At 50.8% G+C, this 116905-nt stretch overlaps 2 protein-coding genes across 3 annotated transcripts; both read right to left on the reverse strand.

Moving 5' to 3' along the window:
• Positions 1-17094: 17094 nt before the first annotated feature.
• LOC142243659 (uncharacterized) lies at positions 17095-103538 on the reverse strand. Of its 2 annotated transcripts, none has more exons than XM_075315789.1 (42): positions 103423-103538; positions 99591-99918; positions 96253-96363; positions 95919-96170; positions 95671-95784; positions 94928-95359; positions 93936-94007; positions 93116-93214; positions 92916-93035; positions 92150-92272; positions 92007-92063; positions 91528-91648; positions 91347-91442; positions 91088-91177; positions 90819-90968; positions 88900-89043; positions 88691-88810; positions 88359-88523; positions 88076-88189; positions 87796-87927; positions 87135-87248; positions 86902-87048; positions 86694-86819; positions 86365-86511; positions 72943-73068; positions 72719-72829; positions 72403-72561; positions 71938-72030; positions 71694-71849; positions 71104-71190; positions 70871-71026; positions 70256-70339; positions 69997-70149; positions 68398-68529; positions 67867-67926; positions 58367-58510; positions 57046-57222; positions 56512-56634; positions 56291-56425; positions 55920-56203; positions 55681-55811; positions 17095-17541 (listed from the first exon to the last, which is right to left on the reverse strand). In XM_075315789.1, exons 2-40 carry the CDS (start codon positions 99912-99914, stop codon positions 56196-56198), a joined length of 5274 nt encoding a protein of 1757 aa, XP_075171904.1. In that variant the 5' UTR covers positions 99915-99918; positions 103423-103538; the 3' UTR covers positions 17095-17541; positions 55681-55811; positions 55920-56195. The 2 variants fall into 2 exon arrangements, with proteins under 2 accessions (XP_075171904.1, XP_075171903.1); XM_075315788.1 differs by having other exon boundaries at positions 88691-88813.
• Positions 103539-105599: 2061 nt separating this feature from the next.
• Positions 105600-113013, reverse strand: LOC142243666 (uncharacterized). Its single transcript, XM_075315798.1, has 4 exons — positions 112804-113013; positions 107974-108100; positions 107801-107887; positions 105600-107371 (listed from the first exon to the last, which is right to left on the reverse strand). The coding sequence occupies exons 1-4, from the start codon at positions 112828-112830 to the stop codon at positions 105711-105713; spliced, it is 1902 nt and encodes a 633-aa protein (XP_075171913.1). The 5' UTR covers positions 112831-113013; the 3' UTR covers positions 105600-105710.
• Positions 113014-116905: the final 3892 nt, after the last annotated feature.

Below are 116905 nucleotides of genomic sequence, written 5' to 3' on the forward strand. Positions count from 1 at the left end.
TTAATTATTTCACTTATTTCATGAAATAATTAAAAAAAAAACGACGTGAGCTTCGCTCCATTTTTGTGTCCAGCCGGGTACAACTAGGCAGCTGGGGATTGGAATCCGCAGCACAGGTTAGCCCGAGGTTTCTGGCCGCCTCTGCTGCGAAATGCTGTCCGCAGCCGCCCCAGAAAATGGCGCTTTCATAGAAGCGCCATCATCTGGCGCTGTATCCAACTCTTCCAACAGCCCTGGAGCCGGGTGGCTTGTTGGGTAATCATGAGTTAATACTGGCATTGTTTTACTAGCTAGTATTAAGCCAGAGATTCTTAATGTCAGGCACGTTTGACCCAGCCATTAAGAATCTCCAATAAAGGGTTAAAAAAAAGACACCACACAGAGAAAAAATACTTTAATAGAAATAAATACACAGACACATTAGAGACTCCATCTTTATTACCCCCTGTCACCCCTCCACGATCCATGGTCTTCTGTCTTTCTCGTTCAACAAATGCAGCTCTGCTCCATCACTGCTGCATGAGGGAAGACGCTGCTTCCCGTGCAGAAATCACTCTGTGAAGGGTGCACGGAAAGCAGTGTGCAGCCTTCACGGAGTGAGATATCAGTGCTGCTGGCGGTGACAGACGCGTTACCATAGCAACAGGGCTCTGACCATGTGATTCCCGGAGCCGCGGTTAGCGGTGACGTCACCGCCAACTGCGTTGCTATGGCAACGGTGATCTCCGTTAATGACCGGCTGTGTCAGCCGGTCCCTAACGGAACGGGGAGTCGACCGTGTGCTACAGCATGTCGCCGGTACACGGCGATACACAAATGTGCACCGTGTACCGGAGAGATGCACTCGCAGGTCCTACATGACGCGTCATAGTCATGTGACCAGTCTGTAGCCAATGAGATAATAGCCCGCGACCGGTTCGCTCATCTCTAGTAGCCACCCTAAGCGGGATAGGGTGTCCACGGTGATCTGTACGCTGGTTGAGCAGTCGCGGAAGGAGGGGGCCTTGATGAGGAGGTCGTCCAAGTTAGGCTACTTTCACACATCCGGTTTGAGCACTGCGGCTCAATCCGGCTGTGAAAACTATGCAACGGATGCGGCGAAAACACCGCATCCTTTGCATAAGTTTTTACATGCGGCCCGTCCATTTTTTTCCGGTTGCGGCATGCTACTGAGCATGCGCAGTGGAAAAAACCGCATGCGGCGGGCGGATGCGTTTTTTTCCGCATCGCGCCGCATCCGGCCTCCATAGGTATGCATTGAAAAATGCGCCGCAGCGGCCGGATGCGGCGCGATGCGGTGTTTTTTGCCGGAGCAAAAAACGTTGCAGGGAACGTTCGATCCGGCCGCGGCATCGGCTAAATCTGCCGCATGCGGCAAAAACCGGACCGAACGCAAGCCCCTGCGGCACAATACGGCACTAATGTAAGTCTATGCAAAAAAAAACGCAACCGGCGTTACAAAAGCCGGTTGCGGTTTTTCTGCAGAACGCCGTATTGTGCCGCAGAGCAAAAATCCGGATGTGTGAAAGTAGCCTAAGGGAGAACGACTACTCCCCTGGCGTGAAGGACGCTCATGGCGGCCGCCATGACTTTAGTGAAGACCCTTGGTGCGGTGGCAAAGCCGAAGGGTAGGGCTACGAATTGAAAATTGGAGTCCTGAACTGCGAAGCGGAGGAACTTTTGGTGATCTGGAGCGATGGGTATGTGCAGGTACGCGTCCTTGATATCTATGGAGGCGAGGAATTCCCCTTCGACCATGGATGCAATAATGGACCTTAGGGACTCCATTATGAATCTCCGTACGTGCACATGTTTGTTCAGGTGTTTGAGGTCCAGGATGGGTTAAACTGACCCATCCTTTTTGGGGACCACAAAGAGGTTGGAATAAAAACCCCTGAACTTCTCGTCGTCCGGGAAGGGTTTTATAACTCCTGCTGTTTGGAGCAAGTGGATTGCTGGGAAAAAGGCCTTGCATCGTTTTCGAGTCTTTGGGGGGTTTGAGAGAAGGAACCGACTCGGGGGTCTGGTTCGAAATTCTATGTGGTAACCGGAAGTCACAAGGTCTTGCACCCATTTGTCGTCTGAGGCGGCAGCCCAGATGTGTTGAAAGAGCCGCAGTCGACCTCCTACAATGAGTGTGTCTTCCGGGGTGCCAAAGGAGTCATGAGGGGGGAAAACGTCATGGACGAGTCTCCCTAGTCCTGGACTGTTTCGGTCTAGGCTGCCATGACAGTGTGTTTCGGGGAGAGCTGAGAAGGTCGGTCCCTGCGTAGTCCGCGGCTAGTGGCGGGGGCAGAGCGGGATGTCGACCAACCAAATGAGTTCCGAAAGGAGCGGAACGAGGACTGTGGACGTCTGGTGAAGGTCGTCCTGGGCTTCAGCTGGGGAAGGGAGGTACTTTTTCATCCCGTGGCGTCAGAAATGAGCTTGTCCAGATGTTCGCCAAACAATCGGTCTGGAAAAAAGGGAAGGCCCGTGAGAGACTTCTTGGAAGCAGAGTCCGCTCGCCATTGTCGGAGCCAGAGAGCTCTACGGATGGCTATGGTATTTGAGGCGGCAAAAGCTGCGCAGGTAGCATCAATGGAGGCCTGCATGAGGTACTCCGCCACAGCGGCAATTTGAGCTGTTACCTCTGTGACGGTATGAGGGAACTGGGATTCCTCAAGCGAAGTGTTAAGGGATTCTGCCCAGACCGAGATCGCCTTTGCGACCCACACAGAGGCAAAGGAGGGCGAGAGGGAGGAACCCGCAGCCTCAAAGGCAGAGTAGGCGAGGTGCTCCACCTGTCTGTCGGGTCCTTGATGGAGGAACCATCGGGTAAAGACAGGAGCGTTTTTGTGGCAAGGCGAGAGACCAGGGGGTCAACCGAGGGCGGATCGGCCCAGCCCTTAGGGGCAGGTGCTGCAAAAGGGTACCGGGACTCGATGAGTTTACGGTTACCGAAGCGCCTGTCAGGCTTCTCCCTTTGCTTTGTGAGGATATCCTGAAACTCTGGGCGATCAGCGAAAACCTTTTGGGGTTTCCTTGCCCTCTTAAAGGAGACCACATGGTCAGTGGTAGTGGATGGGGGATCCTCCACATGCAGAGTTTGGTTGATTGCTGCTATAAGGGAGTCTATTGCAGTTTGATCATCTGGGGAGGGTGAAACCAAGGAATCATCCTGGTACAAACCGCATTCTCCCTCCTCCAGCTCTTCAGAAGCTATGGAGCGTGTGGGAGAGCCTGCCCTGTGTGCTCCCGAGGGGGAGCCATGGGGGCCATGAGAGAGTGCTGGAGACACCCGGCCGTGTGCTCTTTTCCTGATCCCTGCAACCGGTAAAGCATGGGCCCAGATTACCTCAGAAGAATCCTCCATAGGGGTATCCTCAAGCTGCGTTCCGTCCAGGGGCCCAGAAGGGTGTGGAGGACAACATTGCATAGCCAGCACCAGGTTCTGTGACAGTTTTTCCATGGATTGGGACAGAAACTGTGCCCATTCCGGTGGGCTGGGAGCCCTAGGCTCTGGGCTGGCGGTGGTGGCGGGGGGGGGGGTCTTGGGGGGCTATAGGGGCACAGGACTCACAGAGAGAAGAGGTGTGTTTACGTGGTAGCTCAGCGTGGCAGGCTGAATAATAGACTATGTGAGACTTAGCACTCTTAGTACCCTTAGAGTTCTGTATGTTCCTAATAGGAGTATGCCAGGAGGGGGAACAATGATATGCAGAGCTACAAGTGAAGCAGTGGGAAGTAAGGATTGTATTTGCTTCGGTGTACCTCACCAGAATCAGCTGATGGCCCTGCGTCCTCAGGAAGGAGTCTCTGTGGAGATCTTTGCGCGTTTTCCCTGGGGGGAGCGGGGCTTAGCACTAAAAGAGCGCCAAGAAGAAGTCAGTGTGCCCCCTGCTGTCGGCAGTAAAAAACGGCGGGAAGGGAGCCTCTGTGACAGTTTTTCTCCCCCTCCCTCCAGTCAGCACACAGCTCGCCACCGGTAGATTATCTCTGCAGGATTCCCTGCAATCAGAAAGGGACTCCCCCTCCTCCAGCCAGCACGCAGCTAGAGTGAATAAACACTGAGTTTATGAGCCCTCCCCCCGCCACCGTCAGATTATGTCTGCAGGATTCCCTGCAATCAGCAAGGGACTTTCCCCTCTTCCAGCCAGCACACAGCTATGGTGGAAATAAAGACTGTAAAATCAGCAGTCCTGGGAGCCTTCCCTGCACCGTCTTTCTCCCTTTGTCTGGGAAACCAGTCAGGGGGATCTCACCTTAACACTGCCTCAGTCCAGGCAGTGGAATAACAGAGTCAGCTTGCTGTGTCCGGCCACACAGGTGCAATGTGTCAACTCAGAGCCTGCAAAGAGGGGCTGAGGAATTGTGCCTCTGCCCTGGGCTCTGGAAAATCGGTGTCTGTGGGACCCGTCGTCCAGTAAAAGGCAGCCCAGGATCCAGCGTCGCAGGAGGGGGTACGTGGAGGCAACACTCCGCGTTCCCGCCCGTTGATGGTATTGGGATATCGGTCCCTAAGGAAACCGTCACCCTCAAAAAATAACAAAACCTTGAAAGGATGTGCCTCCTACAGACACTAAGCTAAAACTGAGGATGCCTGGCCCGGCCAGGGGGTGTATACTGCAGAGGAGGCGCTAATGCTTTTTGCATCTACTTAGTGTCCTCCTATGGATAGGCGCAGCATAACACCCATGGTTCTGTGTCCCCCAATGAGGCTTCAGAGAAATAGTCTTTGCAGTCGTAGATGAATTCCACAGGTGCATTTCTACAATGGAGTCACGTTTGGGTACTCCTGCTGTTCCAGCACCTTAGGGGATTCTGCTGTCACCTGCAAACTTTTTTTTTTTTTTCTGTGTTCCAGAAATCCAAATAGTTCCTTCCTGCTCAGCCTTGCCATGAGGCCAAATAGTAGTTTCTGACAACATATAGGGTATCACCACGTTTTGGAGAAATTGCACAATACGTTTTAAGTCCAGTTTCACCCTTTAACCCCTGTGTAAATGACAAATTTGCAAATAAAGTAAAAAATTACAATTTCACCAGTAAAATGTTATATTTTTGTATCACAATGTTATGAAATTCTGAGACACTTGTGGGGTCAAAAAGATGAATTCCTTACACATTAACGTTTCCAATATGGGGTCACTTATGGAGTTTCTGCTGATTTGCCACCTCAAGGGCTCTACCACAATCCAGAACTAAATCTTTGTTCTACAAGGCAAGTAATGCTCCTTGCTATCCAATCCTCTCAAACATTAGTGTGCAACTAAATATGGGGTACTGCCACGTTCAGTAACCGTTTCATTACAAATTTTCCTGTCCATATTCTCTATTTACCCCGTGTGAATTAAAACTTTGAGGCTAAAGTAAAATTTTAGTTCCCAAACGCTTAGTTTTTCATTTTCAATGCCCATACTTATAAAGTTAAGGATAGTTTGTGGGTTAGAAATGCTCACTCTACAGTAATAGATGAATTCATGATGGGGTTTAGTTTGTTAAAATGGTGTCACTTGTGGAGGTTTCTGCCTTTTTGGACACCTCAGGGGCTCTGCAAATGCAACACATTTGTCTAAATTTGTGTTCTAAAAATTAAAATAGCACGCTTTGCTTTCTGAGTTTTGCCATGTGCCCAAACATTTGTTTGTGACCATCCATGGGGTATTACTGTGTTAGTGAGCATTGCACAACAAATTACTGCGGCCTTGCTTTCCTATTACGCCTCGTATAAATTTGATGTTGAAACAGTAATTTAGTGGAAAAAATGTATTTACAAGTCCATGTTACAAAGTTTTGTTAATCACCTGTAGGTTAAAAAGCCTGAGTAAGCCCATGGCTGAATTCCTTGAGTGGTTTAATTTCCAAATGGGGTCACTTGGGGGAAGGGGGGTGTTTGGTACCTATGGGGTTCTGCAAATGAGACATGGTGTCTGCAAACTATTCCAGACAAATTTATACTCAAAATACCAAAGATCACTTCTTCCCTTTCGAGTCTTGCTGTTTGTCCAAGCAATACTTTTTAACTACATATGGAGCATCAATTCGCTCAGAAGAGGGTGGGTAACAAACTGTGGGTTCCACTTTTTTGGGCTATTTATTGCAAACTTGGAAAATTTGGGGTAGAGCACCATTTTCAGAATAAAAATTAAATTTTTTAGTATGATGATGATTATTTATTATAGCACCATTTATTCCATGACACTTCACATGTGAAAAAGGTGCTTACATAGACTAATACAATAATTGTGAACATTTGAAGGTACAGTTACAGGAGGAGAGAGGACACTGCCCGCGAGGGTTCACAGTCTACAGGGGATGGGTGAGGATACAGTTGGTGAGGGTAGAGCTGGTCGTGCAATGCTGTTGTGGACTGAGTGTTATTGCAGGTTGTAGGCTTGTGGGAGTTTGGGGTAGAGAATTCCAGAGTATTGGGAAGGCACGGGAGAAATCTTGGATGCGATTGTGGGAAGAGGAGATAAGAGAGGAGTGGAGAAGGAGATCTTGTGAGGATCAGAGGTTGCATGCAGGCAAGTATCGGGAAACTAGATCACAGATGTATGGAAGAGGCAGGTTGTGTATGCTTTGTATGTCATAGGGAGAATGGCTGACATGGTGTTGATATTTAAGGAAGGTAATTTCAGGCAACCACCGTCCAATAAGCCTGACATCAGTGGTGTGCAAGGTTTTTGAGGGTATTTTAAGAGATGACATGCAACATATATTAGAGAGAATAATATAATAGCAGACAGCATGGATTCACGAAAGATACGTCGTGTCTAACCAACAGGTTGAAGTTCTATGAGGAGGTAAGTGCAAATCTGGATGTCTGTAATGCAGCTGATGTGAATTTGGACTTTGATACTGTACCACATAATAGCCTTATACTGAAGCTTTAGAAACAGGGATTAGGGGAAACTATAAGCAGATGGGTAAGGAATTGGCTAAAAGATAGGAAACAAAGTTGCCAAATTTTACATTCCCTAAACGGGCTATAGTCAGCAGCGGAGAAAAGGCGAATTAATGGGTAAAAAATAGTGATGGGCGGACCCGGACTGTAAAGTGTGACCCCTGCGGGTTCAAAGGTACCCATGTGCCAGGCCTGGCACTCGGGTAATAAATAAAATAAAATTAAAAAAAAGCGCACTATACTTAAAAGGTCACTGGTGCTGCTGTAACTGCTCCCGCAGCATCTCATTCACTTCCGGAGCTGCTCATTAGCCTCATACATATTCACTGCTTCCTCCCGCCCACTGGTGTCTGTGATTAGTTGCAGTCAGACGTGCCCCCACACTGAGCGACAGTGTGTGATTCTCCCAATCACAGACCCAGTCTGTGGGTCTATAGCATACAGAAGAAAAGAAGGGAATTTTGTTTACTTACCGTAAATTCCTTTTCTTCTAGCTCCTATTGGGAGACCCAGACAATTGGGGTATATAGCTTCTGCCTCCGGAGGCCACACAAAGTATTACACTTTAAAAAGTGTAACCCCTCCCCTCTGCCTATACACCCTCCCGTGCATCACGGGCTCCTCAGTTTTGGTGCAAAAGCAGGAAGGAGGAAACTTATAAATTGGTCTAAGGCAAATTCAATCCGAAGGATGTTCGGAGAACTGAACCATGAACCAAAAGAACAATTCAACATGAACAACATGTGTACACAAAAGAACAACAGCCCGAAGGGAACAGGGGCGGGTGCTGGGTCTCCCAATAGGAGCTAGAAGAAAAGGAATTTACGGTAAGTAAACAAAATTCCCTTCTTCTTTGTCGCTCCATTGGGAGACCCAGACAATTGGGACGTCCAAAAGCAGTCCCTGGGTGGGTAAAAGAATACCTCGATAAAAAGAGCCGAAAAAACGGCCCCCTCTTACAGGTGGGCAACCGCCGCCTGAAGGACTCGCCTACCTAGGCTGGCATCTGCCGAAGCATATGCATGCACCTGATAGTGTTTCGTGAAAGTGTGCAGACTCGACCAGGTAGCCGCCTGACACACCTGCTGAGCCGTAGCCTGGTGCCGCAATGCCCAGGATGCACCCACGGCTCTGGTAGAATGGGCTTTCAGCCCTGAAGGAATCGGAAGCCCAGAAGAACGGTAGGCTTCAAGAATCAGTTCCTTGATCCACCGAGCCAAGGTTGACTTGGAAGCCTGCGACCCCTTACGCTGGCCAGCGACAAGGACAAAGAGCGCATCAGAACGGCGCAGGGGCGCCGTGCGAGAAATGTAGAGCCGGAGTGCTCTCACTAGATCTAACAAATGCAAATCCTTTTCACATTGGTGAACTGGATGAGGGCAAAAAGAAGGTAAGGAGATATCCTGATTGAGATGAAAAGGGGATACCACCTTAGGAAGAAATTCCGGGACCGGACGCAGAACCACCTTATCCTGGTGAAACACCAGGAAGGGGGCTTTGCATGACAGCGCTGCAAGCTCAGACACTCTCCGGAGTGATGTAACTGCCACTAGAAAGGTCACCTTCTGCGAAAGACGTGATAGAGAGACATCCCGCAGTGGCTCGAAAGGTGGTTTCTGAAGAGCCTTTAGCACTCTGTTAAGATCCCATGGTTCCAGCGGCCTCTTGTAAGGTGGGACTATGTGGCAACTCCCTGCAGGAACGTGCGGACCTGCGGAAGCCTGGCTAGAAGCTTTTGAAAAAACACGGAAAGCGCCGATACTTGTCCCTTGAGATAGCCGAGAGACAAACCCTTGTCCATTCCGGATTGCAGGAATGAAAGAAAAGTGGGCAAGGCAAACGGCCAGGGAGTAAAACCCTGATCAGAGCACTAGGATAAGAAGATCCTCCAAGTCCTGTGATAGATCTTGGCGGACGTTGGTTTCCTGGCCTGTCTCATAGTGGCGATGACATCTTGAGATAACCCTGAGGACGCTAGGAGCCAGGACTCAATGGCCACACAGTCAGGTTGAGGGCCGCAGAATTCAGATGGAAAAATGGCCCTTGAGACAGCAAGTCTGGTCGGTCTGGGAGTGCCCACGGTTGACCCACCGTGAGGTGCCACAGATCCGGGTACCACGACCTCCTCGGCCAGTCTGGAGCGACGAGGATGGCGCGGCGGCAGTCGGACCTGATCTTGCGTAACACTCTGGGCAGCAGTGCCAGAGGAGGAAATACATAAGGCAGTCGAAACTGCGACCAATCCTGAACTAATGCGTCCGCCGCCAGAGCTCTGTGATCTTGAGACCGTGCCATGAATGCCGGGACTTTGTTGTTGTGTCGAGACGCCATGAGGTCGACGTCCGGCGCTCCCCAGCAGCGACAGATCTCTTGAAACACGTCCGGGTGAAGAGACCATTCCCCTGCGTCCATGCCCTGGCGACTGAGAAAGTCTGCTTCCCAGTTTTCTACGCCCGGGATGTGAACTGCGGAGATGGTGGAGGCTGTGGCCTCTGCCCACAGCAGAATCCGCCGAACTTCTTGGAAGGCTTGACGACTGCGTGTGCCGCCCTGGTGGTTGATGTACGCGACCGCCGTGGCGTTGTCCGACTGTATGCGGATCTGCCTGCCCTCCAGCCACCGATGGAACGCCTTTAGGGCTAGATACACTGCCCTTATCTCCAGAACATTGATCTGAAGGGAGGACTCTGTCGGAGTCCAGGTTCCCTGAGCCCTGTGGTGGAGAAAAACCGCTCCCCACCCTGACAGACTCGCGTCCGTCGTGACCACAGCCCAGGATGGGGGCAGGAAGGATTTTCCCCTCGACAAAGAAGTGGGAAGAAGCCACCACTGAAGAGAGGTTTTGGTTGCCAGTGAAAGAGATACGTTCCTGTCTACGGACGTCGACCTCCTGTCCCATTTGCAGAGAATGTCCCATTGAAGTGGACGCAGATGAAACTGCGCAAAGGGAACTGCCTCCATTGCTGCCACCATCTTCCCTAGGAAGTGCATGAGGCGCCGCAAGGGGTGTGACTGGGCCCGAAGAAGAGAGTGCACCCCTGTCTGTAGCGAACGCTGTTTGTCCAGCGGAAGCTTGACTATCGCTGAGAGTATGAAACTCCATCCCGAGGTAAGTCAGTGATTGGGTCGGTGTCAATTTTGACTTTGGGAAATTGATGATCCACCCGAACCTCTGGAGAGTCTCCAGAGCAATGGTCAGGCTGTGTTGGCATGCCGCCCGGGAGGGAGCCTTGACTAGGAGATCGTCTAAGTAAGGGATCACCGAGTGGCCCTGAGAGTGTAGGACCGCCACCACGGATGCCATGACCTTGGTGAAGACCCGTGGGGCTGTCGCCAGGCCGAAAGGCAGTGCCACAAACTGAAGGTGTTCGCCCCGATGGCGAAACGCAGGAAGCGTTGATGCTCCGGTGCAATCGGCACATGGAGATAAGCATCCCTGATGTCGATTGATGCTAGGAAGTCTCCTTGGGACATCGAAGCGATGACAGAGCGGAGAGATTCCATCCGAAACCGTCTGGTTCTCACGTGTCTGTTGAGCAGTTTGAGGTCCAGAACGGGACGGAATGATCCGTCCTTTTTTTGGCACCACGAACAAGTTGGAGTAAAAACCGTGACCACGTTCTTGAAGGGGAACGGGGATCACAACTCCTTCTGTCTTCAGAGTGTTCACCGCCTGAAAAAGTGCATCGGCTCACTCGGGAGGCGGGGATGTTCTGAAGAAACGAGACGGAGGACGAGAGCTGAGCTCTATCCTGTAACCGTGAGACAGAATGTGTCTCACCCATCGGTCTTGGACATGTGGCCACCAGGCGTCGCAAAAGCGGGAGAGCCTGCCACCGACCGAGGATGCGGTTTGGGGAGGCCGAAAGTCATGAGGAGGCCGCCTTGGAGATGGTGCCTCCGGCGGTCTTTGGAGGACGTGACTTAGACCGCCATGCATCAGAGTTCCTCTGGCCCTTCTGTGGCCTGTTGGACGTGGATGATTGGGACCTGGCTGAGGGCCGAAAGGACCGAAACCTCAATTGAATTTTTCGTTGCTGAGGTCTGTTTGGTTTGGACTGGGGTAAGGACGAGTCCTTTCCCTTGGATTGCTTAATAATTTCATCCAATCGCTCGCCAAACAAACGGTCGCCAGAAAATGGCAAACCGGTTAAGAACTTCTTGGAAGCAGAGTCTGCCTTCCATTCGTGTAGCCACATGGCCCTGCGGACTGCCACCGAATTGGCGGACGCTACCGCTGTACGGCTCGCAGAATCCAGGACTGCATTCATGGCGTAGGATGAAAATACCGACGCCTGAGAAGTCAAAGACGCAACTTGCGGAGCAGAGGTACGTGTGACCGCATTAATCTCAGACAGACAAGCTGAGATAGCTTGGAGTGCCCACACTGCTGCAAAGGCTGGTGCAAAAGACGCGCCTATGGCTTCATAGATGGATTTCATCAGGAGTTCTATCTGCCTGTCAGTGGCATCCTTGAGCGATGAACCATCTGCCACTGATACTACGGATCTAGCCGCCAGTCTAGAGACTGGAGGATCCACCTTGGGACATTGAGCCCAACCCTTAACTACGTCAGCGGGGAAGGGGTAACGTGTGTCATTAAGGCGCTTAGTAAAGCGCTTGTCCGGAAATGCTCTGTGCTTCTGGACAGCATCTCTGAAGTTAGAGTGATCGAAAAACGCACTCAGTGTACGTTTGGGAAACCTGAACTGGTGTTTCTCCTGCTGAGAAGCCGACTCCTCTACAGGTGGAGGCGGGGGAGATAGATCTAACACCTGGTTGATGGACGCTATAAGGTCATTTACTATGGCGTCCCCTTCCGGTGTATCAAGATTGAGAGCAACGTCAGGGTCAGAGCCCTGAGCTGCAACCTCCGCTTCATCCTCCAGAGAGTCCTCAAGTTGAGACCCCGAACAGTGTGAAAATGTATACAAATTATATATATATATATATATATATATATATATATATATATATATATATATATATATATATATATATATATATATATATATATATACACACACACACACACACTTCGGCACCCCAGGGGGACCAGCACCGGGTAACCGGTGTGGCTTACCGACCGCCCAAAGCGGTTGTGTGTCCACCAGATTCCCTGCCTTGGGCCTCCCAGAGCTGCAGAGCTCGTTCTGAAATCCTCCACCGGCAGAAGTGATTGTAAAAATGGCTGCCGGAGCTCTCCGGGGAGGAGGGAGCCGTGGGCGGCGACTAATAAAGTGCGGGAATCTGGTGCCCCACAGTGATCAGTGAGGGGGGAGGAGAACACCTAAGTATGCTCCAGCCCTCACTGCCGACGTCCAGTCGACCGTCCCGCCCTTACCCCTGACTGGCAGGCCCGGGGGCGGGAGTTATGGTACTAGGCCGCATGAAGCCGGGGACTAAAGTCAATAACGCGGCCGGCAAACAGGCGCAGTAGTCCCGGTCGTCACAAAAAAACAGCAGCCGCTGCAGCGTCTGTGACACAGGCGCTCCATGCACCGTCCCCAAGGGGACACAGAGTACCTTTAGATGCAGGGCCTTGTCCCTGATGATACCAAGTCTCCTGTCCGGCAGATTCCCCCAGGGGCTGCGGAGGGAGCCCGGTCCCAGTGAATGGTGACCGGATAGGATCCCACTTCTCCCAGAGCCTCTAAGGGATGGGGAAGGAAAACGGCATGTGGCTCCAGCCTTTGTACCCGCAATGGGTACCTCAACCTTAACAGCACCGCTGACTTAGTGGGGTGAGAAGGGAGCATGCCGGGGGCCCTGTGGGGGCCCTCTTTTCTTCCATCCGATACAATCAGCAGCTGCTGCTGACTAAAATGGGAGCTTGAGTGAAAGTGTGCCTCCTTCAACACAAAGCATAAAACTGAGGAGCCCGTGATGCACGGGAGGGTGTATAGGCAGAGGGGAGGGGTTACACTTTTTAAAGTGTAATACTTTGTGTGGCCTCCGGAGGCAGAAGCTATACACCCCAATTGTCTGGGTCTCCCAATGGAGCGACAAAGAAAAAAAGACGTAGGGTCCCCCCAATATTATGCAATGCAGCAGAGATAAAGCATATGGCTACCGGCTGCAGCCCCAAGCTGTGTGCTTATCTTCGCTGTGTATCAAAATAAGAACCGCATGAGGCAAAAAAAAGTGGCATCTACGAGACACCGCCCTCATTACTAATCTGTAAGTGAAAGTAAAGAGTGAAAGTAAATAAAACACAAACACAGGAAAAATCTTTTATTTGACATAAAAGACAAAACCCCCTCTCACCACTTTATTAATCCAAAAAACATCCCTGCAGGCCCGATGTAATCCACACGAGGTCCCACAACGATTCAAGCTCTGCTACAGTTAGGTCCAGAAATATTTGGACAGTGACACAATTTTGGCGAGTTGGGCTCTGCATGCCACCACATTGGATTTGAAATGAAACCTCTACAACAGAATTCAAGTGCAGATTGTAACGTTTAATTTGAAGGTTTGCACAAAAATATCTGATAGAAATTGTAGGAATTGTCACATTTCTTTACAAACACTCCACATTTTAGGAGGTCAAAAGTAATTGGACAAATAAACCAAACCCAAACAAAATATTTTTATTTTCAATATTTTGTTGCGAATCCTTTGGAGGCAATCACTGCCTTAAGTCTGGAACCCATGGACATCACCAAACGCTGGGTTTCCTCCTTCTTAATGCTTTGCCAGGCCTTTACAGCCGCAGCCTTCAGGTCTTGCTTGTTTGTGGGTCTTTCCATCTTAAGTCTGGATTTGAGCAAGTGAAATGCATGCTCAATTGGGTTAAGATCTGGTGATTGACTTGGCCATTGCAGAATGTTCCACTTTTTTGCACTCATGAACTCCTGGGTAGCTTTGGCTGTATGCTTGGGGTCATTGTCCATCTGTACTATGAAGCGCCGTCCGATCAACTTTGCGGCATTTGGCTGAATCTGGGCTGAAAGAATATCCCGGTACACTTCAGAATTCATCCGGCTACTCTTGTCTGCTGTTATGTCATCAATAAACACAAGTGACCCAGTGCCATTGAAAGCCATGCATGCCCATGCCATCACGTTGCCTCCACCATGTTTTACAGAGGATGTGGTGTGCCTTGGATCATGTGCCGTTCCCTTTCTTCTCCAAACTTTTTTCTTCCCATCATTCTGGTACAGGTTGATCTTTGTCTCATCTGTCCATAGAATACTTTTCCAGAACTGAGCTGGCTTCATGAGGTGTTTTTCAGCAAATTTAACTCTGGCCTGTCTATTTTTGGAATTGATGAATGGTTTGCATCTAGATGTGAACCCTTTGTATTTACTTTCATGGAGTCTTCTCTTTACTGTTGACTTAGAGACAGATACACCTACTTCACTGAGAGTGTTCTGGACTTCAGTTGATGTTGTGAACGGGTTCTTCTTCACCAAAGAAAGTATGCGGCGATCATCCACCACTGTTGTCATCCGTGGACGCCCAGGCCTTTTTGAGTTCCCAAGCTCACCAGTCAATTCCTTTTTTCTCAGAATGTACCCGACTGTTGATTTTGCTACTCCAAGCATGTCTGCTATCTCTCTGATGGATTTTTTCTTTTTTTTCTGCCTCAAGATGTTCTGCTTCACCTCAATTGAGAGTTCCTTAGACCGCATGTTGTCTGGTCACAGCAACAGCTTCCAAATGCAAAACCACACACCTGTAATCAACCCCAGACCTTTTAACTACTTCATTAATTACAGGTTAACGAGGGAGACGCCTTCAGAGTTAATTGCAGCCCTTAGAGTCCCTTGTCCAATTACTTTTGGTCCCTTTAAAAAGAGGAGGCTATGCATTACAGAGCTATGATTCCTAAACCCTTTCTCCGATTTGGATGTGAAAACTCTCATATTGCAGCTGGGAGTGTGCACTTTCAGCCCATATTATATATAGAATTGTATTTCTGAACATGTTTTTGTAAACAGCTAAAATAACAAAACTTGTGTCACTGTCCAAATATTTCTGGACCTAACTGGACGTCTAAAGTCACAGTGCGCGACTACGGTACATGACTGGCTGCTGTGAGTTTCAGGCAGAGACTGAGTGAGCTGCGCAATCAGCGGCAATGTCACTCAGGTTAGCCACAGCCACAACTGGAGATTCCCACGGCCCTCCACCTGTGACCGCAGGTAACGTGACCTCATGTGACTTCAGTGACCTCACCTGAGGTGAGGTCGCCGAGTTCATTGAGGTCCCCTGGGGTCAGGTTACCTGTGTTCACAGGTGGAGGGCAGTGGGAAGTTGTCAAACACGAACTGAAGCTTGAGCAGTTCTCATCTCTAGTTTTCAGTACCAAATTCAGATCCTAGATTGGTACTGTTGGAATATGTACAGGCCTACCTCTGTCACACGCCCTGATAAATTAAGCAATCCATGTATTGCCTGATAGGTCACTGTCATACAATGCTCTGATATTTGCACCCCAAGAGTACTCATGGGTAACCCATGTCTAAACCCTTCTGAGGGAACCCTACAGTGGATCCCATGGGAACTTTATCACCAAGCTGACCCCCATGACTTGGTAAAAATTTCCTCCAGGTCCTGCCATATGTTCTTGTTGTTACTGGCTTTCTACTTGTAAGTAAGGTAGACCCCAAATTTGGGGATAAACCTTTCTGGATCAGGAGTGATCTTTCAAATTCTGGGCTGTCAAACACAGCTCTGCTACTTGAGGATGCCAGATGGGGTCCTGACTGAAGATCTGGGATATTGGAAAGAACCCATGGATTAGAGACAGACACTAGTCTCATCCATGAAAACTATGGTCTTTTGGGCCAGAACAGGACTATTTAGATTATTCTCGCCCGGTCCTCCTGTACCTTCCTCAGGACTTTTAGAGTCATTATTAGAGGAAAAACGTAGGAGAGGTCGGTCCCAAGCAATTTTACCAGCATCTACTACATGAGGCTTCTCCCTGGTATTTAAGGAACCAAACCTAGAAAAGTTTCCTGTTCTGCCTGTTTGCAAAAAGGTCTATACTTGGAAGACCCCATAGATCCACTATTTGCTGAAAGCCCTTCTGATTCCGAGCACACTCCTCTCTTGAAGGGACTTAGAAAGTTGGCCCTGGTATTGTCTTTCTCCCTGATGTGTAGTGTGGTCAAGAATAAGTGCTGTTTTTCAGCCACCGGTCCACCACGAGGGCTTTTGATCTTGTTGCACCCTGATGATTGACGTAGGCAACTGTAATTTGACAGAATACGGATATGCTGGCTCCGGAGATCCGAGAGGAAATAGTTCATTGCATATTTTAGGGCTACAAGTTCCTTCTCATTGGAGGAACTTTTTATTTCTTGTCTCAGCCAAGTGCCCTGGGCTAAACTGTCCTTCACATGAGCTCCCGACAGGGCCCACACTCCTGATGCCGGCGCGCTCGTCATCGGGGCTCGACTAAGTGACGTATCCCATGCATTCGCAGACCCGGATCTTCTGTTGCTTGGGCACTTGTCATCGGGGCGCACCACCCAGCACACCCTACATGTGAGCAGCCCCGACCAACATGGTGGCCTGCAGCTCCTGGAGGACGCCGCACAGCCACCACCTTCCTTCCACTGGACTCCCTGCAGTCCATGAAGGCCTCCGGCTCTGCCAACCCTCTGGGAAAGACTCCAGCTGCCACCACTCCTTGGCCTGGGTAAGTTCTCCCCATTCTTATGTACGTTCCCAACAAGGCCAGTAATTCATCTAACGGGGGGGTACCACAATAGGTTTCTTGTCCTTGTGGTCTGGATCCTTCTCTTGTGTGGTGCTGTCATGGAGAAAGGTAATAGTGCTGGGGCAATAGCATGCGTGCCCACAGAGAGGGGTCTGAATGCCCCCTCATAGGTTCACCACTGCTGGCGTTATATCAGTGCTGGAGCGTTAAGAGGGGCGGACATCAGATATATAGACGATGGGCAGTACTGGAGAGAGGTGACAGTCATGGGGGCTTCTCGCTGTCCCCTATCACAGCCTTTTCAGGCTACAACGCATCTGACAGTAGACAGCAGTAGATTGTATCTCTGTATCCAACAGTTCATCTTTCCATCAAACTGGAAATGGCTGACAACAGAAAGCAATAGACTGCATTAACTGGAAGGAAGATAAAGAAGGTTCAGACCACAGGAGCGTTTGAGGTAGAACGTGTTTATTTCCAATATACAATTTGCAGCCTGATTGCACTTTCTGTAATGACCCTGTTATACATAGCAAGACGTGGAGGGGAGGACATCCACCCCTTCATTGAAAAATAAAAAAAATAAAAATCAACGGGCAGCACATGTTCTGTAAGAACTAAATCCATATAAAATAATTTAAAAATATTCTAGAATGTAAAATTAGAAATAGAAACAATAGAGGAAGAATGGACCCTGTATCCTCGTGGGGTGCAGATTGTCACGCCAATATTACTAATATACAGCATATACATAGACACTATGAGCAGCTGCCAATATATCCAGCCATGGTGAGAAGTCTGCGGCCACTGTGCTGTCTGCTCGCCCCCAGTGCAGGAGTAGTGGGGTCACTGCACATCTCACCCCAATGACCCGGGGAGGCTAGAGCGACTATTCTGAGCCCCCGATACTGTACAGTCCTTCATCACACATGGAAGCACGGAGGCTGTAGACGGCGGCTGCAGAGATCAGATGTACCTGCATGAAGAGAGTTAAGGAAGGACACTGATAATTCGATAATTCATAGTAATTAGCATTAGGGTGCTTGACTGAGAAGGAGGGAAAGAAGCAGAAAAAAAAACAAACACAAAGTGCGCTGCTGTTTCTAGTAAGTGTTTTATCTCACCAGAGAACAGGATCACAGCTAAACATCAGCTGCTGTTTCTAGTAAGTGTTTCATCTCAGCCCAGAGTGCGACTCACAGCTACGCTGCTCAGCACTGCTGTGGCATTTCCTCCATGCTGCTGTTTTCTAGTCTTTTTCTTCCTTGAGCACTTGATCACTACTACTCTGCTCAGTGATGTTGTATGTAGGATATCCTCCATGCTACTGCTATTTTCAAGTAAGTGTTTTATCTCCCACATTGCTGGATTTACAGCTATACTACTCTAGACTGTTTTATAATGATTTCTATGCAGGTGTTTTAGTAAGTGTTTTTTTTTTCCTGACCATAATGCTGGATTCACAGCTACACTGACAAGTAATGCTGTATAATGGCCTCCCTGCTGCTTCCAATAAAGGGAATTTTGTTTACTTACCGTAAATTCCTTTTCTTCTAGCTCCTATTGGGATACCCAGACAATTGGGTGTATAGCTTCTGCCTCTGGAGGCCACACAAAGTATTACACTTTTAAAAAAGTGTAACCCCTCCCCTCTGCCTATACACCCTCCCGTGGATCACGGGCTCCTCAGTTTTGGTGTAAAAGCAGGAAGGAGAAAACTTAAATTGGTCTAGGGTAAATTCAATCCGAAGGATGTTCGGAGAACTGAAGACCATGAACCATAAGAACAATTCAACATGAACAACATGTGTACACAAAAGAACAACCAGACCGAAGGGAACAGGGGCGGGTGCTGGGTCTCCCAATAGGAGCTAGAAGAAAAGGAATTTACGGTAAGTAAACAAAATTCCCTTTTTCTTTGTCGCTCCATTGGGAGACCCAGACAATTGGGACGTCCAAGAGCAGTCCCTGGGTGGGTAAAAGAATACCTCAATAAAAGGAGCCGAAAACGGCCTCCTCTTACAGGTGGGCAACCGCCGCCTGAAGGACTCGCCTACCTAGACTGGCGTCTGCCGAAGCATAGGCATGCACCTGATAGTGTTTCGTGAAAGTGTGCAGACTAGACCACGTAGCTGCCTGACACACCTGCTGAGCCGTCGCCCGGTGCCGCAAAGCCCAGGACGCACCTACGGCTCTGGTAGAATGGGCTTTCAACCCTGAAGGAAGTGGAAGCCCAGAAGAACGGTAGGCCTCGAGAAACTGTTCCTTGATCCACGAGCCAAGGTTGACTTGGAGGCCTGAGAGCCCTTACGCTGGCCAGCGACAAGGACAAAGAGCGCGTCTGAACGGCGCAGGGGCGCCGTGCGAAACACGTAGAACCAGAGTGCTCTCTCTAGATCCAAAGAGTGCAAATCCTTTTCACATTGGTGAATTGGATTAGGGCAAAAGGAAGGCAAGGAGATATCCTGATTTAGATGAAAGGGGGATACCACCTTAGGAAGAAATTCCGGGACAGGACGCAGAACCACCTTATCCTGGTAAAAAACCAGGAAGGGGGCTTTGCATGACAGCGCTGCAAGCTCAGACACTCTCCGAAGTGATGTGACCGCCACCAGGAAGGTCACCTTCTGAGAAAGACGGGAAAGAGAAACATCCCGCAGCGGCTCAAAAGGCGGCTTTTGAAGAGCCGTCAGAACCCTGTTAAGATCCCAAGGATAAAACGGACGTTTGTAAGGTGGGACCATGTGGCAAACCCCCTGCAGGAACGTGCGGACCTGCGGAAGCCTGGCTAGACGCTTTTGAAAAAACACGGAGAGCGCCGACACTTAGCCCTTGAGAGAGCCGAGGGACAAACCCTTGTCCATTCCAGATTGTAGGAATGAAAGAAATGTGGGTAAAGCAAACGGCCATGGAGACAAACCGTTATCAGAGCACCAGGATAAGAAAAGTTGCCAAGACCTGTAATAGATTTTGGCGGACGTTGGCTTCCTGGCTTGTCTCATGGTGGCAATGACATCCTGAGATAACCCTGAAGACGCTAGGAGCCAGGACTCAATGGCCACACAGTCAGGTTGAGGGCCACAGAATTCAGATGGAAAAACGGCCCTTGTGACAGCAAGTCTGGACGGTCTGGAAGCGCCCACGGTTGACCCACCGTGAGATGCCACAGATCCGGATACCACGACCGCCTCGGCCAGTCTGGAGCGACGAGAATGGCGCGACGGCAGTCGGACCGGATCTTGCGTAGTACTCTGGGCAGCATTGCCAGAGAGGGGGAAACACATATGGCAGTCGAAACTGCGACCAATCCTGGACCAGAGCGTCCGCTGCCAGAGCTCTGTGATCCTGAGACCGTGCTATGAAGGCCGGGACCTTGTTGTTGTGTCTCGATGCCATGAGATCGACGTCCGGCGTTCCCCAGCGGCGACAGATCTCTCGAAACACGTCTGGGTGAAGAGACCATTCCCCCGCGTCCATGCCCTGACGACTGAGAAAATCTACTTCCCAGTTTTCCACGCCCGGGATGTGAACTGCGAAGATGGTGGAGCCTGTGACTTCCACCCACTGCAGAATCCGCTCGACTTTCTGGAAGGCTTGACGACTGCGAGTGCCGCCTTGGTGGTTGATGTAGGCGACGGCAGTGGCGTTGTCCGACTGGATTCGGATCTGCCTGCCCTCCAGCCACCGATGGAAAGCCAACAGGGCTAGATATACTGCCCTTATCTCCAGAATATTGATCTGAAGGGACGATTCTATTGGAGTCCAGGTTCCTTGAGCCCTGCAGTGGAGAAAAACCGCTCCCCAACCTGACAGGCTCGCGTCCGTGGTGACCACGGCCCAGGTTGGGGGGAGGAAGGATTTTCCCCGAGACAGAGATGTGGGTAGGAGCCACCACTGAAGTGATGTTTTGGTTGCAAGTGAAAGAGAGATGTTCTTGTCGAGGGAAGCCGAACTGTTGTCCCATTTGCGAAGAATGTCCCATTGGAGTGGCCGTAGATGGAATTGCGCGAACGGCACTGCCTCCACTGCCAACCATCTTCCCCAGGAAGTGCATGAGGCGCCTTAAGGGGTGTGACTGACTCCGAAGTGACTGCACCCCCGCCTGCAGAGAAAGCTGTTTGTCCCGCGGTAGCTTGACTAACGCTGGAAGGGTATGAAACTCCATCCCGAGGTAAGTCAGTGATTGGGTCGGCGTCAACTTGGATTTCGGGAAATTGATGATCCCCCCGAACTGCTGGAGAGTCGCCAGAGTGACGGTAAGACTTCGTTGACACGCCACCCGAGAAGGGGCCCTGACTAGGAGATCGTCCAAGTATGGGATTACCGAGTGGCCCTGAGAGTGCAGGACCGCCACGATGGATGCGATGACTTTGGTGAAGACCCGTGGGGCTGTCGCCAGGCCGAAGGGCAATGCGACGAACTGGAGGTGTTCGTCCCCTATGGCGAAACGCAGGAAACGTTGGTGTTCGGGTGCGATCGGCACATCTATAAGCATATATAAGCATCCTTGATGTCGATCGATGCTAGGAAGTCTCCTTGTGACATCGAGGCCATGACCGAGCGGAGAGATTCCATCCGAAACCGTCTGGTTCTCACATGTCTGTTGAGCAGCTTGAGGTCCAGAACGGGACGGAAAGACCCATCCTTTTTTGGCACCACGAACAAGTTGGAGTAAAATCCGCGACCACGTTCTTGAAGGGGAACGGGAATCACAACTCCTTCCATCTTTAGAGCGTCCACCGCCTGAAACAGTGCGTCTGCCTGTGCGGGGGGTGGGGAGGTTCTGAAAAAACGAGCCGTAGGTCGAGAGCTGAACTCTATCCTGTAACCATGAGACAAAATGTCTCTCACCCATCGGTCTTGAACGTGTGACCACCAGGCGTCGCCAAAGCGGGAGAGCCTGCCACCGACCGAGGATGTGGCTAGATGAGGCCGAGAGTCATGAGGAGGCCGTCTTGGAGGCAGTGCCTCCTGCAACCTTTTGGGGGCGTGACTTGGACCGCCACCCATAGGAGTTCCTCTGGCCTTTCTCCGGCCGGTTGGACGAAGAGGATTGGGGCTTGGCGGAGGGACGAAAGGACCGAAACCTCGATTGGATTTTTCTCTGCTGAGGTCTCTTAGGTTTGGACTGGGGTAAGGAGGAGTCCTTTCCCGAGGATTCCTTAATAATCTCATCCAACCGTTCGCCAAACAAACGTTCGCCAGAAAAAGGCAAACCAGTTAAGAACCTTTTGGAAGCAGTGTCTGCTTTCCATTCGCGCAGCCACATGGCCCTGAGGACTGCCACGGAGTTAGCGGATGCTACAGCCGTACGGCTAGTGGAGTCCAGGACGGCGTTCATAGCGTAGGACGAAAATGCTGATGCCTGAAAGGTCAAGGAAGACACATGCGAAGCAGAATTCCGCGTGACAGCATTAATCTCAGTCAGACATGCAGAGATTGCTTGGAGTGCCCACACAGCCGCAAAGGCCGGGGCAAAAGACGCGCCCGTGGCCTCATAAATAGACTTCACCAAGAGCTCTGTCTGTCTGTCAGTGGCATCCTTCAGGGATGAGCCATCGGCAACAGACACAACGGACCTAGCAGCCAATCTAGAGACTGGCGGATCCACCTTGGGTGAGTGCGCCCAGCCCTTAACGACCTCAGGTGAAAAGGGATAACGCGTGTCAGAGTGCCTTTTAGCAAAACGCTTGTCCGGGACCGCTCTGGGCTTCTGGACAGCGTCCCTGAAGTTAGAGTGATCAAAGAACGTATTGCGCGTACGTTTGGGGAATCGAAATTGGTGTTTCTCCTGCTGAGAAGCCGACTCCTCTACCGGTGGAGGCGGGGGAGAGAGATCCAACACCTGCTTGATGGACGAAATAAGATCATTTACTAAGGCGTCCCCCTCAGGGGTATCAAGGTTGAGGGCGAAGTCAGGGTCAGAGCCCTGAGCTCCCACGTCCGCCTCGTCATCCTGAGAGTCCTCCAGCTGAGATCCAGAGCAGCGTGAGGAGGCCGGGGAAGAGTCCCAGTGAGGCCGCTTAGCCGGTCTGGGACTGCGATCCGGGCAGGAGTCCTCCGCCTGGGACCTAGGGGCTATCCTGGGAGCGCACTGCGGCGCGGACCGAGAAGGCCCTGGAGGAGACAAACTAACAGGGGCCGGGGCCTGTGAAGAGCCCGGTCTGTGATCACAGTGAGGGTAGGTGGATCCCGCAGGCAACATAGCCCCACAAGAGGTACAGGCTGCGAAAAAAACCTGTGTCTTAAGGGCTTTGCTCCTTGTGGACGACATGCTGCAAGCAATAAGTGTCCTTTAGGAGAGCGACCACTGAGGGTATATGGGAAAGGGTTAAACAGCCGTTCCGAATGAAGGGAATTTTGTTACTTACCGTAAATTCCTTTTCTTCTAGCTCCAATTGGGAGACCCAGACGATTGGGTGTATAGCTACTGCCTCCGGAGGCCACACAAAGCATTACACTAAAAAGTGTAAGGCCCCTCCCCTTCTGGCTATACACCCCCCGTGGGATCACGGGCTGCTCAGTTTTAGTGCTAAAGCAAGAAGGAGGAAAGCCAATAACTGGTTTAAACAAATTCAATCCGAAGTAACATCGGAGAACTGAAACCGTTCAACATGAACAACATGTGTACCCGAAAAAACCAAAAATCCCGAAGGAAACAGGGCGGGTGCTGGGTCTCCCAATTGGAGCTAGAAGAAAAGGAATTTACGGTAACAAAATTCCCTTCTTCGGCGCTCCATTGGGAGACCCAGACGATTGGGACGTCCAAAAGCAGTCCCTGGGTGGGTAAATTAATACCTCAAGTTAGAGCTGCAAAACAGCCCTCCCCTACGAGGAGGCAACCGCCGCCTGCAGGACTCTTCTACCTAGGCTGGCATCCGCCGAAGCGTAGGTATGCACCTGATAATGTTTGGTGAAAGTGTGCAGACTCGACCAGGTAGCTGCCTGGCACACCTGTTGAGCCGTAGCCTGGTGTCGTAATGCCCAGGACGCACCCACGGCTCTGGTAGAATGGGCCTTCAGCCCTGATGGAACCGGAAGCCCAGCAGAACGGTAGGCTTCAAGAATTGGTTCCTTGATCCATCGAGCCAGGGTGGATTTGGAAGCCTGCGATCCTTTGCGCTTACCAGCGACAAGGACAAAGAGTGCATCCGAGCGGCGCAGGGGCGCCGTGCGGGAAATGTAGATTCTGAGTGCTCTCACGAGATCCAACAAATGCAAATCCTTTTCATACCGATGAACTGGATGAGGACAAAAGGAAGGTAAGGAGATATCCTGATTGAGATGAAAAGAGGATACCACCTTAGGGAGAAACTCCTGAATCGGGCGCAGCACTACCTTGTCCTGGTGAAAAACCAGGAAGGGAGCTTTGGATGACAGCGCTGCCAACTCGGATACCCTCCGAAGAGACGTGACCGCTACCAGAAAGGCCACTTTCTGTGAGAGTCGAGAAAGTGAAACAGCCTTCAGAGGCTCGAAGGGCGGCTTCTGGAGAGCAACTAGTACCCTGTTCAGATCCCATGGATCTAACGGCCGTTTGTACGGAGGGACGATGTGACAAACCCCCTGCAGGAACGTGCGTACCTGAGGGAGTCGTGCTAGACGCTTTTGAAAAAATACCGATAGCGCTGAGACTTGCCCTTTAAGGGAGCCGAGCGACAAGCCTTTTTCCAAACCAGATTGCAGGAAGGAAAGAAAGGTAGGCAATGCAAATGGCCAGGGGGACACTCCTTGTGCCGAGCACCAGGATAAGAAAATCTTCCACGTTCTGTGGTAGATCTTAGCAGACGTGGGCTTCCTAGCCTGTCTCATGGTGGCCACGACCCCTTGAGATAATCCTGAAGATGCTAGTATCCAGGACTCAATGGCCACACAGTCAGGTTCAGGGCCGCAGAATTCAGATGGAAAAACGGCCCTTGTGACAGTAAGTCTGGCCGGTCTGGTAGCGCCCACGGTTGGCCGACCGTGAGATGCCACAGATCCGGATACCACGACCTCCTCGGCCAGTCTGGGGCGACGAGCAGGACGCGGCGGCAATCGGACCTGATCTTGCGTAGCACTCTGGGCAAGAGTGCCAGAGGGGGAAAAACATAGGGCAGCTGGAACTGCGACCAATCTTGCACTAAGGCGTCTGCCGCCAGAGCTCTGTGATCGCGAGACCGTGCCATGAAAGTTGGGACCTTGTTGTTGTGCCGGGACGCCATTAGGTCGACGTCCGGCCTTCCCCAGCGGCGACAGATTTCCTGAAACACGTCCGGGTGAAGGGACCATTCCCCTGCGTCCATACCCTGGCGACTGAGAAAGTCTGCTTCCCAGTTTTCTACGCCCGGGATGTGAACTGCGGATATGGTGGATGCTGTGGCTTCCACCCACAGCAGAATCCGCCGGACTTCCTGGAAGGCTTGCCGACTGCGTGTCCCACCTTGGTGGTTGATGTAAGCCACCGCTGTGGAGTTGTCCGACTGAATTCGGATCTGCTTGCCTTCCAGCCACTGCTGGAACGCTTTTAGGGCAAGATACACTGCCCTGATCTCCAGAACATTGATCTGAAGTGAGGACTCTTGCTGAGTCCACGTACCCTGAGCCCTGTGGTGGAGAAAAACTGCTCCCCACCCTGACAGACTCGCGTCCGTCGTGACCACCGCCCAGGATGGGGGTAGGAAGGATTTCCCCTTCGATAATGAGGTGGGAAGAAGCCACCACCGAAGGGAAGCTTTGGTTGCCTGAGAGAGGGAGACGTTCCTGTCTAGGGACGTCGGCATCCTGTCCCACTTCCGTAGGATGTCCCATTGAAGTGGACGCAGGTGAAACTGCGCGAAGGGGACTGCCTCCATTGCTGCCACCATCTTCCCCAGGAAGTGCATGAGGCGCCTCAAGGGGTGTGACCGACCTTGAAGGAGAGATTGCACCCCTGACTGTAGTGAACGCTGTTTGTCCAGCGGAAGCTTCACTATCGCTGGAAGAGTATGAAACTCCATGCCAAGATATGTCAGCGATTGGACCGGTGTCAGATTTGACTTTGGAAAATTGATGATCCACCCGAAACTCTGGAGAATCTCCAGAGTAACGTTGAGGCTGTGTTGGCATGCCTCTTGAGAGGGTGCCTTGACCAGCAGATCGTCTAAGTAAGGTATCACTGAGTGACCCTGAGAGTGGAGGACTGCAACTACTGTAGCCATGACCTTGGTGAAAACCCTTGGGGCTGTCGCCAGGCCGAACGGTAGTGCCGCGAACTGAAGGTGTTCGTCTCCTATGGCGAAGCGCAAGAAGCGCTGATGCTCTGGAGCAATTGGTACGTGGAGATAAGCATCCTTGATATCGATTGATGCTAGGAAATCTCCTTGGGACATTGAGGCGATGACGGAGCGGAGGGATTCCATCCGGAACCGCCTGGTCCTTACGTGTTTGTTGAGCAGTTTTAGGTCCAAAACAGGACGGAAGGACCCGTCCTTCTTTGGAACCACAAACAGGTTGGAGTAGAAACCGTGACCCTGTTGCTGAAGAGGAACCGGGACCACCACTCCTTCTGCCTTCAGAATGCCCACCGCCTGCAGAAGAGCCTCGGCTCGCTCGGGAGGCGGAGATGTTCTGAAGAATCGAGTCGGAGGACGAGAGCTGAACTCTATCCTGTAACCGTGAGACAAAATGTCTCTTACCCAACGGTCTTTTACTTGTGGCAGCCAGGTGTCGCAAAAGCGGGAGAGCCTGCCACCGACCGAGGATGCGGTGTGAGGAGGCCGAAAGTCATGAGGAAGCCGCCTTAGAAGCGGCACCTCCGACGGTCTTTTTAGGTCGTGATTTAGACCGCCATGCGTCGGAGTTCCTCTGATCCTTCTGAGGCCTTTTGGACGAGGAGAATTGGGACCTGCCCGCGCCCCGAAAGGACCGAAACCTCGACTGCCCTCTCCTCTGTTGGGGTATGTTCGGTTTGGGCTGGGGTAAGGATGTATCCTTTCCCTTAGATTGTTTGATGATTTCATCCAAACGCTCGCCAAACAATCTGTCGCCAGAAATTGGCAAACTGGTTAAGCGCTTTTTGGAAGCAGAATCTGCCTTCCATTCCCGCAGCCACAAGGCCCTGCGGAGTACCACCGAATTGGCGGCTGCCACCGCCGTACGGCTCGCAGCGTCCAGGACAGCATTAATAGCGTAAGACGCAAATGCCGAGGTCTGAGTGGTAATGGACGCCACTTGTGGCGCGGACGTGCATGTGGCTGCTTCAATTTGCGCTTGACCTGCTGAGATAGCTTGTAGCGCCCATACGGCTGCGAATGCTGGGGCAAAAGAAGCGCCGATCGCTTCATAGATGGATTTCAACCAGAGCTCCATCTGCCTGTCAGTGGCATCTTTGAGTGAAGCCCCATCTTCCACTGCAAGTATGGATCTAGCCGCCAGTCTGGCGATTGGAGGATCCACTTTGGGACACTCAGTCCAACCTTTAACCACATCAGGTGGAAAGGGATAACGTGTATCCTTAAGGCGCTTAGAAAAACGCTTATCTGGACAAGCATGATGATTCTGTACTACCTCTCTGAAATCAGAGTGGTCCAGAAACATACTCTGTGTACGCTTGGGGAACCTGAACCGGAATTTCTCCTGCTGAGAAGCCGACTCCTCTGCTGGAGGGACTGAGGGAGAAATATCCAGCATTTGATTGATGGATGCAATAAGATTGTTCACTATGGCGTCCCCGTCTGGAGTATTAAGATTGAGGGCGCCCTCAGGATCAGAATCCTGATCAGCTGTCTCCGCTTCATCAACCCGAGATTCCCCTCGCTGAGACCCTGAACAATATGATGTCGAGGGAAAATCTAAGCGAGCTCGCTTAGTCGGTCTGGGGCTGGGGTCTGTGTCAGAACCCTCAGCCTGGGGATCTATGAGATACCCCGGGAGGACATTGTTGGCCAGGGAACAAAGATTCAACAGAGTCCCTGTGCTGAGATACCGGCCTGTACTGCAAGGCTTCTAGTATCTTAGCCATAGTCTCAGAGAGTTTTGCAAACTCTGTCCCCGTCACCTGGACATTGTCAGCAGGTGGCTCCCCCTGGGCCCCTCTTAGCAGAGGCTCTGGCTGAGCAAGTGTCACAGGGCCCGAGCACTGTATACAATGAGGGTCAGTGGAACCTGCCGGTAACGGAGTCGTACATGCGGCGCAGGCAGCATAATAAGCCTGTGTTTTGGCACCCCTGCCTTTTGTGGGCGCCATGCTATTATCTTCCCTGAACAACACAATAGGGTATATAGCCAGAAATCAACTGTGCACCATGCAGTGTAAAGTATATACCATAAACATATACAGTATAGTTGCACTACTGCACAATGGGGCTAGCACCACAGGTGCTGCTTACCACCCGCTTCAAGCGGTTGTGAGGCCCCCCAAGTCCCTGCCTGGGTCTCCCAGACTTTGTCCCCCTCTGCTGCGTCCGAGGAGCTGACAGGAATGGCTGCCGGTGTCCTGAGGAGAGGAGGGAGTCGTGGGCGTGGCCGAGAAAGTGCGGGAACTGGAGCCGCACTGTGCACAGTGAGAGGGGTGGAGTATGCAAAACATGCTCCAGCCCTCAGTGCTGCTCGTTCTGTGCAGCTTCCCGCCCTTCCCCTGCCTGTCAGGGCTGAGGGCGGGAGGAAAAGGAAACTAGGCCGCAAAAAGCCGGGGACTCGAGTAATAAGCGCGGCCGCCGTATATGCGCGGCCAGCGCGGAAGTCCCCGGCGAACTACAAGTCCCAGCCGCGCCGCAGTGTTTCCGTGGCAGCGGCGGTCAGCGCGGTAGTCCCTATACATAAAACACACTCCGCAACGCTGAGTGTGTAATGGCACATTTTAACCCGGTCAGCGCCGCGGTCTCCGGTGCACTAGCACACCCAGCAAAGCTGTAGTGTTGCTGTGTGCCGGTCCCCACAGGGATACAGAGTACCTCCACGTAGCAGGGCCATGTCCCTGAACGGTACCCGGCTCCTATCCAGCAGGCTCCACAGGAGTTGTGGATGAAGCTCGGTCTCAGTGCCTGGAGACCGATAGGATCCCACTTCACCCAGAGCCCTGAGGGGGATGGGGAAGGAAAACAGCATGTGGGCTCCAGCCTCCGTACCCGCAATGGATACCTCAACCTTAACAACACCGCCGACAAAAGTGGGGTGAGAAGGGAGCATGCTGGGGGCCCTATATGGGCCCACTTTTCTTCCATCCGACATAGTCAGCAGCTGCTGCTGACCAATCTGTGGAGCTGTGCGTGCATGTCTGCCTCCTTCGCACAAAGCAAAAAACTGAGGAGCCCGTGGGAGCACGGGGAGTGTATAGGCAGAAGGGGAGGGGCTTTACACTTTTAGTGTAATACTTTGTGCGGCCTCCGGAGGCATAGCCTATACACCCAATTGTCTGGGTCTCCCAATGGAGCGACAAAGAAGAAGGGAATTTTGTTACTTACCGTAAATTCCTTTTCTTCTAGCTCCTATTGGGAGACCCAGACGATTGGGTGTATAGCACTGCCTCCGGAGGCCACACAAAGCATTACACTAAAAAGTGTAAGGCCCCTCCCCTTCTGGCTATACACCCCCAGTGGGATCACTGGCTGCTCAGTTTTAGTGCTAAAGCAAGAAGGAGGAAAGCCAATAACTGGTTTAAACAAATGCACTCCGAAGTAACATCGGAGAACTGAAAACCGTTCAACATGAACAACATGTGTACCCGAAAAAACCAACAATCCCGAAGGACAACAGGGCGGGTGCTGGGTCTCCCAATAGGAGCTAGAAGAAAAGGAATTTACGGTAAGTAACAAAATTCCCTTCTTCTTCGGCGCTCCATTGGGAGACCCAGACGATTGGGACGTCCAAAAGCAGTCCCTGGGTGGGTAAAGAAATACCTCATGTTAGAGCTGCGAAGACAGCCTTCCCCTACGGGGAGGTAACTGCCGCCTGCAGGACTCTTCTACCTAGGCTGGCGTCCGCCGAAGCATAGGTATGCACCTGATAATGTTTGGTGAAAGTGTGCAGACTCGACCAGGTAGCTGCCTGGCACACCTGTTGAGCCGTAGCCTGGTGTCGTAATGCCCAGGACGCACCCACGGCTCTGGTAGAGTGGGCCTTCAGCCCTGATAGAACCGGAAGCCCCGCAGAACGGTAGGCTTCAAGAATTGGTTCTTTGATCCATCGAGCCAGGGTGGCTTTTGAAGCCTGCGACCCTTTGCGCTTACCAGCGACAAGGACAAAGAGTGCATCCGAGCGGCGCAGGGGCGCCGTGCGGGAAATGTAGATTCTGAGTGCTCTCACCAGATCTAACAAATGTAAATCCTTTTCATACCGAAGAACTGGATGAGGACAAAAGGAAGGCAAGGAGATATCCTGATTAAGATGAAAAGAGGATACCACCTTAGGGAGAAACTCCTGAATGGGGCGCAGCACTACCTTGTCCTGGTGGAACACCAGGAAGGGAGCCTTGGATGACAGCGCTGCTAGCTCAGACACTCTCCGAAGAGACGTGACCGCCACTAGAAAGACCACTTTCTGTGAGAGACGAGAAAGTGAAACATCCCTCAGAGGCTCGAAGGGCGGCTTCTGGAGAGCAACTAGTACCCTGTTTAGATCCCATGGATCTAACGGCCGCTTGTACGGAGGGACGATATGACAAACCCCCTGCAGGAAGGTGCGCACCTGAGAAATTCGTGCTAGACGCTTCTGAAAAAAACACGGATAGTGCCGAGACTTGCCCTTTAAGGGAGCCGAGCGACAAGCCCTTTTCCAACCCAGATTGCAGGAAGGAAAGAAAAGTAGGTAACGCGAATGGCCAGGGGGATACTCCTTGTGCAGAGCACCAGGATAAGAAAATCCTCCACGTTCTGTGGTAGATCTTAGCAGAAGTGGACTTCCTAGCCTGTCTCATGGTGGCAACGACTCCTTGGGATAATCCTGAAGACGCTAGGATCCAGGACTCAATGGCCACACAGTCAGGTTCAGGGCCGCAGAATTCCGATGGAAAAACGGCCCTTGGGACAGTAAGTCTGGTCGGTCTGGTAGTGCCCACGGTTGGCCGACCGTGAGATGCCACAGATCCGGGTACCACGACCTCCTCGGCCAGTCTGGGGCGACGAGTATGACGCGGCTGCAATCGGATCTGATCTTGCGTAGCACTCTGGGCAAGAGTGCCAGAGGTGGGAACACATAAGGGAGCCGGAACTGCGACCAATCTTGCACTAAGGCGTCTGCCGCCAGAGCTCTTTGATCGCGAGACCGCGCTATGAACGTCGGGACCTTGTTGTTGTGCCGCGACGCCATTAGGTCAGCGTCCGGCACCCCCCAGCGGCGACAGATTTCCTGAAACACGTCCGGGTGAAGGGACCATTCCCCTGCGTCCATACCCTGGCGACTGAGGAAGTCTGCTTCCCAGTTTTCTACGCCCGGGATGTGAACCGCTGATATGGTGGATGCTCTGTCCTCCACCCACAGCAGAATCCGCCGGACTTCCTGGAAGGCTTGCCGACTGCGTGTCCCTCCCTGGTGGTTGATGTATGCCACCGCTGTGGAGTTGTCCGACTGAATTCGGATCTGCTTTCCTTCCAGCCACTGCTGGAAGGCTAGTAGGGCTAGATACACTGCCCTGATTTCCAGAACATTGATCTGAAGGGTGGACTCCTGCTGAGTCCACGTCCCTTGAGCCCTGTGGTGGAGAAAAACTGCTCCCCACCCTGACAGACTTGCGTCTGTCGTGACCACTGCCCAGGATGGGGGCAGGAATGATCTTCCCTGTGATAATGAGGTGGGAAGAAGCCACCATTGCAGAGAGTCCTTGGCCGTCTGGGAAAGGGAGACTTTCCTGTCCAGGGAAGTTGACTTCCCGTCCCATTGGCGGAGAATGTCCCATTGAAGTGGGCGCAGATGAAACTGTGCAAACGGGACTGCTTCCATTGCTGCCACCATCTTCCCTAGGAAGTGCATGAGGCGCCTTAAGGAGTGCGACTGACCGTGAAGGAGAGACTGTACCCCTGTCTGTAGTGACCGCTGCTTGTCCAGCGGAAGCTTCACTATCGCTGGCAGAGTATGAAACTCCATGCCAAGATACGTTAGTGATTGAGTCGGTGACAGATTTGACTTTGAAAAGTTGATGATCCACCCGAAAGTCTGGAGAGTCTCCAGCGCAACATTCAGGCTGTGTTGGCACGCCTCTTGAGAGGGTGCTTTGACAAGTAGATCGTCCAAGTAAGGGATCACCGAGTGTCCCTGGGAGTGCAAGACTGCTACCACTGCCGCCATGACCTTGGTGAAAACCCGTGGGGCTGTCGCCAGACCAAATGGCAGAGCTACGAACTGGAGATGTTCGTGACCTATCACAAAACGTAGAAAACGTTGGTGCTCTGTAGCAATCGGCACGTGGAGATAAGCATCTTTGATGTCTATTGATGCAAGGAAATCTCCTTGAGACATTGAGGCAATGACGGAGCGGAGGGATTCCATCCGGAACCGCCTGGCGTTCACATGCTTGTTGAGCAGCTTTAGGTCCAGAACAGGACGGAACGAGCCGTCCTTTTTTGGAACCACGAAGAGATTGGAGTAAAAACCTTGCCCTTGTTCCTGAAGAGGAACAGGGATCACCACTCCTTCTGCTCTTAGTGAGCCCACCGCCTGCAGAAGAGCCTCTGCTCGGTCGGGATGTGGGGAAGTTCTGAAGAACCGAGGTGGAGGACGAGAACTGAACTCTATCCTGTACCCGTGAGACAAAGAAGGGAATTTTGTTACTTACCGTAAATTCCTTTTCTTCTAGCTCTTATTGGGAGACCCAGACGATTGGGTGTATAGCACTGCCTCCGGAGGCCACACAAAGCAATTACACTAAAAAGTGTAAGGCCCCTCCCCTTCTGGCTATACACCCCCAGTGGGATCACTGGCTCACCAGTTTTAGTGCAAAAGCAAGAAGGAGGAAAGCCAATAACTGGTTTAAACAAATTCACTCCGAGTAACATCGGAGAACTGAAAACCGTTCAACATGAACAACATGTGTACCCGCAAACAAACCAAAAATCCCGAAGGACAACAGGGCGGGTGCTGGGTCTCCCAATAAGAGCTAGAAGAAAAGGAATTTACGGTAAGTAACAAAATTCCCTTCTTCGGCGCTCTATTGGGAGACCCAGACGATTGGGACGTCCAAAAGCTGTCCCTGGGTGGGTAAAGAAATACCTCATTTTAGAGCTGCAAGACAGCCCTCCCCTACGGGGAGGCAACTGCCGCCTGCAGGACTCTTCTACCTAGGCTGGCGTCCGCCGAAGCATAGGTATGCACCTGATAATGTTTGGTGAAAGTGTGCAGACTCGACCAGGTAGCTGCCTGGCACACCTGTTGAGCCGTAGCCTGGTGTCGCAATGCCCAGGACGCACCCACGGCTCTGGTAGAATGGGCCTTCAGCCCTGATGGAACCTGAAGCCCCGCAGAACGGTAGGCTTCAAGAATTGGTTCTTTGATCCATCGAGCCAGGGTGGCCTTAGAAGCCTGCGACCCTTTGCGCTTACCAGCGACAAGGACAAAGAGTGCATCCGAACGGCGCAGGGGCGCTGTGCGGGAAATGTAGATTCTGAGTGCTCTCACCAGATCTAACAAATGTAAATCCTTCTCATACCGATGAACTGCATGAGGACAAAACGAAGGCAAAAGAAGGGAATTTTGTTACTTACCGTAAATTCCTTTTCTTCTAGCTCTTATTGGGAGACCCAGACGATTGGGGTATAGCTACTGCCCTCTGGAGGCCACACAAAGCACTACATTAAAAGTGCAAGGCCCCTCCCCCTCTGGCTATACCCCCCCCGTGGTATCACGGGTTCTCCAGTTTTAGTGCCAAAGCAAGAAGGAGGAAGCCAATAACTGGTTTAAACAAATTAACTCCGAATAACATCGGAGAACTGAAAAACCGTTCAACATGAACAACATGTGTACCCGCAAACAACAAAAAAACATCCCGAAGGACAACAGGGCGGGTGCTGGGTCTCCCAATAAGAGCTAGAAGAAAAGGAATTTACGGTAAGTAACAAAATTCCCTTCTTCTTCAGCGCTCTATTGGGAGACCCAGACGATTGGGACGTCCAAAAGCTGTCCCTGGGTGGGTAAAGAAATACCTCATGTTAGAGCTGCAAAACAGCCCTCCCCTACGGGGGTGTCACTGCCGCCTGCAGGACTCTTCTACCTAAGCTGGCATCCGCCGAAGCATAGGTATGCACCTGATAATGCTTGGTGAAAGTGTGCAGACTGGACCAGGTAGCTGCCTGGCACACCTGTTGAGCCGAAGCCTGGTGACGTAATGCCCAGGACGCACCCACAGCTCTGGTTGAGTGGGCTTTTAGCCCTGAAGGAACCGGAAGCCCCGCAGAACGGTAGGCCTCTAGAATTGGTTCTTTGATCCATCGAGCCAGGGTGGCTTTAGAAGCCTGCAACCCCTTGCGCGGACCAGCGACAAGGACAAAAAGTGCATCGGCACGGCGCATGGGCGCCGTGCGGGAAATGTAGATTCTGAGTGCTCTCACCAGATCTAGCAAACGTAAGTCCTTTTCATACCGGTGAACCGGATGAGGACAAAAAGAAGGCAAGGATATATCCTGATTAAGATGAAAAGAGGATACGACCTTAGGGAGAAACTCCGGAATAGGGCGCAGCACTACCTTGTCCTGGTGGAACACCAGGAAGGGAGCCTTGGATGACAGAGCTGCCAGCTCAGACACTCGCCGAAGCAATGTGATCGCAACAAGAAACGCCACTTTCTGTGACAGCCGAGAAAAGGAAACTTCCTTCAGAGGCTCGAAGGGCGGCTTCTGGAGAGCAACTAGTACCCTGTTCAGATCCCATGGATCTAACGGCCGCTTGTACGGGGGCACAATATGACAGACCCCCTGCAGGAACGTGCGCACCTTAGAAAGACGTGCTAGACGCTTCTGAAAAAACACGGATAGTGCCGAAACTTGCCCTTTAAGGGAGCTGAGCGACAAGCCCTTTTCTAACCCCGATTGCAGGAAGGAAAGAAACTTGGGCAATGCAAATGGCCAGGGAGACACTCCCTGAGCAGAGCACCAGGATAAGAAAATCTTCCACGTTCTGTGGTAGATCTTAGCCGAATTCGACTTTCTAGCTTGTCTCATTGTGGCAACGACTCCTTGGGATAATCCTGCAGATGCTAGGATCCAGGACTCAATGGCCACACAGTCAGGTTCAGGGCCGCAGAATTCTGATGGAAAAACGGCCCTTGGGACAGTAAGTCTGGTCGGTCTGGCAGTGACCACGGTCGACCGATCGTGAGATGCCACAGATCCGGATACCACGACCTCCTCGGCCAGTCTGGAGCGACGAGTATGATGCGGCTGCACTCGGATCTGATCTTGCGTAGCACTCTGGGCAAGAGCGCCAGAGGCGGAAACACGTATGGGAGCTGAAACTGCGACCAATCTTGAACCAAGGCGTCTGCCGCCAGAGCTCTTTGATCGCGCGACCTCGCCATGAATGCCGGGACCTTGTTGTTGTGCCGGGATGCCATTAGGTCGACGTCCGGCACTCCCCAGCGGCGACAGATTTCCTGAAACACGTCCGGGTGAAGGGACCATTCCCCTGCGTCCATGCCCTGGCGACTGAGGAAGTCTGCTTCCCAGTTTTCTACGCCTGGGATGTGAACCGCGGATATGGTGGATGCTCTGTCCTCCACCCACATTAGAATGCGCCGGACTTCTTGGAAGGCTTGCCGACTGCGCGTCCCTCCTTGTGGTTGATGTATGCCACCGCTGTGGAGTTGTCCGATTGGATTCGGATCTGCTTTCCTTCCAGCCACTGTTGGAAGGCCAGTAGAGCAAGATACACTGCTCTGATCTCCAGAACATTGATCTGAAGGGTGGACTCCTGCGGAGTCCACGTCCCCTGAGCCCTGTGGTGGAGAAATACTGCTCCCCACCCTGACAGACTCGCATCTGTCGTGACTACTGCCCAGGATGGGGGCAGGAAGGATCTTCCCTGAGACAATGAGGTGGGAAGGAGCCACCATTGTAGGGAGTCCTTGACCGTCTGGGAAAGCGAGACTTTCCTGTCCAGGGACGTTGACTTCCCGTCCCATTGGCGGAGAATGTCCCATTGAAGTGGGCGCAGATGAAACTGCGCAAAGGGAACTGCTTCCATGGCTGCCACCATCTTCCCTAGGAAATGCATGAGGCGCCGCAAGGGATGCAACTGGCCCTGCAGAAGAGATTGCACCCCTGTCTGTAGTGACCGCTGCTTGTTCAGCGGAAGCTTCACTATCGCTGCTAGAGTATGAAACTCCATGCCAAGATACGTTAGTGATTGAGTCGGTGATAGGATCGACTTTGGAAAGTTGATGATCCATCCGAAAGACTGTAGGGTCTCCAGCGTAGCATTCAGGCTGCGCTGACATGCCTCTTGAGAGGGAGCTTTGACCAATAAATCGTCTAGGTAAGGGATCACCGAGTGTCCCTGAGAGTGCAAGACTGCTACCACCGCCGCCATGACCTTGGTGAAGACCCGTGGGGCTGTCGCCAGACCAAATGGCAGAGCTACGAACTGAAAATGGTCGTCTCCTATCACAAAACGTAGAAAACGTTGATGTTCTGTAGCAATTGGCACGTGGAGATAAGCATCTTTGATGTCTATTGAGGCAAGGAAGTCTCCTCTGGACATTGAGGCAATGACAGAACGCAGGGTTTCCATCCGGAACTTCCTGGCGTGCACATGTTTGTTGAGCCGTTTTAGGTCCAGAACAGGACGGAACGAGCCGTCCTTTTTTGGAACCACAAAGAGATTGGAGTAAAACCCTTGCCCTTGTTCCTGAGGAGGGACTGGGATCACCACTCCTTCCGCTCTTAGGGAGTCCACCGCCTGCAGCAGAGCATCTGCTCGGTCTGGATGTGGGGAGGTTCTGAAGAACCGAGCTGGAGGACGAGAATTGAACTCGATTCTGTACCCGCGAGACAAAATGTCCGTCACCCACCGGTCTTTGACCTGTGACATCCAAATGCCGGAAAAGCGGGAGAGCCTGCCCCCGACCGGCGATGCGGAGGGAGGGGGCTGGAAGTCATGAGGTAGCCGCTTTGGAAGTGGTACCTCCATTTGCTTTCTTGGGGCGCGTGTGAGCCCGCCACGAATCTGAGTTTCTTTGCGTCCTCTGAGTCCCTTTGGACGAGGTAAACGGTGTCTTGCCCGAACCTCGAAAGGACTGAAACCTCTGCTGCCACTTTTTCTGCTGAGGTTTGGTTGTTCTGGGTTGTGGTAAAGAGGAGTCTTTACCCTTGGACTGCTTAATGATATCAGCCAATGGCTCGCCAAACAGTCTATCTCTAGATAAAGGCAAACTGGTTAAACATTTTTTGGAACCAGCATCTGCTTTCCAGTCCTTTAACCACAAGGCTCTGCGCAAAACTACCGAATTGGCGGACGCCATTGAGGTGCGACTGGTAGATTCTAGGACCGCATTGATAGCGTAAGACGCAAACGCCGACATCTGCGTGGTAAGGTGCGCCACTTGCGGCACTGCTGGATGTATGATAGCATCCACTTTTGCTAAGCCAGCTGAAATAGCCTGGAGTGCCCATACGGCTGCGAATGCCGGAGCAAACGACGCGCCGATAGCTTCATAGACAGATTTTAACCAAAGGTCCATCTGTCTGTCATTGGCATCTTTAAGTGAAGCGCCATCCTCCACTGCAACTATGGACCTAGCTGCGAGTTTGGAAATCGGGGGGTCTACCTTTGGACACTGTGTCCAGCGCTTGACCACCTCAGGGGGGAAAGGGAAACGCGTATCTTTAGATCGTTTAGAGAAACGCCTTTCTGGGTGAGCGTCGTGCTTCTGGATTGATTCTCTGAAGTCAGCGTGATCCAACAAAGCACTCAATTTACGCTTGGGATAAAGGAAACGAAACTTCTCCTGCTCCGCAGCCGCCTCTTCTGCTGAAGGGGCTGGGGGAGAAATATCCAACAGCCTATTGATGGCTGAGATAAGGTCGTTTACCATGGCATCCCCATCAGGGGTATCCAGGTTGAGAGGGGTTCCAGGAATGGATTCCTGATCACTCTCATCAGACACATCACAGGGAGACTGATTGCGCTGAGACCCTGAGCAGTGTGATGACGTCGAGGGTCTTTCCCAGCGAGCTCGCTTAGGGTGGCTGGGGCTATCATCTGAGTCATAATCCTCGGCCTGTGAAGCCGGGGACCCCCCTGTGGGCTGGATTAATTCCAAGTGAGGGGGACCTGAGGACAGAGGCCTCGCCGTGCCCAAAGACTGAGCCCCATGCATAGATTGCAAGGTGTCAAGGATTTTTGCCATCGACACAGACATATTATCAGCAAAAACTGCAAAGTCTGTCCCTGTCACCGGGGCAGAACTTACAAGCGTCTCAGCCTGGGTCACTACCTCTCCTGACTCCGGCTGGCGAAGCAGCACCGGGTCGGAGCATTGCACACAATGGGGGTCATCGGAGCCTGCTGGTAGATTAGCCCCACATGCAGCACACGCAGTATACACAGCCCTAGCCTTGGCAGCCTTGCGTTTTGAGGATGGCATGTTGTTGCTTCCACAGAGTGATCTGGGAGATGCAGCCAGAAGCGACCTCACAGTGCAAGAAATACAATATCTCTATATCCTACACAGTACACCGATACACCGTGAGGCACTAGAGGGACCAGCACAGAAAAATCGCTTACCGCCCGCTTAAAAAGCGGGTGTGTGGTCGCCAGATAGCCCCTAGTCCAGGTCTCCCAGAGCCTTGCGTCCTTCCTCCAGCCAGACTGCATGTAATGGCTGCCGGCGTCCTGAGAGAGAAGGGGGGCGGGCCCTGGGCGTTCCTGGCTAAGAGCGGGAAGCCTGCTTCCCTCTGTGCCTAGTGTGAGGGCTGGAGCATGTAAATCAGGCTCCAGCCCTCGTCGCTGCTAGCGAACAGCGTCTCTCCCCTACCCTGAATGACAGGGTGGGGGCGGGAACGAATCGGAGCTGCCGGCGTCCTAGGCCCAAAAAGCCGGGGACTCAATTTATAACCGCCGCCGCCGTAAAAGCGCGGACGGCGGATCCCCGGCGCACCACAAGTCACAGCAGCGCCGCCCGGTCCAGAGGGGGTCGGCGCTGCGTTCCCATACACAAAAAATCCCCCAGTAATCTGTAGGGACACTAACTCCAACGTTGCGGTCCCCGGCGCACTACAACACCCAGCCAGCCCGGAGTGTGTCTGTGCCTGCCGGGGACACAGAGTACCTGTATGATGCAGGGCCTGTCCCTGATCGTACTCCTGCTCCGTCTCCATCAGGTTCTAATGGGTCTGTGGATGGAGCCCGGCGTCAGAGCTGAGAGGCCGGCAGGATCCCACTTCCACAGAGCCCTACCAGGGGATGTGGAAGGAAAACAGCATGTCAGGCTCCAGCCCTGTACCAGCAATAGGTACCTCAACCTTACAACACCATCCAGGGGTGAGAAGGGAGCATGCTGGGGACACTATATGTGTCCTCTTTTCTTCCATCCGAAATAGTCAGCAGCTACTGCTGACTAAAATCTGTGGAGCTATGCATGGAATGTCTGACCTCCTTCGCACACAAAGCTAAAACTGGAGAACCCGTGATACCACGGGGGGGGTATAGCCAGAGGGGGAGGGGCCTTGCACTTTTAATGTAGTGCTTTGTGTGGCCTCCAGAGGGCAGTAGCTATACCCCAATCGTCTGGGTCTCCCAATAGAGCGCTGAAGAAAGATATCCTGATTAAGATGAAAAGAGGATACCACCTTCGGGAGAAACTCCTGAATGGGGCGCAGCACTACCTTGTCCTGGTGGAAGACCAGGAAGGGAGCCTTGGAAGACAACGCTGCTAGCTCAGACACTCTCCGAAGAGATGTGATCGCTACCAGAAAAGCCACTTTCTGTGATAGTCTAGAAAGTGAAACCTCCTTCAGAGGCTCGAAGGGCGGCTTCTGGAGGGCAACTAGTACCCTGTTCAGATCCCATGGATCTAACGGCCGCTTGTACGGGGGAACTATATGGCAAACCCCCTGTAGGAACGTGCGCACCTTAGAAAGTCGTGCTAGACGCTTCTGAAAAAAGACGGATAGCGCCGAGACTTGCCCTTTAAGGGAGCCGAGCGACAAACCTTTTTCTAACCCAGATTGGAGGAAAGAAAGAAGGGTAGGTAATGCAAATGGCCAGGGAGACACTCTCTGAGCAGAGCACCAGGATAAGAATATCCTCCACGTTCTGTGGTAGATCTTAGCAGACGTGGGCTTCCTAGCCTGTCTCATGGTGGCAACGACCCCTTGGGATAAGCCCGAAGACGCTAGGATCCAGGACTCAATGGCCACGCAGTCAGGTTGAGGGCCGCAGAATTCCGATGGAAAAACGGCCCTTGGGACAGTAAGTCTGGTCGGTCTGGTAGTGCCCACGGTTGGCCGACCGTGAGATGCCACAGATCCGGATACCACGCCCTCCTCGGCCAGTCTGGAGCGACGAGTATGACGCGGCTGCAGTCGGATCTGATCTTGCGTAGCACTCTGGGCAAGAGTGCCAGAGGTGGAAACACATAAGGGAGCCGGAACTGCGACCAATCTTGCACTAGGGCGTCTGCTGCTAGAGCTCTTTGATCGCGAGACCGTGCCATGAAGGTTGGGACCTTGTTGTTGTGCCGGGACGCCATTAGGTCGACGTCCGGCCTTCCCCATCGGCGACAGATTTCCTGAAACACGTCCGGGTGAAGGGACCATTCCCCTGCGTCCATGCCCTGGCGACTGAGGAAGTCTGCTTCCCAGTTTTCTACGCCGGGGATGTGAACTGCGGATATGGTGGAGGCCGTGGCTTCCACCCACATCATAATGCGCCGGACTTCCTGGAAGGCTTGCCGACTGCGAGTCCCTCCTTGGTGATTGATGTATGCCACCGCTGTGGAGTTGTCCGATTGAATTCGGATCTGCTTCCCTTCCAGCCACTGCTGGAAGGCTAGTAGGGCAAGAAACACTGCTCTGATTTCCAGAACATTGATCTGAAGGCTGGACTCCTGCTGAGTCCACGTACCCTGAGCCCTGTGGTGGAGAAACACTGCTCCCCACCCTGACAGACTCGCGTCTGTCGTGACCACCGCCCAGGACGGTGGTAGGAAGGATCTTCCCTGTGATAATGAGGTGGAAAGGAGCCACCACTGCAGAGTCCTTGGCCGTCTGGGAAAGGGAGACTTTCCTGTCCAGGGATGTCGACTTCCCGTCCCATTGGCGGAGAATGTCCCATTGAAGTGGACGCAGATGAAACTGCGCAAACGGAACCGCCTCTATTGCCGCCACCATCTTCCCGAGGAAGTGCATGAGGCGTCTTAAGGAGTGCGACTGACTTTGAAGGAGAGCCTGCACCCCTGTCTGTAGTGACGCTGCTTGCTCAGCGGAAGCTTCACTATCGCTGAGAGAGTATGAAACTCCATGCCAAGATACGTTAGTGATTGGGTCGGTGACAGATTTGACTTTGGGAAGTTGATGATCCACCCGAACGCCTGGAGAGTCTCCAGTGCAAAATTCAGGCTGAGTTGGCATGCCTCCTGAGAGGGTGCCTTGACCAGTAGATCGTCCAAGTAAGGGATCACAGAGTGTCCGTGAGAGTGCAAGACTGCTACCACTGCTGCCATGATCTTGGTGAACACCCGGGGGGCTGTCGCCAGACCAAATGGCAGAGCCACGAACTGAAGATGTTCGTCTCCTATCACGAAGCGCAGAAAGCGTTGGTGCTCCGTAGCAATCGGCACGTGGAGATAAGCATCTTTGATGTCTATTGATGCTAGGAAATCTCCTTGGGACATTGAGGCAATGACTGAGCGGAGGGATTCCATCCGGAACCGCCTGGCGTTCACATGCTTGTTGAGCAGTTTTAGGTCCAGAACAGGACGGAAGGAGCCGTCCTTTTTTGGAACCACAAAGAGATTGGAGTAAAATCCTCGCCCCCGTTCCAGAGGGGGGACAGGGATCACGACTCCTTCTGCTCTTAGAGAGTCCACCGCCTGCAGCAGGGCATCTGCTCGGTTGGGGTGTGGGGAGGTTCTGAAGAACCGAAGTGGAGGCCGAGAACTGAACTCGATTCTGTACCCGCGAGACAAAATGTCTGTTACCCACCGGTCTTTGACCTGTGACAGCCAAATGTCGCAAAAGCGGGAGAGCCTGCCACCGACCGAGGATGCGGAGGGAGGAGGCCGAAAGTCATGAGGTAGCCGCCTTGGAAGCGGTTCCTCCATTTGCTTTCCTGGGGCGTGAGTGAGCCCGCCAGGAATCTGAGCTCCCTTGTCCTTTCTGAGTCCCTTTGGACGAGGAGAATTGGGGCTTGCCCGAGCCTCGAAAGGACCGAAACCTCGACTGCCACTTTTTCTGTTGAGGTTTACTTGCTCTGGGCTGTGGCAAGGAAGAGTCCTTACCCTTGGACTGTTTTATGATTTCAGCCAATGGCTCACCAAACAGTCTGTCTCTAGATAATGGCAAGCTGGTTAAGCATTTTTTGGAACCAGCATCTGCTTTCCAGTCCTTTAACCATAAGGCTCTGCGCAAAACCACAGAATTGGCGGCCGCCATAGAGGTACGGCTCGTAGATTCTAGGACAGCATTGATAGCATAGGTCGCAAACGCAGACATTTGCGAAGTTAGGGACGCCACCTGTGGCACTGCTGGATGCATGATAGCATCCACCTGTGCTAAACCAGCTGAAATAGCTTGTAGTGCCCACACGGCCGCGAATGCTGGAGCAAACGACGCGCCGATAGCTTCATAGACAGATTTCAACCAAAGGTCCATCTGTCTGTCGTTGGCATCTTTAAGTGAAGCGCCATCCTCTACTGCGACTATGGATCTAGCCGCAAGCTTGGAAATTGGGGGATCCACCTTTGGGCACTGGGTCCAGCGTTTGGCCACTTCAGAGGGAAAAGGATAACGGGTATCCTTAGAACGTTTAGAGAAACGCTTGTCTGGATGAGCGTCGTGCTTCTGGATTGATTCTCTGAAGTCAGAGTGGTCCAAAAAAGCACTTAATTTACGCTTGGGATACAGGAAATGGAACTTCTCCTGCTGTGCAGCTGCCTCCTCTGCAGAAGGGGCTGGGGGAGAAATATCCAACAGTCTATTAATCGCCGATATAAGGTCATTAACCATGGCGTCACCATCAGGGGCATCCAGATTGAGAGGGGCCTCAGGATTAGAATCCTGATCACCGTCCTCAGTCTCATCACAGAGAGACTCTTCTCGCTGAGACCCTGAGCAGTGTGATGACGTCGAGGGTCTTTCCCAGCGAGCTCGCTTAGGCTGCCTGGGACTGTCATCTGAGTCAGAGACTTCAGCTTGTGATGCTTGAGACCCCCTTGAAGTACGGATTAGTTCCAACTGAAGGGGACCAGAGAGCATAGCCACAGCAGTGTCCATGGTCTGAGGAACTGGCCTGGCCTGCAAGGTCTCCAGGATTTTTGTCATAGCCTCAGACATTTTATCAGCAAACACTGCAAAGTCTGTCCCCGTCACCGGGGCAGGGTTCACAGGCGTCTCTGCCTGGGCTACCACCACAATAGGCTCTGGCTGACGAAGTGCCACTGGGACTGAACATTGCACACAATGTGAATCATTGGAGCCTGCCGGTAGATCAGCCCCACATGCAGTACAAACAGTGCACACAGCCCGTGCCTTGGCAGCCTTGCGTTTTGCGGATGACATGTTGCTGCCTCCTCAGAGCAGTACAGGGTGTCCAGCCAAGAAGCGACCTTACAGTGCAACTATATATATATATATATATGGTACCAAGAAAAAAGTACACTAATATATCACTGAGGCACTAGTGGGGCCAGCACTACTGTGCAGCTTACCGCCCGCTTAGGAGCGGTGTGTGGTCGCCAGAAATCCCTCTAGTCTGGGTCTCCCAGAGCCTGCTGCCTTTCCCCAGCCAGATCGCATGTGTAATGGCTGCCGGCGTCCTTGTGGAGAGGGGGGGCGGGCCCTGGGCGTACACCGACGAAGAGCGGGAAGTCTGCTTCCCCCTGTGCCTAGTGAGAGGGCTGGAGCATGTAAATAAAGCTCCAGCCCTCGGCGCTGCCATTGAGCAGCGTCTCTCCCCTACCCTGATTGACAGGGTGGGGGCGGGAACGAAGCGGCGCTAGGCCGCAGAAGCCGGGGGCTAAAGTTAGAAGCGCCGCCGCCGTAAAAGCGCGGTCGGCGCAAAGCCCCCGGCGCACCACAAGTCGCAGCTGCGCCGCCGCTCCAGGAGCGGTCGGCGCAGTAGTTCCCAACACACAACGTCACTCAGCAAAGCTGCAGTGACCTAACCCCCAGCGAACAGCGCCACTGTCCCCGGCGCACTACAACGCTCAGCAAGCCCTGAGAGTGTCCGTGCCTGCCGGGGACACAGAGTACCTGAAAGTTGCAGGGCCTTGTCCCTGAACGGCACTCCCGCTCCCAATCCAGCAGGTTCTATGGGTCTGTGGATGGAGCCCGGCCCCAGGGCTTGGGGGCCGGCAAGATCCCACTTCCACAGAGCCCTCCAGGGGATGTGGAAGGAAAACAGCATGTGGGCTCCAGCCTCTGTACCAGCAATAGGTACCTCAACCTTACAAGCACCACCGCGGGTGAGAAGGGAGCATGCTGGGGGCCCTATATGGGCCCTCTTTTCTTCCATCCGATAGAGCCAGCAGCTACTGCTGACTACAAACAGTGGAGCTATGCGTGGATGTCTGACCTCCTTCGCACAAAGCAGAAAAACTGGTGAGCCAGTGATCCCACTGGGGGTGTATAGCCAGAAGGGGAGGGGCCTTACACTTTTTAGTGTAATTGCTTTGTGTGGCCTCCGGAGGCAGTGCTATACACCCAATCGTCTGGGTCTCCCAATAGAGCGCCGAAGAAATGTCTGTTACCCACCGGTCCTTGACCTGTGGCAGCCAAATGTCGCAAAAGCGGGAGAGCCTGCCACCGACCGAGGATGCGGAGGGAGGAGGCCGAAAGTCATGAGGCAGCCGCCTTGGAAGCGGTTCCTCCGGTTGCTTTCTTGGGGCGTGAGCCCGCCAGGAATCTGAGCCCTTTTGCTCTTTCTGAGTCCCTTTGGACGAGGAGAATTGGGCCTTGCCAGAGCCTCGAAAGGACCGAAACCTCGACTGCCACCTCCTTTGTTGAGGTTTGCTTGATCTGGGCTGGGGTAAGGAGGAGTCTTTACCCTTGGACTGTTTAATGATTTCAGCCAATTGCTCACCAAACAGTCTGTCTACAGATAGTGGCAAGCTGGTTAAACATTTTTTGGAAGCAGAATCCGCTTTCCATTCTTTTAACCACAAGGCTCTGCGCAAAACCACCGAGTTGGCAGACGCCATTGAGGTACGGCTCGTAGAGTCCAGGACAGCGTTGATAGCATAGGTCGCAAACGCAGACATTTGCGAAGTTAAGGACTTCACTTGCGGCACTGCTGGACGTATGATAGAGTCCACCTGTGCCAGACCAGCTGAAATGGCTTGGAGTGCCCACACGGCCGCGAATGCTGGAGCAAATGACGCGCCGATAGCTTCATAGACAGATTTCAACCAAAGGTCCATCTGTCTGTCATTGGCATCTTTAAGTGAAGCCCCATCCTCCACTGTAACTATGGATCTAGCCGCAAGCCTGGAGATTGGGGGATCCACCTTTGGACACTGGGTCCAGCGTTTGACCACGTCAGGGGGAAAGGGATAACGTGTATCCTTAAGACGTTTGGAGAAACGCTTGTCTGGATAAGCCTGGTGTTTCTGGACTGATTCTCTGAAGTCAGCGTGGTCCAGAAAAGTACTCAGTTTACGCTTGGGATACCTGAAATGGAACTTCTCCTGCTCTGCAGCTGCCTCTTCTGCTGAAGGGGCTGGGGGAGAAATATCCAACAGTCTATTGATGGCCGCTATAAGGTCATTTACCATGGCGTCACCATCAGGAGTATCCAGATTGAGAGCGGTGTCAGGATTAGACTCCTGATCACCCTCCTCTGTCTCATCACGCAGAGACTCTTCTCGCTGAGACCCTGATCCGCGTGATGACGTGGAGGGTCTCTCCCAGCGAGCTCGCTTAGGCTGCCTGGGACTGTCATCTGAGTCAGAGCCTTCAGCCTGAGATGCCTGGGACCCCCTTGAAGCACGGATTAACTCCAACTGAGGGGGACCGGGGAACATTGACGCAGCAGTGTCCATGGTCTGAGTGACCGGCCTGGCCTGCAAGGTCTCTAGGATTTTTGTCATAGTGACAGACATCTTGTCAGCAAAAACTGCAAACTCTGTCCCCGTCACCGGGACAGGGTTCACCGGTGACTCTGCCTGGGCCACTACCACCATAGGCTCCGGCTGACGAAGTGGCACAGGGACCGAACATTGCACACAATGGGGGTCTTTGGAACCTGCCGGCAGATCAGCCCCACAAGCGGCACAAGCAGCGTATACAGCCTGTGTCTTGGCACCCTTGCGTTTTGCGGATGACATGTTGTCGTCTCCTCAGAGCAATATAGGGTATACAGCCAAGAAGCGACCTTACAGTGCAATATAAATATATATATGGTATAGAGAAAAAAAATACACCAATATAACACTGTGGCACTAGTGGGGCCAGCACTAATGTGCTGCTTACCGCCCGCTTAACGCTGGTGTGTGGTCGCCAGAAATCCCTTGTCTGGGTCTCCCAGAGCCTGTGTCCGTTCTCCAGCCAGACTGCATGTAGGAATGGCTGCCGGCGTCCTGTGGAGAGGGGCGGGCCCTGGGCGTGCTGCCGACAAAGAGCGGGAACTGGCGTCCCACTGTGCCCAGTGAGAGGGCTGGAGTATGTAAATCAGACTCCAGCCCTCGGCGCTGACTACCGTACAGCGTCTCTCCCTTGCCCTGATTGACAGGGTGGGGGCGGGAACGAAGCGGAGCTAGGCCGCAAAAGCCGGGGACTAGATTTAAAAGCGCCGCCGTCGTAAAAGCACGGTCGGCGCTAAGTCCCCGGCGCACCACAAGTCTCAGCCGCGCCGCCGCTCCAGGGGCGGCCGGCGCGGTAGTCCCCAACACATAAAGTCCCTCAGAGAAACTGCAGTGACTGTAACCCCAGCGCGCAGCGCTACTGTCCCCGGCGCACTAGCACACCCAGCAAGTCTGGAGTGTGCGCGGCCTGTCCCTACGGGGACACAGAGTACCTGAAAGTCGCAGGGCCTTGTCCCTGAACGGTACCCAGCTCCGTATCCAGCAGGTTCTACGGGTCTGTGGATGGAGCCCGGCCTCAGGGCTTGGGGGCCGGTAAGATCCCACTTCCTCAGAGCCCTCAGGGGGATGGGGAAGGAAAGCAGCATGTGGGCTCCAGCCTCCGTACCCACAAAGGGTACCTCAACCTTAACAAACACCGCCAATAAGAATGGGGTGAGAAGGGAGCATGCTGGGGGCCCTAGTATGGGCCCTCTTTTCTTCCATCCGATATAGTCAGCAGCTACTGCTGACTAAACAGTGGAGCTATGCGTGGATGTCTGACCTCCTTCGCACAAAGCTTGAAAACTGAGCAGCCAGTGATCCCACTGGGGGTGTATAGCCAGAAGGGGAGGGGCCTTACACTTTTTAGTGTAATGCTTTGTGTGGCCTCCGGAGGCAGTGCTATACACCCAATCGTCTGGGTCTCCCAATGGAGCGCCGAAGAAGAAGTGAATTTTGTTACTTACCGTAAATTCCTTTTCTTCTAGCTCCTATTGGGAGACCCAGACGATTGGGGTGTATAGCACTGCCTCCGGAGGCCACACAAAGCAATTACACTAAAAAGTGTAAGGCCCCTCCCCTTCTGGCTATACACCCCCAGTGGGATCACTGGCTCACCAGTTTTAGTGCAAAAGCAAGAAGGAGGAAAGCCAATAACTGGTTTAAACAAATTCACTCCGAAGTAACGTCGGAGAACTGAAACCATTCAACATGAACAACATGTGTACCCGAAAAACAACCACAAATCCCGAAGGACAACAGGGCGGGTGCTGGGTCTCCCAATAGGAGCTAGAAGAAAAGGAATTTACGGTAAGTAACAAAATTCCCTTCTTCTTCGGCGCTCCATTGGGAGACCCAGACGATTGGGACGTCCAAAAGCTGTCCCTGGGTGGGTAAAGAAATACCTCATGTTAGAGCTGCAAAGACAGCCCTCCCCTACGGGGAGGCAACTGCCGCCTGCAGGACTCTTCTACCTAGGCTGGCGTCCGCCGAAGCATAGGTATGCACCTGATAATGTTTGGTGAAAGTGTGCAGACTCGACCAGGTAGCTGCCTGGCACACCTGTTGAGCCGTAGCCTGGTGTCGTAATGCCCAGGACGCACCCACGGCTCTGGTAGAATGGGCCTTCAGCCCTGATGGAACCGGAAGCCCAGCAGAACGGTAGGCTTCAAGAATTGGTTCTTTGATCCATCGAGCCAGGGTGGCTTTGGAAGCCTGCGACCCTTTGCGCTTACCAGCGACAAGGACAAAGAGTGCATCCGAGCGGCGCAGGGGCGCCGTGCGGGAAATGTAGATTCTGAGTGCTCTCACCAGATCCAACAAATGTAAATCCTTTTCATACCGATGAACTGCATGCGGATAAAAGGACGGCAAGGAGATATCCTGATTAAGATGAAAAGAGGATACCACCTTAGGGAGAAACTCCTGAATGGGGCGCAGCACTACCTTGTCCTGGTGGAACACCAGGAAAGGAGCCTTGGATGACAGCGCTGCTAGTTCGGACACTCTCCGAAGAGACGTGACCGCTACCAGAAAGGCCACTTTCTGTGAGAGTCGAGAAAGTGACACATCCCTCAGAGGCTCAAAGGGCGGCTTCTGGAGAGCAACAAGGACCTTGTTTAGATCCCACGGATCTAACGGCCGCCTGTACGGAGGTACGATATGACAAACCCCCTGCAGGAACGTGCGCACCTGAGAAAGTCGTGCTAGACGCTTCTGAAAAAACACGGATAGAGCCGAGACTTGCCCTTTAAGGGAGCCGAGCGACAAGCCCTTTTCCAACCCAGATTGCAGGAAGGAAAGAAAGACAGGTAAGGCGAATGGCCAGGGAGATACTCCTTGTGCAGAGCACCAGGATAAGAAAATCTTCCACGTTCTGTGGTAGATCTTAGCAGAAGTGGACTTCCTAGCCTGTCTCATGGTGGCCACGACCCCTTGGGATAATCCTGAAGACGCTAGGATCCAGGACTCAATGGCCACACAGTCAGGTTCAGGGCCGCAGAATTCCGATGGAAAAATGGCCCTTGGGACAGTAAGTCTGGACGGTCTGGTAGTGCCCACGGTTGGCCGACCGTGAGATGCCACAGATCCGGATACCACGACCTCCTCGGCCAGTCTGGGGCGACGAGCAGGACGCGGCGGCAATCGGACCTGATCTTGCGTAGCACTCTGGGCAAGAGTGCCAGAGGGGGAAAAACATAGGGCAGCTGGAACTGCGACCAATCTTGCACTAAGGCGTCTGCCGCCAGAGCTCTGTGATCGCGAGACCGTGCCATGAAGGTCGGGACCTTGTTGTTGTGCCGAGACGCCATTAGGTCGACGTCCGGCACCCCCCAGCGGCGGCAGATTTCCTGAAACACGTCCGGGTGAAGGGACCATTCCCCTGCGTCCATGCCCTGGCGACTGAGGAAGTCTGCTTCCCAGTTTTCTACGCCCGGGATGTGAACTGCTGATATGGTGGATGCTCTTTCCTCTACCCACATCAGAATCCGCCTGACTTCCTGGAAGGCTTGCCGACTGCGTGTCCCTCCTTGGTGGTTGATGTATGCCACCGCTGTGGAGTTGTCCGACTGAATTCGGATCTGTTTTCCTTCCAGCCACTGCTGGAAGGCTAATAGGGCAAGATACACTGCCCTGATCTCCAGAACATTGATCTGAAGGGTGGATTCCTGCTGAGTCCACGTCCCTTGAGCCCTGTGGTGGAGAAAAACTGCTCCCCACCCTGACAGACTCGCGTCTGTCGTGACCACTGCCCAGGATGGGGGCAGGAATGATCTTCCCTGCGATAATGAGGTGGGAAGAAGCCACCATAGCAGAGAATCCTTGGCCGTCTGAGAAAGGGAGACTTTCCTGTCTAGGGAAGTTGTCTTCCCGTCCCATTGGCGGAGAATGTCCCATTGAAGTGGACGCAGATGAAACTGCGCGAACGGGACTGCCTCCATTGCTGCCACCATCTTCCCTAGGAAGTGCATGAGGCGCCTTAAGGGGTGCGACTGACCCTGAAGGAGAGACTGCACCCCTGTCTGTAGAGACCGCTGCTTGTCCAGCGGAAGCTTCACTATCGCTGAGTATGAAACTCCATGCCAAGATACGTTAGTGATTGAGTCGGTGCCAGGTTTGACTTTGAAAAGTTGATGATCCACCCGAAAGTCTGGAGAGTCTCCAGCGCAACATTCAGGCTGAGTTGGCATGCCTCTTGAGAGGGTGCTTTGACAAGTAGATCGTCCAAGTAAGGGATCACCGAGTGTCCCTGAGAATGCAAGACTGCTACCACTGCCGCCATGACCTTGGTGAAAACCCGTGGGGCTGTCGCCAGACCAAATGGCAGAGCTACGAACTGGAGATGGTCGTCTCCTATCACGAAACGTAGAAAACGTTGGTGCTCTGTAGCAATCGGCACGTGGAGATAAGCATCTTTGATGTCTATTGATGCAAGGAAATCTCCTTGAGACATTGAGGCAATGACTGAGCGGAGGGATTCCATCCGGAACCGCCTGGCGTTCACATGCTTGTTGAGCAGCTTTAGGTCCAGAACAGGACGGAACGAGCCGTCCTTTTTTGGAACCACGAAGAGATTGGAGTAAAAACCTTGCCCTTGTTCCTGCAGAGGAACAGGGATCACCACTCCTTCTGCTCTTAGTGAGCACACCGCCTGCAGAAGGGCATTTGCTCGGTCGGGATGTGGGGAGGTTCTGAAGAACCGAGGCGGAGGATGAGAACTGAATTCTATCCTGTACCCGTGAGACAAAATGTCTGCTACCCACCGGTCTTTGACCTGTGGCAGCCAAATGTCGCAAAAGCGGGAGAGCCTGCCACCGACCGAGGATGCGGAGGGATGAGGCCGAAAGTCATGAGGCAGCCGCCTTGGAAGCGGTTCCTCCGGTTGTTTTCTTGGGGCGTGAATGAGCCCGCCAGGAATCTGAGCTCCTTTGCTCCTTCTGAGTCCCTTTGGACGAGGAGAATTGGGTCTTGCTGGAGCCTCGAAAGGACCGAAACCTCGACTGCCACTTCCTCTGTTGAGGTTTGCTCGATCTGGGCTGGGGTAAGGAGGAGTCCTTACCCTTGGACTGTTTAATGATCTCAGCCAATTGCTCACCAAACAGTCTGTCTCCAGATAGTGGCAAGCTGGTTAAACATTTCTTGGAAGCAGAATCTGCTTTCCATTCCTTTAACCACAAGGCTCTGCGCAAAACCACAGAGTTGGCAGACGCCATTGAGGTACGGCTCGTAGAGTCCAGGATAGCGTTGATGGCGTAAGTCGCAAACGCAGACATTTGCGAGGTTAGGGACGCTACTCGCGGCACTGCTGGACGTATGATAGAGTCCACTTGTGCCAGGCCAGCTGAAATAGCTTGGAGTGCCCACACGGCCGCGAATGCTGGAGCAAACGACCAAAGGTCCATCTGTCTGTCATTGGCATCTTTAAGTGAAGCCCCATCTTCCACTGCAACTATGGATCTAGCTGCAAGCCTGGAGATTGGGGGGTCCACCTTTGGACACTGGGTCCAGCGTTTGACCACGTCAGGGGGAAAGGGATAACGTGTATCCTTAAGACGTTTGGAGAAACGCTTATCTGGATAAGCATGATGTTTCTGGACTGATTCTCTGAAGTCAGAGTGGTCCAGAAAAGTACTCAATTTACGCTTAGGATACCGGAACTGGAACTTCTCCTGCTGTGCAGCTGCCTCCTCTGCTGAAGGGGCTGGGGGAGAAATATCCAACAGTCTATTGATGGCCGCTATAAGGTCATTTACCATAGCGTCACCATCAGGGGTATCTAGATTGAGAGCGGTGTCAGGAGTAGATTCCTGATCACCCACCTCTGTCTCCTCATACAGAGCCTCGTCTCGCTGAGACCCTGACCAGTGTGATGACGGCGAGGGTCTTTCCCAGCGAGCCCGTTTAGGCTGCCTGGGACTGTCATCCGAGTCAGAGTCTTCAGCCTGTGATGCCTGGGACCCCCTTGAAGTACGGATTAGTTCCAACTGAGGGGGACCGGGGAGCATAGACACAGCAGTGTCCATGGTCTGAGAAACTGGCCTGGACTGCAAGGTTTCCAGGATTTTTGTCATAGTCACAGACATCTTATCAGCAAAAACTGCAAATTCTGTCCCCGTCACCGGGGCAGGGTTCACAGGCGTCTCTGCCTGGGCCACTACTACCATAGACTCTGGCTGACGAAGTGGCACAGGGACCGAACATTGCACACAATGGGGGTCATTGGAACCTGCCGGTAGATTAGCCCCACATGCGGCACAAGGAGTGCATACCGCCTGTGCCTTGGCACCCTTGCGTTTTGCGGATGACATGTTGTTGTCTCCTCAGAGCAATGAGGGTATAAGCCAAGAAGCGACTGTACAGTGCAATATAAATATATATGGTACAGGGAAATAATGCACCAAATAACACTGTGGCACTAGTGGGGCCAGCACTTATGTGCAGCTTACCGCCCGCATAAACGCGGGTGTGTGGTCGCCAGAGTCCCTTGTCTGAGTCCCCCAGAGCCTGTGTCCGTTCTCCAGCCAGACTGCATGCAGGAATGGCTGCCGGCGTCCTGTGGAGAGGGGCGGGCCCTGGGCGTGTTGAGACCAAGAGCGGGAAACTTGCGTCCCCACTGTGCCCAGTGAGAGGGCTGGAGCATGTAAATAAGGCTCCAGCCCTCGGCGCTGCCTATTGCACAGCGTCTCTCCCTTTCCCTGATTGACAGGGTGGGGGCGGGAACGAACCGTAACTAGGCCGCAAAAGCCGGGGACTAGATTTATGAGCGCTGCCGCCGTAAAAGCGCGGGCAGCGCGAGTCCCCGGCGCACTACAAGTCCCAGCGGCGCCGCCGCTCCCGGAGCGGCCGGCGCGGTAGTTCCCAAGACATAAAATCACTCAGCTAAGCTGCAGTGACTCTAACCCGAGCGCGCAGCGCTAGTGCCCCCGGCGCACTAGCACACCCAGCAAGCCTGGAGTGTGCGTGGCCTGTCTGTGCGGGGACACAGAGTACCTGAACGTTGCAGGGCCTTGTCCCTGACTGTACTCAGCTCCTCCAGCAGGGTCTCTGGGTCTGTGGACGGAGCTCGGCCTCAGGGTTTGGGGGCCGGTAAGATCCCACTTCCACAGAGCCCCTCAGGGGGATGGGGAAGGAAAGCAGCATGTGGGCTCCAGCCTCCGTACCCGCAATGGGTACCTCAACCTTACAAACCGCAAGTGGGGTGAGAAGGGAGCATGCTGGGGGCCCTATATGGGCCCTCTTTTCTTCCATCCGATAGAGTCAGCAGCTACTGCTGACTAAACAGTGGAGCTATGCGTGGATGTCTGACCTCCTTCGCACAAAGCAGAAAACTGGTGAGCCAGTGATCCCACTGGGGGTGTATAGCCAGAAGGGGAGGGGCCTTACACTTTTTAGTGTAATTGCTTTGTGTGGCCTCCGGAGGCAGTGCTATACACCCCAATCGTCTGGGTCTCCCAATGGAGCGCCGAAGAAAAGGTTTTTTTTCTACCCCATTGCTGGATTCACAGCTGCACTGATAAGTAATGCTTTATAATGGTCTCCATGCTGCAGACTTATTTTTTCTATCTGCACTGCTCAATGCTGCTGTATAATGTATACCGTGTGCAGACTTAGGCTATGTGCCCACGTGTGCGCTCTGCACCGCAGCTAAAAGGTGCGCTTCAGAGCGCAGCTGAACAGCTGCGCTCTGAAGCGCATGGTGCCTGCAGAGAACGTGCGCTCTGCATGCTGCCTCTCCCTATAGACAGCATGCAAACCGCACGGAAGAAGTGACATGTCACTTCTTAGAACGCGCGCTTTGGGCAGCAGCCGAAGCGCTGCGTTCTAATATGCCACGTGGGCACGGCTCCTGAAGAATCTCCATAGATTGCATGCGTCCTGCGTCCCCTGCACAGTTACGCTGCGGTGCAGATCGTAGCGTAAATGCATTTTTAACACGCAACGTGGGCACATAACCTTATTAGGCAAGTTGTATTTGAAGATTTTTTTTATTATTGATCAACAACTATGTTCTCAATCAACCCAAAAGACTCAAATATCAAAGCTTAATATTTTTGGCAGTTGGGGTGGTTTTTTTTTTTTAGATTTGACTATCTTAGGAGGATCTGTTTGTGCAGGTGACTATTACTGTGCAGAATTATTAGGCAACTTACTAAAAGCCAAATATTTTCCCGTCTCACTTGTTTATTTTCACCAGGTAAACCAATATAACTGCACATTTATAAACATTTCTGACATGCAAAAAACAAAACCCCAAAAAATTAGTGTCAAATATCGCCCCCTTTCTTTCTGATGACCCTCAGCAGCCGACCATCCATAGATTCTGTCATTGCTTGATCTGTTTAACGATCCACATTGCGCGCAGCAGCCACCACAGCCTCCAGACACCACAGCCTCCAGACACCACAGCCTCCAGACACCACAGCCTCCAGACACCACAGCCTCCAGACACCACAGCCTCCAGACACCACAGCCTCCAGACACCACAGCCTCCAGACACCACAGCCTCCAGACACCACAGCCTCCAGACACCACAGCCTCCAGACACCACAGCCTCCAGACACCACAGCCTCCAGACACCACAGCCTCCAGACACTGCTCCCAGAGGTGGACTGTTTTCCCTCCCTGTAGAGCTCACATTTTATGAGGGACCACAGGTTCTCTATGGGGTTCAGATCAGGTGAACAAGGGGGCCATGTCATTATTTTTTCATCTTTTAGACCTTTACTGGCCAGCCGCGCTGTGGAGTAGTTGGATGCATGTAATGGAGCATTGTCCTGCATGAAAATCATGTTTTTCTTGAGCGATAGCGACTTCTTCCTGTACCACTGCTTGAAGAAGTTGTCTTCCAGAAACTGGCAGTAGGTCTGGGAGTTGCGCTTCACTCCATCCTCAACCTGAAAAGGTCCCACAAGTTGATCTTTGCTGATCCCAGCCCATACCAGTGCTCACCTCCACCTTGCTGGCGTCTGATCGGAGTGGAGCGCTCTGCCCTTTACTGATCCAGCCTCTGGCCCATCCATCTGCCCATCAAGAGTCACTCTCATTTCATCAGTCTTCAGATATTTCTTGGCCCAGTCTTGACGTTTTATCTTATGTTTCTTGTTCAGAGGTGGTGGTTTTCAGCCTTCCTTACCTTGGCCTGTCCCTGAGTATGGCACACCTTGTGCTTCTTGATACTCCAGTAACGTTGCAGCTCTGAAATATGGCCAAACTGGTGGCAAATGGCATCTTGGCAGCTTCACGCTTGATTCTCCTCAATTCATGGGCAGTTATTTTGCGCCTTTTTTTACCCAACACGCTTCTTGCGACCCTGTTGGCTATTTGCCATGAAACAATTGATTGTTCGGTGATCACACTTCAAACGTTTGGCAATTTCAAGACTGCTGCGTCCCTCTGCAAGACATCACAATTTTGGACTTTTCAGAGCCCGTCAAATCTCTCTTCTGACCCATTTTGCCAAAGGAAAGGAAGTTGCCAAATAATTAAGCACCCCTTATACAGGGTGTTGATGTCATTACACCGCACCCCTCCTGATTTACTTAATTGGTAGTTCGCTCTCAGCCTATACAGCTTGGAGTAGGAAAACATGTATAAAAAGTATCATGTGATCAAAATACTCATTTGCCTAATAATTCTGCACACAGTGTATTTCATGCTGCCTCTAGTAAGTGTTTTATCTCCTCCTTTGCTGGATTCACAGCTACATCTCTCGGTATAGCTATATAAAGCCCTATAGGCTGCAGCTTTCTAGTAAGTGTTGTCTCTCTCCAGCGGTGTATTCACTGCATACCTAAGTACACAGCTCTCACTGACGTCAATACTCGTCTATATTGACCCCATTCCTAAAATAGTAGCTGTATGAAGGACAGCCGGGGGGGTTAGGATTGTTTTTCAGAGCTCTAAGCCCCATAAAGAAATTCTTGGATATCAGTCAATTTTCCTCCAAGAACTTACCGGGCCGAGGACACCACTCGTTCCTATCTGCTTTACTGGAGGCCTCATCCCCTTGCGTCAAGAAACATTCACTGCTGTCCTGGAACGTCTGACCAGTCTAATATGGGATGCCTGGTGCAGAGAGCGCCCCCCTGTGGACAGAAGATATGAAGGCATTATTACAACCAATGATACAATTCAGCCATTCATTCTTGTCCATATACGATCTGACGAATCGCACGATGATACCGGGTACTCACTGGCTTACTGGAGGTTTGTGCTGGCCGCGCTCTCGTCTCCGTTCGTGCAGCTGCCGTGGTCCGGTCACCCCCGAGCTGTGCCCGGCTGCTGTAAGACCCCCTGCAGTCTCCATACCCAGGTTATTGCATGTTGTGGTAAAAACCTTCGTAGATTCACAGTTTTTTGCAGGTTTCCCTGTGGCTGCAGAGCAATGTCAGCCCTAAATAAAACACTGCTGCAAAGACGCTTCTCTCCCGCTGCCGTCACTTCGGACCTTCATCATGACGGAGGCGGCTTCAAGTTTCTGGAGGAGGAAGAAGGAACCAGTGTATTATTATTAGTGATCCTGCTGTAGCTCAGCAGATACATGTGGACGATCAGTGGTCCCTACCGGGAGACGATGTGCTCTTAAACCACCAGCCCCCGCCCAGGGCCTGTCCGCTGGGTCTGCTCACTGGAGGAAACGTTGGGACGCCATTCAGGAGCTTCTCCAGGCCACTAAGATGTTCATTGACGGCAGGAACCGCTGGAGGGAAGAAGATGACGACATTAGCCCCGTCCGTCATTCCCATCCACGGTCACTGTCAGACCCGGCAGCTCAGATATAACTACCCCCTCTGGTGGAGCCGGACGCCCCCGGGTCCAGCGGTTTGTCCAGTTTTCCAATTGGAGCCTTTGGTAACTTAACGGAGGAGTGTCTGGGCTTCTCCGCAGGAGCCGGATTGAGTCTCATACCTGAGAAGAGGAACATTACGGCCAAAATCAGGGGCGCAAGGCAAAATGGGGCTCATGTATAAGACATCCATAGAAAAATATTAATAATGAGGGAGTTCCATTAATCAGGAAACCTACAAATAGAAAAACATTTTTATTACACCTTAAAAAGTCTCCCTCATCCCGTTAGTGGTAAAATGATGCATCGTCTTCAATAACGTGACTGACCAAATCACTGCCAATGGTGATGGTAATTAGAGCCCGTACATCACGGCGGCGGCCCATACGGAGCCCCTACGTCACGGCGGCGGCCCGTACGTCACGGCGGCGGCCCATACGGAGCCCCTACGTCACTGCGGCCCATACGTCAACGCAGTCTATACGGAGCCTGTACGTCAACGCGGCCTATAACACAATCTTGCGGCTTTCTACCTGCGTGACTTGGTTTTCGGGCCGTCTCTGAGCCTGATATTTTGGGTTTCGTTAGAGTTTCATCCTCCAAAGTCAGATCGATCAGCTGGTTACAATGTTGCCGGCTGCTGGCAGGAGGTTTGGTTCTGTTACCTAATGGATTTTCGGGTCGTTTTCCAGGTAATTCTGTGTGCCGACCTGTGAGACAGACAGGCTGCGTTACCTATACTTCTCAGAGCTGAGGATTGTGTTTAACAGTCTGGACTCCTGACTGATACATTGTAACAAACTAAAAATGGGGGTCAGTAATTTGCAGTTCTGTACAGCACAAAGGGGAAAATAAAAGCACTATACTTGTCTCCCATGGTAATATTAGCCTGGTCCTCTGCTGCTCTTTGGACTGCCCTGCCTCCACTGATCACATCTCTTACCATGTGATTGTCCGCAGCAGTCACATAGCACCAGACGTCAACAAAAGAAGTAGGGTGCACAACAATATAGCAGACAATGCAGGACATGGGGGCTGCTGGCAATGACCGCACACAGAATAGAAGATGTAGCCAAGGATATGTTATTGGTTAGACAGTCAGGCTACGAGTTCAAATACAGAGCCGGGATCTTCATCAGGACAAATACAGTAAAAGTGCAGAGGCGTGTGGTAAAGAAAGGAGCTGAGAAAAGATGAGTGGAGAGGTAAAAAGGAGCTGAGGAAAGGTGGGTGGAGAGGGAGGAAAAAAAATAAAAGAGCTGAGGAATGGTGAGTGGAGAAAAGGGAAAAAGATGAAAAAAGGTGGGTAAACTGAAGGGAATATGAAGCTAAGGAAAGACAAGTGGAGAGGAGGGGGGGGAAGAGATGAGGAAAGGCTGGTGGAGAAAGTGGAAAGAGCTGAGAAACGATAGGTGGAGGGGGGAGCTGAGGAATGGTGGGTGAAGGGGGGGGGGGGGGGGGGGAGAAGCATCTTTTTGTAGCTTCATTTCCCTGCACTACACCCATCTTTTCTCCACTCTTTTTCCCCCACCACCCATCTTATCCGTTCTCTCCACATGTCCTGTTTTTTCTGCTATATTATTGTGTATCCCTTGGTATGGTTTCTCAATCAGGATAGGCTGACAGACCACCCCCCCACTAACCTTCCCATATCTGCACCTCATATTGGGGTTACTGCTCCAGCGGGCGCCATCACCATCGTTTGAGGGTGCAGACACAGCTGAGCACCCGTGCCATTTACTGCGACTGTAATTCACTGTGGATGTTCCCCACCAGCAAATTTGGACAGAAAATCCACAGCGTAATCTGCCGGTGTGAACTCAAACATATAGCACATGTTACTGGAGTTTTTACCTTCCCTGATTTTCGGCTTTCTCTCTGGTGCCGCAGTCCTGCTTCTGTTGCACACTGTCTCCTCCTCTTGCGTCAGGTCAATGCACTGGTTACTGGCGGCCGGGGTGCTGGATGAGCTTTGTGAATGTTCGGACTCATTGTGGCCTTAAAAAAAAAAAAAACATACAGAAAATTGTCCATAAATAATCTAAAATATGGACATTTTCTGGTCCCCTGAGAGACAAAGCCCAAATCAAAAGCCTCCCTTACGTGGTGTGTATGTGGCATCTGTAGATGGTGCAGAGAGGTTGGTACAAAAAGATCCCGGCACCCCGATCTGAGGAACAACTAAAAGCCATTGCTAATTAAACTGACGACTCAAAGGTATTTATATACTCTCCTGTATAAAAAGTGACAACAATTACCGTGGTTCCCCAAAAGAAGGGAATTTTGTTTACTTACCGTAAATTCCTTTTTTTCTAGCTCCTATTGGGAGACCCAGACAATTGGGGTGTATAGCTTCTGCCTCCGGAGGCCACACAAAGTATTACACTTTAAAAAGTGTAACCCCTCCCCTCTGCCTATACACCCTCCCGTGCATCACGGCTCCTCAGTTTTGGTGAAAAAGCAGGAAGGAGGAAACTTATAAATTGGTCTAAGGTAAATTCAATCCGAAGGATGTTCGGAGAACTGAAACCATGAACCAAAAGAACAATTCAACATGAACAACATGTGTACACAAAAGAACAAACAGCCCGAAGGGCACAGGGGCGGGTGCTGGGTCTCCCAATAGGAGCTAGAAGAAAAGGAATTTACGGTAAGTAAACAAAATTCCCTTCTTCTTTGTCGCTCCATTGGGAGACCCAGACAATTGGGACGTCCAAAAGCAGTCCCTGGGTGGGTAAAAGAATACCTCGATAAAAAGAGCCGAAAAACGGCCCCCTCTTACAGGTGGGCGACCGCCGCCTGAAGGACTCGCCTACCTAGGCTGGCATCTGCCGAAGCATAGGCATGCACCTGATAGTGTTTCGTGAAAGTGTGCAGACTCGACCAGGTAGCCGCCTGACACACCTGCTGAGCCGTAGCCTGGTGCCGCAATGCCCAGGATGCACCTACGGCTCTGGTAGAATGGGCCTTCAGCCCTGAAGGAATCGGAAGCCCAGAAGAACGGTAGGCTTCAAGAATCGGTTCCTTGATCCACCGAGCCAAGGTTGACTTGGAAGCCTGTGACCCCTTACGCTGGCCAGCGACAAGGACAAAGAGCGCATCCGAACGGCGCAGGGGCGCCGTGCGAGAAATGTAGAACCGGAGTGCTCTCACGAGATCTAACAAGTGCAAATCCTTTTCACATTGGTGAACTGGATGAGGGCAAAAGGAAGGTAAGGAGATATCCTGATTGAGATGAAAAGGGGATACCACCTTAGGGAGAAATTCCGGGACCGGACGCAGAACCACCTTATCCTGGTGAAACACCAGGAAGGGGGCTTTGCATGACAGCGCTGCTAGCTCAGACACTCTCCGAAGTGATGTGACTGCCACTAGAAAGGCCACCTTCTGCGAAAGGCGTGATAGAGAGACATCCCGCATCGGCTCGAAAGGTGGTTTCTGAAGAGCCGTTAGCACCCTGTTAAGATCCCAGGGTTCCAGCGGACGCTTGTAAGGTGGGACTATGTGGCAAACTCCCTGCAGGAACGTGCGGACCTGCGGAAGCCTGGCTAGACGCTTTTGAAAAAACACGGAAAGCGCCGATACTTGTCCCTTGAGAGAGCCGAGAGACAAACCCTTATCCATTCCGGATTGAAGGAAAGAAAGAAAAGTGGGTAAGGTAAACGGCCAGGGGGTAAAACCCCGATCAGAGCACCAGGATAAGAAGATCCTCCAAGCCCTGTGATAGATCTTGGCGGACGTTGGTTTCCTAGCTTGTCTCATAGTGGCAATGACCTCTTGAGATAACCCTGATGACGCTAGGAGCCAGGACTCAATGGCCACACAGTCAGGTTGAGGGCCGCAGAATTCAGATGGAAAAATGGCCCTTGAGACAGCAAGTCTGGTCGGTCTGGGAGTGCCCACGGTTGACCCACCGTGAGGTGCCACAGATCCGGGTACCACGACCTCCTCGGCCAGTCTGGAGCGACGAGGATGGCGTGGCGGCAGTCGGACCTGATCTTGCGCAACACTCTGGGCAGCAGTGCCAGAGGAGGAAATACATAAGGCAGTCGAAACTGCGACCAATCCTGAACTAATGCGTCCGCCGCCAGAGCTCTGTGATCTTGAGACCGCGCCATGAATGCCGGGACTTTGTTGTTGTGCCGAGACGCCATGAGGTCGACGTCCGGCGTTCCCCAGCGGCAACAGATCTCTTGAAACACGTCCGGGTGAAGAGACCATTCCCCTGCGTCCATGCCCTGGCGACTGAGAAAGTCTGCTTCCCAGTTTTCTACGCCCGGGATGTGAACTGCGGAGATGGTGGAGGCTGTGGCTTCCGCCCACAGCAGAATCCGCCGAACTTCTTGGAAGGCCTGATGACTGCGTGTGCCGCCCTGGTGGTTGATGTACGCGACCGCCGTGGCGTTGTCCGACTGTATGCGGATCTGTCTGCCCTCCAGCCACCGATGGAACGCCTTTAGGGCTAGATACACTGCCCTTATCTCCAGAACATTGATCTGAAGGGAGGACTCTGTCGGAGTCCAGGTTCCCTGAGCCCTGTGGTGGAGGAAGACCGCTCCCCACCCTGACAGACTCGCGTCCGTCGTGACCACAGCCCAGGATGGGGGCAGGAATGATTTTCCCTTCGACAAGGAAGTGGGAAGAAGCCACCACTGAAGAGAGGTTTTGGCTGCCAGTGAAAGAGAGACGTTCCTGTCTAGGGACGTCGACCTCCTGTCCCATTCGCGAAGAATGTCCCATTGAAGTGGACGCAGATGAAACTGCGCAAAGGGAACTGCCTCCATTGCTGCCACCATCTTCCCTAGGAAGTGCATGAGGCGCCTCAAGGGGTGTGACTGGGTCCGAAGGAGAGAGTGCACCCCTGTCTGTAGCGAACGCTGTTTGTCCAGCGGAAGCTTCACTATCGCTGAGAGAGTATGAAACTCCATCCCGAGGTAAGTCAGTGATTGGGTCGGTGTCAATTTTGACTTTGGGAAATTGATGATCCACCCGAACCTCTGGAGAGTCTCCAGAGCAATGGTCAGGCTGTGTTGACATGCCACCCGGGAGGGTGCCTTGACTAGGAGATCGTCTAAGTAAGGGATCACCGAGTGGCCCTGAGAGTGTAGGACCGCCACCACGGATGCCATGATCTTGGTGAAGACCCGTGGGGCTGTCGCCAGGCCGAAAGGCAGTGCCACAAACTGAAGGTGTTCGTCCCCGATGGCGAAACGCAGGAAGCGTTGATGCTCTGGTGCAATCGGCACATGGAGATAAGCATCCTTGATGTCGATTGAGGCTAGGAAGTCTCCTTGGGACATCGAGGCGATGACAGAACGGAGAGATTCCATCCGGAACCGTCTGGTTCTCACGTGTCTGTTGAGCAGTTTGAGGTCCAGAACGGGGCGGAATGATCCGTCCTTTTTTGGCACCACGAACAAGTTGGAGTAAAAACCGCGACCACGTTCTTGAACGGGAATCACAACTCCTTCTGCCTTCAGAGTGTTCACCGCCTGAAAAAGTGCATCGGCTTGCTCGGGGGGCGGAGATGTTCTGAAGAAACGAGTCGGAGGACGAGAGCTGAGCTCTATCCTGTAACCGTGCGACAGAATGTCTCACCCATCGGTCTTGGACATGTGGCCACCAGGCGTCGCAAAAGCGGGAGAGCCTGCCACCGACCGAGGATGCGGTTTGGGGAGGCCGAAAGTCATGAGGAGGCCGCCTTGGAGGCGGTTCCTCCGGCGGTCTTTGGAGGACGTGACTTAGACCGCCATGCAGAAGAGTTCCTCTGGCCCTTCTCTGACCTGTTGGACGTGGAGGATTGGGACCTGGCTGAGGGCCGAAAGGACCGAAACCTCGATTGAATTTTTCGTTGCTGAGGTTTGTTTGGTTTGGACTGGGGTAAGGACGAGTCCTTACCCTTGGATTGTTTAATAATTTCATCCAATTGCTCGCCAAACAAACGGTCGCCAGAAAATGGCAAACCGGTTAAGAACTTCTTGGAAGCAGAGTCTGCCTTCCATTCGCGTAGCCACATGGCCCTGCGGACTGCCACCGAATTGGCGGACGCTACCGCTGTACGGCTCGCTGAGTCCAGGACGGCGTTCATGGCGTAGGACGAAAAGGCCGACGCCTGAGAAGTCAAAGACACAACTTGCGGAGCAGAGGTACGGGTGACCGCATTAATCTCAGCCAGACAAGCTGAGATAGCTTGTAGTGCCCACACGGCTGCAAAGGCCGGAGCAAACGACGCGCCTATGGCTTCATAGATGGATTTCATCAGGAGCTCTATTTGCCTGTCAGTGGCATCCTTGAGCGATGAACCATCTGCCACTGATACTACGGATCTAGCCGCCAGCCTAGAGACTGGAGGATGCACCTTGGAACACTGAGCCCAACCCTTAACTACGTCAGGGGGGAAGGGGTAACGTGTGTCATTAAGGCGCTTAGTAAAGCGCTTGTCCGGAAATGCTCTGTGCTTCCGGACAGCATCTCTGAAGTTAGAGTGATCGAAAAATGCACTCCGTGTACGTTTGGGAAACCTAAACTGGTGTTTCTCCTGCTGTGAAGCCGACTCCTCTATAGGTGGAGTTGGGGGAGAAAGATCTAGCACCTGGTTGATGGACGCTATAAGGTCATTTACTATGGCGTCCCCTTCAGGTGTATCAAGATTGAGAGCAACGTCAGGATCAGAGCCCTGAGCTGCGACCTCCGCCTCATCCTCCAGAGAGTCCTCATGCTGCGACCCCGAACAGCGTGATGAAACCGGGGAAGGTTCGCAGCGAGCCCGCTTAGCCGGTCTGGGACTGCGGTCCGTGTCGGAGTCCTCCCCGTGGGACCTAGGTGTCACCCCAGGAGCACTCTGCTGCACCGACCGAGAGGGGCCTGGGGGCGATGAACTCACAGTGCCCGGGGCCTGTGTGACCGATCTGGACTGCAAGGCTTCTAGTATCTTAGCAGACCATCTGTCCATAGACTGAGCCATGGATTGTGAAAGCGACTCAGAGAGTTTCTCAGCCAAAACTGCAAACTCTGTCCCTGCCACCTGGACAGGGGAAGCCGGCGGTTCTACCTGGGCCGAGGGTCCCACCAGTGCCTCAGGCTCCGGCTGAGCGAGTGTCACAGGGGCCGAGCATTGCACACAGTGAGGGTAGGTGGAACCTGCAGGTAACATAGCCGCACAAGAGGTACAGGTTGCAAAATAAGCCTGTGCCTTGGCACCCTTGCTCTTTGCGGACGACATGCTGTAGTCTCCTCTGAGAGTGATCACTGAGGGTATATAGCCAAAAGCCTGGGCCTCCCAGAGCTGTAGAGCTCGTTCTGAAATCCTCCACCGGCAGAAGTGATTGTAAATATGGCTGCCAGAGTTCTCAGGGGAGGAGGGAGCCGTGGGCGTGACTAATAAAGTGCGGGAATCTGGTGCCCCACAGTGCTCAGTGAGGGGGGAGGAGAACACCTAAGTATGCTCCAGCCCTCACTGCCGACGTCCAGTCGACCGTCCCGCCCTTACCCCTGACTGGCAGGCCCGGGGGCGGGAGTTATGGTACTAGGCCGCAGAAGCCGGGGACTAAATTTAATAACGCGGCCGGCAAACAGGCGCGGTCGGCGCGGTAGTCCCGGTCGTCACAAAAAAACAGCAGCCGCTGCAGCGTCTGTAATACAGGCGCTCCATGCACCGTCCCCAAGGGGACACAGAGTACCTTATAGATGCAGGGCCTGTCCCTGATGATACTCAGTCTCCTGTCCGTCAGATTCCCCCAGGGGCTGCGGAGGGAGCCCGGTCCCAGTGAATGGTGACCGGTTAGGATCCCACTTCTCCCAGAGCCTCTAAGGGATGGGGAAGGAAAAACGGCATGTGGCTCCAGCCTTTGTACCCGCAATGGGTACCTCAACCTTAACAGCACCGCCGACTTAGTGGGGTGAGAAGGGAGCATGCCGGGGGCCCTGTTAGGGCCCTCTTTTCTTCCATCCGATACAATCAGCAGCTGCTGCTGACTAAAATGGGAGCTTGAGTGAATGTGTGCCTCCTTCAACACAAAGCATAAAACTAAGGAGCCCATGATGCACGGGAGGGTGTATAGGCAGAGGGGAGGGGTTACACTTTTTAAAGTGTAATACTTTGTGTGGCCTCCGGAGGCAGAAGCTATACACCCCAATTGTCTGGGTCTCCCAATGGAGCGACAAAGAAAATAAGACAGGGGCTTATATTATTTTCTGCTTTGAAAACTATGCTAAGGTTTATTTTCGGAAGGGAGGAGGGAGTGGCGGCTTATATTTGCCTCCTCTATTAGTGCCCAAGGATTGCACCACAATCCTCGGTATCTCTCCCGAGCTGAGAGTAACAACTGTATAGACATACACACGGTCACTCTCAGATCAGGAGTGCCGTGAATGATTGCAGTGAGCAAGTGCATGGCTAATTAAGTGAATGAATATTCCCCCTCTTCCCCTGTAATCCCTCCCAGTGCTCTGAGTCCTCCGCAGTCACCTCAGGCTGGCAGTACTGGTAATACAGCAAGCAGTAGGGGTGCAATGCAGTGGGCAGGATTACATGAGGGGAGGGTGAATATTCATTTTCTTAATGAACCATGTGCTTGCTCACCGCAATTATCAGCGGCACTCCTGATCTGAGAGTGACAGCGTGTATGTCTATTCAGCTGTCACTCTCCGCTCAAAAGAACCACTGAGGATTGCGATGTGATCCTGGTAAAGTGATGCAGTACAGCAGGCATATAGTGTCTGTGCATGGTTCAGAGTGGTGGTGGGATTCTGGGCGGGGATGAGGGTGAATATTCACTCACTTAATTAGCCGGAGATCAGAGCAACACAAGGGGTCAATATAAATTATGTATCCTGAAATAGGGCTGTACAAGCCCTATATCAGGATACTGTTAGTTTGAGTACGCAACTAGGGCTTATTATTAGAGTAGGATTTATATTTCAAGCCTGGTCCAAAAGGGCCCAAAAAATCCTGCTAGGGCTTATTTTTGAGGTAGGGCTTATTTTCAAAGAAACATGGAAAGATGGGTGGGGACCCACCAAACGTTTGACATATCTACTTTTACTCATCCTCTCTGGGGCAGCAAGACCATGGCCGGGGGGGATTTTATGGGAGCGCCAGGTTGCACATGTGCCTGGCTGTTCCGTTCCAAGTCTATGGTACGGACAAAATTACTAAACCATAGTGCAGCTCTGAGCTCGGCGACTTCCATCAGCAGCACAGACATAGAATGGAGTGACGCCCACTGATTTGCAAGGTTGGAAGGAACCAACAGATGCTGGTTATCATGGCTAGTCCATAAGAACCAATAGAATAAGGGTCAGCGCTAGACCCAATGTTGCAATGATTCTGCAGCTAATTTTACTAGGCTAAAAACCCTTTAATGCCCAGAAATAAATTCATCTGTATAATATAGAATTACCTATATGTAAAAATTTGCGCTGAACCACAACAATGCATTGAGAAATAATGTTTTATTCTGTTTTATTCTCCACTCACACCAAAAAATATATAGAACCTCTACTAAAACATCACATAACATAAAAAACAAATATACAAGTACTTGATTATGATTTAAAACTACTGAATATAAGTCTCAAGAAAGGGTTTTATATGAGTCTTTACAAAATACACAAAAGCCCATAATATAAATGAATAATAATTTGTATTACTACACCAGAGTCCTCAAATGTCACTTTGAGTCACGCACTTCACATAAGCTGCAGTTGCCTTTATAGGGTTAAATATTAACACCACATCTAGCGCATTAACGCCAGATGTGTCCAAAATGTAACAATTCAGCAGGCAATGAAAGTCTCTGCACTATATGTTTGTTTCTTCAGTGCAAGGCTCCAGCAGATTAAAGACAACTTATGCTCTGTGGATTTCAAAGTGTGCCTGAATACAAGTTTACAACGGGACACCACAGATTCTTCCTTTGCAGGCTCCTGGATTCCTAAAAAGCAGATAACACTTCAGTGTTTAAATAACAACTTAAATACACAGGCTCCGGCAGATTAAAGGAATTTCTGCGCTGCCGGTTTTTAATTGTGCCTGATTGCAGGTCCACAGCAGGGCACTGTAAACTTCTCCTGTGCAGGCTCCTGGATTCCTAGAAAGCAGACACCGCTTGATTACCAACCACGGGACTCCAGGGTATGAATCCTCCTTGAGGAAGGGGACCGGCAACGCCCCCGAAACGCGCGCGTCGGATCAAGCTCATTTGCACCTACTTTCTTTCTACGGCGGAACAGCCGGATTGTGTGTGGATTCAAACCTCCAAAGTTTAACTTTGCTGGAAAGAGTGAATGCCCTAATCAATTCTTCGGAATCTAGAAGGATTTTGTACCTTGGAGCTCTGCTGCAAACTAAAAGCCTTGGCGGTATCTCCACTACAGGAACGCAGGAGCTCACATAGGGGAGGAATCACTGCACCCCCGCTGAAGATTCTGCGATCAGGTACCTTTAATAATAACCCACAATATAGAGACTTGTCTACCTGTCAAAGTGTTAATTTACCCGTGGCAGAATAAGTGAACTGTGTCCTTCATTCAAACTTCTTACCCGGGAAGGCATTCATACCCTGGAGTCCCATGGTTGGTAATCAAGCGGTGTCTGCTTTCTAGGAATCCAGGAGCCTGCACAGGAGAAGTTTACAGTGCCCTGCTGTGGACCTGCAATCAGGCACAATTAAAAACCGGCAGCGCAGAAATTCCTTTAATCTGCCGGAGCCTGTGTATTTAAGTTGTTATTTAAACACTGAAGTGTTATCTGCTTTTTAGGAATCCAGGAGCCTGCAAAGGAAGAATCTGTGGTGTCCCGTTGTAAACTTGTATTCAGGCACACTTTGAAATCCACAGAGCATAAATTGTCTTTAATCTGCTGGAGCCTTGCACTGAAGAAACAAACATATAGTGCAGAGACTTTCATTGCCTGCTGAATTGTTACATTTTGGACACATCTGGCGTTAATGCGCTAGATGTGGTGTTAATATTTAACCCTATAAAGGCAACTGCAGCTTATGTGAAGTGCGTGACTCAAAGTGACATTTGAGGACTCTGGTGTAGTAATACAAATTATTATTCATTTATATTATGGGCTTTTGTGTATTTTGTAAAGACTCATATAAAACCCTTTCTTGAGACTTATATTCAGTAGTTTTAAATCATAATCAAGTACTTGTATATTTGTTTTTTATGTTATGTGATGTTTTAGTAGAGGTTCTATATATTTTTTGGTGTGAGTGGAGAATAAAACAGAATAAAACATTATTTCTCAATGCATTGTTGTGGTTCAGCGCAAATTTTTACATATAGGTAATTCTATATTATACAGATGAATTTAGTCCATAAGAACGCCTGTGGAAGGGACTTACTTGGGGCAGTCATGGCGGTCGGTCTCTGCCTTTCATTAAAGCATTTTTGTGATGTTTCATCTGTGGAAAGAAGAAGGACAATGGGTTCATTTACAAACCAAGCTTTTATGAAAGGAATCTCCGAGCATCTTCATGAGGCCAAAAGAAAAAGGGAAATTAACTAAAATGGTGCAAGGAATAAGAGGAGCAGCCATTGGCACAAACTTTGAAAATTCTCCTTTATAAGTACCTCCCGTCATGACTGTTACCTTGGCGGGAGACACTGCTGCGAGAGCGGCGGTCCAGTTTCTTAGGCAGCTATGAAATATTGGTAGCATTTCAATATTATCCGGCTGCCTAAGAAACGTTCCCTCCAAGCTGCATCTCAGAACATGGTTTTCCATTTCTTGGTCGGAGTTGCGCCCATAACTAGAGGGACTCTGGAGGCATTCTCTGCAGTCACAGCAGAAGTCTGGGGTTCTGAGTGACATTTATCCTAGAAGTGGAAATACTACCATGCAAAACGTGACCAGTGCCCATCACTGCGCTCACCTCTGCTCTTCATGCTCAGGCTGGCATCGCTCTCGCTGGACACACTGGCTACTCTGAGGGGGCTCAGATAGCTGGAATCGGGGGCCCCATTTATCACATTCTTCTGACCGATGAGAGGGGAGGACACCAAATCTGTGCAGAGGAGAGGAACGTTAGTCACCAACACATCTGGACATGCCGTACGCAAGAGTCTAGTCATGGCTACAGACCCCTCTACTGCCCAGAGCAAAGAGCGCCCTCCGGCCAGGAGAACTCGGCGCATTAAGTACAGATATGGCATTATTTGTAGTAACGGTTAACTGTGTGACGCCCCCGAGACTACCGTAGCCAGAGAGGTACTGTACCTCAGTCAGAGGTGTGGGGCCCCATCCTGGGTAAGAAGAGGCCATCTATCGGTTCACGCACCAAAAACCTGCAGACACCCAATTATTAGCTCAGGGCCAGGGCAGGCGCCATTAATGCTTAGCGAACAGTAGTCTGGTTATGGCACTTAGGCCCCGTGCACTGTCTCTAGAACCATGCAGGGGGTGGAGCTTAGTGGCTGAGCTGTCTGAGGTAAAAGGGGCGGAGCCAAGTTTGAAAGTTTACCGTTGACAGAGTCAGTCAGGAGCAGGGAGGAGACTGACGAGGGGTGAGGGCCCCAGGGGTCCTGCTCAACTCTGAGGAGATGGAAGCAAGAACCCCAGTGACTTAGGGGGAAGTGTGTCAGACACCCCTTTAGTCACATTTCACAGACAGTAGCTCAAAGTGAAGGTATTGGTCGCAATCGGGTCCTGGTCCCTACGCTAGGACGATACTTCAGGATTTCCTAGTAACACCGGAGGCCGGGGTGGCTGTACAAACCTTTGGGCCACAAGCAGCACACGAATCCGCTGGAAGGGGGCCACAAAGGATCAAGGGACCAAGCAGGCAGAATTCTATTTGAAGGTCCCCAGAGGGAGCCACGCAGGCAGAAGTCCCATTGCTGGCCCACGGCCCTTGGCTCGGGGCATTGTGTGTGGAGGCGCAGAGAGACGGCCAGGAAAGGCAAACAAAGGAGAACCGGTACTGGCCTCGGACTTATTCGGGATCTGTGGCTGCCCATCACTGGGAATCCCAGCATACCGTGGTGAACTAATCTGGCTATTAACTGACAATCAGTACAGTGAGTATCGCAAAGCCCTGGTGTTGGCTCCATTCCTCCTGCGTCACAGCCTGCCCTCATAGACCTTTCATTTAATCAACGCTTATCTCGGGGCCTCACTATCTGTGGGGAGTAAAACACCTCAGCTGCGCCCTCATCACCTGCCCCGGGAAACACGCAGCGCAGCGGCGGCTCAATATAGCCGCAAAACCACAGGTGGTGTCACGAACTTTAAAAATCTCTAAAAATACAACTCCCATCATCATCCCCTTTATTATAAAGACACAGCCAGGGTCAGATCCGGACCCCTGCCACCGTTGATGTCCCCGGACTAGTCTGGCCTAGTTCTAAGTCCCCTGCCGACCCTGGGGCGGGGGTGTCAATAGCACTAGAATTTGGAGAGGGGGTTCTGCTGGTTGTGTACACCTATAGAGCATGTGAGATGCAAACTTTACATGCGAGGACAATTCTCTTACCCAACGCAGGGGCATCGCTCTTCCGCTGGCTGGAAACCTCCACCGTGCCCTCACTGACCGGGGTACTGACTGCAGAGAACGGGCTGACGCAGCTCATCTCCGAGAAGCCATTCACTACTTTCTGGAGACCACTGAGAGCCGAGTAAGAGGAGTCTGTGAGGAAGGAGCGACACATACAGGGAGACTCAGATCTGAGGTCTGGTGGGAGTGACGAACATCGGGAGAGACCCCTCATATATAAGGTTATGCAGCAGCTTACCTGGTTCAGAGAGCCATTTCCCAGAATCACAGAGATAGTGACTGATCGGTGCTGGAGAAGAGCCCTGGAGATGCGGAGATGGAACTACGGCAAAAAACAACACATAAGGATGTATGCGCACAACCGGTATATACCGGGGACGAGGCCAGCAGAGCGGCCGCCACACGGGGACGAGGCCAGCAGAGCGGCCGCCACACGGGGACGAGGCGAGCAGAGCGGCCGCCACACGGGGACGAGGCGAGCAGAGCGGCCGCCACACGGGGACGAGGCGAGCAGAGCGGCCGCCACACGGGGACGAGGCGAGCAGAGCGGCCGCCACACGGGGACGAGGCGAGCAGAGCGGCCGCCACACGGGGACGAGGCGAGCAGAGCGGCCGCCACACGGGGACGAGGCGAGCAGAGCGGCCGCCACACGGGGACGAGGCTAGCAGAGCGGCCGCCACACGGGGACGAGGCTAGCAGAGCGGCCGCCACACGGGGACGAGGCGAGCAGAGCGGCCGCCACACGGGGACGAGGCGAGCAGAGCGGCCGCCACATGGGGACGAGGCGAGCAGAGCGGCCGCAACAATGGATGTAGAAATAAAAGACATATAGCCATAGCATTATAGTTTTACCTTCTTCGTCCGGAGCAGTTTTTTTCCCAGTATAGTCCCGGGGTCCTGAGCTGGGGGTTGCGATTCTGACAGCAGTTATGGGGCTCACACACTCTTGTTCTACAAAGCCGTGGACAACCTTCTGCAGGCCACGAATGGCAGCAGTTGCAGCTTCCCCTGAGATAAGAAGCGCGAGGCTTTACACAGGATTGGACTGCACCGACTTATCCAAGAAGAAAAATGCAGTTTCTCACCATTCTCCGTAGAGCAGGCGCTGGCTGCAATCCCCGCAGCCTCCCGGGGCGCTCGTCTTATGCTCTCATTCAGTCGGGAGGTGGAAGCTGCAAAGGTAATTAAGAAAGTCACATACATGCAAAGTAACAAGCGCTCAGAGCTACACTAGGAAAATGCGCACTGTGACGGTACATTAGTGACGCCATAATGCTTGCCAGCCATGGCTATTCTGTGATAATTGGTGCCAAAGGGAGCAGCACAGAAAGGGTTAAATAATAGCATTTTCTCCATTAGTGCCGGAAGGCGGCTCAATCATAGGGTGACCGTGCAGGCGTGAACGTTGTGTTGTGATCGCTCGCACACACTTGCCGCAGGGGCCGCCCGCACACACTTGCCGCAGGGGCCGCCCGCACACACTTGCCGCAGGGGCCGCCCGCACACACTTGCCGCAGGGGCCGCCCGCACACACTTGCCGCAGGGGCCGCCCGCACACACTTGCCGCAGGGGCCGCCCGCACACACTTGCCGCAGGGGCCGCCCGCACACACTTGCCGCAGGGGCCGCCCGCACACACTTGCCGCGGGCAGGTAAAAGGCGCGGTGCTGACTCACCGATGGAAGCGTCCTTGGGTTTCTTCAGTGCGATTGCCTCCTGGACGCTGGAGACGGGAGGAGCAGCCACTGCAACCAGAGGACTGACTGATCCTAATTCAGCAAACTCGCTCACCACCCTCTGCAGACCACCGATCGCTGAATACGAGGGGTCCACTGGGGAGAATGGAACAGCAGCCATTACTGAGCCGATCATTCACTATTAGGACAGACATGAGGGCAGAAGACAGGGGGGTCCCGTTACCATTCTCCGAGGACCAGCTCGTGTCGTCGCTGTACACAGAGTCCACAGATGCAATGGTGCCATCGTTCAGCTCCTCCTGGAGACTGCAATCATCTACAGTGAAGACGGGAACATTACCACGGGGGCGGGCGGCTCCTCCGAGAACCGACCTACAGACACTGCAGGTCTACAGCCTACCTGGTGTGTATATATGCGTACACCTAGGATGTGGACAGCAATTTCTATCCTAACATTTAGGCAATAAATCTCCTAGCTGCACTTTAGTAATCTCCAGAGCAGAAATCAACATGCAGCCATGACATGCACCATTTTATGTTTTGTCACCAACTGCAAGATCTCCGCTTGCCGTTAGCACGACGGGCACATACCATTATAAATGAGAGCCTAGATACGTTATGGAGGTCGACTGCTACATTGGAGATTATTGCAGTACAACCTATTAACCCTTTGTAGCCACTTTCTCACCGTTACAGGAGAGGTGATTAGATCTGTCCATTCTCCGGATGAGGGAGTGTCCGACAGCGATACTGTACATGGCCCGGGACGGGTTACTGGACTCTGCACACGGGATCTCCTCCATCAGCCTCATCAGCCCAGTCAGGTGAACGTTTGTGGCCGAGGACCCTGTGAAGGGTTAAACCAGAAGTCAATGTCAATACATGATGTGTGCCCTCTGATTGGATTGTTAACCCTTCAAACACCCCACAATAAATACTGAAAAACCAGAGCGTAATCGCTCCATGTGCAGATCCCGCGCAGGCAGGATCAGGACGCTGCTGACCTGACTGTTTCGGGGTATCCGGGCTCTGCGGGGGCTGGATCCACTGCCGTGACGTCTCACGTGGATGGTTATCCTCTTTCTCCTGCTTCACTTTCACCTCAGTAACAAGTCCTGGGAAAAAAAAAATGAAAAAAAAATCCATGAATAAGAGGCCTGACCATAATCCGGTGAGAATATAAAACCTCCGGCTCGTTGTCCACCATCTCCCAGATCTCTGCAGTTACCTTGTGCGCTGGAGCGGCCGATGTCTGCGGGGGACGCCACATGTACGGAGGGGCTGAGCCGGCGCCCGGGAATCTTTCTCACGCAGTTCATGACGCTCATCAGATGCGAGTTTCCGACACCGTGATCTGGATGATGAGAGGTATTCATTTATCGCATCTCCATGATGAATCTGAAGGGTGTGTCTGGTCCTGCCGGGGGTCCGGGGCAGGAGGCTGAACACAGCCGAGTCCAGAAGACCCCAGAGAGTTACGTGCTCTGGAGTCACCACCGTACGATGGTCACTTTACCAGCCGTCACCTTCCATATTAACCCTTCCCACTCCGTGTCTTACTATTAGATCTTGCAGCCGGTGTGCGTGTATGGAGCGATCGTTTTAACTTATCCCCCTTTTTCCCCGATTAAAAAGAAAAAGATACAAGCAGATTTTGTTTTGCTAAAAAATAAATCCAAAACATCCTGTATATACCCCAAAAATGGTATCATCGAAAACAACAAAAGAAAAGAAGGGAATTTTGTTTACTTACCGTAAATTCCTTTTCTTCTAGCTCCAATTGGGAGACCCAGACAATTGGGTGTATAGCACTGCCTCCGGAGGCCACACAAAGTACTACACTAAAAGTGTAAAGCCCCTCCCCTTCAGCCTATACACCCCCCGTACTGCTACGGGCTCATCAGTTTTGGTGCAAAAGCCCGAAGGAGGAAAAAATTATAAACTGGTTTAAAGTAAATTCAATCCGAAGGAATATCGGAGAACTGAAACCATTTAACATGAACAACATGTGTTATACAAAAAACAGGGGCGAGTGCTGGGTCTCCCAATTGGAGCTAGAAGAAAAGGAATTTACGGTAAGTAAACAAAATTCCCTTCTTCTTTGTCGCTCCATTGGGAGACCCAGACAATTGGGACGTCCAAAAGCAGTCCCTGGGTGGGTAAATAATACCTCATAATAGAGCCGTAACGGCTCCGTCCTACAGGTGGGCAACTGCCGCCTGAAGGACTCGCCTACCTAGGCTGGCATCTGCCAAAGCATAGGTATGCACCTGATAGTGCTTCGTGAAAGTGTGCAGGCTCAACTAGGTAGCTAAAAAACACAAAAACCTGAGCTGAAACAATGTTCAGTAAACATGCAACATTAAGCATGTGAATTGCAGCCTTAAGACTAGAAAAAACCAAGGAGAAAAATTGTATGAAAAATACCCTGAATATAAATAAATAAATTGCAAGTGCTTAATAACAGGGTACTTAGTGTATACATTTTTGCAAAAAGGTAAAAAGCTGTCTCACCTCGTCACGGTGTACCCATCTGAGACAGTCCCTAACCTACTGAAGTTAAAAACATTATCAATACCTGACTTGTGTCATGTCAGAACTCCAATATGGATGGTGGCAAGTGGTTAGCTGTGTCCCAGATAAAATACACAGCAAAGTGAGACGCAATCAGCTGTTCAGTCTCAGTACTAGGAGGGCTGCACCCCCAACTTGCAACCAAGCAAGAAAACATACAAAAAACACAAAAACCTGAGCTGAAACAATGTTCAGTAAACATGCAACATTAAGCATGTGAATTGCAGCCTTAAGACTAGAAAAAACCAAGGAGAAAAATTGTATGAAAAATACCCTGAATATAAATAAATAAATTGCAAGTGCTTAATAACAGGGTACTTAGTGTATACATTTTTGCAAAAAGGTAAAAAGCTGTCTCACCTCGTCACGGTGTACCCATCTGAGACAGTCCCTAACCTACTGAAGTTAAAAACATTATCAATACCTGACTTGTGTCATGTCAGAACTCCAATATGGATGGTGGCAAGTGGTTAGCTGTGTCCCAGATAAAATACACAGCAAAGTGAGACGCAATCAGCTGTTCAGTCTCAGTACTAGGAGGGCTGCACCCCCAACTTGCAACCAAGCAAGAAAACATACAAAAAACACAAAAACCTGAGCTGAAACAATGTTCAGTAAACATGCAACATTAAGCATGTGAATTGCAGCCTTAAGACTAGAAAAAACCAAGGAGAAAAATTGTATGAAAAATACCCTGAATATAAATAAATAAATTGCAAGTGCTTAATAACAGGGTACTTAGTGTATACATTTTTGCAAAAAGGTAAAAAGCTGTCTCACCTCGTCACGGTGTACCCATCTGAGACAGTCCCTAACCTACTGAAGTTAAAAACATTATCAATACCTGACTTGTGTCATGTCAGAACTCCAATATGGATGGTGGCAAGTGGTTAGCTGTGTCCCAGATAAAATACACAGCAAAGTGAGACGCAATCAGCTGTTCAGTCTCAGTACTAGGAGGGCTGCACCCCCAACTTGCAACCAAGCAAGAAAACATACAAAAAACACAAAAACCTGAGCTGAAACAATGTTCAGTAAACATGCAACATTAAGCATGTGAATTGCAGCCTTAAGACTAGAAAAAACCAAGGAGAAAAATTGTATGAAAAATACCCTGAATATAAATAAATAAATTGCAAGTGCTTAATAACAGGGTACTTAGTGTATACATTTTTGCAAAAAGGTAAAAAGCTGTCTCACCTCGTCACGGTGTACCCATCTGAGACAGTCCCTAACCTACTGAAGTTAAAAACATTATCAATACCTGACTTGTGTCATGTCAGAACTCCAATATGGATGGTGGCAAGTGGTTAGCTGTGTCCCAGATAAAATACACAGCAAAGTGAGACGCAATCAGCTGTTCAGTCTCAGTACTAGGAGGGCTGCACCCCCAACTTGCAACCAAGCAAGAAAACATACAAAAAACACAAAAACCTGAGCTGAAACAATGTTCAGTAAACATGCAACATTAAGCATGTGAATTGCAGCCTTAAGACTAGAAAAAACCAAGGAGAAAAATTGTATGAAAAATACCCTGAATATAAATAAATAAATTGCAAGTGCTTAATAACAGGGTACTTAGTGTATACATTTTTGCAAAAAGGTAAAAAGCTGTCTCACCTCGTCACGGTGTACCCATCTGAGACAGTCCCTAACCTACTGAAGTTAAAAACATTATCAATACCTGACTTGTGTCATGTCAGAACTCCAATATGGATGGTGGCAAGTGGTTAGCTGTGTCCCAGATAAAATACACAGCAAGGTGAGACGCAATCAGCTGTTCAGTCTCAGTACTAGGAGGGCTGCACCCCCAACTTGCAACCAAGCAAGAAAACATACAAAAAACACAAAAACCTGAGCTGAAACAATGTTCAGTAAACATGCAACATTAAGCATGTGAATTGCAGCCTTAAGACTAGAAAAAACCAAGGAGAAAAATTGTATGAAAAATACCCTGAATATAAATAAATAAATTGCAAGTGCTTAATAACAGGGTACTTAGTGTATACATTTTTGCAAAAAGGTAAAAAGCTGTCTCACCTCGTCACGGTGTACCCATCTGAGACAGTCCCTAACCTACTGAAGTTAAAAACATTATCAATACCTGACTTGTGTCATGTCAGAACTCCAATATGGATGGTGGCAAGTGGTTAGCTGTGTCCCAGATAAAATACACAGCAAAGTGAGACGCAATCAGCTGTTCAGTCTCAGTACTAGGAGGGCTGCACCCCCAACTTGCAACCAAGCAAGAAAACATACAAAAAACACAAAAACCTGAGCTGAAACAATGTTCAGTAAACATGCAACATTAAGCATGTGAATTGCAGCCTTAAGACTAGAAAAAACCAAGGAGAAAAATTGTATGAAAAATACCCTGAATATAAATAAATAAATTGCAAGTGCTTAATAACAGGGTACTTAGTGTATACATTTTTGCAAAAAGGTAAAAAGCTGTCTCACCTCGTCACGGTGTACCCATCTGAGACAGTCCCTAACCTACTGAAGTTAAAAACATTATCAATACCTGACTTGTGTCATGTCAGAACTCCAATATGGATGGTGGCAAGTGGTTAGCTGTGTCCCAGATAAAATACACAGCAAAGTGAGACGCAATCAGCTGTTCAGTCTCAGTACTAGGAGGGCTGCACCCCCAACTTGCAACCAAGCAAGAAAACATACAAAAAACACAAAAACCTGAGCTGAAACAATGTTCAGTAAACATGCAACATTAAGCATGTGAATTGCAGCCTTAAGACTAGAAAAAACCAAGGAGAAAAATTGTATGAAAAATACCCTGAATATAAATAAATAAATTGCAAGTGCTTAATAACAGGGTACTTAGTGTATACATTTTTGCAAAAAGGTAAAAAGCTGTCTCACCTCGTCACGGTGTACCCATCTGAGACAGTCCCTAACCTACTGAAGTTAAAAACATTATCAATACCTGACTTGTGTCATGTCAGAACTCCAATATGGATGGTGGCAAGTGGTTAGCTGTGTCCCAGATAAAATACACAGCAAAGTGAGACGCAATCAGCTGTTCAGTCTCAGTACTAGGAGGGCTGCACCCCCAACTTGCAACCAAGCAAGAAAACATACAAAAAACACAAAAACCTGAGCTGAAACAATGTTCAGTAAACATGCAACATTAAGCATGTGAATTGCAGCCTTAAGACTAGAAAAAACCAAGGAGAAAAATTGTATGAAAAATACCCTGAATATAAATAAATAAATTGCAAGTGCTTAATAACAGGGTACTTAGTGTATACATTTTTGCAAAAAGGTAAAAAGCTGTCTCACCTCGTCACGGTGTACCCATCTGAGACAGTCCCTAACCTACTGAAGTTAAAAACATTATCAATACCTGACTTGTGTCATGTCAGAACTCCAATATGGATGGTGGCAAGTGGTTAGCTGTGTCCCAGATAAAATACACAGCAAAGTGAGACGCAATCAGCTGTTCAGTCTCAGTACTAGGAGGGCTGCACCCCCAACTTGCAACCAAGCAAGAAAACATACAAAAAACACAAAAACCTGAGCTGAAACAATGTTCAGTAAACATGCAACATTAAGCATGTGAATTGCAGCCTTAAGACTAGAAAAAACCAAGGAGAAAAATTGTATGAAAAATACCCTGAATATAAATAAATAAATTGCAAGTGCTTAATAACAGGGTACTTAGTGTATACATTTTTGCAAAAAGGTAAAAAGCTGTCTCACCTCGTCACGGTGTACCCATCTGAGACAGTCCCTAACCTTGCATGTTTACTGAACATTGTTTCAGCTCAGGTTTTTGTGTTTTTTGTATGTTTTCTTGCTTGGTTGCAAGTTGGGGGTGCAGCCCTCCTAGTACTGAGACTGAACAGCTGATTGCGTCTCACTTTGCTGTGTATTTTATCTGGGACACAGCTAACCACTTGCCACCATCCATATTGGAGTTCTGACATGACACAAGTCAGGTATTGATAATGTTTTTAACTTCAGTAGGTTAGGGACTGTCTCAGATGGGTACACCGTGACGAGGTGAGACAGCTTTTTACCTTTTTGCAAAAATGTATACACTAAGTACCCTGTTATTAAGCACTTGCAATTTATTTATTTATATTCAGGGTATTTTTCATACAATTTTTCTCCTTGGTTTTTTCTAGTCTTAAGGCTGCAATTCACATGCTTAATGTTGCATGTTTACTGAACATTGTTTCAGCTCAGGTTTTTGTGTTTTTTGTATGTTTTCTTGCTTGGTTGCAAGTTGGGGGTGCAGCCCTCCTAGTACTGAGACTGAACAGCTGATTGCGTCTCACTTTGCTGTGTATTTTATCTGGGACACAGCTAACCACTTGCCACCATCCATATTGGAGTTCTGACATGACACAAGTCAGGTATTGATAATGTTTTTAACTTCAGTAGGTTAGGGACTGTCTCAGATGGGTACACCGTGACGAGGTGAGACAGCTTTTTACCTTTTTGCAAAAATGTATACACTAAGTACCCTGTTATTAAGCACTTGCAATTTATTTATTTATATTCAGGGTATTTTTCATACAATTTTTCTCCTTGGTTTTTTCTAGTCTTAAGGCTGCAATTCACATGCTTAATGTTGCATGTTTACTGAACATTGTTTCAGCTCAGGTTTTTGTGTTTTTTGTATGTTTTCTTGCTTGGTTGCAAGTTGGGGGTGCAGCCCTCCTAGTACTGAGACTGAACAGCTGATTGCGTCTCACTTTGCTGTGTATTTTATCTGGGACACAGCTAACCACTTGCCACCATCCATATTGGAGTTCTGACATGACACAAGTCAGGTATTGATAATGTTTTTAACTTCAGTAGGTTAGGGACTGTCTCAGATGGGTACACCGTGACGAGGTGAGACAGCTTTTTACCTTTTTGCAAAAATGTATACACTAAGTACCCTGTTATTAAGCACTTGCAATTTATTTATTTATATTCAGGGTATTTTTCATACAATTTTTCTCCTTGGTTTTTTCTAGTCTTAAGGCTGCAATTCACATGCTTAATGTTGCATGTTTACTGAACATTGTTTCAGCTCAGGTTTTTGTGTTTTTTGTATGTTTTCTTGCTTGGTTGCAAGTTGGGGGTGCAGCCCTCCTAGTACTGAGACTGAACAGCTGATTGCGTCTCACCTTGCTGTGTATTTTATCTGGGACACAGCTAACCACTTGCCACCATCCATATTGGAGTTCTGACATGACACAAGTCAGGTATTGATAATGTTTTTAACTTCAGTAGGTTAGGGACTGTCTCAGATGGGTACACCGTGACGAGGTGAGACAGCTTTTTACCTTTTTGCAAAAATGTATACACTAAGTACCCTGTTATTAAGCACTTGCAATTTATTTATTTATATTCAGGGTATTTTTCATACAATTTTTCTCCTTGGTTTTTTCTAGTCTTAAGGCTGCAATTCACATGCTTAATGTTGCATGTTTACTGAACATTGTTTCAGCTCAGGTTTTTGTGTTTTTTGTATGTTTTCTTGCTTGGTTGCAAGTTGGGGGTGCAGCCCTCCTAGTACTGAGACTGAACAGCTGATTGCGTCTCACTTTGCTGTGTATTTTATCTGGGACACAGCTAACCACTTGCCACCATCCATATTGGAGTTCTGACATGACACAAGTCAGGTATTGATAATGTTTTTAACTTCAGTAGGTTAGGGACTGTCTCAGATGGGTACACCGTGACGAGGTGAGACAGCTTTTTACCTTTTTGCAAAAATGTATACACTAAGTACCCTGTTATTAAGCACTTGCAATTTATTTATTTATATTCAGGGTATTTTTCATACAATTTTTCTCCTTGGTTTTTTCTAGTCTTAAGGCTGCAATTCACATGCTTAATGTTGCATGTTTACTGAACATTGTTTCAGCTCAGGTTTTTGTGTTTTTTGTATGTTTTCTTGCTTGGTTGCAAGTTGGGGGTGCAGCCCTCCTAGTACTGAGACTGAACAGCTGATTGCGTCTCACTTTGCTGTGTATTTTATCTGGGACACAGCTAACCACTTGCCACCATCCATATTGGAGTTCTGACATGACACAAGTCGGGTATTGATAATGTTTTTAACTTCAGTAGGTTAGGGACTGTCTCAGATGGGTACACCGTGACGAGGTGAGACAGCTTTTTACCTTTTTGCAAAAATGTATACACTAAGTACCCTGTTATTAAGCACTTGCAATTTATTTATTTATATTCAGGGTATTTTTCATACAATTTTTCTCCTTGGTTTTTTCTAGTCTTAAGGCTGCAATTCACATGCTTAATGTTGCATGTTTACTGAACATTGTTTCAGCTCAGGTTTTTGTGTTTTTTGTATGTTTTCTTGCTTGGTTGCAAGTTGGGGGTGCAGCCCTCCTAGTACTGAGACTGAACAGCTGATTGCGTCTCACTTTGCTGTGTATTTTATCTGGGACACAGCTAACCACTTGCCACCATCCATATTGGAGTTCTGACATGACACAAGTCAGGTATTGATAATGTTTTTAACTTCAGTAGGTTAGGGACTGTCTCAGATGGGTACACCGTGACGAGGTGAGACAGCTTTTTACCTTTTTGCAAAAATGTATACACTAAGTACCCTGTTATTAAGCACTTGCAATTTATTTATTTATATTCAGGGTATTTTTCATACAATTTTTCTCCTTGGTTTTTTCTAGTCTTAAGGCTGCAATTCACATGCTTAATGTTGCATGTTTACTGAACATTGTTTCAGCTCAGGTTTTTGTGTTTTTTGTATGTTTTCTTGCTTGGTTGCAAGTTGGGGGTGCAGCCCTCCTAGTACTGAGACTGAACAGCTGATTGCGTCTCACTTTGCTGTGTATTTTATCTGGGACACAGCTAACCACTTGCCACCATCCATATTGGAGTTCTGACATGACACAAGTCAGGTATTGATAATGTTTTTAACTTCAGTAGGTTAGGGACTGTCTCAGATGGGTACACCGTGACGAGGTGAGACAGCTTTTTACCTTTTTGCAAAAATGTATACACTAAGTACCCTGTTATTAAGCACTTGCAATTTATTTATTTATATTCAGGGTATTTTTCATACAATTTTTCTCCTTGGTTTTTTCAACTAGGTAGCTGCCTGACACACCTGCTGAGCCGTAGCCTGGTGTCGCAAGGCCCAGGACGCTCCCACGGCCCTGGTAGAATGGGCCTTCAGTCCTGAGGGAACCGGAAGCCCCGAGGAACGGTAAGCTTCGAGAATTGGTTCCTTGATCCACCGAGCCAGGGTTGACTTGGAAGCTTGTGTCCCTTTACGCTGACTAGCGACAAGGACAAAGAGTGCATCCGAGCGGCGCAGGGGCGCCGTTCGAGAAATGTAGATCTTGGCGGACGTAGGTTTCCTAGCCTGTCTCATAGTGGCAATGACCTCTTGAGATAATCCTGAAGACGCTAGGATCCAGGACTCAATGGCCACACAGTCAGGTTGAGGGCCGCAGAATTCAGATGGAAAAACGGCCCTTGAGACAGCAAATCTGGTCGGTCTGGCAGTGCCCACGGTTGGCCGACCGTGAGATGCCACAGATCCGGGTACCACGACCTCCTCGGCCAGTCTGGAGCGACGAGGATAACGCGGCGGCAGTCGGCCCTGATCTTGCGTAACACTCTGGGCAACAGTGCCAGAGGAGGAAACACATAAGGAAGCCGAAACTGCGACCAATCCTGAACTAAGGCGTCTGCCGCCAGAGCTCTGTGATCTTGAGATCGAGCCATGAATGTTGGGACCTTGTTGTTGTGCCGTGACGCCATTAGGTCGACGTCCGGCATCCCCCAGCGGCAACAGATCTCCTGAAACACGTCCGGGTGAAGGGACCATTCCCCTGCGTCCATGCCCTGGCGACTGAGAAAGTCTGCTTCCCAGTTTTCTACGCCCGGGATGTGAACTGCGGATATGGTGGATGCTGTGGCTTCCACCCACAGCAGAATCCGCCGGACTTCCTGGAAGGCTTGCCGACTGCGTGTCCCACCTTGGTGGTTGATGTAAGCCACCGCTGTGGAGTTGTCCGACTGAATTCGGATCTGCTTGCCTTCCAGCCACTGCTGGAACGCTTTTAGGGCAAGATACACTGCCCTGATCTCCAGAACATTGATCTGAAGTGAGGACTCTTGCTGAGTCCACGTACCCTGAGCCCTGTGGTGGAGAAAAACTGCTCCCCACCCTGACAGACTCGCGTCCGTCGTGACCACCGCCCAGGATGGGGGTAGGAAGGATTTCCCCTTCGATAATGAAGTGGGAAGAAGCCACCACCGAAGGGAAGCTTTGGTTGCCTGAGAGAGGGAAACGTTCCTGTCTAGGGACGTCGGCATCCTGTCCCACTTGCGTAGGATGTCCCATTGAAGTGGACGCAGGTGAAACTGCGCGAAAGGGACTGCTTCCATTGCTGCCACCATCTTCCCCAGGAAGTGCATGAGGCGCCTCAAGGGGTGTGACCGACCTTGAAGAAGAGATTGCACCCCTGTCTGTAGTGAACGCTGTTTGTCCAGCGGAAGCTTCACTATCGCTGGAAGAGTATGAAACGCCATGCCAAGATATGTCAGCGATTGGACCAGTGTCAGATTTGACTTTGGAAAATTGATGATCCACCCGAAACTCTGGAGAATCTCCAGAGTAACGTTGAGGCTGTGTTGGCATGCCTCTTGAGAGGGTGCCTTGACCAGCAGATCGTCTAAGTTAGGTATCACTGAGTGACCCTGAGAGTGGAGGACCGCAACTACTGTAGCCCTGACCTTGGTGAAAACCCTTGGGGCTGTCGCCAGGCCGAACGGCAGTGCCGCGAACTGAAGGTGTTCGTCTCCTATGGCGAAGCGCAAGAAGCGCTGATGCTCTGGAGCAATTGGTACGTGGAGATAAGCATCCTTGATATCGATCGATGCTAGGAAATCTCCTTGGGACATTGAGGCGATGACGGAGCGGAGGGATTCCATCCGGAACCGCCTGGTCCTTACGTGTTTGTTGAGCAGTTTTAGGTCCAAAACAGGACGGAAGGACCCGTCCTTCTTTGGAACCACAAACAGGTTGGAGTAGAAACCGTGGCCCTGTTGCTGAAGAGGAACCGGGACCACCACTCCTTCTGCCTTCAGAATGCCCACCACCTGCAGAAGAGCCTCGGCTCGCTCAGGAGGCGGAGATGTTCTGAAGAATCGAGTCGGAGGACGAGAGCTGAACTCTATCCTGTAACCGTGAGACAAAATGTCTCTCACCCAACGGTCTTTTACTTGTGGCAGCCAGGTGTCGCAAAAGCGGGAGAGCCTGCCACCGACCGAAGATGCGGTGTGAGGAGGCCGTAAGTCATGAGGAAGCCGCCTTAGTAGCGGCACCTCCGGCGGTCTTTTTAGGGCGTGATTTAGACCGCCATGCGTCGGAGTTCCTCTGATCCTTCTGAGGCCTTTTGGACGAGGAGAATTGGGACCTGCCCGCACCCCGAAAGGACCGAAACCTCGACTGTCCCCTCCTCTGTTGGGGTGTTTTTGGTTTGGCCTGGGGTAAGGATGTTTCCTTTCCCTTGGATTGTTTGATGATTTCATCCAATCTCTCACCAAACAAACGGTCGCCAGAAAATGGCAATCCAGTTAAGCACTTTTTGGAAGCCGAATCTGCCTTCCATTCCCGCAGCCACAAGGCCCTGCGTATTGCCACCGAATTGTCGGCTGCAACCGCCGTACGGCTCGCAGAGTCCAGGACAGCATTAATAGCGTAGGACGCAAATGCCGACGTTTGAGAGGTTATAGACGCCACCTGCGGCGCAGACGTACGTGTGAGTGCGTCAATTTGCGCCTGACCAGCTGAGATAGCTTGGAGTGCCCATACGGCTGCGAATGCTGGAGCAAAAGACGCGCCGATAGCTTCATAGATGGATTTCAACCAGAGCTCCATCTGTCTGTCAGTGGCATCCATGAGTGAAGCTCCATCTTCCACTGCAACTATGGATCTAGCCGCAAGTCTGGAGATTGGAAGATCCACCTTGGGACACTGAGTCCAGCCCTTGACCACGTCAGGGGGGAAAGGGTAACGTGTATCCTTAAGGCGCTTGGAAAAACGCTTATCTGGACAAGCTCGGTGTTTCTGGACTGCCTCTCTGAAGTCAGAGTGGTCCAGAAACATACTCTTTGTACGCTTGGGAAACCTGAAACGGAATTTCTCCTGCTGAGAAGCTGACTCCTCCACCGGAGGAGCTGAGGGGGAAATATCCAACATTTCATTGATGGACGCAATAAGATTATTCACTATGGCGTCCCCATCAGGAGTATCAAGGTTGAGAGCGGCTTCAGGATCAGAATCCTGATCAGCTACCTCCGATTCATCATACAGAGAGTCCTCTCGCTGAGACCCTGAACATTGTGATGATGTCGAGGGGATTTCATAGCGAGCTCGCTTAATCGGTCTGGGGCTGCGGTCCGTGTCAGAGACCTCACCCTGGGATCCATGAGACACCCCGGGAGGACATTGCTGTTCCAACTGAGGGGGACCATGGGGCAATGATTCCACAGTGCCCCTGGCTTGAGATGCCGGCCTGGACTGCAAGGCTTCTAATATCTTAGCCATAGTCTCAGAAAGTCTTTCAGTAAAAACTGCAAACTCCGTCCCTGTCACCTGGACAGTGTTAACAGGTGGTTCTCCCTGGGCCGCCCTTAGCAGAGGCTCCGGCTGAGAAAGTGCCACAGGGGCCGAGCATTGCACACAATGAGGGTCAGTGGAACCTGCCGGCAGTATAGCCGTACATGCTGCACAGGCAGCATAGTAAGCCTGTGCTTTGGCACCCTTGCTATTTGTGGACGACATGCTGTTGTCTCCTCTGAGCAATACAGGAGGGTATATAGCCAAAAATCAACAGTGCACCATACAGTGTAAAGTATAGCCTATAATCATATAATCTATAAGTACACTTCTGCACTAGTGGGGCCAGCACCACAGGTGCTGCTTACCGCCTGCGCAAAGCGGTTGTGTGGGCACCAGAAATCCTGCCTGGGTCTCCCTGAGCTTGTCTCTCCTCTCCAGCGTTAGCAGAGCTGAGAGGAATGGCTGCCGGCGTCCTGAGGAGAGGAGGGAGCCGTGGGCGTGACCCAGAAAAGTGCGGGAACTGGTGCCTCACTGTGCAGAGTGAGGGGGGTGGAGTATGCAAAGCATGCTCCAGCCCTCAGTGCTGCCATCCTGTACAGCGTCCCGCCCTTCCCCTGACTGGCAGGGCTGGGGGCGGGAAGAAAACGAGACTAGGCCGCAAAAGCCGGGGACTCTAGTTATAAGCACGGCCAACGTATAAGCGCGGTCGGCGCGGAAGTCCCCGGCGCACTAACAGTCCCAGCCGCGCCGCAGTGATAACCATGGCAGCGGCGGTCAGCGCGGCAGTCCCCCCTACACGAACACACTCAGCGACGCTGAAGTGTGTAATGGCACAAACGCAGTCAGCGCTGCTGTCCCCGGTGCACTAGCACACCCAGCAATGCTGGAGTGTTGCTGTGCGCGGTCCCCACGGGGACACAGAGTACCTCAAAGTAGCAGGGCCATGTCCCTGAACGATACTCGGCTCCTATCCAGCAGAGTCCTCAGGAGCTGTGGATGGAGCACGGTCTCCTGTGCCTGGAGACCGAAAGGATCCCACTTCACCCAGAGCCCTAATTGAGGGATGGGGAAGGAAAGCAGCATGTGGGCTCCAGCCTCCGTACCCGCAATGGATACCTCAACCTTAACAACACCAAAGAGTGGGGTGAGAAGGGAGCATGCTGGGGGCCCTGTTATGGGCCCTCTTTTCTTCCATCCGACATAGTCAACAGCTGCTGCTGACTAAGCTGTGGAGCCATGCGTGCATGTCTGACCTCCTTCGCACAAAGCATAAAAACTGATGAGCCCGTAGCAGTACGGGGGGTGTATAGGCTGAAGGGGAGGGGCTTTACACTTTTAGTGTAATACTTTGTGTGGCCTCCGGAGGCATAAGCTATACACCCAATTGTCTGGGTCTCCCAATAAGGAGCGACAAAGAAATAGTACACCCTCACACAGCTCCAACAATGGAGGAAGAAATCAATTGTAGTGCAACAATGAAAAGCGAGGGTTAACACTTACCCTCACTGGGGGCCCTGGGCAGCTCCTCTGGGGGTCTCCACAGATCCCGGTGGCTGGGAGAACAACTGCTGACAACTCTGGAGGAGCCGGACACGTCTAGGGTGGGCCGCTTTACACCTCCTAAGGCAGCAGAGCGACAGGATGGATCTGAAATGGAGAGAGGACACTGAGCGGCTCTGGCTTTGCCTGGGGGTGATGGCCGGGGGGGGGGGGGGGGGGGGTATTTGTGCAGTTTGACGATCTTTCATTATTTCTGTCCCCTCCATGTACAGCTGCTGCACCCGGTGCACACTGCGTCTATAGCACTTCTGTTGCAATGGCCGTCTCACCATCAGAGTGCGTCCTCTTCACTCCCAGTCCGGTCCTCCGGGGCTCCTCACTGCTGGAAATACGGGAATGGATCTTCTCCAGACACTTCCCCAGAGCGGACAGAGGGACGGGGCCCATGTGCGACTCTGGAGCAGTGAAGGTACAGAGGTCATTACCCGATAATACCAATATCCGGGTGGCCATGCTGGACTCGCCCCAGCTCCTCACCATCTCTGCCTGCTCTGGTATTCTGGCTGCCGGACGTCCTGGGCTCTGGGCCCCTCAGCTGGGCCGCTCCATTGGTGACTGCTACAGTGAAGGGATTGGGCGGAGGCACGGGTATGGGGGGCTCCCGGGGGGAACTAGCAGAGGCTTCTGTAACAGAATATAAGAGGAGACGTTGGGCTCAGAGATCACCAGCATGGGCTTTCTTCTACAATTCGCAACGTTGCAATAGTTACCTGCACCCCATCGTGAGTTGGACCATGTGCTGTTGTAAAGGCGCGGGCGGACGGCAGAAATCTCCTTCAGGCAGTTCACCAGCCTATGTAAGGGGGAGCTGCCCAGGGGGACGTCTGTGGATAAAATAAGAAGACAGGAGGATTTAAGAACTTTAGTGTAAAGCATCTGAAGAAAAAAAAAAACAAACAACAAAATCTGCAAGGTACGTGCCCACGATCAGGACCTGCTGTGTTCTGGACGTTGCGGGTCCTGACCTGCGGGGCCACGAGTCTCCTCCACAGGAGAGCGCAGCTGGTCGTGCCCATGATTCCGGCTCGGGCAGTTTCAGTTGTTTCTTTTCTGTTTTCCCTGCGGAGAACGCTTGCAACTCCGCAGCAAGGAATTGTCATGCTTGCTGCTTGGAAAGCCGCACCGCAGGTCAGTGTACACTGCGAGCCGCACACGCATAGTGGGCACGGGATTTCTAGAAATCCATCCACTGTGCTCGACCTGTACAATACAGCGTTTTGGACGCAGCTGAAACATACTGCATCCAAAACACAGAACCCTGATCGTGGGCACGCAGCCTAAAAGATAATGGATCTGATGAGATTGTGTGAGTTGGATCTGAAGTGGGCAGATGAGAACATATAATGCATTCAGGGACAATGGCCACCTTACCTGCCGGGGATCTCAGGGGGGAAGCGGCCAGATGCCAGTGCTCTCTCTCCGTGGACGAGGACCTCGGGGGATGGTGGACCTTCCTGCCGTAAACTGGGGACTCTGACAAGTCTCGGTCACTTCCAGAATCCTCTGCAAGATGAGACATGTCCGTCAGAGACGTCTGCTTACATCACACCAGCATATCAGTAATCCATGGCGGCCGGGAACATCAGGTAACTATATAAGGTGCAATCCTCTAAGATGACGCCTGACACTTTGCACTGCATAAAATATTGACCTTGCTTTATTTTTATCTTCAGATCCCCCGGACCGGTGCAGTTTGCTCCATGATTAGGGGAAACACTCGGGATTCTGGGCGAGGCGGCCGATGAGCAGCTCAGCGACGTCCCACCTGTTGGAAGAATACATATTAGTGAATAGTTTGGGGGGGGGGGGTTCTCTGCTTTCAGACTCTTTTCAGCCAGAGGATTGAGCGGGGTCAGAAGACTTCCTGGACGCCATGTCTGGTCTGTCAGTGCGGTTGGGGGAGGAGGGGAGGGGGGGGGGGGGGTCACACTCACCTCCAGAGCCGGGCCTCCGCACATGCTCAGGCATCACACAGTCCCGGGGGCCAGGACTGTACAGGGGAATTTTTGGAAAGTGGGAAACATTTTGCTTTACAGGAAAGCTCTCTCTCGGTGGTCCGCTCAGGTGGTGACCGGGACTGCAGGACGCAGGAAACACTTCTGTGGAGCAGATACAGGGAATTTCTACAATGGTCGTATACATGACTGACAATTTCTGCATTACACACAAGCCACAAAAACATTACGCCATTTCTTGCATTAAAAAAAATAAATAAAATAAAAATCTTGATGAAAGTGTCCCTGTACGTCCTCCGCCAAGCACTCACCCTGTTTGATCCGCAGCCTGCCCTCAGTGCTGGCGCCTGGGTCCTTCTTGATACATGACGGTGATACGGGCAGATGACTGACAGGGGCGCTGTACCTGGAGAATTGACTGACAGCGACCTCTGCTGGAAGGGAAGGAGTATATCAGTAACCCCCGGTACTGTGCTCTGAGTTAGCACATATCCCCCCCCCCCACGACTGTGACACTTACTTTTCTCTGCTTTGGCCACGATTTTGCATTTACTCTGCTCCATGCTCCTGTGCACCCCGAGACTGGCTGCCAATTCTGAGGTCTCACTTACAAGAGCGTGGGAAGAAGCTGGAGAACAAGCCGGCGAACGATCCTCAGTTTTAACTAAATTGATAAAATCAAAAAATTAGAAAATGCAGTTCAGGCTGCAGGAAAAATCCTCCATGCAACCCCAGAATACATTAACCCCTTCATGACACAGCGGAATTGACAGAAGCCATACAGTGGAACGTGACAGCTTTCACAAATGTGCGGATGGAGGACAGGGTGGCCACTCTGCAGATATGATCAGAAGAGGCCAGATGTCGGACTGCCCGGGAGGCACCATATGGTCTTGAGAAATGAGCAGTGACCCAGACAGACACTTGCCCTCATCTTCCAGAATAGCCGACCTGACCACCATCCTGGGGTACAGAGTTACGACCTCTACACAGCGACTCGGCTGATACTGTAGGTTTTCTATGGGATTCAGGTCTGGAGAAAGCGAAGCCACTCCATTTGAGGTCCACAGTCTCCAGCAGCCGTTCCCTAATGATGTGACCTCGATGAGTTAGAGCATTGTTCTCCATGAATATGCCATTAGGCCGGTGTTGTTCATGCAGAGGCGCAATGACTAGATTAATGATGCAATTCTAGTAGTAGGAGCTGTCACTGTACCAGTCACACAGTGTAGGACCTTTCTGTGCTAACTAGACACACCGGCCCACACTAACACCACCACCACCAAAGGCTTGTCTGGTGACAGCAGTGGTTGATGCACTGCGCTCTCCTTGACATCTCCAACATAGTCGATGGCCATCATTCCTGCTCAGCGTGAATCGACTTTCATCAGTAAAAAGCACTGAGGCCACTGGTCCCTTGTCCAGCGTAGATGATGCCTGTGCCTGGTGGTGCGGTGAGGTATGTAGATGACGCTTATGCCTAGTGGTACGGTCAGGTACGCAGATGACGCTTATGCCTAGTGGTACGGTCAGGTACGCAGATGACGCTTATGCCTAGTGGTACGGTCAGGAATCTTGCAGGTCACGTAGCACGCAGACCACGCTGATGTAAACCGTTTCGAAAGGTTTGACGTGACACTTGGGTGCCTCTCGCCTAAATTAAATGTGCTGGGAGTTGTGGGACCATCAGGTTCTTACGGTCATCGTTCACAATGAATCAGTCGTCAGTGTGGGATGTGGCACAAGGAGGTCCACTTCTCTGCCTTTGTTACTCTTCCAGTCTCTCTGTGTCTCTGTACAACCTGCTGGTGACACTCTAAGCTCAGAGGCCACTTCCGTCTGAGAACCTGCTGCTTTAACCCTCACAATGGCGCGGTGCTGCTGTTCAATTGTTACATGTCATTATGGTCTCAAAATATGAACAGCTTGATGAGGAGGACGGTTTAATACCAGTTCTAATTGATCCCTTAGAGTTATTTGGCGATTCATGGACCAAACACCTGGTGTGAATTTTGCCATTAAGCTCCTTGTTGGAGAACAGAAATTTGTGCAAAAAGTCCTGAAACATTGACCAGTTGGACATGAACATCCAGAAGACTAGAGAAGGTCTCATTAAGGTCAAAGGGCAGGATCATCCGGAAATTTCACCTAAAAGCCAAATTTCCCGATCTTCTTGTGAGCAGTGGATATTCTATGTCTTACTACTTTTTAAATATCCAGAACTTCGGTTTTGTGTCCCCATTTGTGAAAGTTTATTTTTCCCTACAAGATGGCTTTTTTAGTGTTTGTAGTTTATTTTGTACATTTCGGAGAACAAACCATAAGATTGATTTTTACAACTCTTCTGGGGAACGTGGTCACATAGAGTTGTGCCCCCGGCGGCCGTCATACAGATGGATATCACTGACTATAAGACGTACAGTATGAGATCCCTCTCACCCTCCAGGAGCGGCCGGCTGTTCCCCGGATCCTCGGTGCTGCGGGCCGGAGAGCTGCTTCCATCTGTGACCGAGCTGCCCAAGAGGAAGCCTGGGATCTCGTTCACGAGTCGCATCAAGGCGCCGAGGTGACTACTACTCTCAACAGACTCTGAAGGACAGAAAGCAGCAGTGTAGTGAGGGTGATGGCGGATGATTATTCCACAAATCATCACCACTGCGCGGCTCCCCGGATCACATCTGCGGCAGGACAGGCTCCGAGCGTCTCACCTCTCCCAGTACAGGGCGACGTGTCCGTAACCTCATCCACGGTGCTGACTCCATCCATATCCAGCTCCAGGAGACACGGAGGGTCCTCCTCTGAAATCAGAAAAGTGTCTTCTGTAAAAGTGGATCTATACTGACACATTGTAACAGCCTGCAGCTCTGCGAGCAGGACGAAGCCAGCAAAAAAAGTATAAATGTTTCCACTCACTGACAGCAAACAGATCTTAATGGTGAAAACTGGATTCTCCGTCAAAGCACTCACCATGCGGACGGATCCGTCTGGGGGATCCCAGAGTGACCCACAGATTCTCCTCCTTCTCCATCCGTAGCACTAGGTCCGGCTTCTCCTGCAGAAGTCCTGGAGTGAGGAAGAAGAGGATGAGGACAAGCAGGACAGGGGACGACATGGGGCACACTGGCCACCGCTGGTGACAGCCACTTACCCAGAGAGATCAGAGACTGGTAATTATCAGACATGACCTCCCTGTACAGAGCCTTATCCTCCTCCCCAAGCAATTCCCATTCTTCCTTCGAGAAATATATGGCGACATCTTCAAATGTGACCTGAGGGGGAAATACAGAGGAAGAGGTCAGAGGAAGGAGGCGAGAAAAGCACCACAAAGCCCAGAGAAACCCCTTATTACCACCATAACATCTGTCTAGGTGAATTGCCATTTAGGCCACTGCCCAACAAAGCCGCTGTACATACGGGCAAAGGCAAAAACCACCAGTATCTGCAGACGTGATGATGGCACAATGCGAATCCACCAAGATGGAATCTCCCCGATAACAAAACTGGTCACATCCGTCTTTCCCAATATATTAGGAATTGCTGTTTAAGCAACTTAAGGTCCCCATAGTAAACATCTGCCTGAGCAGGTCCCATTCTCCAGGGACCTCGCACCACAGGGAAGCTCTGTACCTTATCCTCCAGGTGGACGCCGATGTCCTGAGGATAGACCGGGCCACTCGCTCCTTCCTGTGCAGGAACATAGGTCAATAATGGGTTAATCCACAGGACGGGGCTCTGTGCATCGGTCAACCAATAATTGGGGAGTGCCTCACCTGACATACTGGAGTAGCACGGGTGTGCAGTACCGGGGGGCAGCTGTGACTCTTTGGGGGTCTTGGAGATGGACTCTTTGGATTTTCTTGTGCTCTTTGTGGCAGCAGGAACCAATCACAGGTCTGGAAAGACAAAAAAAAACCCAAAAACACCATGAATCCATGTGCGCAGCCGAATACACAAAATGTGCAATCAACGAGCGGACAGCAAAGGGGTTAATCCATAGTATCGGCGAGAAATGTATGCCGACTGGTGGTCCAACAACTGGGACCCTGGGTCTTCATGGTGGACAGATCAGCAGTGCGTGTGCAGGACCCCAACTCACCATCTACGGAAGATGTGGTCACATATACGCTCATTCTCAGGGGGTGGTCCGGTAGTAACCGCCAGGGGTCTACCTTGTTGTAGGTGGACCTAGAATGCAGCGGGGAGGGGTGGTGGGGGGGAAGCAATCATGGGGCCGTGACATGAGACAGTGTAGTCTGGTCGCCTCTCAGCCAGATGAGGAAACAGCAAAATGTCCACAGGGTCAGTTATGTTAATGGGGAAAGGGGCTCATACCACTAAATAGTGGGGGCCATGGCCACCAGCGAGCTGTCAATCATGGAGCTTCCTACGCATCACATCAGCTCTGCAGGCAGATCCTCCGAAACTAAAAGCAGCTGCTCCTCACCAAATGATGCCCAGAGGCGGCTGCAGAAAGTGTAACGCTTCCTGCTCAATAGCGGACCGGTCGTATGACAGATGCAGCGGATTCAGACCTACCTGCGTTTCCTGGTGCTGCTGGGACGTGACCACCGGAGGTGATATATCACGTGAAGTGCAGGGTGCAGGGACGTCTTCATTCACCGCCGCGCTCCCCGGCTCCACAATATTCACTACAATCTAAATGAGAAAATAATACTGCACCTTTCTGTAGGGTTTAATCGGTATATGTGCAAGGGGGCAAAATAATCTGCACTTACCTGCTTGATGCGGTGCTGGGCTGAGATACAGGAACATCGGGAGGAGGAGACACAAGGAGGAGGCGGCACAATACACGTCTCCAAAACATCCGCAACACCCTGACCACACGGAGAAGAGATCAGCACAAATACTGCGGAAACTTACAGAACATGCAGTACGGCCAACTAGATTCCTGTACATGGCAGTATTATAGTAGTTATATTCTTGTGTATAGGGGCAGTATTATAGTAGTTATATTCTTGTACATAGGGGCAGTATTATAGTAGTTATATTCTTGTACATTGGGGGCAGTATTATAGTAGTTATATTCCTGTACATAGGGGCAGTATTATAGTAGTTATATTCTTGTACATAGGGGGCAGTATTATAGTAGTCATTCTTGTATATAGGGGCAGTATTATAGTAGTTATATTCTTGTACATAGGAGCAGTATTATAGTAGTTATATTCTTGTACATAGGTGCAGTATTATAGTAGTTATATTCTTGTACATAGGGAGCAGTATTATAGTAGTTATATTCTTGTACATAGGGAGCAGTATTATAGTAGTTGCATTCTTGTATATAGGGGCAGTATTATAGTAGTTATATTCTTGTAAATAGCGGCAGTATTATGGTAATGTCTCTAAAAATCCTGGAAATTATTAAAAGATAAATAAACACATAGGACTGTGGATTGGGTGCCATATTATGCAGTCACAGGACCACGTATCCGGTCTGGGGGTAGCACAGTCACATATGTATTGTACAGTTTATTATTTCACTTTGTATATAGATGGATCTAAATAGAATGCTGCTTATTCGCTGGTTGAGGGACGCACCGGGAGCTGCGCGGGGGTCTCTGGTCTTGGTTCACATTTCCTGAGAGGTTTTGGTGCTTGGTCATCAGCAATCTGCAAATAAAGGGATATAATAATTCTGTAAGTAGAACAGTCAAATGTCACACAGGGAAATTATAGATGGTCATCAGTCTAGATGCCGGGTATCGGAGCTGCAGGAACCGTGCACTTGTTATATGCTAATGAGTTGTGTAGATCTGACTGACACTGGCCCCCGCTAAGCCCAGATGAGGAAGTGAGTGGAGATGGATTACTCCTTTAAGACCGGAGTCCCAGACAGGAGAGGTTTGTGCTCATGATGCATGTAGCAGATACAGATTCATCCACATTTATACACGGTCACAAATCCTCAGCTGTGTGAGCAACAATCAGCCAGGGGATGTTTTTCATCTGAACTAGAATGGTTCAAATTACTGATAGTCAATATGACGACATCACTACAGTACGGTGGTCTAGGCCATGACGACATCACTACAGTACGGTGGTCTAGCCCATGACAACATCACTACAGTACGGTGGTGTAAGCTATGACGACATCACTACAGTACGGTGGTCTAGCCCATGACAACATCACTACAGTACGGTGGTGTAAGCTATGACGACATCACTACAGTACGGTGGTGTAGCCCATGATGACATCACTACAGTACGGTGGTGTAAGCTATGACGACATCACTACAGGACGGTGGTGTAAGCTATGACGACATCACTACAGGACGGTGGTGTAGCCCATGACGACATCACTACAGTACGGTGGTGTAAGCTATGACGACATCACTACAGTATGGTGGTGTAAGCTATGACGACATCACTACAGTACGGTGGTGTAAGCTATGACGACATCACTACAGTACGGTGGTCTAGCCCATGACGACATCACTACAGTACGGTGGTGTAAGCTATGACGACATCACTACAGTACGGTGGTGTAAGCTATGACGACATCACTACAGTACGGTGGTGTAGCCTGTTACCTGAGCCTGTGAGGTTGCAGTAAATCCATCTTCTTGGTTCAGGCTTTCGGGGGTCGCTTGGTGTAGATCATCCATGTCCGATTGTCCTCCACTCGCATCATCCTGGGTACTCTGCTTCAGACAGGGCGGTGGGGTTTGAGTCTTCGGTTCAGAGGTGGAGGAATCACTGGATGGATCGATTTGCTCCTTGGGGCTGTCGCTGACGTCACCGGTTTTGGGTGTGCTCTCTATGGGCTCAGGGGATCTCTCAGTACCCGTACTGGTCTGTGTGCTTATGTGGACTGGCATCTCTGGCTGGTCCGGGGAACTGGGCTGGGATTTTCCATCTCTTCCTTCAGTTTGGGTGCTGGAACTCATAGTGAGAGGAGATTCCTGAGATGATGAGGAACACGTGACTGATTCATGAGAGCGATCCAAGAAGATGAGGACAACCTAGAAGAGAGAACGGGCAGGGGGTCAGTAACTACGTACCCCTCAATAACTACGTACCCCCAACCCCACTGAAGAAAACGTCACATAACCATAAAAGCAGCTGAAATAATAAGGAGACAGGCATCTACGAGACAGCTAGAAGGGGACACAAGAGCTGCAGACACACCGGGCATGGCGGCCAGAACACGGACAAGAACAACAGCCGGGGTCTGACTGTGTGAACCTTCTCCTATAGATCTCTCACAGAGCTATGCTCCACCATGTAGTACTACTATCCCATCACCCGTGACGTCTCACCAGGATCCGCTCACCTGTTTGACCACCCTCTGCTGACAGGGGCATCCTCCCCGACATTGGGGGGCGCTCTCTGTGGACACATTATCCAGGGTAAGACTCTTCGCATCTTCACGAAAATTGAGAACAATCTGTAGGACGATGGAAGTCAACAAATCCCAGAACATTATACAAAACTAAATCATCATGTCCAGGGTAAGGAGAAGGGCTTCAAATTCCCCCACGTCCCCCTCCCATATAATGTGCAGCGTCGCTAACACCTCACCTGACTGACGCCGGGCTGGGGGCTGACAACCGTGGTTCCTGCGCTGCAGTGTGACACATGCGGTCCGGGCTGGGGGCTGACAACCGTGGTTCCTGCGCTGCAGTGTGACACCTGCGGTCCGGGCTGGGGGCTGATAACCGTGGTTCCTGCGCTGCAGTGTGACACCTGCGGTCCGGGCTGGGGGCTGATAACCGTGGTTCCTGGCAGAGGAGCCGAGGAGCGAACATTAGCCGCCTCTCCGCAGTCTGTGGCCTACAGCAGTAAACAGAGTCTCAAAGATGACCCCTCACTGGCGGGGAGGCCCCCTGCAAATAGCGGGGTCTGCAGCCGTTACCTGCACTGTATGACACGTCCGGGCACTGGGTCGAGCACAAGAGGGACAGGTAGAGGCAGTCGGCGAGGCTTCCCTGTGTGGACTGCGTGCAGCCGGCTCAGAAGAGTTAACCTAGAAGAGAAGAGGCAGAACCATGACACAAGGGCAGGAGGACCCCCTTATACAGTGCACCCCTGGGGAGGCGGCAGAGAACGCACGGCGGCGATCACCATCATCATCCTCCTCACAGCCGGATGTCATACAGCAGAGGGGAACATGCATCAGCCATGTCTATAAGTGACATCAAGAAGAAAAGATGGCTGGCCGGTGGTTGCCATGGAAACTGCGGGGAGTCTGTTTGGCAGGAGCGATCAGTGCGGAGAGCGAGAATGAAATCCTGTATGATTTATGATGGAAGGAAAGGACCCAGCCGATGACACAGCAAGGTACCTCCTGACAACCGGGCAGGAGGACAACCCCAATCATCCAGGGGCCCAGCGAGGCACCTCCTCACAACCAGGCAGGAGGACAACCCCAAACATCCAGGGACCCGGCCAATGACCCAGCGAGGCACCTCCCGACAACCGGGCAAGAGGACAACCCCAATAATCCAGGGACACTGCCGATGACACAGCGAGGCACCTCCCGGCAACCGGGCAGGAGGACAACCCCAACCATCAAGGGACCCGGCCGATGTCACAGCGAGGCACCTTCTGACAACCGGGCAGGAGGACAACTACCCCAATCATGCAGGGACCCGACCGATGACACAGCGAGGCACCTCCTGACAACCGGGCAAAATACAACCCCAATCATCCAGGGACCTGGTCGATGACCCAGTGAGGCACCTCCCAATAAAGGGGCAGGAGGACAACCCCAATCATCCAAACGGGTCTTCAGAGCACAGAGGCCTTAAAAAACAAAAATGTATCACCTAAGAGAACGCAAAGTAAACTGCAGGCAGCAAAAATGGCAGCTGGTATCATGTCTGCCACCTCATGAGGTAACAGCTACGTCTGCACAGGCAATAAACGGAAAGTAATTGCAACTTCAGCGATTCCTGATAAACTACTAAGAGCCGCCCCGCGTATACACATCAAGGAAGCGCCTCAGAGCCGCCCCGCGTATACACAGAGGAAGCGCCTCAGAGCCGCCCCGCGTATACACATCAAGGAAGCGCCTCAGAGCCGCCCCGCGTATACACATCAAGGAAGCGCCTCAGAGCCACCCCGCATATACACATCAAGGAAGCGCCTCAGAGCCGCCCCGTGTATACACATCAAGGAAGCGCCTCAGAGCCGCCCCGCGTATACACAGCAAGGAAGCGCCTCAGAGCCGCCCCGCATACATACATCAAGGAAGCGCCTCAGAGCCGCCCCGCGTATACACATCAAGGAAGCGCCTCAGAGCCGCCCCGCATATACACATCAAGGAAGCGCCTCAGTGCCGCCCCGCGTATACACATCAAGGAAGCGCCTCAGTGCCGCCCCACATACATACATGAAGGAAGCGCCTCAGAGCCGCCCCGCATACATACATGAAGGAAGCGCCTCAGAGCCGCCCCGCATACATACATGAAGGAAGCGCCTCAGTGCCGCCCCGTATACATACATGAAGGAAGCGCCTCAGTGCTGCTCCATGTATATACATGAAGGAAGCGCCTCAGTGCTGCTCCATGTATATACATGAAGGAAGCGCCTCAGTGCCGCCCCGCATACATACATGAAAGAAGCGCCTCAGTGCTGCTCATTACCAGGGCAGGCGCAAAGGACGCGTCCGAGGAGCGTCGTACCGCAGCTGCTGCGAGCAAACAATGACGGCTGGGCAGTGCTGACAGGAGGGAACATGATTAATGGCAGCCGCGCCGGGTGTCAGGCTCGGCTGGAAATGAGAAATTGGAGTGACGCAGACAACTGACAGTGATGAATGATGGAATTAGTTGTCAGGAGCACTCATCACTCCGATATCCATCACCGCCCTCATGTGTGATCAGGACAGAGGAAAAGGGGCAGAATCCTGTGAGAGAGGACGACAGATCCAAGATAAAAACACAGTATTATAGTAGTTATATTCTTGTACATAGGAGCAGTATTATAGCAGTTATATTCTTGTATATAGGGGACAGTATTATAGTAGTTATATTCTTGTACATAGGGGGGGCAGTATTATAGTAGTTATATTCTTGTATATAGGGAGCAGTATTATAGCAGTTATATTCTGGTACATAGAGGCAGTATTATAGCAGTTATATTCTTGTACATAGAGGCAGTATTATAGCAGTTATATTCTTGTACATAGAGGCAGTATTATAGCAGTTATATTCTTGTACATAGAGGCAGTATTATAGTAGTTATATTCTTGTATATAATGGGCAGTATTATAGTAGCTATATTCTTGTACATAGGGGCAGTATTATAGCAGTCATATTCTTGTATATAGGGGACAGTATTATAGTAGTTATATTCTTGTACATAGGGGGGCAGTATTATAGTAGCTATATTCTTGTACATAGAGGCAGTATTATAGCAGTTATATTCTTGTACATAGAGGCAGTATTATAGCAGTTATATTCTTGTACATAGAGGCAGTATTATAGTAGTTATAGTCTTGTATATAATGGGCAGTATTATAGTAGCTATATTCTTGTACATAGGAGCAGTATTATAGCAATTATAGCCATGAAATTTAAGCTGGTGGTTCAAAGTCAAACTAAATTTCATTTTAAAATGCATTTTATGGCATAATCCAAGATATTTTCTAATATACTTGAAGAAAAATTCCCTACCGTTACCCAACTACACTATCTAACCAGTAGTCTATTTTTTTTTCTATTTACTGTGTGATGACACTCTGTTTGAAACTCGCAGTGCATGCTGGGATACTCAAAGCGTCACCAGAGCAGGGGGCAGAGGCTTTGGTCGCTGTCATAACTGCCTCCTCCCTGAAACAAAGCATCATCAGTCGTGCTTGTTTCAGGGGCTGTTCCGTCCCTCCCGATCTATGATCTGCAGGGTGATAGCATCTGCTCTGTTGTCAGTAATAATCAGCCGGTAACAGAGCGGTGACAATACCCAACATGCAGGAGACTAGCACCGCCCTACTAGTGACATCAGTCTGTATGCCAGGTATTGACACCGCTCTGTTGCCGGCTGATTATTACTGACAACACATCAGACGCTGTGACCCTGCAGATGGCGGCACACTGCACAGCTCCCAGGGAGTAACACAGCAGGGACAGAGCAGCCCATGAACTCACCGTCTCTGATGACGCTTTGTTTAAGAGAAGGGGCAGGGGCTTTGACAGTGACTTCGAGCCACCTGTTTAGTCTTACAGCAGGCATGCTTTACTCGCCCCTCACCTGATCATGGTTCTGGGTGGTCTGCGCTGGGCTCAGTAACAGCGTTGGCTCCGCTCCACGTCTCAGGTTTACGTTGCAGGTTTTGTCATCTGGATTTGTTTCGAAGGCTTCTTGCTCAAAGTGTAGAGAGCACAGCTGGAGGCTGCCATGACCGCCATGCTCCAAATCCTTCAAGAGCTGGGAACATTCCTGGCCGGAGACCCCGCAGAGCCTCGCCCACCTCTCCGCAGCCTCCCGCTCTGCTGGGAACGGGTAGAAGGTGACGGAGCTGTCCGTCCTCCCCGAACCATTGCTGCAGCCTCTCACCGCACAGTGAGACATCATGGACCTGAGAAAAACAAGAGGCAGAGCCCGGCGTCAATCACTGTCACCTCGCGGTGACATCTGCGGGACAGATAATGGCCCTGCCAGCAATCAGCATAATAAAGACGAGGGTGCACATTGCAAATCAAGTATTTCATGGGGGATGGGCTCAGAAAGGAGCGGAACATGGGTATCTGATCGCACCGGCCTGTAAATAAAGGTGCATTTATAGATTATGTCAATGCACAAGTGTCGATGGACGGGCGATGCACTGATAAAGTAAATCTGTCTACAAGTGCTGTTTCTAGTAAACAGCGCCAAAAACCACGACCGGGCCTCAGACGAGCACAAGGTGACCCACAGAAGTGAACCCACGGATGTTATACGAATGTGACTGCAGCCGACGCCATCATCAGCCTCCTTCCAGAATCCTCCTGGCTCCATCCTAAGTGAGTGCACCCCACAGAGGGCTCCATTAGGCTCCAGCCAGGGCAGAATCTGCAAACTGTAATGATCTTCCAGGAGCAAAGAGCCGGCAGAGTCCGGGGTTATCTGCTGATCAGACTCTGCTGGGAAGAAAGCCATGCATTGCAAAGTAGGGCACTTGTCAGCTATGATAAATGCCCCCATTTGTGAGCACTTGCTGCAATAGGATGGGGGGTGTAGGGTTATCTCCGAGCTCCCCCTCCTCCATCGGTAAAGAACAGACAGGAGCAGAGGTGACAGCGCAGGAAGAGCAAAAAGCAACGCAAACACTGGACAGCAGCGGAATAAAAAAAGTGATAAAAATATAAAATAAAATACAGAAATTTGTATGGAATTAAATACATAGAATATAAAAAAGCCGTCAGGATTGGTGACCGCAAGTGAAAATCTAAATTTCTAGCTTATGAAAAAATTAGTCAGAAACAAAAAAAAAAAAAAAAAAAAATCAAAGTAAAGCAAAATTTGCAGCTACAGTGGAGTCTCCAACATAGTGATAAACCGGCAGATATGATGGATTTGTTTGCCCCCCTCCCCCCTGACAAGTGACCACTGTCTACCGGGGTCCTGCGCTGTTCCTTATGTAACAGGACGGCTGATGATGATGCGCCAATTGGACTGACGGCACCGACGACCGGACGGACATACTACAGACCGCACCGTCCTGTGCAAACAGATGTAACCGAGTGCCCATCACCGGGTGATGCTGCGGACCACCGCCTGTTATTTATGGCCATGTAAGCCCACCCGTACTGGTACCTGCTGTAGCCAAAGTCTTCAAAACATATTGACTTGGGAATAAAAATGTAAAAAAAATACATAAATAAAACGGGAATCTTAGGACCCGATAACTCCCCGGTGTCCTGTCCGAATGAAATGGGGAAAAAAAAAAAAAAAAAGAAAAAAAAGGAAAATGTAGAAAAAAAATTTACAGAACCAGAAGAAAATAAGAAACCTCCAACAAGAAAAATGTGAGGATTAACATGAAATAAATCAGAAATCTAAAACTTTTATTTAAAATGTAGAAACGCCAGTGAAGCCGGAGGGCAGAGCGGCCGCGCAGGTGGGGTCTATAAGTGGCTGTGGGACCCCCGTCCGGGGGCGGCGGCGCTGGAGACGCTCTGCTGAGTGCTGGGACAGACGAGGTGATGAAAGCACAGGAATGTGGAGAAGACGCCAGACACACAGTGACCTCTGCACACAACAAAGTGAGGGGCACAACAGAGTGGGGGGCAGCACTAGTGGCGGCACATGGAGGGGCGCACCCTGCAGAATGAGGAGTAAACTGCTCCACTAATGGGGTGCTGAATGCTGGAGTACAGCTGCACCTGAGCGGAGGCATTAGTGAATACTAGGGCGCTAGATATTGGGGTGTAGACCATGCTGCCAAGACCCCCCCGAGAATAGTGTGCAGTAATGACTGGGTTAATACCGGGATAGATGGTGATAAAATGGGGTGCTGTGCACCAAGCACTAATGAGAAGTTGGGGTGTGGTGTCCGGGGGTGTTCCGTGCAGTGCACAGCCCCCAGTGGTGCAGGCAGTGATGGCGCTGGGGTGCAGTGCCCAGAGGTGTCGGGGGTGCACTGTCCGGGGGTTGGCGATGGCGGGGTGCTCCGTGCAGCCCCCCGCAGTGCAGGCAGTGATGGCGCTGGGTGTCGGGGTGCACTGTCCGTGGGTATGGAGTTTGCACAATCCGGGTGGTCGGAGGTGTCGGGGTGCACTGTACGGAGGTGTCGGGATGAACAGTCCAGATGGTCGGAGGTGTCGGGGTGCACTGTACGGAGGTGTCGGGTTGAACAGTCCAGATGGTCGGAGGTGTCGGGCTGCACTGTACAGAGGTGTCGGGGTGAACAGTCCAGATGGTCGGAGGTGTCGGGGTGAACAGTCCAGATGGTCGGAGGTGTCGGGGTGCACTAAACGGAGGTGTCGGGGTGAACAGTCCAGATGGTCGGAGGTGTAGGGGTGCACTGTACGGAGGTGTCGGGGTGAACAGTCCAGATGGTCGGAGGTGTCGGGGTGAACAGTCCAGATGGTCGGAGGTGTCGGGGTGAACAGTCCAGATGGTCGGAGGTGTCGGGGTGCACTGTCCGGGGATGCACTGCTCGGGGGTATCGGGGTGCTCCGTGCAGCCCCCCGCGGTGCTCCGTGCAGCCCCCCGCGGTGCAGGCAGTGATTGCGCTGGGTGTCGGGGTGCACTGTCCGGGGGTATGGAGTTTGCACAATCCGGGTGGTCGGAGGTGTCGGGGTTCCCTGTCCGGGGATGCACTGTATGGAGGTGTCGGGGTGCACTGTCCGGGGATGCACTGTACGGAGGTGTCGGGGTGCACTGTCCGGGTAGTCGGAGGTGTCGGGGTTCCCTGTCCGGGGATGCACTGTACGGAGGTGTCGGGATGCACTGTCCGGGTGGTCGGAGGTGTCGGGGTTCCCTGTCCGGGGATGCACTGTACGGAGGTGTCAGGGTGCACTGTCCGGGTGGTCGGAGGTGTCGGGGTTCCCTGTCCGGAGGTGTCGGGGTGCACTGTCCGGTGGATGCACTGTAGGGAGGTGTCGGGGTGCACTGTCCGGGTGGTCGGAGGTGTCGGGGTGCACTATCCGGGGATGCACTGTACGGAGGTGTCGGGGTTCCCTGTCCGGGGATGCACTGTACGGAGGTGTCGGGGTGCACTGTCCGGGTAGTCGGAGGTGTCGGGGTTCCCTGTCCGGGGATGCACTGTACGGAGGTGTCGGGGTGCACTGTCCGGGTGGTCGGAGGTGTCGGGGTTCCCTGTCCGGGGATGCACTGTACGGAGGTGTCGGGGTGCACTGTCCGGGTGGTCGGAGGTGTCGGGGTTCCCTGTCCGGGGATGCACTGTACGGAGGTGTCGGGGTGCACTGTCCGGGGATGCACTGTACGGAGGTGTCGGGGTTCCCTGTCCGGGGATGCACTGCTCGGGGGTATCGGGGTGGTTGGCGATGTCGGGGTGCTCAGTGCAGCTCCCCGCGGTGCAGGCAGTGATGGCGCTGGGTGTCGGCCCTGCCCTCGGGCGCTCCCGGCCGCCTCTCACCTCGATCGGACATGCTGCTCCGGTCCGGTCCCCGCGCTCCGGCCTTTTGTCTCGGCTCCGGGGATGTGACTGCCGGGGAGAGAGCGCAGCCGGGCGGACAGGAAGTAGGAGGAGACGGGAGGCCGCACCGAGAGCAACGTCACCGCACAGCACTGCTGGGAGATGTAGTCCTGGAGGAGAGGCGGGGATACGGAGAACTACAACTCCCGTCATCCCAGTGTGTCACAGTCATTATCGTCCCCTCATCCCCCCCGTGTGTCACAGTCATTATCATCCCCTCATCTCCCGTGTGTCACAGTCATTAACATCCCCTCATCTCCCATGTGTCACAGTCATTAATGTCCCCTCATCCCTGTGTGTCACAGTCATTATCGTCCCCTCATCCCCGTGTGTCACTGTCATTACCGTCCCCTCATCCCCCTTGTGTCACAGTCATTATCGTCCCCTCATTTCCCGTGTCACAGTCATTAACATCCCCTCATCCCCATGTGTCACAGTCATTAATGTCCCCTCATCCCTGTGTGTCACAGTCATTAACGTCCCCTTATCCCCCCCGTGTGTCACAGTCATTATCGTCCCCTCATCTCCCATGTGTCACAGTCATTACCGTCCCCTCATCCCCCTTGTGTCACAGTCATTAATGTCCCCTCATCCCTGTGTGTCACAGTCATTAAGGTCCCCTCATCTCCCGTGTGTCACAGTCATTAACGTCCCCTCATCCCCCCGTGTGTCAGTCATTATCGTCCCCTCATCTCCCGAGTGTCACAGTCATTACCGTCCCTCATCTCTCATGTGTCACAGTCATTAACGTCCCCTCATCCCCCGTGTGTCATAGTCATTAACGTCCCCTCATCCCCATGTGTCACAGTCATTAACGTCCCCTCATCCCCATGTGTCACAGTCATTAATGTCTCCTCATCCCCGGGTGTCACTGTCATCACAGTCCCCTCATCCCCCATGTGTCACAATCATTACCGTCCCCTCATCCCCATGTGTCAGAGTCATTATCGTCCCCTCATCCCCCATGTGTCAGTCATTACCGTCTCCTCATCCCCATGTGTCACAGTCATTAGCGTCCCCTCATCCCCATGTGTCACAGTCATTAACGTCCCCTCATCCGCCCATGTATCAGTCATTACCGTCCCCTCAACCCCCGTGTGTCATTGTCATTACCGTCCCCTCATCCCCCGTGTGTCACTGTAATTACTGCCCCATAGTCTCCCGTGTCACAATCGTCCCCTCATCCCCCGTGTGTCACAATCATTACCGTCCCCTCATCTCCCGTGTCACAGTCAATATTGTCCCCTCCTCCTCATTTGTCACCGTCATTGCCATCCCCTCATGTAGCATATGTCACCGTCATTACTGTCACCTCATCTCCCATGTCACAGTCAATACCGTCCCCTCCTCCCTGTTTGTCACAGTCAATACCGTCCCCTCCTCGTGTCACAGTCATTACCGTCCCCTCATCCCCGTGTGTCACAGTCATTTCCGTCCCCTCATCTCCCGTGTGTCACTGTCATTACTGTCCCCTCATCTCCTGTGTGTCACTGTCATTACTGTCCCCTCATCTCCTGTGTGTCAGCCATTACTGTCCCCTCATCTCCTGTGTGTCACTGTCATTACTGTCCCCTCATCCCCGTGTGTCACTGTCATTACTGTCCCCTCATCTCCTGTGTGTCACTGTCATTATTGTCCCCTCATCTCCTGTGTGTCAGCCATTACTGTCCCCTCATCTCCTGTGTGTCACTGTCATTACTGTCCCCTCATCTCCCGTGTGTCACTGTCATTACTGTCCCCTCATCCCCGTGTGTCACAGTCATTTCCGTCCCCTCATCTCCCGTGTGTCACTGTCATTACTGTCCCCTCATCTCCTGTGTGTCAGCCATTACTGCCGATCTAGAGAGCGTCTTCCTTAGGTTCCTCTTTCTGGGGAGCTAAGCCCTGATGTTACGCCCCGGCATTTGTGGGGGGGCAGGGGCAGGCTAAAGGACTGCGGGGCACAGCCAGGTTCTTTCTAAACAGTGGTGACCTTTCTGGCTCAGCTTCGGGGTTCCTCACCGACCTTCAACCCCATCTGGACTGATCTCTGTTATCCTAAAGTAACAGGACCACTGACCTTGATCCCAGAAGTAGCTAACTTCTCCGACTATTTGTGGCCGGAGACACGAGTGTGAGATAAGAAAGGTGAGACGTGGATTGTCAGCGAATAAGCAGCGTTTTATTGTCCGCCCTGAGACACAGATCATGAGCATTTCTAGGAGCAGGCGTCGATCTCCGCGGAGTCGCTATGTCTCCGTGTCACCCGTGTGATCCCGCCGGTGCCTAATCAGAGACGACTGATAGCGGAAGGTCTTGTTGCAGGTCACACATTGGAAGGGCCTCTCCCCGGTGTGGATCCGCTGGTGGATCACCATGTTGGACTGCTGAGTGAACTGCTTCCCACACTCTGTGCAGGTGTACGGCCGCTCCCCGGTGTGGATCCTCCGATGAATAGTCAGCTTGGACATCTTAAGAAAACTCTTGCCGCACTCGGAGCACACGTACGGCTTTTCTCCAGTGTGGGTTTTCCTGTGCTCTGTTAGACGGGACCATTGAATGAAGGCCTTATCACATAAGGAGCACTTAAAGGGACGTTCTCCGGTGTGAGTTCGGAGGTGGATGACTAGCTTAGACTTATCTAGGAATGATTTGTCGCACTCAGTGCAGCTATACTTTTTATCTGGAAGTAAACGGGCACCTAGATAGTCACTCAAGGGTGAGCGTGGAAGATAAGTGTCCTCACAGTCCTGCTCAACATCTGGGGGACTGGTTGGGCTGGGGATTGGTGGTACTGTAGGTAAAAGTCTGTATTCTGCAGTCTCAGTCACTTCCGATGAGTGTGTTTCCTCCAGAGCTGGAGGCTCCTCGTGAGGCGTCTCATCCGGTAGTTGTGATTCGTGAACTTTAAGATGGAGTTTGAGGCTTGAGTGTTGAGAGAAGGCTTTCTCGCACAGAGAGCACTTGTACGGTTTCTCCCCGGTGTGGGTTCTTTGGTGGACCATGAGAGTGTAATGGTAGCTGAACGTCTTCTTGCAGTCGTTACACTTGAAGGGCTTCTCACCTGTGTGAGTCCTCTGATGGACCACGAGGTTGGACTGTTGGCTGAAGCTTTTATCGCACTCGGTGCACTTGTACGGCCTCTCCCCGGTGTGGATCCTGAGATGGACGATGAGTTTGGACATCTTGATGAAGCTCTTATCACATTCGGTGCATTGATACGGTCTGTCGCCGGTGTGTGTTCTCTGATGCTCCACCAGGTTGGATGGATAGTGGAAGGTCTTATCACACTGGTCACACTTGTGGGGTTTCTCCCCAGTATGGGTCCTGAGATGTTCCTTAAGATGTGACCTTTTGGTGAAGCCTTTCCCGCACTCACTACACTTGAATGGCTTCTCTCCGGTGTGCGTCCTTTGGTGCTCGATCAGCTTAGACTGTTGGGTGTAGCTTTTTTCGCACTGGGTGCATTTGAAGGGTCTTTCTTCTATGTGGCACCGCTTGTGCATCACCAGCTGAGACCTTTTTGGGAAGCTCTTGCCACATTCAGGGCATTTAAAAAGCTTCTCACCCGTGTGCGTTTTCTGGTGCAGAGAAAGGACAGACTGGTTACTAAAGGATTTATCGCAATTGTCACACTGGAAGATCCTCCCTGCGGGGGGCGCAGACTGTGGGGTCACCACCGGCACATCCTTTACCATGTTATTCAGAACCCTTCCTTCCTTATGGGTTTTCTTGTGCGCGTCCAGGAGGGATCTGCTGCCAAATATCATCTTACATTGTAAGCATCTGTGCACCATCTTATCTTTTCGAGGTTTTCTTGGTGCGTAGACATCGCTGCCGTTGACTAAAGGTTTCGGACAGTTGGGTGCCGCTTCTCTTTTCTCTTCTGCTTCCCATCCTAAGTCTTCCTCTGGGATATAAAGGAGACAGATACATTAAATAGGTGAGGTATCCCTCTGTAAACGCCTCTGGAGAAGACGATTGTAAGAAAATTGCTCAACTGGCACTTCCCTAATATACATGGTGCATGTAATGTCTGGATATAGGCAATGTGGGCACAGGAATGTTATGTTCCCTATGGTCATACATTGGAATATTTACACCCCGGATGGAAATCCAATTATAATCCGAGTCTGTACCAAAAAGTTTCTGGCCCGAATTTGCTTTGGGTGGCCGGCAGATATCCACAAGGGCCGGCACGATCTCCAGATTTTCCATCCAAATCCATCCAAATTGTTTTACGCCGTGCAGTTTGGAATACGCACAAAACATTTTCTGAATGTATGTGAATTGGTTTGCGGAAATTTTCGAATTCTTTCTTATTTACTTGCTCACTTACCTAAACGGAATCCAAAATAATTAGTGATAGTTGCATCGTCATCAGGAAGAACCCGTCGTAAGGGGGAGATCCGGCGATGCTGATACCCTGCAGCAAGAAGGAAAACCATAAAGAAATCACCGGACGAGAGCAGGCCAGCACCGCGGAGAACGCCGGGAATCACAGCCCCTTACCCACAGACAGCACCACCTCCAGGTTCTCCTGCATGACTTCTCTGTACAGCCTTTTCTGCCACTCCTCTAGATGGCGCCATTCGTCCTCGGAGAAGTAAACCGCCACCTCGTCGAAGGACACGGGGACCTGGAATATTGCGGCACATATTAATCATCACTATAAATTAAAGCAGAAGTACAAGACGATTAATGGATCGGCCGCTAAGTGACTTACTGCTATATTGTGTGCCTGCGAGGGATCGGAACATAATGTGAATGTGTACTTCCCCTTTAAGAGAACACAATTATTAGGAGAATAGGGAACTTTAGATCCCATGTGTTAGCTATGGTGAGCTAAAGTTTACATTTTGGAGATTATATATATTGTGCTGCGGACTTAGTGGGTTAACCTGTCAGGAGCTGTGATAGTCCAGCTGTGGCTGGTAGTAACACAACCCTCATCATCCTGACAACCCGTGGGAAGGCAATGTGGTATCTTTTAACCCCTTTCATACCAAGGGATTGTCTCACCTTTGGAAGTTATCCCCTATCCATAAGTGAGAACTTCCCAATAGTTGTGAGTCCAATTGCTAGATCCTACAATGGTCTCCAGAAATTGGTGTTAATTGGGTGGTGTGCGCTACCCCTCCATTCATTATCTTGGCAGTGACGAAGACCACAGGGCTATCTCCGATGGTTCCATCAAGAATGAAGTGACCACTGCTCCATTCACATGGAGCTCTGAGCCCTGGTTCTTAGTATCGGTGGGGGTCTCAACGGATGAATTTCCAAAAATTAAGTTAGCCTGTATCCAAACGTAATAGATGCCAGCTACGTTGTTAGAGGCAGGTATCTGCCTCTAACAGAAGTAATCATGGCTGAGCTCCGATCGCTAATCGTTAATCATTTAGATACCGCCAGCAATCTCTGACAGCGGCATATGAATGGCGTAATTGCCATGCTCAGACACAAAAGCTCCCATTGGCCCCCAGCCATTTCGTATAAAGGCCTCCACTGTTGCCAATTAGAAATTCTATGAAGCTGAGCCACAGGCTGGACTTCATAGGAGGCTGCAATTCACACTATTCACTAAAATACTGTGGTTCAAGTTCCCAAAGAAGATTAAAAAAAAGTAAAAAAAAAAATATAGAAACATTTCCCAATTCCTCCCTTCTACTGTGGAGAGGACGGGTAGAGTGATAGAGAGATAAGGGAGGAGATGTAGGGTAGTGCAGAACTGTGCAGAGGATGGGTAGAGTGAGAGAGAGATGAGGGAGGAGATGTAGGGTGGTGCAGAACTGTGGAGAGGATGGGTAGAGTGAGAGAGAGATGAGGGAGGAGATGTAGAGGGGGTGCAGAACTGTGGAGAGGATGGGTAGAGTGATAGAGAGAAATGAGGGAGAAGATGTAGAGGGGGTGCAGAACTGTGGAGAGGATGGGTAGAGTGAGAGAGAGATGAGGGAGGAGATGTAGAGGGGGTGCAGAACTGTGGAGAGGATGGGTAGAGTGAGAGAGATGAGGGAGGAGATGTAGAGGGGGTGCAGAACTGTGGAGAGGATGGGTAGAGTGAGAGAGAGATGAGGGAGGAGATGTAGAGGGGGTGCAGAACTGTGGAGAGGATGGGTAGAGTGATAGAGAGAAATGAGGGAGAAGATGTAGAGGGGGTGCAGAACTGTGGAGAGGATGGGTAGAGTGAGAGAGAGATGAGGGAGGAGATGTAGGGGGGTGCAGAACTGTGGAGAGGATGGGTAGAGTGAGAGAGAGATGAGGGAGGAGATGTAGAGGGGGTGCAGAACTGTGGAGAGGATGGGTAGAGTGAGAGAGAGAGATGAGGGAGGAGATGTAGAGGGGGGTGCAGAACTGTGGAGAGGATGGGTAGAGTGAGAGAGAGAGATGAAGGAGGAGATGTAGGGGGGGGGTGCAGAACTGTGGAGAGGATGGGTAGAGTGAGAGAGAGATGAGGGAGGAGATGTAGAGGGGGTGCAGAACTGTGGGGAGGATGGGTAGAGTGAGAGAGAGAGATGAGGGAGGAGATGTAGAGGGGGGTGCAGAACTGTGGAGAGGATGGGTAGAGTGAGAGAGAGAGATGAAGGAGGAGATGTAGGGGGGGTGCAGAACTGTGGAGAGGATGGGTAGAGTGAGAGAGAGATGAGGGAGGAGATGTAGGGGGGTGCAGAACTGTGGAGAGGATGGGTAGAGTGAGAGAGAGAGATGAAGGAGGAGATGTAGGGGGAGGGGTGCAGAACTGTGGAGAGGATGGGTAGAGTGATAGAGATAAGGAGGAGATGTAGGGGGGTACAGAACTGTGGAGAGGATGGGGAGAGTGATAGAGAGAGATAAGGAGGAGATGTAGGGGGGTGCAGAACTGTGGAGAGGATTGGTAGAGTGAGAGAGAGATGAGGGAGGAGATGTAGGGGGGTGCAGCACTATGGAGACATTTGTGGGTGAGAGTGATAAGTTACATTGTAATCATATAGAATGTAAGCCCGCAAGGGCAGGGTCCTCTTCCCTCTGTACTAGTCTGTCTAGTGTAACTTGTATATGTATTCTGTATGTAGCACCTTCTCATGTACAGCACCATGGAACCAATGATGCTCTAATTAAATAATAATAATATTTAGTAGATGGGCAACCAGTGCAAAGACTGGCGCAGGGCGGCGGCATCAGTGAAATGGCTGGACAGAAATAAGAATCTAGCTGCTGCATTCATAATACATTGGAGAGAGAGATTTTAGTAAGAGGGAAACCGATTAATTGAGAGTTTCAGTAGTACAGATGAGCATGAATAAGAGTAACAGTAAGGTAACGTTACATTTGTGCTAAAAAGTTTACACACCCCGGCAGATTTTTTGCTTTCTTGGCCTTTTTCAGAAAATATGAATGATAACACACAATCTTTTTTTCCACTCGTGGTTAGTGGTCGGGTGAAGCCATTTATTGTCATCTACTGTGTTTTGTGTTTTTAAATCATAATGACAACCAAAAACATCCAAATGACCCTGATGAAAAGTTCTCACACCCTGGTGATTTTGGCTGATATCATGCACAGAAGTTGGCACAAATGGGTGTGAATGGCTATTAAAGGTGACATCCTCACCTGTGATCTGTCTGCTTGTAATCAGTGTGTGCATAAAAGCGGAGTGAGTTTCTGGGATCCAGACAGACTCTTCATCTTTCCTCCAGCCACTGACATTTCTGGATTGTGAGTCATGGGGAAAGCAAAAAAAATTGTCAACGGATCTACGGGAAAAGATAGTTGAACTGTATAAAACAGGAAAGGGATATAAAAAGATATCCAAGGAATTGATAATGCCAGTCAGCAGTGTTCAAACTGTGATTAACAAATGGAAAATCAGGGGCTCTGTAAATACCAAACCACAGTCAGATAGACCAACAAAAATATCAGCCACAACTGACAGGAAAATTGGGATGAAAAGAAAAACCCACAAATAACATCAGCTGAAATGAAGGACTCACTGAAAACTAGCGGTGCGGCTGCTTCAAGAGGCACAATAAGGAGGCATTTGAAGAAAAATAGGCTGCATGGTCGAGCCACCAAAAATGGTCGAGTCACCAGAAGAAAGCCATTACTGCGCAAATGCCACAATGTATCTCGCCTACAATACGCCAAACAGCACAGAGAGGAGCCTCCAAACTGCTGGAACAAGGGAATTTGGAGTGAGGAGCCCAAAATCGAACTTTTTGGCCACAACCATAAACGTTACAGTTGGAAAGGTGTCAACAAGGCCTATGATGAAAGGAACACCATTCCTACTGTAAAGCACGGAGGTGGATCACTGATGATGTGGAGATGTGTGAGCTAAAAAGGCACAGGAAACTTGGTCAGAAGGAAAGATGAATGCAGCACGTTATCAGCAAATACTGGAGGCAAATTTGCACTCATAAGCCCGGAAGCTGCACATGTGACGTACCTGGACATTCTAACATGACAACGATCCAAAACACAAGACCAAGTCGACCGGTTATTTACTACAGCAGAACAAAGTGAAGGTTCTGGAGTGGCCATCTCAGTCTACTGACCTCAATATCATAGAGCCACTCCGAGGAGAACTCAAGCACACAGTTTATGCAAGAAAGCTCAGTAATTTACAGGAACTGGAGGCGCCAAGAAGGATGGACAGCTTTACCATCTGACCAGCAAGAATGGGCGGCTTTACCATCTGACCAAGAAAAATAGGCAGCTTTACCATCTGACCAAGAAGAATGTGCAGCTTTACCATCTGAGAAAATAAAGAGCCTCATCCACAACTACCACTAAAGACTGCAAGCTGTCATTGATGTTAGAGGGGGCAATACACGGGATTAAGAACTGGGGATGGGAACTTTTTTAATCAGGGCTATGTGGATGTTTTTGGTAGTCATTATGATTTAAAAAGAGAAAACACAGTATATGACAATAAATGGCTTCACCCGACCACTAACCACGAGTGGGAAAAAGATTGTGTGTTATCATTCATATTCTCTGAAAACAGGCCAAGAAAGAAAAAAATCTGCCGGGGTGTGTAAACTTTTGAGAACAACTGTATATAAGTACTGGAGTGTTATAAGAGGGGCTCATATCAGTGACATATAACGGTTGTCAGCACTGGAGAGAGGTGATATAAAGCACATATTATGGTTCCCATATATGACCATTACAGTCGGACCCTCCCCAGCCTGTGAGGACTGATAACAGAGAACAGTAGATTGCAGATTCTCAGGTTTAGTAACGCCAGCATTGGCCATAGTGTCGTTCCATTTACACCCTATAATATCAAATATCATTGTGGACAGGTTTTCATTGCTCGGACAGATGTCACCTCCTGTGAAAGGGTTAATAGCCGTACTCACCGCCCCCAGTGCACCATCACACATCATGGACCAATAGCAGGACACACATATAGGGCATTGCTGGCAGGCAGGCTCCGGTGATGCCCCTGCTCTCTGTGCCTTCTGCACTTTATGTCACATGACCAACTACATCCTGCTGGCACAGCTGTCAGGACTACAACTCCCACAATCCCTTGCAGGCTGCCTGGTCCAGGGCTGCTGCTACATAGTACAAGGTTATCCAGGAATATAGGGAAGATTTCTTCCATGGACAGTCACAGAGAGCAGAGTGCACGGAGGCCAGAAAACACGCACATGCCACCGCTGTAGGAAACGCAGCGCGTTCTAGAACGTTAAGACGTTTGTGATGTTTTCAAATTTGTAACATTTATAATGAGAGATTTTAACGGCAAATCTGTGGGAACATCAAAGGCAGAGAAAAAAACAAACACAAAAATACTTTGTATGAGCTGCATCTTATTTTACAGGTTTTCTTGGCGCCCCCGGGCTCCTCTACTACCTGTGGAGGGACGACCCCTGTACAGACTGGTGGAGGTGAAGAGAAGAAAGAAGGACGATCAAGTGTCCATTTGATGCAAAAACAATTTTTATTAGATCCGATAAAGGGAGAAAGAACAGCACAGTGTACATTTAAAATCAACTGACCAAATACCCGTATATGACCCACCAATAAATAGATTAATTATACTATAAATGTATATATACAATTAGCAGGTTTTATAGTTATCAAAATTCCAACTTCAAAGATTCCTCATATATAAGTGGAGGTATTCAAATTAACATAATTTAATGGAATAACCTACATACAGTGCCTTGCAAAAGTATTCAGCCCCTTTGAATTTTTAAACCTTTTCCCACATTTCAGGTTTCAAACATAAAGATAAAAATGTTAATGTTCTGGTGAAAAATCAACAACAAGTGACACAATTGTGAAGGTGAACGAAATTTATTGCTTATTGAAAACTTTTGTAAAAAATAATAAACTGAAAATTGGGGCGTGCAATATTATTCATCCCCTTTACTTTCAGTGCAGCAAACTCACTCCAGAAGTTGATTGAGGATCTCTGAATGATGCAATGTTGTCCTAAATGACTGATGATGATAAATATAAGCCCCTGTGTGTAATCAAGTCTCCGTATAAATGCCCCTGCTCTGTGATAGTCTCAGGGTTCTGTGTAAAGCGCAGAGAGTATCATGAAGACCAAGGAACACAACAGGCAGGTCAGTGATACTGTTGTGGAGAAGTTTAAAGCCAGATTTGGTTACAAAAAGATTTCCAGAACTTTAAACATCCCAAGAAGCACTGTGCGAGCGATCATATTGAAATGGAAGGAGCATCATACCACTGCAAATCTACCAAGACCCGGCCGTCCATCCAAACTATCATCTCATACAAGGAGAAGACTGATCAGAGATGCAGCCAAGAGGCCCATGATCACTCTGGATGAACTGCAGAGATCTACAGCTGAGGTGGGAGACTCTGTCCATAAATCTGGCCTTTATGGAACAGTGGCAAGGAGAAAGCCATTTCTCAAAGATATCCATAAAAAGTGTTGTTTAAAGTTTGCCACAAGCCACCTGGAGACACCAAACATGTGGAAGAAGGTGCTCTGGTCAGATGGAACCAAAATCAAACTATCTGGGCACAATCCCAAACGATATGTTTGGCGTAAAAGCAACACAGCTCATCACCCTGAACACACCATCCCCACTGTCAAACATGGTGGTGGCAGCATCATGGTTTGGGTCTGCTTTTCTTCAGCAGGGACAGGGAAGATGGTTAAAATTGATGGGAAGATGGATGGGGCCAAATACAGGACCATTCTTGAAGAAAACCTGTTGGAGTCTGCAAAAGACCTGAGACTGGGACGGAGATTTGTCTTCCAATAAGACAATGATCCCAAACATAAAGCAAAATCTACAGTGGGATGGTTCACAAATAACCGTATCCAGGTGTTAGAATGGCCAAGTCACAGTCCAGACCTGAACCCAATCGAGAATCTGTGGAAAGAGCTGAAAACTGCTGTTCACAAACGCCTCCATCCAACCTCACTCAGCTCCAGCTGTTTACAAAGGAAGAATGCGCGAGAATTTCAGCCTCTCCATGTGCAAAACTGATACACACATGCCCCAAGAGACTGCAGCTGTAATCACAGCAAAAGGGGGCGCTACAAAGTATTAACTTAAAGGGGATGAATAATATTGCACGCACCAATTTTCAGTTTATTATTTTTTACAAAAGTTTAAAATAAGAAATAAATATCGTTCACCTTCACAATTGTGTCACTTGTTGTTGATTCTTCACCAGAACATTAATATTTTTATCTTTATGTTTGAACCCTGAAATGTGGGAAAAGGATGAAAAATTCAAGGGGGCGAATACTTTCGCAAGGTACTGTATATACAGGAATGAATATTGCATTAATATTCCCGAGGTGTATCAGATAATATTCTGCAGTAGATTTTTACTCAAAGAACCTATCCAATTTAAGAGAAAATTAGTCCTCATTAAGGTATATAAGACATGTATCTTCTTGAAACAATTGATAATGAATAGTGTATGAATGAATGAGTGTATATCAACAATTACAATACCCAAAACAACCGCAGAATATACTATAATACACCACGAAATCAACAAGCTGTCATCCATAATATATATTACGTATTATTCATGCTCACATTTCAAAATGATGAAAAAAATAGATATTTTCTACGGTATAGGGGAGGTATTTTGTCAACTTTTTCATAATTTTGAAATGTGAGCATGAATAATACGTAATATATATTATGGATGACAGCTTGTTGATTTTCGTGGTGTATTATAGTATATTCTGCGGTGGTTTTGGGTATTGTAATTGTTGATATACACTCATTCATTCATACACTATTCATTATCAATTGTTTCAAGAAGATACATGTCTTATATACCTTAATGAGGACTAATTTTCTCTTAAATTGGATAGGTTCTTTGAGTAAAAATCTACTGCAGAATATTATCTGATTCACCTCGGGAATATTAATGCAATATTCATTCCTGAATATATGCAGGTTATTCCATTAAATTATGGTAATTTGAATACCTCTCCACTTATATATGAGGAATCTATTAAGTGGGAATTTTGATAACTATAAAACCTGCTAATTGTATTTATACATTTATAGTATAATTAATCTATTTATTGGTGGGTCATATACGGGTATTTGGTCAATTGATTTTAAATGTACATTGTGCTGTTCTTTCTCCCTTTATCGGATCCATTAAAAATTGTTTTTGCATCAAATGAACACTTGATCGTATTTCTTTCTTCTCTTCTTCTCATGTTATGAACAAATTTGTATGGTCCATGGTTCTCCACATGTTTATTGTCATGAGCATATTTCTCAATAATAAGATATATTTTAGGTGAGTCATGTGGTATAATCGCTTGCCACCTATCTTTGTAAGCTGGTGGAGGTACAGTAATGGTGGGGGAAGGTTTTCTTGATGCACCCTGGCTCCTCTAGTACCTGTGGAGGGATGGCTCCTGCACAAGCTGGTGGAGGTGCAGTAATGGTGGGGGAAGGTTTTCTTGGTGCACCCTGGCTCCTCTAGTACCTGTGGAGGGATGGCTCCTGCACAAGCTGGTGGAGGTGCAGTAATGGTGGGGGAAGGTTTTCTTGATGCACCCTGGCTCCTCTAGTACCTGTGGAGGGATGACTCCTGCACAAGCTGGGGAAGGTGCAGTAATGGTGGGGGAAGGTTTTTTGGCGTACCCTGGCTCCTCTAGTACCTGTGGAGGGATGGCTCCTGCACAAGCTGGTGGAGGTACAGTAATGGTGGGGGAAGGTTTTCTTGGCGCACCCTGGCTCCTCTAGTACCTGTGGAGGGATGGCTCCTGCACAAGCTGGTGGAGGTACAGTAATGGTGGCGGACGGTTTTCTTGATGCACCCTGGCTCCTCTAGTACCTGTGGAGGGATGACTCCTGCACAAGCTGGTGGAGGTGCAGTAATGGTGGGGGAAGGTTTTTTTGGCGTACCCTGGCTCCTCTAGTACCTGTGGAGGGATGGCTCCTGTACAAACTGGTGAAGGTGCAGTAATGGTGGGGAAAGGTTTTTTTT

The sequence above is a fragment of the Anomaloglossus baeobatrachus genome, chromosome 6, assembly GCF_048569485.1.
Source record: "Anomaloglossus baeobatrachus isolate aAnoBae1 chromosome 6, aAnoBae1.hap1, whole genome shotgun sequence".
NCBI lineage: Eukaryota > Metazoa > Chordata > Amphibia > Anura > Aromobatidae > Anomaloglossus > Anomaloglossus baeobatrachus.

Bases quoted from the DNA above. Each gene is read 5' to 3' on its own strand.
- LOC142243666 (XM_075315798.1), bottom strand. From the start codon at position 112,830: ATGATGTGTGATGGTGCACTGGGGGCG. The intron at 107,888-107,973 runs GTAAGGGGCTGT...TTCTTGCTGCAG, and splicing joins GGAGGTGGTGCTGTCTGTGG to GGTATCAGCATCGCCGGATC. The intron at 107,372-107,800 runs GTAAGTGAGCAA...TTTATATCCCAG, and splicing joins TTATTTTGGATTCCGTTTAG to AGGAAGACTTAGGATGGGAA.
- LOC142243659 (XM_075315788.1), bottom strand. From the start codon at position 99,914: ATGATGTCTCACTGTGCGGTGAGAGGCTGCAGCAATGGTTCGGGGAGG. The intron at 93,215-93,935 runs GTGCGTCCCTCA...CCGTGTGGTCAG, and splicing joins AGACCCCCGCGCAGCTCCCG to GGTGTTGCGGATGTTTTGGA. The intron at 71,191-71,693 runs GTGAGTCAGCAC...TTACCTTTGCAG, and splicing joins ACCCAAGGACGCTTCCATCG to CTTCCACCTCCCGACTGAAT.